The sequence below is a fragment of the Mesoplodon bidens genome, assembly GCF_964165515.1.
Source record: "Mesoplodon bidens genome assembly, chromosome: 9".
Taxonomy (NCBI): Eukaryota; Metazoa; Chordata; class Mammalia; order Artiodactyla; family Ziphiidae; genus Mesoplodon; species Mesoplodon bidens.
In genome coordinates this window covers 20533678-20674053 of record NC_138166.1, presented here as the reverse complement: position 1 = coordinate 20674053, position 140376 = coordinate 20533678, and the positions used below count along the sequence as shown (strand labels likewise).

The following is a 140376-nucleotide window of genomic DNA, read 5'->3' as shown; positions in this document are numbered from 1 at the left end:
GGATTTTGAGGGAAGAAACAGTGAAAAAAAGAATATAAGCCACATTGGTTCCATGGCAACAAAGCATTCAGATCAGCCACTTGTTAACACTGGTTCTCACGGACACAGGACATGGGTCCAAGCTTTCAAAGATCTGTCTTGGGGTTTGTGGGGAGTCAGAACTGACCCAGGACTGTCTTGCTTCTTTCGCCACTAGTGATTCTTCTCCATCCTGTCACAAAATGAGCAAATGTCTCTCCTGCTTTAAGCTCTCTCTTCGTCTGCTTAGAAAGTAGGCGACCAAAATGCCCCACCGAGGAGGCCCCACCTCACTGCTCCCCTGTCAGTCCTGGGTTCACTCAGTGGCTTTGTGAATGTAAATAAGGGGCAAAGGCCCCAGAGGACTGAAATGTTTTTCTATATATTAGAACTATTTTTTGATAAAATTATATATTTTCCTTCCTAGTTGAAGTGTTACTGCCTTTGTGTGACTAGCTAAAAACACCAATGCAGTCCCTTCTGCATTGTTTATCCATGCATTCTTGATAACTAACTACCATGGCAGCTCTCAGGATTTCAGTTCTCAGGGCCAGAAAGCAGACATGACAGCTGCTCTCAAGGCCTAATCAGAGGGCCAGGCAGAGACTTCTCTGGGACACCTGTGATTTCCATCACACAGGGCCCGAGTTCAGACTGAGGCAGTGACAGAGCTAGCACAAGGCAGGGCACTCTTACCCTTCCATTTCCCTTAACCTTTATTTAAGCTGTGGTAAATGTTTTCTTCATGGGAACCAGATTTGGTTCTTTATACAGATTTTTCCAGTGAAATAAAGCGTGTTGTAGTAGCTGTGTTTGAAATGAAATAAGAGGCTGTGGGCAGAGGGGAGGAACAAAGGGAAATGGAGGAAAGGCTCTTGGTCTGGGTGCCTCTGCGGCTGACCCGGAGTGGATTTCAGCATGTGGGCTTGTGGTGCTAGAGCCTGGCCTGACTGGAGACTCCGGGGTTGTGGGAATGGACAGGGTGGTGGCTCAGCCATTCACAGAGGTCAACCAAGTAGACCTGTCAGCAAGGAATACTGTGAGGAGATTACGTACCGGTTTCTTAGCTCCCTGGAATCATAAACTTAAACACATCTTAGTGTACTTCCCTCATGCCCTTCTGCTGTATAAAGCTTAATGCCCTTAGTTGCCCATTCTTGACGTTTTATTTCGTGGTTTTATTTATTTAAAATACATTATTTATCTGACGTACAAAACTAAATTCTGCCCTTGTTTTTCTCTTTACGTTCTATACTATTCCATGTGTGTACCTATTTGTACTTAAAGAAGTATATGCAATTTAGTTTTATAGGCTTTGTCATTTAATATTTTTGTAGATATTTTAAAAATTCAAATTCTGGATGGCCACGTTAACGGTCCAGTGAGGTGAAATGCCATAAATGACTCTTCCAAAATTCTTTGGATATTTAAAATAGTTCTTAATTGTCTTCATAGAATTAACACAGGGAAAATCAGGTAGCCTTGGAACTAGTCAGCGTGTGGACCTCTGGCCTGAGCCTCTTGGGCAGCATGGGATGTGTCAGGAAGGGAACACATTTCTGCTCTGTGGCTGTTACTAGGAGTCTAGCCAGCAAATCAGACACTGGAGCCTGGACTGTGGGAATACAGGAAACTACACAGAAGTGCTGGGGTGGCCTTCAACAGTCTGTCCAGCTGTGCATCTTAATTATGCTGATACATCAGTGTGTCCTCAGTTTCTCCTCCTGTGAATTTTTTCATAGGAAGGGGAGTGGAGTGAGGACAAAGGTGGAGTATAGCACACCTTTACACTGATGGGCACCTGGAATCTCGATTGCCAGAGGACAGGCTAATAGGTGGTGGCTATGGGGAAAAGAAGGATTTCCATACTGGTTTGTGGTATTCAGACACATTATGGCCTAGGAAAATGTTTTTGAAAGTTCGGCTACGTCCAAGGAATTCTGGTGATTTTTCTCCCCCCAATACTACCTTGATTCCATTCTGAAAGTCTTGCTTTCTTAGGTTATATAACACCCTTATCAAACAGTCTTCTACCTCCTTACCACAAAAAGGGGGTGGGGCGTAGGAGCCATTCTACTCATCCCATCATCCCTGGCCCAGTCCCCAGCTCTCACTAGGACTGGCAGTCCCCACCTCCATCTTTTGGTCCCAGCCCCACTTTACCTGTGGTGCATGAATTGCTCTCAGTTCTCACCCTAACAACAGCCAGAGCCTAACCTCTGGCTCTCGTGCTGGGCCCATGTCAGAGTAGATTCATAGGGTCATGTGAGAAACTCGTCCATATAGATTCCTGGGCAACACTCAGGTCCAGCTGATTAAGTAGGTTTATGTTTGGGGTGGTGTGGTAGGCAGAATAATAGCCTCCCAAAGATGTCCAATTAGATGTACTAATTCCTGAAACCTGTTACTATGTTACCAAACACGGCAAAGAGGAATTAAGGTTGCTATCATCTGCCTCTAAAATAGGGCGATTATCCTGGATTATTGGGGTGGGCCCAATATCATAACAAAGGTTCTTTAAAAATGGAAGAGGGAGGCAAAAGAAAGTTACAGCGATGCGAGGTGAGGATCCAACCCTCCATTAACAGCTTTGAAGACAGAGGAAGGGGGCCACAAGCCAAGGTGGGAGAGGTAAAAAAGGGATTATTCCTCTAGAGCCTCCAGAAGGGAATGCAGCTCTGCCAACATTGTAATTTCAGCCTAGTGAGGCCTCATCAGACTTCTGACCTACAGAACCATAAGATAATAAGTTTGTGTTAAGCCACTAAGTTTATGGTAATTTGTTACAGCAGCAATAGGAAACTAATACAGGTGGGGACTAAGAATCCTTTTTTTTTTTTTTTTTTTTTGGCTGTGCTGCACCACTTGTGGGATCTCAGTTCACCCAAACAGGAATTGAACCTGGGCCACCGGGTGAAAACCCGGAATCCTAACCACTAGGCCACCAGGGAACTCCCAGGAATTCTTATTTTAAACCAAGCTGTGCAGGCAACATGGGCTGCTAGGTTTGGGAACCCCAGAGCAACCTACCTTTTTGTTTCTCGTGCCACTCATTCTTCCAACCTTCACCCTTGCACGATCCAATTGCTATAGCCTGTCCTTTGGATTGCCTGTGGCCCTGAACCTTAGCCCAGCCTCGGTGACCTCTGTTATATGCTGGTACACCCAGCGTCGCTTTCTACTCTCAAAGCCATTGCCCCGTTACAGATTCCCACGGGTCCCACCACTGCTACAGGCAAACAGCCCTGGAACACATATGCTGGTGCACTTTTCCTGAGTACAGTAGGTGGCAGAGCGATTAGTGCTTACACATAAACCTGACAGAGATCCCCCAGAGGCATAATGGTAGGAAAGGGCGCAGGACTCACCAGTGTTTCCCAAACGTGGTAAGCTACCACCAGCAGCATGCCTGTTCTTAGGTAGTACACAGACGAGCACTCTAAACATTGATGTATTTGTCAATATAACTAATGCTGGCATTACTGCTAGGGCGAGGCTGCCCCTGCCGCTGGTAACCTTAACCTAGCACGCCATTTGGAGGTCGTGTCAGGGAACTGGCGAGGACCCGAAGGGGGGGCGGCTGTCCGGGTCCCCGCCCCTCGCCGCCCCTCGCCGCCCCTCCCCGAGACCCCGCGCCGCACGAGCCGCCGCAGCCGCCGCACCCCGGGTAACACCAGAAGCCATGGCTTCCGGGACGTGCTGACTCCTTTGAAGCTGATTGGGTGCTGCTCTGAACAGCCCACGCGTCGTCGCGCGCTCTTCCTGTCGCGCGTGCGCGCTGTCACTACAGAGCAGCAGCATGGAGGATCCCGAAACGCTGGGCTTCGAACACATGGGCCTGGACCACCGGCTCCTACAGGTACCGGGGGGCGCTGAGGAGCCGGGCCGACGTGGAGAGGGGCGGCGGCAGGGCAGCGCGCCGCCTGAGCCGTCCCTTGTCTCCTCTAGGCCGTTACCGACCTGGGCTGGTCGCGACCCACGCTGATCCAGGAAAAGGCCATCCCACTGGCCCTGGAGGGGAAGGACCTCCTGGCCCGGGCCCGCACGGGTTCAGGGAAGACCGCCGCTTATGCCATTCCGATGCTGCAGCTGCTGCTCCACAAGAAGGCGGTGAGTCGGGGGAGGGGCCGAGAAAGGGAGCAGCAGGCGTCTGAGTTGCGTTGTGCCCTCTTGGAAAGCTGTGCCCGCCCCCCGCACGCACCCAAGTCTTTCCCAAGAACCGGGTTTTCTTTTGACCCCTTATCCGTGAAGCGTGGTCTGAGAGAATCTGGTGGTTTTGTGGTAAAACGCTCTGGCCTGGGATTCAGGTTACTTGGGTTCTAAGTCCGGGCCCTGCGACCACCATTCTTTGTGTAATCTTGAGTAAATCGCTTTCTCTTGTTTATACTATAAAAAGTAGGCACATTTTCTCCTCTCATCTGTAGGATTATTGTGAAAACCCAGTGTCGTAACTGGTACATTTTAAGTAACTTTGTAACCATAAAGTAAGTTATCCTTTTTGGGGTCAGTGCTTGGGAAAATCGAGTCTTCTATCTACATTCTGAGGTGGGTAAAGTAAGTGAAGGGTTGACCAGACCACAGCTGGATTGTTGTGAGGAAGTCACAGCAGTGGGTCAGATTGTCTGGAAGAGGTAGAGAAAAGCATGCGGTGGCCGTGATGACATGAACCGACTGGCTGAAGTCTTGCTCCAGACGTGCAGGCTCAGCGGCCATGGCTCACGGGCCCAGCCTCTCCGCGGCGTGTGGGATCCTCCCGGACTGGGGCACGAACCCGCGTCCCCTGCATCGGCAGGCGGACTCTCAACCACTGCGCCACCAGGGAAGCCCTGGTTGAAATCTTTAATTCGTCTCTTGCAGACAGGCCCCGCGGTAGAGCAAGCTGTGAGAGCCCTTGTCCTTGTGCCGACCAAGGAACTGGCACGGCAGGCCCAGTCCATGATTCAGCAGCTGGCTGCCTATTGTGCTCGAGACATCCGGGTGGCCAATGTCTCAGCCGCTGAAGACTCAGCCTCTCAGAGGTGGGTGAAAGCAACAGGGCTGTAGGGGAATGAGTTTGCACTGGGATGTGGGTTTGGGTTTGTGTGCAGCAAGAAAGAGGGCTAATCCAGGGTGAGGTCCCAGCTGCTACCCTCTCCCCAATACTGAGGTGTTGCCCACCTGCAGAGCCGTGCTGATGGAGAAGCCCGATGTAGTGGTGGGGACCCCATCCCGCATATTAAACCACTTGCAACAAGACAACTTGAAACTGCAAGACTCCCTGGAGCTGCTGGTGGTCGATGAGGCTGATCTTCTTTTCTCCTTTGGCTTTGAGGAGGAACTCAAGAGTCTTCTCTGGTAAGGAAAAGGGGTTGTGAATAGACACTAGGACCTAGAGCGAGGGGGCCAGTTCATCTGCCACAGTTGTAGGCTTTGGAGCTGGCGTCTGATGGGGCTCTGTTTCATTTTAGTCACTTGCCCCGGATTTACCAGGCTTTTCTGATGTCAGCTACTTTTAATGAGGATGTACAAGCACTCAAGGAGCTGGTACTGCATAACCCGGTAAGGGCCCTGTGGAAGCATCTGGAGGCGTTGACATGATACTCAAAAGGACTTGCTTTTCCCTTCTCAAAGGAACCCTTTGTTACTTGGGGTGGGAAATTATGGGTTTAGCATTCCTGATTCTGATGTGCTAGAAGCCGGTAGTTGTAAACCATCCCTCTATCCCCCAACCTAAAATCACTATGTAGTTCCAGATGTCCGCTGGGGGCTTCAAACCATGCTTTGCCTAAAGCCTGAGAAGGGACCCCCAAGGCGGGGGGTTTGCTCAAAGGCTACTTTGAGCAGCAGGGCTAAAGTTCTTACCTTATGTGAACTTTACTCTTCAGAAAGATTGCTGCTATAGGGGTTTTCTCCTCACTACAGTCATTTATAGTGTTTCTCTTTGTTCTGTGCCCCAAACGTTTGTGTGTAGTTTTATGTTCTCTGTACACTACAACGGTTAGCGTGCTTTGAATTCTTACATTACACAGTTGGAGGGGACCCACGGTGCCCTGCACTAACCCGTTTGTGCTGTGGTTGGTGAGCCAGTGGCTTGCAGTAGCATTTCTGTCCTCTTTTCTTTCCTGACCACAGGCCTGTCCTCCCCTAGGTTACCCTCAAGTTACAGGAGTCCCAGCTGCCAGGGCCAGACCAGTTACAGCAGTTTCAGGTGGTCTGTGAGACTGAGGAAGACAAATTTCTGTTGCTGTACGCCCTGCTCAAGCTGTCACTGATTCGGGGAAAGTCTCTGCTCTTTGTCAACACGATGGAGCGGAGTTACCGGCTGCGCCTGTTCCTGGAGCAGTTCAGCATCCCCGCCTGTGTGCTCAATGGAGAGCTCCCACTGCGCTCCAGGTGTGCCATCTCCCATGTTTTGGTTGAAGATGGTGCCCAGGCTCTGGGCTTGCCTGATCCTCGCTGACTTAATCTGTCTCAACTCTGCGGTACCTACTCTAATTCCATCTTCATTTGAGGAGGTTGAGGCACAAAGATTAAGTCGGGGAAGAGTTGAAGAAGAGGGAAGAGTCGGAAAGGGTGACCGTTATGACCAGGCAGGGGGCGGGAGAGGGACCTCCAGCCTGCTCTTGGGGCTCACTTCCGTCTGCTCTCGGGCCACAGGTGCCACATCATCTCACAGTTCAACCAAGGCTTCTATGACTGCGTCATAGCAACAGATGCTGAAGTTCTGGGGCCTCCAGTCAAGGGCAAGCAGCGGGGCAAAGGACCCAAGCGGAACAGGTGAGTCCACACTTCTCTCCTCCCAGCCCTCCCCAGGGAGACCCGCTTTTCAGCCTTTCAGAAGACTGAGTATGGGGGCAGGGAGTGAAGGGCCAACACGCGTGCTCCGTGGGCAGCATGAAGGGCCAGACGGCCTGGTTTGTTGGCGTGCCATCATCCTGTGAGGGGAGGTGGCCCAGCGTCCAGTGGCTGTGACTTTTGGGAAGGATCTTTCTTAGGGGGAAAGAGGAGTCCCCAGTCTCTGTCTGCCTAACGGGTTGGCTGGCTGGGAATTGTTCTCCGATTGCCTGTGGGCAGTGTTGCCCCAGAGCTGAGGTCAGAGCCCGGTTTGGCTGCCCCCACTACCCTAGTTCCTGTTCCCGTTCTGATGCTTAAGAGTCTTACACGTGTCAGGGTCCTGTAGTTCCATACAAGGCTTTGTGTAGAGATTTTGCTGATCAAATAAGCTTGAGAACGTGGCCTTGGAGGAGAGGAGGGGTCTGTCTGAGGTCGGGGAGTTTTCCTGCAGGGCCGCTGATCCGGAGGCTGGTGTGGCCCGCGGCATAGACTTCCACCACGTGTGTGCTGTGCTCAACTTTGATCTCCCCCCAACCCCCGAGGCCTACATACATCGGGCCGGCAGGTAGGAGAACTGGGGCGTGGCGGGCTGGGCACCTGGACGGAGGGCACACTGCAGGACACATAGCCAGAGACACGGGCTGGGCCGTCTCTCCTTGCAGGACGGCACGTGCCAACAACCCAGGCATCGTCTTGACCTTCGTGCTGCCCACGGAGCAGTCCCATCTGGGCAAGATCGAGGAGCTTCTCAGCGGAGGTAAGAGCCCAGCTCTCATTGGCCTGTGCCAGGGCCAGGCTTCTGCCATGACACCGTAGACCCGGTGGTGGTGATGGCAGCAGGGACACCGGCACGAGCAGCAGCCACCTGCACACTTGGCCATGCTGTGCGTCACGTCCCTCCACCTGTCCTTGCCCTTCCCTGGGTGGCAGGCACTGTCCCCCTTCACTGTCAAGCCAGCTGAGGTCCAGAGCCGTCATGTAATTGGCCAAAGTCATGTTTATTCTCTGCCTCACGGGGCAGAAGGGCCAAGGGAAGAGGTTTGGGAGACAGGGTGGGACTGGTGGCATCTCAGACGAGACCTTGGGAGAGGGGGCTGCTGGGGGGTTTCTGCGCTGGCGCCTTCGGGAGGTCATGCTGTAGCGGGGCAGCCGGGCGGCGTTCCAGGCTGCAGGAAGAGCATGCTAGCCGGGGCTGGGCAGGGCTGCTCCACCCTCCAGCAGGTTATGGGTGGAGGGTCCAGCCTGGGCTTCTTGTGGGGCCTCACTGCTGCTCGCCACATGGGCCAAGAAAGGACATGCTCACCACCTGGCATTGAGCCCTGGGCTTGTGTAGAAGGTGGCCTGGGGCACCGCTTGACGAGGGATCGAGGGATGACTCTGGGCCTTGCTTCTGAGGGACGACTCTGGGCCTTGCTTCTTTGTGCCCTGGTTTCCTTACCTGAAATGGGTGAAGCCCCTGCTGCACCGCCAACCCCCACCCCCGCCCCGTTTTCTTTTGTCGTAAACATCGAGTGACCCAGGGCGCTACTATGACAGACGGGTGTCTGACGGAGAGGGCTGGTGCTCCTCAGTGCTCCATGGCTGCCATCACGGGTACCTGGTGGCTGGAGTAGCCTCGAAGGAGGAGAGTGGGCGGGGCAGGTCCTGAGGCTGAGAGATGTGACAGGAACCCAGGACGTGGGGACAACAAGTCGCCCTGGCCACAGCAGAGTGGATCGCCAGTTGCGAAGCGTCCGTGAGACCCAGGTGTTTTTGCGCACGTGTGCGCTTCAGGGAAGGAGTGGGCTGGCTCCCCGGCTGCCTCGCCCCAGGGTGAGGGGTGCCTCACCCCTACCTCTAAGCAGTAGGCCCCCACTAGACCCCAGCCTGAGCATTCAGCCCGGGGGAGCCTCACTGCCGTCTCCTCCACAGGGAGTGGAGCCCCCGTCCTGCTTCCCTACCAGTTCCGCATGGAGGAGATCGAGGGCTTCCGCTACCGCTGCAGGGTGAGCAGGGCCCCCTGGGGACGGGAGTGCTCAGAGCTTCTCTAGGACCCAGCGTCAGGCCCTTGCTGCTGAGCACCCCGGAACGGCACGAGGGCTGGCTCACAGCCCCTCCGTCTTGACCTTCGGTGTCTGCCCCCAGGACGCCATGCGCTCAGTGACTAAACAAGCCATCCGCGAGGCGAGGCTGAAGGAGATCAAGGAGGAGCTTCTGCACTCCGAGAAGCTCAAGGTGAGGGGCCGTGGGGAGGGAGGCTCCAGGGCATCACCCTTCCAGGAGGCTGGCCCAGCTATGAGTGTGAGGGGCAGTGAACTGGACAGCTAGCTGCGCCTTCAGCAGGTCAGTGGGGAGGAAACAGGTCAAGAGCGGGTGAAGGACGCCAGCTGTCCTGTTGGGAGGTGAATCAGCCTGGCCTCTGTGGTGGACAGTGGCCATGTCCATCAGAATCACAGCTCCTGGAGTTTATTCTCTTGAGGTGCACAGTCGCACGTGTGCCCGCGTTCGTCATGACTCCCCAGGTGGAAACACCCGGGAGTCCTCCACAGAGACGCGGGAAGCCAAGTCGGGTGCATCCACGCGGTGCGTGTTACACAGAAAAGGAAGAGGTGGCTGTTTGTGTGTCAGTGCAGGACGGCCCGTGGGGTGATGATCAGTGAGGAGGGTGCGGCAGCCTCCTGACCTCCCCACAGCAAGGGGAGTGGGAATGGGGAGACATGCCTTCCCACATGTGCAGAGCACGTGAGGGGCGGTGAGAAACCAGATCAGGAGCGGCTCTGGAGGGGGACCAGGTGACCACAGATGAAGGCGGTGTGAAACCTTAGCCCTTGAAATTCTGAAAGACCGATTACCTGTTCAGAAACTCCCCTGTGAAATTGCAAAAGGAGGACTGACCCTGCAGTGCCCGCTTCTCTCCCCCGCCAGACGTACTTTGAAGACAACCCCAGGGATCTCCAGCTGCTGCGGCACGACCTACCCTTGCACCCCGCTGTGGTGAAGCCTCACCTGGGCCATGTCCCTGACTACCTGGGTAAGCAGGGCTGGGGGACGGGGTGGGCGTTTGTCCCTCAGCTGCCGTGCACTGGGCTGACACAGGACCACGGGGACTGGGCCGCAAGCATGTACACAGACACAAACGCACCTCTGTTCACTCGCTTGAACTCATCCACACAGCCTCCTGGGTAGGCATTGCTCTCTCTGTTGGGGAGACAGGAAACCGGGCATTCAAGGCCAGGGGTTTTCGCTCCAGAGCCTGGCCCAGTGAAAGAGCGAGCCAGTACCTGGCCAAGCAGCCGCCTGGGCGTGGAAGGGAGTGACCAGGTGCAGGGGGGTGGGTCACAGGTAAGAGGCAGTGCTGCTTGAGCTGGAGAAGACTCGGGATTAGTGACTGGGCCAAGCCGGGGGGTGGGCGGTGGCTGGAGTCCCTAGAACAGTTGGCAGAGGGGACAGAGAACAGACCTTGTGGGGACAAGGGATGTCTGGGTTGCAGCTGTGAGGACAAGAATGGACCCTGAGATGGTTTCTATGATGTAGAGGAGGCCAAAGCCCAGCTGAGGTGTTCAGGAGCCTGGCTCCATTTACACCTGGGTAACGATGTCCCTTGTGTCTTAGGTAACGGGTATGTGTGACTTTTATGCTGAAGATGCTTAAAGTGGGTTAGGGAAGAGGAGTGGTGAGTGCAGGCCCCCTTCCCCAGCACCCCCCTGGATTGGCATAAACTGGCAGGTGTGGCAGGAGAGGCCCCAGCGAGTGGAAGGGAAGGATCCAGGAGATACGGGAAGATACCAGGTTCCCCCAGGCCAGTGAGCTGGAGGGGACACCAGCCGGGGTCCTGGTCTGCGGAGTGAGAAGGGAGGGGGCAGAGGCGGTGGGAGTGCTCTCGGGTGTGGCTGCTTGAGGTGGGACCTCAGTTCCCTGAGCGGGAGTCGCACTTGGACTGTGGTGGTGAGAGCGGCGTATGCTAGCCCCAGACCGCCAGAGATAGTAGTGCCTAGGAGCAGGGCCCTGGCGTTTGTCTGCTTTGAAGAAAGAATTCAGCAATTCTTTAAAACTCAGCAAAAAGTAGTGAGGTAAGTAAAGTTTTATTAGGAGGGAGGATAGGTGCAGAGAAGCGTGGGTGGGCTCAGAGGGAGAGAGACCGCAAGCCAGCCGCGAGCTTTCGGGGTGCTTTAAGTCACTTACATGGAGGCAGTTTTCCAGTTTTCATCTGGCCAGTCATCTTGCTTTATCTGGCTCCAGGTCCATATCTGGTCTGACTCAGGGCCCTGCCGGATGTGCGCGTGCATCTTTTAGCCAAGATGGATTCCAGCACGAGGGTGTTTGGGAGGTTAGCAGACCATATTATGGTCTATCACCCCCTCCCGTGAGGAACTGTTTTGCTCATGCATAGTCTGGGGGGTCTCCTTGACCCCAAGGATGAGAAATATGTGGTTTCCTTATCTTTTTTTTTTTTTTGCGGTACGCGGACCTCTCACTGCTGTGGCCTCTCCCGTTGCGGAGCACAGGCTCTGGACACGCAGGCCCAGCGGCCATGGCTCGCGAGCCCAGCCGCTCCGCGGCATGTGGGATCTTCCCGGACCGGGGCACGAACCTGTGTCCCCTGCATCGGCAGGCGGACTCTCAACCACTGCGCCACCAGGGAAGCCCTGATCTCCTTATCTTTTACCTAAGCAGCGCTTAACCCCTCTCTGTTCCTGCCATTCCGGAGACAAAGTCCAGCTGCTTATCCTGTTCCTATTATTATCTTTATTTTCAAAGTGTAAACTGGAGGCTAGTTGTAAATGTCTAACCTGGGGCCCATCTATCTCCTGCCTCAGGAGGGAACTCCATCCTCTTTGTCACAAAGGAGCAAAGTCATTGCCAAAAGCGTGTGACCTAAAGGGGTCAAGGTGACGTGGGAGGGTGTGGCGGTGTGATGCCCAGAGGCCTGTCAGGACCTGTGTGGCCTGGCCGGATGGGACCCTGTGCTGTGCCATGGGCAGTTGGGAGTGACAGCAGAGCCCAGGGATCACATAGCAGGTCACGAGCAGTGATGGTGGCGCCTGACAGGTGAGGAAGGATATGGGAGGAGGGGCCACATAAGGAAGAAATCACATGTAGGGTTTTTTTGTTTCAGCAGCATTTTCTTTCCTTTTTTTTTTTTTTTTTTCCCTGTGGTACGCGGGCCTCTCACTGCTGTGGCCTCTCCTGTTGCGGAGCACAGGCTCTGGACGCACAGGCTCAGCGGCCATGGCTCACGGGCCCAGCTGCTCTGCGGCATGTGGGATCTTCCCGGACCGGGGCACGAACCCGTGTCCCCTGCATCGGCAGGCGGACTCTCAACCACTGCGCCACCAGGGAAGCCCCCCCTTTTTTTTTGCTTTTTTAATACTTACTTATTTGGCTGCACCGGGTCTTAGTTGTGGCACGCAGGATCTTCGTTGTGACACGCGTGATCTTTAGTTGCAGCGTGTGGGATCTTTAGTTGTGGCATGTGGGCTTTTAGTTGCGGCATACGGGAACTAGGTCCCTGACCAGGGATCTAACCTGGGCCCCTCCTGCATTGGGAGAGCAGAGTCTTAACCACTGAACCACCAGGGAAGTCCCAGCATTTTCTTTTTTCTGTTACATACTTACTGTGACAAATCTAAATACTGTAAAGAAGTGTTTTAGACAGTGAAAGTCCCCAGAATCCCACACCTGGGGATAGCTGTTCTTCTGGCCCTGTGCCTGTGTGATAATAGATAGTCGTGTGTTCTTAGGCATTTTAAGTGTGGACTGGAGTGCCAGGCACTGGCTCAGAGTGGGAGAGAGCACCCTAGGAGCCAGCTGGAGGGTGGAGCTGGCGGGTTCTCTGACGCTGGCTGAGGAGAGGGGCTGGAGCTGGCGCACGGGGTGGGCAGTGGCCGCTGAACCAGCTATCTTTTCCAGTTCCTCCTGCTCTTCGTGGCCTCATCCGCCCTCACAAGAAGCGGAAGAAGCCCCCTTCCTCTAAGAAGGCCAAGGTATGTCCCCTGGGGCCTCGGTGATAGCTGCAGGGCTCCCCTCCCACCTGGTTCCATTGTCGCCAGGATGTGCCATCCCTTGCCCTCAGGAGGGAGGAGAGAAGTCCTGAGGACTGGCGCCAAACTCCAGGCCACTGATCAAAGTTGTGGGTGCTGGAGCTCTCCCTTGGCCACCCATGGGGCAGCTTCAGGAGCAAAGGGGGACCTGCTGTTCTGTCCCTACTGCCCTCCTCATCCTTCAAGCTACAGGAGGAAGAAGGTGGGCCCCTGCGGTGTCCACAGCAGCTCCTGTCCTTGGCTCACGGCCTGTACGGCTTGCCAAGTGGCAACGGCACCCCCTTCTCTGAGTCTGTCTCCTTTTGCACACACGGACGTCCGCTCGCCACAGCTAATCTACAGTTTTGCCCCCACAGAAGGTGAAAACGCAGAACCCACTGCGCAGCTTCAGGCACAGAGAAGAGAAGCACGGAGCCACAGCAGCGCCCTCCTAAGCTTGTCCAGGGCCCCTCCCGGGGCTGAGCACAGAGTGTGGAGCAGGCTTCCCAGCCTGGAGGGAACTTGATTCCCGCACTGGATGGACTGGATTTGGGGCAGGCAGCACTGTGGCCCTCTAGATTTATGGCCAGGGTGGTGCTTTGCCTTTAACAACAGAATAAAAATCTTAGCTGCCCTGGTTTGTGCCTCCTGCCTGTAGGAAGGGGCCATCCCTGGAAACCTTGGGAATCAGAAACCACTTCCAGTAAGCAGTGCCTGGCTCTCTGCCTGCTGTGTACAGTGACTCCTTGGCCAGAAGAGGTCAGCCATGCAGTGCTGCAACCTGGTGCCTTCGGGCCCAGGAGACACCTGCCCTCCTCTGGGTCTCTGGCCTAACTGCCCGCAGCTCCGGCCTTCCTGTCTAGGATCAGGCTGACAGCCTCCCTTCCCCGAAGCTTGGAAACGACTTCTCGCCTGCAGGGAACATGGTCCTTCCTGATGACACCTGTTTCTCCAGGTACGGACATGTTGTAAATGCAGCCTTCCAGTCTCTCAGGCAGCCAGGGACAGCTGTCTCTCCTCCCCAAACTGCTCTCTGCTCCGTTCAGCACACCTGGGGGTGGGTTTTTTTTTTTTTCTTCAGTTCAAACTCATTTTCCTTTTATTCAAGTCCAAGTTATCGATAAGTTACATGGTTCGGTACTCAAAAAGGAAAACTTGTTCAGGTAAGGTAGTATGTTATCATCAGTGTTTCCAGGTGATTGTTTACAGTCAAGTAGCATTATCAGTAAATCCTTGGGAAGTCCATCCATGGGGTTTACACTTTGTCAAGGCACAGTTCCTCTGGAGTGGAGATTCCCAGTTCATTTAAAGTTCGTCTAAGTTCCTGGATGACGTAAGGGTAGATTTCCTTATGAGGTCCTGCTTTGACCTTAACCTCTAAGATGCGAACTGCACTAGCAAGATCATTTAAGCGTCCGCATGCCTGCAGTGATTTTGCGTTCTGGAACCAGATCATAGCCAACTAGCATGTTCATCCCTTTATGCAATTCCGAAGCATCAGTATCTGGCTTACTGAAGTATGTCACCCAGCGAGCATCACACTCCTCATCTGTCTCATGTGACCCATGGGACTAGCAGCGAATTGACTGGCTAGCGCCAGCGGGGCCGGGGACTGGAGTGGGGCGTGAGAGGACTTGCGGGCTGGTGCAGGCGACTGCGGCTGCTGCTACCAAGCGCCGGTGGTCAGTGGCGCCTAGCATGATGGCGATGGCGGCGCCAAGGTTAAGGCCAAGGAGAAGCTAGGTGTGAGCTCAGGACCACTCAGGAGCTTGTGGGGGCCAGACTCCACCTGGGTTTTAAATGCACGAGTGGCAGTGGGACGCCCACACGCCCTGTTCCTTTGCTCTCAGCTCCGCTGCAAGGCTCTAACAGTAGAGGGTCCCAACCCACATCCGGGCCTCCCAGCTGCTGTCTGGAGGAGGCGGGACGCTGATGACTCAGTGCCCTTGATTGTGCTGGGGGAAGAAAGTCAAAAGCACTTGGGTATTTCTTTCAGAAAGAAAAGCAGGCGTCAGCGCCAGCTGGTCTGCGTGGCGGGAGGAGCCTGGGTCTCTGGCTGCTGTTACGGTGTGCTGGGACTTGGGGTTGCTGGGACCTCAGGTTCGGGGTCTCCACATTTCCTGCTCCTGTTCTGAGGATTTCCAGGGAGCCAGGGTGTGCGTGGTAGGGGTTGCTGCTCGGGTGGGATTATCAGTGAGTGCAACAGCGGCCAGTGCGATGCGGCCAGCATTCCTGCGGTCTGCCCTGGCTCGGGCGCCTTAACGGAGCTGAACAAAGATGGCTGCGTATGATTGTCTGCTGGGTCCCAGAACTGTACCAAGAGCGTTGTGGGTGTCACTGCGCGTGGGACGAGCCGGCCTTGGAGAGCTTTCTGGCCACCACCTGGCTGCTGCCTTCAGTCCCTGCCAAGACCTCCCCACCTGCTGCCCAAGGCAGGTGAGGAGCTGAGGCCTGGCCCTGGGGACACGAGAGCCCGGGACATCGAGGAGGCTGTCTGCTCTGCAATGGTGTGCCAACCTTGCACTGTCACCTTCCTTGTTCCTCCAACCCTGCCACCTCCAGGCATCCCAGCCAATGAGCTTACATCCAGAATCAGCCCAGATGCAGGAGAGTGGGCGGGCACCTCGGGTTTCCCCAGTGATGTTCCTTCTCAAAGGGGCCTCTGCTCTGGGCTGTGTTCCCACCTGGGGACAGAGCTGGGGCCTGGTGGCTGCGTGCTAGATGCAGGCTGTGTGCCGAGAGCCGTACTACGTTGGCATTCTACCAACATAAGTCTACTCCCGATTCCTAGGTAGGAGGCTGAGGCTCAGAACTTACCTGGTGTCAAGGTCACAAGGCAGGTGACGGCAGGATTTGGAGGTCAGCACAGGCCTGCTCTGGTGTCTCGGGCTGGCCCAGCTGTCCACGCCCGTGGAGGAGTAGGCAGCGCTGCTGGCCCTCTCACCAGCATGGGGCAGGTGCCAGCCTAGGCACTTTATTACATAACCCTGGGCTGTGTTTACATAACCCTTGCTCAGCTGGTATGGGCCCTGGCACGTGGTGGGATCTGAATTGGGCGGGTTGAAGAGAGTGGTGTGTCCCCGTGCCCTGGGTCTGCAGAGGGAGGGTGTACGGATGTCTCATTCAGTCACGCAGCCTTGGGTGGAGGCATTCCTGTCCATTTACATGTGGGGAAACAGGCTCTCAGAGGTTGAACTTGTGTATCTGATACCGAAACCTGTGCCCTTGATAAGCACGTCCAGAACAGAACTGGACAGGCCCTGGGACACAGGCGTGCACGTGATGGGTGATCTGGGCTTGGAAGGAAAGAGGTGGGATTAGCCTGCCTTAAGCTCAGCTTCATTGAGCAACAGATAAGCTCGGCCTGTTTCCAGCCGTTTCCAGGCTGGCTACGCACAGAGCTCACGGCAAAGGGGGCAGCAGATTGCAGGGACTTTCTCCACCCCTGGCTGGCCTAATCCCACCCACGCGTAGGCTTGAATGGGTGCCACTGTGTTCCTGGCTGTGGGCTCGGGTCTAGGGGAGATGGACAGAGCACAGCCCCTGCATGGGAGGAGCTTTAGAAGGGTCAAGAACCAAGCTTTCAGTGCATCCCAACCTCCCCCAAGCTACAGACTCCTGAAGCACCTTTCTGCTCTGCCAACACTTGTTGGAGCTGCCAGGTGCAGGTGCTCTGCTGGGGGCAGGAGGGAGCGGGCCGGGCCCTCCAGCCAGCTCACTGGTGGCTAGACTAGCACCCTTCTGGGACGTCCATGGTGCCAGGAGGGTTACCTGGGGCCTCACCCAATTGGAGGAGTCAGGTGAGACTGGAAGGGTGGGGGGAACAGCAGTTTTGAGAGGGAACAGTGTGTGTAAGTGCTCCGGGTGGGAGGGAACCCGGCACATCTGAGGATGAAAAGAAAACCAAAGTGGTCGTCACCAAAACAGGCAAAGACTGAAAAACTAACCTGATTTATTTTAAAAAGATAATAGTCACATGTGAAAAAGTCAAAAGATAACAAAAGGTGCCAGTGGATTTGAAGCAGGGGAGCACCCTGACCAGATTTAGCCACGGCGATAACGCATGGGAGAACAGAGAGTCCCTAGAAACCTCTGGACCCAGAGCACGAACCAGTTCAAGTGCATTTCCCATTCCAGCTAATTCTCTCCCCTTCTGCTGAGGATTGGTGACTCAGCCTTCGGGGAATTACTTGTTCTCGGGACTTTGGTCTTTAGCAGCAGTTTCTCTTGGAGGGAGGCAATGTCGATCGAGCTGAATTCGTGCAGGGAGGCACCCCTGCCAAATGCCATCCTCTTTTCCCCAGAAAAAAGCCTTAGGGTGTCCTGCTTCTCAGCGGGGCCAAGAGCCACTTCTCGTGTGTTCACCACAGCCATGTTTATGTGGAAAAAGAAGACGTGATCCTTCTGGGCAGGAAAAGTCACCTCTGCCCAGCCTCCCACGGTGTGCCAGGCACCTCGCTGGGCAGACTCAACCTTACTCAGCTCAGAGCCTCTTTAGAGCCCGAGTGTCTGTTTGCCCACGAATCCATCCTCAAGGCCGCTGAGAAGCAGTGAGATTGACGTGGCATGGCTGAGCTGGAGAGCATGGGCATATCTGAGGTCTTCAGACCAGCTCCAAGGACTGCCTTTGTGGCACCCGAGGTGTGCCAGCCTGGCCTCCAGGGAAGCACCTCGCTTTTCTTGGCCTCCTCTGGGGTCTCAGCTGTAAGTGGGTGTATAGTGCCCTCTCCGAGTGTCCCTGTGTGTGGGATGAGCCAATGAGGCTTGGGAGCCCCTGTGCCCCAGCGCCCCCTGCCCCATGCCTGGCTCTGTGCTAGCCCCTGGGTCCTGTGGGACGGCTCTGCACACAGCGCCCTCAAACTTGAATGCACACCTGGATCGCAGAGGCTTCTCGGAATGCAGGTTTAATCCCACAGGTCAGGGGCAGGGCCAGAGATTCTGCATTTCTAATAACCTCCTTCCTGTGGGAGCTCGATGCTGCTGGACCCCCCAACAGCCCTTGAGAGGCGAGCTTTACTGTCCACACACCCATCCCATTGTACAGGTTGGAAAACTGAAGCTCAGAGAGAGTAAGTAGCCAGCCTACTGCCAGCCAGCTAAGTGGCAGAGTAGGAGGATGCTCAAATCAGTGGGCCCCCCTCTAGAACCCAAAGTCCAGCCTTGTCCTGTCCTTTCTCTGAGTCTCATCTTCATCTGTGAGGGGCAGTGATAAAGGGTGTAACTTTCTAGCCTAAGTATCGATATGTCCCATCCAATATTTGTGACATACTAAAAAATTACTAGTTGTTTATCTGAAATTTAAAACTGGCTGGGCGTCTTCCTCTGTATTTACTAAATTTGGCAACCCTAGAGTGTGGAACCTTTCTTGCCTGGGCATGGCTTCCTCCAGGAAGACTTCCTGATCCCTGGCCTGGGCTGGGCACCTTTTTCTTGGTGTGTATCTAATACTGCCCTTGACCTCATTAGGCTTATCTCTGGGGCCTGGTCTTTACTCTGGCCTGGGAGCTCTTGGAAGCACACACCATGCCAAGTTGTTAGTGGGTTCCTGGGCCCAACCAGGCCTCACCCATGTTCATTAAAAGCTTTTCCCCTGAGAGTGTCCCTGGTACCTTGAGGGTAATTCATTGTCACAAGCCCCTCTCCTGCCTGAGGCTCTTGAGCACCATTTCCAGTTAAAAGTGGAAGGAAGGATGTGCTAAGCAGGCTGGACTCTGCCCCTGATGCAACGGGCTGGACGCTCCCTCCAAGTCACCTCTGTGACTCGGCAGAGTCCAGGCCAGGCCATAGTCCTGGGCCATCCTCTCCATGGACGTGCAGGCCCTTCCCCACCTCAGGCTCCTGAGATGCTGTGCAAGCAGGCTGGGTGAGCAGACTCCCGAGATGCTGGTGGCTGCCCCACCGGGGATGGGGCAAAGGACCAGACAGCCCTGAGCTTTCTGGCTTCCACACCAGTGCTTCCTGACTGCGACTGAGCTCCAGGGAAAGACAATCCCATATGTTCACTGAAATGCATAGATTGGACCCTTATATGTGCAATATCCCTGCCCCCAGGAACCAGGAACTCAGCTTCCAGGAGCAAAACACATAAGGCAACAGAGAGGCCAAATGCTGTTATGGCTAGAGCATGGAGATCCCACCTGGGCCTGGGGTGGTGGGCAAAGTCCCCACCACGCTGAAGAATTTGACGCGACTTGTGAAGGACAGGCAGGAATTGGGAGGACATGGAGGGGCCTTTGTGGTGTCACAGCTGAGCTGGGGGCAAGGGACGCACAGGACACGTGGAGAACAGCAGGTTAGCTGGCTTAGCAAAGGCTTCGTGGGGCAGTGGTTCCCAACTGGGGTGATTAGCCCCAACGCGGCCTCTGGCAAGGAGTGGAGACAGTTTAGATCATCACATCTGGGGGTGGATGCTACTGGCATCTAGTGGGTAGAAGGAGGAATGCTGTTAAATCCGACAATGCCCAGGGCGGTCCCCACAAAGAAGAGGTATCCGGCTGAAAATATCAACTGGGCCCTGCAAAGCACCAGTAGGGTATGCTGAGAACCAGGTGAGAGCAGGGAATTCCAGGCACATCACTTAGGAGTGCGTATAGCTGCGGTAAGAGAAACCCCATGACGGATGTAAAGGAAGAGGGGTCGGAATAACTGGAGCTGGATGGCCGCAGGGATCCGAGTTCTTCCATCTTCCTGCCCTGCCATCTTTTTTGTAAATTGTGGCAAAATATACATAACATAAAATTGACCATCTTAATCATTCTAAGTGTACAATCCACATTGCTGAAGTGTGAAGTATATAAAGTACATTCACACTTGTGAATTCACCACCATCCATCTCCAGAACATTTTCACCTTCCCAACCTGAAACTCAATACACGTTAAACAATAACTTCCGGCCCACACCACGAGCCCCTGACAACCACTATTCTACTTTCTGTCTCCATGGATTTTACCACTCTAGGGTCCTCATGTAAGTGGAATCACAGTATTTGTCCTTTTGTGTCTGACTTATTTCCCTTAGCATAATGTCTTTAAGTTCATCCGGGTAGTAGCATGTATCAGAATTTCGTATCTTTTTGTGGTTGAATAGTATTCCAAGCATGTATATGCCACATTTTTATCCCTTCATCTGTTGATGGACACTTGGGTTGTTTCCACGTTTGGGCTATTGTGAGTAGCACATCAGTGAACACTGGTGTACACCTATTCCTGCTTTCGGTTCTTTTGGGTATATACCTTGGAGTAGAGTAGAATTGATGGATCACATGGCAATTCCATGTTTAACTTTTTGAGGAACTGCCAAACTGTTTTTCATAGTGGCTGCACCAGTCTATATTCCCACCAACAATGTGTGAGCTTTCTAACTCTTCCACATCACTAACAACACTTGGTATTTTCCATTTTTTTAATAAAGGCCAACCTAATGGGTGTGAACTGGTATCTCATTGTGGTTTGATTTGCATTTCCTAAAGACTAATGACGTTGAGCATCTTTTCATGTGCTTATTTATTGGTCATTTGTCTATCTTCTTTGGCAAAAAGGTCTGTTCAAGTTTTTGCCTGTTTTTGAATTGGGTGCTTTGTTTGTTTGTTTTGGGCCTCACTGCATGGCATGCGGGATCTTAGTTACCCCACCAGGGATCGAACCCGTGACCCCTGCAGTGGAAGCACAGAGCCCTAACCACTGGACCACCAGGGAATTCCCTGGGTGGGTTATTTTTATTGAATTTGTGGAATTAAAAAAATAGATTCTGGGGGCTTCCCTGGTGGCGCAGTGGTTGAGAGTCCGCCTGCCGATGCAGGGGACACGGGTTCGTGCCCCGGTGCGGGAAGATCCCACATGCCGCGGAGCGGCTGGGCCCGTGAGCCATGGCCGCTGAGCCTGCGCGTCCAGAGCCTGTGCTCCGCAACGGGAGAGGCCACAGCAGTGAGAGGCCCGTGTACCCCAAAAAACAAACAAACATATACCTGATAAGGTATTAATATGCAGAATCTTTTTTTGTTTGTTTTGTTTTGTTTTGTTGTGGTACGCGGGCCTCTCACTGCTGTGGCCTCTCCCGTTGCGGAGCACAGGCTCTGGACGCGCAGGCTCAGCGGCCATGGCTCACGGGCCCAGCCGCTCCGCGGCATGTGGGATCTTCCCGCACCGGGGCACGAACCCGTGTCCCCTGCATCGGCAGGCGGACTCTCAACCACTGCGCCACCAGGGAAGCCCTCTCTCTCTCTTTTTTTTAAAGTAAATGTATTTATTTATTTTTGGCTGCATTGAATCTTTGTTGCTGCGCACGGGCTTTCTCTAGTTGCGGTGAACGGGGGTTACTCTTTGTTTTGGTGCGCGGGCTTCTCACTGCGGTGGCTTCTCTTGTTGTGGAGCACAGGCTCTAGGTGCGCGGGCTTAAGTAGTTGTGGCATGCGGGCTCAGTAATTGTGGGTCGCGGGCTCTAGAGCGCAGGCTCAGTAGTTGTGGCACACATGGGCTTAGTTGCTCCACGGCATGTGGGATCTTCCCAGACCAGGGCTTGAGACTGTGTCCCCTGCATTGGCAGGCGGATTCTTAACCACTGCGCCACCAAGGAAGTCCGAGGAAGTTCTCTTTTATTCCTAGTTTTCTGAGTGGTTTTTTGGTGATGAAAGGGTGTTGGATTTTGTCAAATACCTTTTATGCTTTAGTTGAGATAATCATGTGGCGTTCCCCCTTCATTCTATTAATATGATGTATTACATTGATTGACTTTCTTATGTTGAACTACCCCTGAATTCATTGGATAAATCCCACTTGGTCATGATGTACAGTATTCTTAATATGCTGTTGATTTGGTTTACTAGTATTGATATTTTGTTCAGGACTTTTGCATCTATATTTGTAAGGGATATTGGTCTTTTTTTTCTTAGTCTAGCTAAAGTTGAACTACTCTTGGTTTCATTGATTTTTCTCTATTGTTTTCTATTCTCTATTTTGTTTGTCTCTGCTCTCATTTCTATTATTTCCTTCCTTCTGCGAGGTTTGGGTTTAGTTTGTTCTGCCTTTTCTAGTTTCTTAAGGTGTCCAGGTAAGCCATTGATTTGAGATCTTTCTTCTTTTTTTAAAAAAATTAATTTTTATTGGAGTATAGTTGATTTACAATGCTGTGCCAGTTTCTACTGTATAGCAAAGTGAACCAGTTATACATATACATATACACTCTTTTTTAGAGTCTGTTCCCATATAGCTCATTACAGAGTACTAAGCAGAGTTCCCTGTACTATAAGTAGGTCCTTATTAGTTATCTATTTTATATGTAGTAGTGTGTATATGTCAGTCCCAGTCTCCCAATTTATCCCCCGCCCTTTCCCCCTTAGCAACCACAAGTCTGCCCTCTATATCCACGACTATATCTCCGTCCTGTAAATAGGTTCATTTGTACTATTTTTTAAGATTCTACATATAAGCGATATCATATGATACTTGTCTTTCTCTGTCTGACTTACTTCGCTCAGCATGACCATCCTCAGGTCCATCCATGTCGCTGCAAATGGTATTCTTCTTTTTTAATGTATACATTTATAGCAATAAATTTTCTGCTCAGCACTGGTTTCCCTACATCTCATAAATTTTGGTAAATTGTGTTTTTATTTTTGTTTGTGTCAAGGTATTTTATAATTTTCCTTGTGATTTCTTCTTTGACCCATTACTTCTTTAAGAGTGTGTTAATCTTCACAAATTTGTGAATTTTTCAGTTTTCCTGTGCTCTTGATTTCTAGTTTCATTCCGTTGTGATTGGAAAAGATACTTTGATGATTTCAGTAATTTTGAATGATTAAGACTTGTTTTGTGGCCTAATATGTGGTCTGTCCTGAGGAATATTCCGTGTGCACAAGAGAAAAACGTGTGTTTTACTATTGTTGGGTAGAGTTGTCTATGTATGTCTGTTAGTTCTAATTGGTTTATAGTGTTGAGTCCTCTATTTCCTTACTGATCTTCTGTTTGGGTGTTCTATCCATATTGAAAGTGAAGTATTGAAGTCTCTAACTATTATTATAGAACTGTCTATTTCTCCCTTCAGTTCTTTACAGTTTGGGATTCTGTTGTTTTCTGTATGCACGTTTATAATTATTATAGTTTCTGGATAAATTGACCCTTTAGTTAATATATGATGTCTTTCTTTGTCTCTTGTAACAGTTTTCAACTTAAAGTCTATTTTGTTTGATATTAAGATAGCCACTCCTGCTCTCTTTTTGTTACTATTTGCATGAAACGTCTTTTTACATGCTTTTCCTTTTTTTTTTCTCACTTTGTATCTAAAGTTATTCTCAAAGTAGTTGTGGCTCATGGGCTCTAGAGCACAGGCTCAGTAGTTGTGGTGCACGGGCTTAGTTGCTCCGTGGCATGTGAGATCTTCCTGGACCAGGGCTCAAACCCGTGTCCCCTGTATTGGCAGGTGGATTCTTAACCACTGCGCCACCAGGAAAGTCCTACTTTTCTATTTCTTCTCCTCAAACTTGATTATTTCAATTGCTCTATCTTCAAGTTCACTGATTATTTCCTCACATCTGCTGTTGAACCCCTCTAGTGGATTTTTCATTTCAGTTATTGTACTTTTCAGCTCCAGAATTTCTTTTTGATTTCTTTTTAGATTTTGTATCTCTTTGTTAATTTTGTTCATACTTTTTTTTTCTGATTTCCTTTGGTTCTTTGTACCTTTTCCCCTTTGCCTTCTTGAGTATATTTTAGACAGTTGTTGGTTTTGTTTTGGTTTATTTTTTTGGCTACACTGCACAGCTTGTGGGATATCAGTTCCCCGACCAGGGATTGAACCTGGGCCACAGCAGTAAAAGCACCAAATCCTAACCACTAGACCACCAGGGAACTCCCTAGACAGTTTTTTTTTTTTTTTTTTTTTTTTTTTTTTTGCGGTACGCGGGCCTCCCACTGTTGTGGCCTCTCCTGTTGCGGAGCACAGGCTCGGGACGCACAGGCTCAGTGGCCATGGCTCACGGGCCCAGCCGCTCCGCGGCATGTGGGATCTTCCCAGATCAGGGCACGAACCCATGTCCCTGCATCGGCAAGCGGACTCTCAACCACTGCGCCACCAGGGAAGCCCTAGACAGTTGTTTTAAGATCTTTTCTTATGGGTTTCCTCAGGGATGGTCTTTGTCAATTTTTTTTTTTTTCTTTTGGCCACACCGTGTGGCTTGTGGGATCTGAGTTCCTCGATCAGGGATTGAACCCATGCTCCCTGCAGTGGAAGCTCAGAATCCTAATCACTGGACTGCCAGGGAATTCCCTGTCAATTTTTTTTTTGTTTGTTTCTTTGAATGGGCATATTTTCTTGTTTCTTTGTATGTATTATCATTGTTTTGTTGAAAACTGGGTATTTGATTATTTAAAAGTGCTAACTTTGGAAATCAGATTCTCCCTATTCCCTAGCATTTGCTCTTTTGGTTTGTTTATGTTTTTACTCTTGAAGGTTGTAGTGGTCTGCTTATGTTTATACTTTTCCAAACTATTTTTGCAAAGACTATTCCTTGTGTGTGCTCACTGAAATCTCTGCTCCCTTAGCTCATGATCAGCTAATGTTTTGGTAGAGATTTTCTTGAATGCCAGGAGCTAAACAAACACAACAAAACACACACAGAGAGAAACAGAAAAACAAACAAACAAAACTCCACCTCTCCCTTTTTTTCAGATTGGCTGTGTGCTGGGATTATCCTTTAACATTTATTCAGGCTTGCTCTGAGCCTAGGCATAAGCCCAGGGTGAAAGCGTCAGGTCTCTGCAGGTCTTTTCTGGGTATGTGTCTTGTGCTGTGCATGCATGTGGCTTTCTAAATACCCCTTATACACAGCTGCTTTTGAATGTACTAACTTTCCAAGCTTCTCCTCTGGGCTGTATATGATCTGTTGTATGTCTCCACTCATAATCCCTTGCCTCAGATGTCTTTTAGGAGCAGTGGCTGTTGCTTTGTCCACATGACTTCCACTTGATGTGAAAGAGAAGCAAGTGCCTCACATTTCTTTGTGTCGCAGTTCTTTAGGTCTCCCCAAGACAGGTTAGAATGTATATACACAGTAATTTGCAAATAAGGGTGCCTCAGCTTCCACTGGTTTGAGGGAGGGGATTAGAAACTGTGTTACCATCACTTCAAGACGAAGACCTCCGCTGTGCCAGAGAAGGGGTGGGGCATGGTTGAGTAGAAACACCGGAAAACTTTCCTACTGTCTTTTTTTTTGTTTTTTTTTGGCTGCACCACGTGGCATGTGGGATCTTAGTTCCCCGACCAGGAATCAAACCTGCACCCCCTGCAATGGAAGCATGGTGTCTTAACCACTGGACCGTCAGGGAAGTCCCCTACTGTCTTTTTTTTTTTTTAACACCTTTATTGGAGTATAATTGCTTTACAATGGTGTGTTAGTTTCTGCTTTATAACAAAGTGAATCAGCTATACATATACATATATCCCCATATCTCCTCCCTCTTGCATCTCCCTCCCACCCTCCCTATCCCACCTCTCTAGCTGGTCACAAAGCACCGAGCTGATCTCCCTGTGCTATGCAGCTGCTTCCCACTAGCTATCTATTTTACATTTTGTAGTGTATATATGTCCATGCCCCTCTCTCACTTCGTCCCAGCTTACCCTTCCCCTCCCCATGTCCTTAAGTCCATTCTCTACGTCTGCGTCTTTATTCCTGTCCTACCTCTAGGTTCTTCAGAACCATTTTTTCTTTTAGAGTCCATATATATGTGTTAGCGTATGGTATTTGTTTTTCTCTTTCTGACTTACTTCACTCTGTATGACAGACTCTAGGTCCATCCACCTCACTACAAATAACTCAATTTCATTTCTTTTTATGGCTGAGTAATATTCCATTGTATATATGTGCCACATCTTCTTTATCCATTCATCTGTTGATAGACACTTAGGTTGCTTTCATGTCCTGTCTATTGTAAATAGAGCTGCAATGAACATTGTGGTACATGACTCTTTTTGAATTATGGTTTTCTCAGTGTATATGCCCAGTAATGGGACTGCTGGGTCATATGGTAGTTCTATTTTTACTTTTTTAAGGAACCTCCATACTGTTCTCCATAGTGGCTGTATCAATTTACATTCCCACCAACAGTGCAAGAGTGTTGTTCCCTTTTCTCCACACCCTCTCCAGCATTTATTGTTTGTAGATTTTTTGACAATGGCCATTCTGACTGGTGTGAGGTGATACCTCATTGTAATTTTCATTTGCATTTCTCTAATGATTAGTGATGTTGAGCATCCTTTCATGTGTTTGTTGGCAATCTGTATATGTTCTTTGGAGAAATGTCTATTTAGGTCTTCTGCCCATTTTTGGCTTGGGTTGTTTGTTTTTTGGTATTGAGCTGCATGAGCTGCTTGTATATTTTGGAGATTAATCCTTTGTCAGTTGCTTCATTTGCAAATATTTTCTCCCATTCTGAGGGTTGTCTTTTCATCTGTTTATGTTTTCCTTTGCTGTGCAAAAGCTATTAAGTTTCATTAGGTCCCATTTGTTTATTTTTGTTTTTATTTCCATTTCTCTAGGAGGTGGGTCAAGAAGGATCTTGCTGTGATTTATGTCATAGAGTGTTCTGCCTATGTTTTCCTCTAAGAGTTTTATAGTGTCTGGCCTTACATTTAGGTCTTTAATCCATTTTGAGTTTATTTCTGTGTATGGTGTTAGGGAGTGTTCTAATTTCATTCTTTTACATGTAGTTGTCCAGTTTTCCCAGCACCACTTATTGAAGAGGCTGTCTTTTCTCCATTGTATATTCTTGCCTCCTTTATCAAAAATAAGGTGATCATATGTGTGTGGGTTTATCTCTGGGCTTTCTAACCCGTTCCATTGACCTATATTTCTGTTTTTGTGCCAGTACCATACTCTCTTGATTACTGTAGCTTTGTAGTATAGTCTGAAGTCCGGGAGCCTGATTCCTCCAGCTCCATTTTTCTTTCTCAAGATTGCTTTGGCTATTCAGGGTCTTTTGTGTTTCCATACAAATTGTGAAATTTTTTGTTCTAGTTCTGTGAAAAATGTCATTGGTAGTTTGATAGAGATTGCACTGAATCTGTAGATTCCTTTGGGTGGTATAGTCATTTTCACAATGTTGATTTTTCCAATCCAAGAACATGGTCTATCTCTCCATCTGTTTGTATCATGTTTAATTTCTTTCATCAGTGTCTTATAGTTTTCTGCATACAGGTCTTTTGTCTCTTTAGGTAGGTTTATTCCCAGGTATTTTACTCTTTTTGTTGCAGTGGTAAATGGGAGTGTTTCCTTAATTTCTCTTTTAGATTATTCATCATTAGTGTATAGGAATGCAAGAGATTTCTGTACATTAATTTTGTATCCTGCTACTTTACCAAATTCATTGATTAGCTCTAGTAGTTTTCTGGTAGCATCTTTAGGATTCTCTATGTATAGTATCATGTCATCTGCAAAGAGTGACAGCTTTACTTCTTCTTTTCTGATGTGGATTCCTGTTATTTCTTTTTCTTCTCTGATTGCTGTGGCTAAAACTTCCAAAACTATGTTGAATAATAGTGGTGATAGTGGACAACCTTGTCTTGTTCCTGATCTTAGAGGAAATGGTTTCAGTTTTTCACCATTGAGAACAATGTTGGCTGTGGGTTTGTCATATTCCCCTACTGTCTTGAAGATGGCTTTTTCTTGGTTGAGCACTTGCTTGGTTGCTGTAGACCTTTGAATTTTTTCCAGAGCTTCTAAAAAGTTGGTTCTAACAGTTCTGCTTGTTTTTATAAATTTATTTATTTATTTATTTATTTATTTATGCCTGTGTTGGGATTTTGTTGCTGCACATGGGCTTTCTCTAGTTGCAGCGAGCAGGGTCTACTCTTCGTTGCAGTGTATGGGCCCCTCTTTGTGGTGGCATCTCTTGTTGCAGAGCACAGGCTGTAGGTGCATGAACTTCAGTAGTTGTGGCTCGCAGGCTCAGTAGTTGTGGTGCATGGGCTTAGTTGCTCCGTGGCATGTAGCATCTTCCTGGACCAGGGATTGAACCCATATCCCCTGCATTGGCAGGCAGATTCTTAACCACTGCGCCACAAGGGAAATCCTCTGCTTGTTTTTTCAGTGTTTTTGTGGGAAAACAAGAGCTTGGAGCTTCCTAGTTCACCATTTTGCTGATATCACTCCCTCTCTGATCTTTTTTTTTTTTTAACATCTTTATTGGAGTATAATTGCTTTACAATGTTGTGTTAGTTTCTGCTGTATAACAAAGTGAATCAGCTATACATATACATATATCCCCATATCCCCTCCCTCTTGCATCTTTCTCCCAGCAATATCTTTATGGATCTACCTCCTAGAGTAATGAAAATAAAAACAAAAATAAAATATGGCACCTAACTAAACTTAAAAGTTTTGCACAGCAAAGGAAACCATAAACAAAACGAAAAGGCAATCCACAGAATGGGAGAAAATATTTGCAAACGAAGTGGGTGACAAGGGATTAATCTCCAAAATATACAAACAGCCCATGTAACTCAACATCAAAAAAACAACCCAATCAAAAAATGGGCAGAAGATCCAAACAGACATTTCTCCATCAACATATAGGTGGCCAAAACAACATGAAAATATGCTCAACATCACTAATCATCAGAGAATGCAAATCAAAACCACAACCAGGCACCACCTAACACCGGTCAGAATGGCCATCATCAAAAAATCTACAAACAATACATGCTGGAGAGGTTATGGAGAAAAGGGAACCCTCCTACTACACTGTTGGTGGGAATGTATACCGGTACAACCACCATGGAGAACTGTATGGAGGCCCCCCAAAAAACTAAAAATAGAGTTGCCATATGATCCAGCAATCCCACTCCTAGGCATATATCCGGAGAATATTATACTCCAAAAAGATACATGCATGGCATTGCTCACTGCAGCCTATTTACAATAGGTAAATTGCTTCCAATTAGGTTGGAAACAACCAAAATGTCCATCAACAGAGGAATGGATAAAGAAGATGTGCCACACATACACAATGGAATAGTACTCAGCCACAAGAAAGAACGAAATAATGCCATCTGCAGCAACATGGACGGACCTAGAGATTATCACATTAAGTGGAGTATGTCAGACAGAGAAAGTCCATTATTATATGATATCACTTATATGAGGAATTGTATAGCACAGGGAATGGTACTCAATATTCTGTAATAACCTATACAGGAAAAGAATCTGAAAAAAAACTGTTGCAGATCAACAATGTTTACTCGACCACCTCGAACATGTAGCTCATCTCTCATTTCTTTACTAATTTGGGTTGGAGTAATATATTCCTTCCCATCAAGTGTGTGAACTACTTCTAGCTGTTTCTGAGCAATCAATTTATTCACAATCTCAATGCAATTCCGTTCTGACAACCTCTGCGTGGCCTCTGCGAACTGCGCCCGCTGGAAGTCAGCCGCCAACCGCCTAATCTCTTCCCAAGCGTCCGCCATCTCTGCCCTACTCGCCAAGCAGTCGACCAACAGTCCCTCTCTGATCTTGTGCATCTTGCCTTTCTCCTCATGTTTGATGCCTCAGGGCCACAAGGTCGTTGCTACACCTCCAGACATTCCATCTATGTCTAGGGCAGTGAAAAGGGAGAAATGCTAGAATACCATGCCCGCTGCATACATCCCATTTAATGAGGGAAACAGAAGCCTTTATGTTGGAGAAAGAAGATCATGAGAAGCTGATGGAGTAGGATGTGCCAGGAATCTGTCTCCCCACCTAGACAGCAATTGCACTGGCAGAACTTGTCTGATGCAACTATTTTGGAAATCTGGAGTCTGTTGAAGGCTTGCAACTTCTAGGGGAAGACCTGGAGGGTAAACTGGGGTTAATTTTGCTCAATTTCAGTCCTTTGTACAGTAGCACCTACCCATCCCCAACTTCCAGCCTGTAGGCAGGCAGCTGTGCGCAACAGCTAGTCGGAGCTAGGGTGGACCAAAAGGACCCTGTCCTCCAGATACTGGGGATCTGTGCTCTAATGGTTGATTGCTGGTTCAGGTCACAGAGGTGCAGACAAATAGTCACCTCCCACGTTGTTGCAAGCCCTTCCCCCTCCAGGTGAAGTGACCTCCAGAAGGTTTAAAGGACCAGTGGTGCCCTTTTATTCCCACCTTCATTTTTCACTTTTTGCTCTCTCAGGGGCCAGACATTAAAATCTAGGACATTCAAAAACAACTGCATATACAGAGAAAATTAGAAAGTGACCCTGCATGCCCAGGAAAAGTCTAAAAAAGGACTTGAGAAGGCCTTAAGTTTATACCTTAGGTTGATCCTGGGCACAGAGACAACCTATAACAATCAGAAAACAATACACAATAAACAACCTGAAACTAACACAACATCATAAATTATACTCCAGTAAAAATTTAAAAAAAGAAAACAATATACAATAAACAAAAACAATAACAAACCCCCACAAACCCTGGGGAAGGAGAGGAATCTGATTTCCAGAGTTCCCTATTATTAAATTCACATGTCCAGTGTTCAACAACAACAAAAATCACAAGGCATACAAAGAAACAGAAAAGTATGACCCATTCAAAGGGAAAAAAAATCGACAGAAACAGTCTTTGAAAAATATCTACTGGCAGAAATACTAGACAAAGGCTTTAAAACAACTGTCCTAAAGATGTTGAAAGAACTAAAGGGAAGGGACTTGCCTGGTGGTACAGTGGTTAAGAATCCGCCTGCCACTGCAGGGGATACGGGTTCGAGCCCTGGTTCGGGAAGATCCCACATGCTGCGGAGCAACTAAGCCCATGCACCACAACTAATGAACCTCTGCTCTAGAGCCTGCGAGCTACAACTACTGAGCCCACGTGCCACAACTACTGAAGCCCATGTGCCTAGAGCTTGTGCTCTGCCACAAGAGAAGCCACTGCAATGAGAAGCCCACACACCACAACAAAGAGTAGGTCCCGCCCACCACAACTAGAGAAAGCCCCTGCGCAGCAACGAAGACCCAACGCAGCCAAAAAGAAACTAAAAAAATAAATAAATTTATTTTTAAAAATGAGTGAATTGAAGATAGGATAATGTAAATTATCAAGTCTGAGAAAGAGAAAGAAAAAATTTGAAGAAAAGCAAATGGAGCCTAAAGGACTTGTAGGACACTATCCATCATACCAACATATGCATCCAGGAGTCTCAGGAGAATAAAGAGAGAAAGCGGCAGAGAGAATATTTGGAGAAATAATGGTGGAAAACTTTCTAAATTTGATGAAATAAATGAACATAAACATTCAGGAAACAATGAACTCCAAGTAATGTGAACTCAGATCCATACCAAGACATATTATAATCATATTTACAAAAGCCAAAGAGATAATCTTGAAAGCAGCAAGGGAGAAGCAAATTGTTACATACGCAGGATCCTCAAAAAGATTATCAGCAAGTTTCTCATCAGAAACCTTGGAGTCCATAAGATGTTGGGCTGATATATTCAAAATGCGAAAAGGAAAAAAGCTCTTAACAAGAATCCTATATCTGGCAAAACTGTCCTTCAAAAGTGAGGGAGAAATTAAGACATTCCCAGATAAACATAAACGGACAGAGTTTGTGACCATTAGATCTTCCCTGCAAGAAATGCTCAAAGGAGTCCTACTAGGACACTAAACAATAACTCAAAGCCATATGGAGATATAAAGATCTCAGTAAAGGTATGTGGGCAATTATAAAAGCTGTCTCACAGCTTTTATAATTGTAACAATGACTTATAACTGCAATTTTTGTTTCCTACATGATTTAAGAAACTAATTTAAAAAAACTGTGAAAACTAGTATTACTGTACCTTGGTGTGTAACCCCAAATCTTACTTTCTATGTAATTTAAGAGCCAAATGCATTTGAAATAATTATTAGTTTATGTTTTTGGATGCAGAATATATAAATATGTAATTCTGTGACCACAGCTGAAAGAGGTGGAGACAGAGCTGTAAAGGAGCAGAGTTTTATATGTTGTTGAAGTTAAGCTGGTATAAATTAGAATGTTCTAACTTTAGGATGTTAAATGTAATCCCCATGGCAGCCACCAAGAAAATAGCTATAGAGTATACACAAAAGGAAGTGAGAGAGGAATGTAAATATTTCACTATCAACTAAACACAAAAGAAGATAGTAATGCAGGAAATGAGATATAAAAAATCTATAAAGCATATAGAAAACAACTAGCATAATGACAGAAGAGCCCCGTTATCAGTAATTACTTTAAATGTAAATAGATTAAACTTCCCAATCAAGACACAGATTGGTAGAATGGATAAAAAACACTATCCAACTATACGCTGTCTACAAGAGACTCACTTGAGATCCAGAGACACCCACAGGTTGAAAGTGAAAAGATGGGAAAAGATATTCTACGTAAATATCAAAAGTGAAGAGAGATGGCTATACTAATGTCAGACAAAATAGGCTTTAAATCAAAAAGTTTACAAGAGACAAAGAAGGACATTGTGTATTAATAATATACAAGAAAATATACAATACAAGAAAAATCAGTGTGTATAAACATTTATGCAACTAATGGCAGACTATCAAAATCTATGAAGCGATATTTGACAGAATTGAAGTGAGAAATAGAAACTCTACAATAATAGTAGGAGAGCTCAATATCTCACTCTCAATAGTAAGGAAATAGAGGACTTGAACAACACGTTAAACTAATTAGACATAACAGACAAATACAGAACACTCTACCCAACAACAACAGAATACACATTCTTTTCAAATATAAATGGAATTAGGCCACAAATTAAGTCTCAACATTTGAAAAGATAGATATCATATGATGTATATTCTCTGATCACAACTGGATGAAGTTGGGAATCAATAACAGAAGGAAAACTGGAAATTTTGCAAACTGTGGAAACTCTACATTAATTCTTAAACTCTTGAACAACCAGTCATTCAAAAAACAAATCACAAGAGAAAGTGGAAAATAATTAGGGAATGAGTGAAATGAAAACACAATATACCAAAACCCATGTGATACAGTGAAAGCGGTGCTAAGGAGATACTTGTAGCTATAAACACTAACATTAAAAAACAAGAAAAATCTCAAATTAACAGCCTAATTTTATAACATAAGGAATTAGAAAAAGAGGAATAAACTAAATCCAAACATTAGAGCAGAGATAAATGAAATGAAGAATAGAAAAACAATATAGAAAATTAATGAAACCAGAAGTTGGTTCTTTAAAAACATCAACAAAATTGACAAACCTTTAGTTAGGTGGATTAAGAAAAAGAAGAGAGGGACTTCCCTGGTGGCGCAGTGGTTAAGAATCTGCCTGCCAATGCAGGGGACACAGGTTTGAGCCCTGGCCCAGGAAGATCCCACATGCCACACAGCAACTAAGCCCGTGAGCCACAACTACTGAGCCTGTGCTCTAGAGCCCGCGTGCCTAGAGCCTGTGCTCCACAACAAGAGAAGCCACCGCAATGAGAAGCCCCCGCACTGCAACGAAGAGTAGCCCTTGCTCGCTGCAACTAGAGAAAGCCCATGCACAGCAACGAAGACCCAACACAGCCAAAACAAAAACAAACAAATAAATTTATTTTAAAAAAAGATGAGAGAAGACTCCAGTTACTAAAATAAAAAAATGAAAGTGGGAACATTGCTACCAATTCTACAGAAATAAAGTATTATAAGAGAGTACTATGAACAGTGGTATGCCAACAAATTGGATAACCAAGATGAAATGGACAAATTCCCAGAAACACAAAATTTACAAAGACTAAATCATAAAGAAACAGGTAATCTGAATAGGCCTAAAACTAGTAAGGAGATTGAAGCAGAACCAAAAATCTCCCAACAAAGAAAAGTCCTGGACCTGACAGCTTCACTGGTAAATTCTACCAGACATTTTAAGAATTAAGACAAATACTCCTCAAACTTTTCCAAAAAACTGTAGAGGAGAGAACACTTCCTAACTCATTCTCTGAGACCAGCATTGCCCTGACACCAAAGCCAAACAAAGACACAAGATAAAACTACAGAACAATATCCCTCAGGTACATTGATGCAAAAATCTTCAACAAAATACTAGCAAACAGAATTCAGCAATACATTAAAAGTGTTATACAGTATGACCAAGTGAGGTTTATTTGTCAAATGCAAGGGTAGTGCAGCATACTAAAATCAATCCATTTAATATGCCACATCAACAAACTAAAGGAAAAAAACCCCACTCTATCATCTCAGTTGATTCAGAAAAAGCATTTCACAAAATCCAACAAGCTTTCATGATAAAAAAAAAATCACTCAGTAAATCAGGAATAGAAGGAATACTTCATTACAATAAAGGTCTTATGTGAAAAACCAACAGCCAACATTGTACTCAATGGTGAAAGACTGAAAGCTTTTCCTCTAAGATCAGACACATGGCAAGGATACCCACTTTCACCACTTCTATTCAACATAGTGCTGGAAGTTCTACTCAGAGAAATTAAGCAAGAAAAAGAAATAAAAGGCATCCAAACTGGGAAGGAAGAAGTAAAATGGGGGGCTTCCCTGGTGGCACAGTGGTTAAGAATCTGCCTGCCAATGCAGGGGACACGGGTTCGAGCTCTGGTCCGGAAACATCCTACATGCCGCGGAGCAGCTAAGCCCGTGCGCCACAACTACTGAGCCTGTGCTCTAGAGCCTGCGAGCCACAACTACTGAGCCCATGTGCCACAAGTACTGAAGCCTGCGTGCCTAGCGCCCATGCTCTGCAACAAGAGAAGCCACTGCAATGAGAAGCTCGTGCACTGCAACAAAGAGTAGCCCCCGCTCGCCACAACCAGAGAAAGCCTGCGCACAGCAACAAAGACCCAACGCAGCCAAAAATAAAAAAATAAATTAAAAAAAGTAAAATGATCACTGTTTGCAGATGAGATGATCTTATATGTAGAAAACCATAAAGATTCCACAAAATACTTGTTAGAACTTAATAAATGAATTCAGCAAAGTTGCAGGATACAAAGTCAACCCACAATCTCTATACCCGACACAATTCTATACATGCAATTTCCATACATGAACAATAAACAACCTGAAAGGGAGATTATGAAAACAATTCCATTTACAATAGCAACAAAAAGAATGAAATACTAAGGAATTAACTTCACCGAGGAGGTGAAAGACTTATACACTGAAAATCACAAAACATCACTGAAAGAAATTGAAGAAGATGTAAATAAATTGAAAAACATCCAGTGTTCATGGGTTAGAAGACTTAATATTGTTAAGATGTCAATACTATCCAGAGCGATCTACAGATTCAATGCAATTCTTATCAAAAGCCCAGTGACAGCTTTTGCAGAAACAGAAAAATACACCCTAAAATTTATATTGGAATCTCAGTAGCCAAAACAATTTTGACAAATAACAAAGAACACTCACATTTCCTGATTTCAAAAATTATCACAAAGCTATGTAATCAAAACAATGTAGTATTGGTATAAAGCCAGAGATGTCAACTAATGGAATACAATAGAAAACTCAGAAATAAACCCATTCATGTATGGTCAAATGATTTTTTAAAAAATATTTATTTTATTTCTTTTGGCTGCACTGGGTCTTAGTTGTGGCACGTGAGAACTTTGTTGCAGCATGTGGGATCTTTAGTTGTGGCACGTGGACTCTTAGTTGCAGCATGCATGTGGCATCTAGTTCTCTGACCAGGGATTGAACCTGGGCCCCCTGCATTGGGAGTACAGAGTCTTACCCAGTGGACCACCAGGGAAGTCTCTGGTCAAATGATTTTTTTTTTTTTTTTTTTGCGGTACACGGGCCTCTCACTGTTGTGGCCTCTCCCCTCGTGGAGCACAGGCTCCGGACGTGCAGGCTCAGCGGCCATGGCTCACGGGCCCAGCTGCTCTGCAGCATGTGGGATCTTCCCGGACTGGGGCATGAACCCACGTTCCCTGCATCGGCAGGCAGACTCTCAACCACTGCGCCACCAGGGAAGCCATCAAATGATTTTTGATAAGGGTACCAAGACCATTTAATGGGGAAAGGACAGTCTTTTCAACAGATGCTGGGAAAATTGAATATCCACTTACAAAAGAAAAAAGTTGGACCCTTATTAACACCATATACAAGAATTAACTCACAATGGATCAAAGACCTAAACTTTAGAGCTGAAAGTATAAAACTCTTAGAATAAAACATAGGACAAAGTTTTATGACATTGGATTTGGCAATGATTCCTTGGATATGACACCAAAAGCATATTTAGCAAAAGGAAAAATAGAGAAATTTGAGTAAATGAAAATTAACTTTTTGCATCAGAAGTCACTGTCAACATAGTAAAAAGACAACCCACAGAATGGGAGAAAATATTTACAAACCATATATCTGACAAAGGATTAATATCCAGATTATAGAGAGAACTCCTAAAACTCAACATCAAAAAACAAACAAGAAAAAAACCTAATTAAAAAATTGGCAAAGGACTTGAATAGACATCCCTCCAAAGAAGATATATGAATGACTAATAAGCACATGAAAAGATGGTCGACATCACTAATCATTAGGGAAATGAAAATCAAAACTACAATGGGATACCACCTCACACCCATTAGGATGACTACTATCAAAAAACTAGAAAAGCACAAGTGTTGGCAAGGAAATGGAGAAATTGGAACACTTGTGCACTGTTGGTTGTACCATAAAATGGTATAGCTGCTGTGGAAAATAGTATGGGGTTCCTCAAAAAATTAAAAATAGAACTGCCATACGGTCCCATAATTCCATACCTAGGTATATTCTCCAAAGAACTGAAACAGAGTCTGGAAGGGATATCGTACACCCGTGTTCATAACAGCATTATTCACAATAGCCCCAAAATGGAAGCAAGTGTCCATTGATGGATGGATAAGCAAAATATGGTGTATACATACGATGGAATATTATTCAGTCTTAAGAAAGAAGGAAATTTTGCAAGATGGATGAATCTTGAAGACATTATGTTACATGAAATAAGCCAGTAACAAAAAGACAAATACTGTATGATTCTACTTACATGTGGTACTTAGAGTAGTCAGATTCATAGAGACAGAAAGAAGAATGGTAGTTGCCAGAGCCTGGAGGAGGGGAAGATGGGGAGTCAACATTTAATGGTACCGAAGTTCAGTTTTACAGGATGAAATGAGTTAGGAGGATGGATGGTGGTGATGGTAGCGCAACAGTGTGAATATCTTTAAGACCACTGAACTGTACACTTAAAAATGGTTAAGAAGGTAAATTTGATGGTATGTGTATTTTATGAACACAGAAAAATTATGCACAAAGAGCAGCGGTTTGCAGTGGTTTGGGTTTAGGGAGAGCAAAGGATGAATAGGTGGAGCACAGGGGAGTTTTAGGCTGAGACACTATTCTGTATAATACTATAATTGTGGATACTTGTCATTATACACTTGTCAAATCCCGTAGAATGTTCACACCAAGAGTGAACTCTAAGGTGAACTATGGACTTCCGTGAATAATGACATGTCAATATTGGCTCATTGATTGCAACAAATGTGCCACACACTAATGCAAGAGAGTTGTAATAGATGAAACTGTTGAGGGGATGAAAGGGCATGAGGGAACTATGTACCTTCTGTTCAGTTAAGAAAAAAAAATTTTTTTAGAAGGACATTTATTTATTTACTTATTGATTGATTGATTGATTGATTGATTTTTGGCCCTGTTGGGTCTTCATTGCTGTGAACAGGCTTTCTCGAGTTGCATTGAGTGGGGGCTACTCTTTGTTGTGGTGCTCAGGCTTCTCATTGTGGTAGCTTCTCTTGTTGCGGAGCATGGGCTCTAGGCGCGTGGGCTTCAGTAGTTGTGGCGCGTGGGCTTCAGTATTTGTGGCACGTGTGCTCAGTAGTTGTGGCTCGCGGGCTCTTGAGTGCTGGCTCAGTAGTTGTGGTGCACGGGCTTAGTTGTTCCGCGGCATGTGGGATCTTCCCAGACCAGGGCTTGAGCCCATGTCCCTTGCATTGGCAGGTGGATTCTTAACCACTGTGCCACCAGGGAAGTCCCCCCAAATTTTTTAAAATCGAAATATAGTTGTTACAATGTTGTGTTTGCTCAATTTTTCTGTAAACATAAGACTGCTCAAAAATTAAATCTATTTTTTTTTAAAAAGAAGCCTTCACATTGGCCAGAACCGGATCACGGGACCACTGCTGGCTGCAAAGGAGGCTGGGAGAGCAGGGAGCAGCATCTCTCACCTGGACTGTGGACACAGTCCTTCACCAAATAGAATTGGGGTCTGATGGCAAAGAAGATGAAGGGTCCACTAAGTGACCAGGCTCCAAATCTCAACCTGTAGGCTGGTTACCCCTGTGAGCTGGAAATGACCATAAACTCTTCACATCACTGCTGGTCAGAGCGTTGCACACACAGTTAGCCAGGTGCCATGGCCTGGACCAGTGACTGGTGGAGCATCCCATCTTACCCTGACCTCTCAGCCCAGACTGCAAACCCTCAGCATGCTCCTGGGGTGCAGAGAGGCAAGCCAGTGAGGCGTGCTGCGTCGGCCAGGCATCCCTGACCACAGGAGGCTCCTGTGCCGGCAGCTGGTCCCTCCTCACTGCCTCCTGAGCTTAGCAACAGCGTTCAGCTCCAGTTCCCTCTCTGGGACTGCTGGGGCAGGTTCAATCCCACTAGTAATAAAGGAGAATTGAAAACGAGGCATCTTTTTACAGTTATTAAATTTGTAAAGTCTGACAGCAGATCGAACACACAGTGAAGGTGAGGCTAGTGACTTGGCACTTTTGGTTATTGCTGGTGTCAGTGAAAAGAGTCGCAACCCTTGGGGAATCCATGTGTGTCCACCATCTGAACCCTTCACCCGACACCAATAAGCAAGAGTCTGATAATTACTCAATACATCCTAGATTAGATTAGCCCAAGGGGAGAGCTGATGCACTGTGTGTACTTAGGGCTGTAAACGTGGTACTCGTCAACACTCCCATCTCATCTCTAGAATCCTGGATTAAGGACGATAAATACAAAATAGAGGAAATACAGGCAGGCACAAAGATATTAACTAAAAACTTATTTATTGGAAGCAGCCAACCTTTGGCACCAGGAGAGGGGACAGTCCATCACTCTGTGGACACAGCCCAGTGACACACACGCTAGTCAGAGTCTGAAGGCAGTGTTGAATCTGTGCTAAATGTCAGGAGATAAAGTGGGACACAGGAGTGTACAAAAACTGTGCTCACAACCGAAGTCTGTGCCCGGGGCATGGCCTCGGAGACCCCACACATGCACAGGGAGCTGGGTGGTGAGATCGTGGCTGAGAGTTTTCCTCTTTTACTCAGAGTTGGAGGCTGCTGCTCTCCCCCTGTGTGTGTTTCAGAGAAGACCCCAGAGACCACACATCTGGGCTCCGTCTCTGTGGGTCTCCCCTAGGGACAAACTAGGTCAAGGGGGTGTGCCGGGGGCTCCACAAGTGCCAGGGGGGCCCGGGGCTGAAGCTGCAGAGAATGTCCTCAACCAGCGACCAAAGAAGATGATGGACAAGCACACACCCTTGGGGCAGGCTCCCCATCATCTTCCGGAGGTTCCCTGTGAGACTGTGGGTACCCAAGCTGGAGCCCACAATTTTTTTTTTTTTTTGACCGCGCAATGCACAATGCGGGATCTTAGATCCCCGACCAGAGACGGAACCGGTGTCCCCTGCAGTGGAAGCATGGAGACCTAACCACTGGACCCCCAGGGAAGTCCAAGGGGCCCACTCTTCAATGCACTCTGGTTGCTTCCTTCCATCCCCTGGCTCATCCCCACTGTCTGCTGGTGCCCTCTGGGATCACCTTCCAAATCAACTCTTTGCATTGGAATCCCTGCCTCAGCGTCTGCTTCGGGGGAAAGACATCTAGGAGAGAGGACAGAGCCCCTAGGTGGGAGCTGGAGTCCCAGCATCTGCCTGCCAGGGTGTATGGGGGCAGGGCCTGGGAGGTGCCGGATGGAGGTCACTGCACACGGCAGCCCCTGGGCCATTGGCTCTCCTCTCCACCGTGGCTGACTGGGGGCTTCGGGGTCCGCCTGCACCTGCCCTGGCATCCCCCCTTGGCGTCTGGTTCCCCCACCTTGGCTTCTGTCTTCCCCTGTCTGTGTTGGGTGGCTCCCTCTGAGTCAGGCCAGGGTCTATGAAGCAAACACAAGGCCAGGGAGACAGAAGTTTCCTTCCTGCAGCCGCCTCTGGCAGGTGGCCACATGAGAGGTAGTCCCCACGGGCTGCCCTTATCTGCTCGGCCTTGGCATGGGGGCCAAGGTCTGACCCATTCTGGTGATAGGGAGAGCCCAAGGGAGGCCTCCGAGCTCCCTATCTGGAAGGAGCGGAAGGTGAATGAAGTGTAACCTGGGCCCAGGGTGGGTGGGGCTGCTTGCCGGGGGCTCCCAGCGACCCTCAGCCCCTCCATGGTTGGTGGGGACAGACCCAGGCACGGGACATAAGGGAGGGGCCCGGGGCGGAGGAGCGAGGCTGTGTGTACCCGTCACACCTGGGGTCTCTGTGCACTGTCAGACCCCAGCGAGCTGGTGTTGGCCCCTCCACCCTACCGTCCCTGTGTCACTCCACCCCTAACTGCCCGCTCTGCTATCGGGTTGTTAATATGAATTAACAACAGTTGCTAAGGATGACAGTGAAAGGGTGTGTCCCAGCCAGAGCTGGCCTGGACCCAAGAGGGCACTGGGGAGACTGAGGGGTCTGAGGCTGGGGCTTGGGGGCGCGAATAGAGGTTCGGAGGGCCGGTGCCCAGGCCCAGCCACGTCTCCCTCTTGTCCCTGGGCCTGGGACCTCCTGCAGCAGAGGCCGCTTGGGGAGCTCACGGGAGGTCTCTGGCTCGCTCAGCCCTCTGGCCTTGGTCACTTTGGGAAGTGGGTGAAGGGGACACCCCGGGAGGCTCATCTGAGAGGGTGGAGCGAAAGGTGAGAGGGACAAGTGAGGTGGATCATTAACCAGCTGGGAGCCCTGGGAGGTGCAGGGCTCAGCCCCATTGGTCCCCAACTCAATCGGGTGACACTGTCCCGGGTGGGGAAGCTGCCTCGTAGGCCGTCCCCAGTTTTAGTATACGTAAGGCCGCAGTGAGCTCTGTGTATTGCCAGGAGCCAGCCTTTGGCTGTCCCCAAGTCCTGGCCTCACTTACCCTCTGACCCCTTCCCAGTGCCAGGATGGTGGAGGTCGGCCTGAAGGGCTGGCTGCTCTGGGCCCTTCTGAAGTTGGTGAGTCCCAGGCCCTGTGTCCACCCCAGGCAGGGGGCCGCTTGGCAACAGTGAGAGAGGGCCTGGGGAGGGGGCAGTTTCTAAACAGATGAGGGATCCCAGGCTCCCCAGAGGAGGGGTGCAGGTCGAGGGTCCTGAGCTGCTCAAGCCTTCAGGTCGCGGTGTTAGATGGACACAAGCGTTGAGCAGGGGGTAGCTGGACTGGCTGTGACTGAGTGCCTCCCACTCCTGGTCCGCTGTGGGTGTCCTGGCCTAAGATGGTTGGTGGAAGGTTAGGGAAGGAGCCAGTCCCGGGGTGCTGATGGCATGGGTTCAAGGTGGGAATCACCTGATGAGGATTTAGCATCTAGGTTTGGGAGGAGGTCTTGCCTCTCAAGTTTCTTGCTCATTTGCACGTCTGGGAAGGTGGGTGAAGGCTTTCAGCGCCCAGCAGGTAAGGGCAGGGGAAGCTCTGCTCAGAATCTCCAAGAGGGGCCCTGGCTGCAGCTTGGGCACGGTGGCAGCTGCCAGCAACGGCAGTGGTGCCCCAGGTGCACAGGACCTGCATCCACACGGCCCCTTGGAGCAGCCCTCCACCTGTCCAGGGGTCATTGTTTCTCAGCAGGACCACACAGTGGCTTCCAGGGGTCTCCTGGGTGACCCCGTTCTCCCTACTCTCCCCTTACCCTCCGGAGTGACCTTGCTAAAGACAGATGTGCCTGGTCACCTCTCTCTTCAGTGACCCTGTCGCTCAGGGTGGAGGCCTGGCTGTTCCCATCTGCTCACCACCCTCAGACACCACTGGGAGCCCCATGTGCTGCTTTGGCACCCCACCTTCTCCGGCGCTCCCCTGGGATCCCCAGCACCCTGGACCTGCCTGGCGTCCACCCCTCACCCGCCCTGCTCTGCTTCCTTCTCCACGCCTGTCCTGGCTGCCCGCTGCCCCATCAGCTACCTAGAGGTGCTGGCCGGCGCTGGGGCTCGGTGTGACGCTGCCCTGTTCCACAGGTCCAGAGCGAGCTGTACACGCCCATACACAAGCCCGGATACTGCGCCTTCTACGACGAGTGCGGGAAGAACCCGGAACTGTCTGGAAGCCTGGCGTCACTGACCAACGTGTCCTGCCTGGACAACACGCCTGCCCGCCACGTCACGGGGGACCACCTGGCCCTCCTGCAGAGCATCTGTCCCCGCCTCTACACCGGCCGCAACACCACCTACGCCTGCTGCTCCCCTAAACAGCTGGTGGCCCTGGACCTGAGCCTGGGGGTCACCAAGGCCCTCCTCACCCGTTGCCCTGCCTGCTCTGACAACTTCGTGAGCCTGCATTGTCACAACACCTGCAGCTCCAACCAGAGCCTCTTCATCAACGTGACCCGAGTGGCCGGGCAGGGGGGCAGCCAGCCCTGGGCGGTGGTGGCCTATGAGGCCTACTACCAGCGCAGCTTCGCCGAGCGGACCTACAACTCCTGCAGCCGGGTGCGCATCCCTGCGGCTGCCACGCTGGCGGTGGGCACCATGTGCGGTGTCTACGGCTCTGCCCTCTGCAATGCCCAGCGCTGGCTCGATTTCCAGGGGGACACGGGGAACGGCCTGGCACCCCTGGACATCACCTTTCACCTGTGGGAGCCTAGCCAGGCCGAGGGGAGCGTGATGCAACTTCTGAATGGTGAGGTCGTGCCCTGCAACCAGTCCCAGGGCAACGGCACGTCGGCCTGCTCCTGTCAGGACTGCGCTGCTTCCTGCCCCGTCATCGCCCGGCCCCAGGCCCTGGACCCCACCTTCTACCTGGGCCGGATGGTAGGGAGCCAGGCCCTCATCCTCATCCTCTGCTCTCTCTTCGCCTTGCTCACCGCCTTCCTCCTGTGGTCCCGCCTGGCCAAGCGGTGCCAGCGCAAGACGCCCGACCCCAAGGCGAGCATCAGCCTTGCCCACCGGCTCAGCCTCTCCACCCACACCGCCCTCAGCCAGTGCTTCCAGTGCTGGGGCACGTGGGTGGCCTCGTGGCCAGTGACGGTCCTGGTGGTGTCCACTGCTGTGGTGGTGCTTATGGCAGGGGGCCTGGCTTTTATAGAACTGACCACAGACCCCGTGGAGCTGTGGTCAGCCCCCAGCAGCCGAGCCCGAAGTGAGAAGGCATTCCACGACAAGCATTTTGGCCTCTTCTTCCGAACCAACCAGGTGTTCTTGACGGCACCTAGCCGGCCCCGCTACAGGTATGACTCCCTGCTGCTGGGGCCCAAGAACTTCAGTGGGATCCTGTCCTCTGACCTGCTGCTGGAGGTGCTGGAGCTGCAGGAGAGGCTGCGGCGCCTGCAGGTGTGGTCGCCAGAGGAGCAGCGAAATGTCTCTCTGCGGGACACCTGCTACGCCCCCCTCAACCCGCACAACGCCAGTCTCTCCGACTGCTGCGTCAACAGCCTCCTGCAGTATTTCCAGAACAACCGCACACGCTTGCTGCTCACGGCCAACCAGACGCTGTCGGGGCAGACCTCCCAGGTGGACTGGAAGGACCACTTTCTCTACTGCGCCAAGTGAGTCCTCGCGGGCGTGGCTTCTGGGGTCGGCGTGGGCCCCCTGGCAACCAGGCCAGGTACACAGCCCAAACTGAGGGGCCCCGTGTGGCTCTGGGTCTCGGTCGCAGGGGTGGTGACATGCCATTTCTCTCCGTGCTCCCTCTCGGGCCCGCACGCCCTAAGTGGGGTGCGTGTTCACTGTAGCTGCTTTGCACCTGACCATCAGAACCTCCACGCGGTCTTTCTGCAGCGCTCCTGACATAGGGCTCATCCTTGCATGTTCTTGGTCTAAGGGTCGCAGAGGAATCTGAGGGCCCTGCTCATGGGTGTGCTTCGTTATTTTCCTTTTTGCTTTTGTGCTGGGCCTGGATGCAGGCCAGCAGGGCCATGGGTAGCCTGTGAGGTGCCCTGGGCCAGGGCAGGGGCCGGGGCTGGTTTTAGGTCCTGCTCGCCTGGGCCGGGTACCCTTGTGCAGGCTGCAGCTACACCCCCTCACGCTGTTTGGGGTTTTGTCCCTGGCTGTGTCCACTTTGCCATGGTGCAAACAGGAGGCCAGTGAAGGCGTTGGGCCTTGGGACCAAGAGCGAAGGTCTCAGAGCTACCAAGCCTGGAGGGGAGCAGGTAGGTGGGCAGGCAGCCGCTGAGGCTCTCTGGGGTTGGAATGGGCAGTGGCCCTCAAAAGCCTGGTCTCAGGGTCCCTTCACACTCTGACAAAAGACCGAGGACTCCAGAGAGCTTGCGTTTGGATAGAGGTTATATCTACTGACATTTACCACGTGAGAAAGTAAAACTGAGAAATGACAAAATATTTCTTAATTCTTTAAAAAATAACAATAATAGGCCCATTACATGCTGCCACAAATAACATATTTTTATGAAAAATAATGGTATTTTCTGTACCAAAAATGTCAGGAGTGATAAGAGTAGCATTGTTTTGCATCTTTGCAAATCTCTTTAGGGTCTTGCTTAGCAGAAGATGCTGGATCCCGGCATCTGGTTCTGCGTTTGGCCTGTTGGTTGAAGCTCAGCGAGAATGCTTGGCCACACACTCGTGTAGCCAGAGGAGGGAGGAGTGTTGTAATAGCCTTTCCACAGAATTGTGGATTTTCTCTGATACGTCACCAAAGCTCAGCAAGTGATCTTTATTTTCTTTTTTGCGTTGGGTCTTAGTTGCGGCATGCGGGCTTCTCTCTAGTTGAGGCACGTGGGCTTAGTTGTCCCTTGGCACGCGGGATCTTAGTTCTCTGACCAGGGATTGAACCCGCGTCCCCTGCATTGGAAGGAGGATTCTTAACCACTGGACCACCAGGGAAGTCCCCAAGTGATCTTTTCTTAAATGTTAGCTGCAGTATGGAAACTAGAGCCATGTCAGTGAACTGTCTGTACTCCACAGACTCGAGATCGAATAAGGGTAAAAATGGCAAACAGCATCTTAGTGTTATTATGGAAATAGTTTTGACCTTGCAGACCCCTGAAAGGGTCTCCAGGGCTCCCGAGGCCCTCAGGCCACCCCGAGAACCTCTGGATTGGACGGGGGAGCCAGGGCTCCCACCCTTCAGGTGAGCCAATTTGGGCTGCTTCCCAGAGTCTGTGCTTCAGCCCCAGGGCTGGCGCTCAGAACAGGCAGGTCAGGGAGGAAGCTCTGACCCCAGGTTTCCAGTCCTCGAGTTGGCTTTACTTTGATTTTGGATGCTCACAACAATTCTTGGGTGGCCCGATTATCCCCATTTCAGAGACATGGAAACTGAGGCTCAGAGGGGTGTGGTGAGCTGCTCAAGGTCACATAGCAACCAGCACTCCCAGCCAGCTGGTGACTGACGGACGCACTGGCTCACAATGAGCGCTTCGTCCACGCACGTGTGATGTGTTCACAGAAAGGGCTCAGTGGAGGGCATGGAGACCTGCCCAAGGTTGCAGGGCTGGCACGCTGTCCAAGGAAAGAAGGAGTTCCCACCTCTGGGCCTGGAGGGTTCTGGGCTGGCGGGAGGAGGAGGCTGAGGGCAGCGTGAGGCCTGCGTGGCTCTGTTGGTGGTTAGGACCCTGGGGGGCTTGTGTGCCAGACTCCGGCCCCCACCCCAGGGGAGCGTGTGTGATGCTCACCCACCCGCCGCATCTGGGAGGACATGATGGCGGAGCCGGGAGGGTGAGGCTGGGATGAGGGGAGAGAGTTGAGGCCCCGCTCAGGGAGCTCCAGTTCACTCTGGATTGGGCTCAGAAATGTTCTGACCACAGGGTCAGGCGATGGTGCTGGGGGTCCGGGGTGGGGCACCTGGGCCACAGAGATGGGAGTGGGATCAGGAAAGGTGCGTTCCTCTCCCTCCAGCGCCCCCCTCACCTACAAAGATGGCACGGCCCTGGCCCTGAGCTGCATGGCTGACTACGGGGCACCCATCTTCCCTTTTCTCGCCATGGGGGGCTACAAAGGTAAGCTGGGTGGCCCCCGGGAGGACAATGAGGGGACATACGGGGCAGGAGTCAAGGGCAGAAGGATGGGAGTGGCAAAGGGCTTCCTCTGCCACCCCCTTCATCTTCTCCCAGCCCTGCTCAGATTCTCTGGTTCTGTGCCTGGGCCCATAGGCTTTGCCTTTGGCTGAGAGAGGGAAGTGGGGTGTAGTCATTCGACAATGACTTGAATGAGGAGGGGAGGGGGAGGGGAAACGGGTGAGGCGGGGGTCAGGGAGGAAAGCAGAGGTGCGGTTGGAGGGTAGCTGAGCATTTCTCCTTCCAGGGAAGGACTATTCTGAGGCCGAGGCCCTGGTCATGACCTTCTCCCTCAACAATTACCCTCCTGGGGACCCCCGGCTGGCCCAGGCTAAGCTCTGGGAGGGGGCCTTCTTGGAGGAGATGCGAGCCTTCCAGCGTCGGACGGCTGGTGTGTTCCAGGTCACATTCATGGCAGAGGTAGGCGCTGCAGGATCCCCTGGCTTTGGGGAGGACAGTTCAAGTGGCTCTGGGTGGGGTCTTGTGTCCCCATCGTGTCCTCGCTCCTCCTGAGTGACCTTTAGCTAGCGTCTGCCTGCCCAGGAGGATGGGGTGGTGCGACAACTATTCTCGCAGCCTTGCCGGGGCTCACAGTGGCTCACGCACACGGTGCCCGCTGGCCGAGCCCTTGGGTCAGTGGGGCTGGTCGGGTGTGCGTCCACAGCGCTCCCTGGAGGATGAGATCAACAGCACAACAGCCGAGGACCTGCCCATCTTCGCTGTCAGCTACCTTGTCATCTTCCTGTACATCTCCCTGGCCCTGGGCAGCTACTCCAGCTGGCGCCGAGTCCTGGTGAGAAGTGAGGGGAGCAGCGAGGGTGGGGATGGCCCATCAGGGTGCTTAGAACCTTTCCAACCTGCTTTCCAGAGCACTTCAAAACAGCAGAGTGGACACATCCAGAGTGGCTCCCCCAAAGGGTGATGCTTCTTGAAGTGTTCTGTTTCTAAAGGCCATGCGAGTTTTCATTCTGCTCCCTGACAGTACCCCACCCCCAACCTGTGCAAATGCAAAGCTAATATTTACATTGTCTTACAATGCACGCTTGAGGTAGAAGTGGCAGGCTCACAGGGCCTGCCCTCGGGAGGACGGCTTTGCAGAGTGGCCAAAACACAGAAGCATGGAGCAAGCCTGCCCTCTGCCCTCCTCTAACTCAGGTTGGGGGCACATCTGGCAGCCCTGCAGCCAGGAGGCTAAGCCTGATCCCATTGCAGGTGGACTCCAAGGCCACGCTGGGCCTGGGCGGGGTGGCTGTGGTGCTGGGAGCAGTCCTGGCTTCCATGGGCTTCTTCTCCTACCTGGGCGTCCCCTCCTCACTGGTGATCCTGCAAGTGGTGCCCTTCCTGGTGCTTGCCGTGGGGGCCGACAACATCTTCATCTTCGTTCTCGAGTACCAGGTAAGGGGGCAGGAGTTCTGCATACCCCCAGCTGCCCCTACATGCCCAGGTGCAGCCCTGTATGGGTTTGCTGGGCTTCCTATGGCCTCTTCCTAAGCACTGATGTCCATGTGTACAATTCCTGTAGAAAACAGTGCTTTGCGTTTATTTATCTTTTACATAAATGTATTCATACCATTTGTGTCACCTGAACTTGCTCTCTGTCAGCCCCACATACTCTCTGGTAAGCGTGTCACATAGCACGTATGTTATTGAGCCCAAGCTCATACTGCTCGCTGAAAGACAAGCCAATAAATCGAGAGACGAGGTGTTGAGGCAAGGAATAGTGACTTTATTAGGAAAGCCAGCAGACTGAGAAGGTGGTGGACTAGTGTCCCAAAGAACCATCTTACCCGAGTTAGAATTCAGGCTTCTTTTATACTAAAATGGGAGGGGGTGTGGCTTGTTGTTACAAACTTTTTGGTGCTGAGAATCCTTTGTTCTTACAGCTGTCCATGTAGGTCTGGTCACAATGTTCCTATAAACCTCCAACAAGACAAATGTTAGACTCTGCTCTGCAACTTTTTTCTCTCTATGTGAATGGAAAAGAGTTATACCTTTAAAGGTCAAAGCCTTGAGAATGGGCCATCATATATATTTCAGGCCATAGGCAACATTCTTTAACAAAAGATCCAGAGCCAGCCTGACTAAGCACAGGCAACAGAGCACAAAGGTTAGAGATCCAATATGGGGTCAGGTTTGTTCTTCCTGTTCCACATACAGCCACCTCTGTCTTTGTGCTACTAGGTCGCATTCCATGGAAGGACAAGTCAGGGTCCATTTAGCCTCTCCTGTTAGTGAACATTTAGGGTTCCACGATGGGTCAGAGCAAGGATGACATGGGCATCCCCAGACATGTCAAGCATTTCTCTGGGCCAGACCCCGAGACGTGAAAGATGTGGCCGAGCACAGTGTTGGCAGGGTCTGCTCGCACTGGGGAGGGTGGAGCCATTTCCTCAGGCCTGGCTGGGTCTCCAGGCGACGGCCGTGCCTGGGGGAGCGGGTGGCACGTGCCAGCTCCCTGCTGGCCTGCGAGGGACAGAGCCCTTGGCCGGATCTTGACCGTGTCCCTGCGGTCCCCACACAGAGACTGCCACGGAGGCCTGAGGAGGGACGGGAGGCCCACATCGGCCGAGCCCTGGGCAGAGTGGCCCCCAGCATGCTGCTCTGCAGCCTCTCCGAGGCCATCTGCTTCTTCCTAGGTGAGCCGGGGCAGCCCCTCCCCACCAGGTACTGGGAGTTCTTGGAGGCTGGCAGCCTCCTTTCCCTTTGTACCGTCTGAGCGGGTGCCGGGCCCTGAGATTCACCCCTGGTCTGCTCCTCCACCAGGAGCTCTGACCCCCATGCCAGCTGTGCGGACCTTTGCCCTGACCTCCGGCTTTGCGGTGCTTCTTGACTTCCTGCTGCAGATGTCAGCCTTCGTGGCCCTGCTCTCCCTTGACAGCAGGAGGCAGGAGGTAGGGGAGGTGGAGAGAGCAAGGGACCCCCATCTTGGCTCGGGCTGGGGTGGCTTTACTTTGTAGAAGTAAAGGCTCAGAGTGTGGCGCTGAGCGCAGCAACAGAGTGCTGGAATGTTTGGGCCACGTAGTCCCCAGTGTCCCAAAGCAACCTCATTTTGGTAATTTGGGGGAATATGATCAAACCTCCTAAAGTACACGAGGTCATGACATAAAATATAAATGAGAGACTGACAGGGAGGGAGTTCCTGTTTCCCTGATGGTGCAAAATTCAAAGGTGTTTTGTCAAGGTAGAAATTAGAGATAAAGGCAACGCACAGTGGCATGTCCCCACTGGGCGGTGCTGGCACGGACCACCTGCGGAAGGTGGCTCTCCCACCCCATGGGAGGGAGGTGGTCCCCGGGGTCTGTTTTGGGGCCACCTTGAGCGCCTGCCTCCTTCCAGGCCTCCCGGCTGGACGTCTGCTGCTGCAAGAGAGCCCGGGACCTGCCCCCGCCTAGCCAGGACGAGGGGCCACTGCTCCGATGCTTCCGCAAGTTCTACGTCCCGTTCCTGCTGCACCGCTTCACCCGTGTGGTCGTGGTGAGTGGGGACGGAGGGGAAGCTGGGGGGCCTCGCACCACCCGGGGACAGGGGTCCTGGCAGTGCCCGGGGCGGCAGGCTCTGCTCAACCTGGACCCTCGCCTCGCCCGTCATCTTTGGAGGGGTGTCGAGCTTGCCCAGGTCCAGGAGCTGAAGCAAGAGGGAGGCTGAGATTCAAGTCTGCCCAACTCCAGGATGTTCCCCATGAGACCCCGCCCAGACCCAGCCTGGGGAACTGCTGGGCAGGAGGCCTTCACACGGTGCTTCCCTCCCCAGCTGCTGCTCTTCCTGGCCATGTTTGGAGCAAGTCTGTATTTCATGTGCTACATCAAAGTGGGGCTGGACCAGGAGCTGGCCCTGCCCAAGGTGAGCGGGCCCTGGGGCCACCGGTGGGCGCCCTCCCTCCCTTGCCCTCGGCCCCCAGGGACGTGGGGAGGCTCAGCAGCACACAGCTGGTGGGGCAGCATGCAGCAGGGCCGTGGTAGGAGTGCAGGACCGCTCATCACGTGGAGCTGGGAAGAGAAGCCACGTCATGTGTGGAAAGCGCAGGAGCTCAGCGCCAGCCCCAGGCCACGAGAGGGAGATGACCAGGCACCTGAGAGGCTGGACATGGGAGCCAATCGAGATGATTGTCGGGGCAGGATTGCTGAGCACCTGCTTTCTGCTGGGCACTCCACATCCTCAGGCCTGGGCTCCGCAGCAGCCCATGTCACCGTACCGTCCTCTGAAAGACAGTGAGGGTCGGGAGCTCTGTGGAAGGAAAGACCTCTGTGGCTTGAGGGTCCTGGGCAGAGGAGAGATCGAGGGGCATCTGAGCATGAGTGGGATTTGCAGAGGAAGGCAGCAAGGGTGACAGCACGGACCCGTGGGAGGCTGGGGCGCATCCAGGTGCGTTTCCTGGGTGTGGGAGTAATGGGGTGTGGGGAGGAGTGGCGGTAGAGCCCGAGAGCAGGAGGCCGGGGCTCGGGCGTGGGGAAGGGTGCTGACTGCCAGGCTGGGGCCAGCAAGCACACATCGGAGAGGCTCGTCTGGATGTGCAACCAGAGGTGGTGTGGGCTGGTGGCTGGGGGAAAGCAGGTCTGCGTGCCCGCGCTCTGGGGGAGAGAGAGCATCATGAGGGCTCGGACATCCAGGGCCACCCTGGGCAGGGTGATGGGAGTCCGGGTGCTGGCAGGAGCCCTGGGATGAGTAGTCTGGGTAGCCATCTGCAGGTGGTGCTGGCCTTGGAAACAAGATGAGGTAGGAGGAGAGCCAACAGCCAGGATGGCACCTTCGAGCCACCATAGGGAGGAAGAGGAGGCAGCAAAGCCAGCAAGGGTCCAGAATGACCCTGCCACCCATGGTGGCCCTGGGGGCTGCTCACAGGGCTGAAGAGAAGAGGGTCCCCAGTGCCCCCAGGATGGGCATCAGGGGCCTGGTGGGCCGAGCCAACGAGCGAGAAGGAAGGTGGTGATGGGCTGCAAGACCCAGCTGAGGTTTTGTTTATGCCCTTTGTTTATTTTTCTTTGGGGGAGATTTGTTTGTTTCTTATGATGTTATAAAACTTATTTCTTTCCATTTTTTTTCTGGTAAAATATATGTAACATGAAATTTGCCTTTTTTTTTTGCGGTACGCGTGTCTCACTGTTGTGGCCTCTCCCATTGTGGAGCACAGGCTCCGGACGTGCAGGCTCAGCGGCCATGGCTCACGGGCCCGGCCGCTCCGCGGCATGTGGGATCTTCCCGGACCGGGGCACGAACCCATGTCCCCTGCATCGGCAGGCGGACTCTCAACCACTGCACCACCAGGGAAGCCCCATTTTAACCATTTTTAAGTGGCATTAAGTACGTTCTCATCGTTGTGCCACACTCACCACCATCCGTCTCCATGGCTCTTTCATCCTGCAAAACTGAGCCTCTGTCCCTATTAAACACGGACTCCCCATCCCCTCCCCCCAGCCCCTGGCACCCACCATCCTACCCTCCATCTCTGAAGTTGACTAATCTAGGTACCTCATGTAAGTGGAATCATACGTTATTTGTCCTTTTGTGATGGGCTTAGTTCACTTAGCATAATGTCCTCAAGGTTCAGCTATGCTGTAACATGTGTTAGAATTTTCTTCCTTTTTCAGGCTGAAGAATATTCCTACGTATACGAATGCATATACATCACAGTTTCCTTAACCATTTTTCTGTTGATGGATATGGGTTGCTTCCGTGTTTTAGCTATTGTGAAATAATGCTGCTATGAACATGGGTTTACAAGTATCTCTTTGAGACCCTGCTGTCAATTATTTTGGGTATATACCCAGAAGTGGAATTGCTAAATCATATGGCAATTCTAGTTTTTAATTTTCTGAGGAAGCTCCATACTGTTTTCCACAGCAGCAGCTGTACCATTTTACATTCCTACCAACAACGCACAGGGTTCCAATTTCTCCACATCCTCACCGACACTTGTTTTCTGGGTTTTTTTGGTTTGTTTGTTTCTTTTTTGATAATAGCCATCCTAATGGGTGTGAGGTGGTATCTCATTGTGGTTTTGATTTGCATTTCCCTAACAATTAGTGATGTTAAGCATGTACTTACTGGCCATTTGTATAGCTCCTTTGGAGAAATGTCTATTTTTGAATTGGGTTGGATTTTGTTGTTGAGTTTTAAGAGTTCTCTAGATATCCTGGATAATTAATCCCTTATCAGATATGTGATTTGTGAATATTTCCTTCATTTCTGTTGGTTGCTTTTTTACTCTATTGGTAGTGTACTTTGATGCACCAAAGGTTTTAATTTTCATAAAGTCTAATTTGTCTATTTTTCTGTCCGTTAACTGTGCCTTTAGTGTCATATTCAAGAATAAATCTTTGCCAGGAGTTCCCTAATGGTCTAGTGGTTAGGACTCTGGGCTTTTGCTGCCAGGGCCCGGGTTCAGTCCCTGGTTGGGGAACTGAGATCCCACAAGCCTTGTGGTGTGGCCAAAAAGAACAACAACAACAACAAAAAACAATAAATCATTGCCAAATCCAATGTACTGAAGTTTTCCCCCTATGTTTTATTCTAAGAGTTTTGTAGTTTTAACTCATAAATTTAGATCCACTTTGGGTTGATTTTTATTTGTATTTATGTATATTTTTGAAGGTCCAACTTCATTCTTTTGCATGTAGATATCCAGTTTCCCCAGCACCATTTGTTGGTGGGAATGGTCTTGGCTCCCCTGTCAAAAATCATTTGACCACATATGTGAGGGTTTAATTCTAGGCTTTCTGTTCTATTCCATTGGTCTATGTGTTTATCTTTGTGCCAGTACCACACTGTTTTGATTATTGTATCTTTGTGGTAAATTTTGAAATCAGGAAATACGAGTCATTCAACTTTGTTCTTCTTTGCCAAGATTATTTAATTATTTGGGGTCCCTTGAGATTCCAGTATGAATTTTAGGATGGATTTTTGTATTTATGCAAAAAATCATTGGGATTTTGATAGGGATTTCATTGAATCTATAGATTGCTTTGGGTACTATTGACATCTTAACAATATTAAATCTTCCAGCTCATGAATATTGGATGTCTTTCAATTTCTGTCTTCTTTAATTTCTTTCGGCAATGTTTTGTAGTTTTCAGTGTATAAGTCTTTCACCTCCTCGGTGAAGTTAATTCCTAAGTATTTTATGGTGCTATAGTAAATGGAATTGTTTTCTTAATTTCCTTTTTGGATTACTCATTGCTCATGTATAGAAATACAGCTGATTTTTGTGTGTTAATTTTGTAACCTACAACTTTGCTGAATTTATTAGTTCTAGCGGTTTTTTTTGGTGGATCTTTAGAGTTTTATATATGTATATAAGATCATGTATTTTATGAACAGAGATAATTTTACTTGCTTTCCAGTTTAGATGCCTTTAATTTCTTTTCCTTGCCTAACTGCTCTGACTACAACTTCCAGTATTATGTTGAATAGAAGTGGTGAAAGCAGGCATCCTTATCTTGTTCTCAATCTTACAGGAAATTCTTTCAGTCTTTCACCACTGAGTATGATATTAGCTGTGGGATTTTCATATCTATGGCTTTTATCATGTTGAGGAACTTTGCTGTATTCCTGCTTTTCTGAGTTTTTTTTTTCATAAAAGGATGTGGAATTCTTTTTTTTTTTTTGGCCATGCTGCACGGCTTGCAGGATCTTAGTTCCCCAACCAGGGGTCGAACCTGGGCCACAGCAGTGAAAGCGCTGAGTCCTAACCGCTGGACTGCCAGGGAATTCCTAGGACGTGGGATTTTGTCAAAAGTTTTTCTGCATCAGTTGAGATGATCATGTGATTTTCTCTTCATTCTATTAATGTGGTGTATTACATTGACTGATTTTCATGTGTTGAACCACTCTTGGATTCTGAGATAAATCCCATTTGGTCACAGTGTATAACCCTTTTAAAATATTGTTGAACTCAATTTGCTAGTATTTTGTTGAGGATTTTTTTCATCAATATTCATAAGGGATATTTGTCTGTAGTCTTTCTTTTCATGTAGTGTCTTTGTCTGGCTTTGGTATTAGGGCAATTCTGGCCTTATAGAATGAGCTAAAAGTGTTTCCTCCTCTTCAATTATTTGGAAGAGTTTGAGGAGTATTGGTGTTAATTCTTCTTAAAATGTTTGATAGAATTCACCAGTGAAGTCATCAGGTACAGGGCTTTTCTATGTTGAGTTGATTTTTGAAAATGGATTCAATCTCCTTACTAGTTATGGGTCTATTCAGATTTTCTATTTCTTCTTTTAATAGTGTTGGTAGGCTCTGTGTTTCTCGGAATTTGTCCATTTCATCTAGGTTATCCAATTTGTTTGCATACAATTGGTCATAGTACTTACTTAAAATTCCTTTTATTTCTGTAGAATCAGTAGTTGTGTCCCCACTTTCAATTCAGATTTAGTAATTTGAGTCTTTTCTTTTTTTCTTAGTCAACATAAGTAAATCTTTGTTGATTTTGTTAAACTTTTTGAAGAACCAATTCTTGGTTTCATTGATTTTCTATATTGTTTTCCTATTCTTTATTTTATTTATCTCTGCTCCAATCTTTATTATTTCTTTTGTCTTGGCAGCTTTGTGTTTAGTTAGTTTTTTTTTTTCTGGTTCTGTAAGTTGTATAGTTAGGATGATGACTTGAGATCTTTCTTCTTTTTTATTGTGAACATTTATAGCTGTAAATTTCCTCCTTAGCACTGCTTTCACTGCATCCCATAAGTGTTGGCATGTTATATTTTCATTTTCATTCATCTGTAAATTTCTAATTTCCTTTCTGATTTGTTCTTTGACCCACTGGTTGTTTAAGAGTGATGTATAATTTCTACAAGTTTGTGAATTTTTCAGTTTTCCTTCTGTTATTGATTTCTAACTTCATGTAGTCGTGGTCTGAGAATATACATAATATGATAACTATCTTTTTAAATGTTGAGACCTAATATGTGGCCAAACACATGGTTTATCCTGGAGAATGTTCCATGTGTATTTGAGAGGAATATGTATTTTGTTGTTGGGCAGAGCTTCTGTATATGTCTGTTAGATTTAGTTGGTTTATTGTGTTGTTCGAGTCCTCTATTTCCTTAATTATCTTTTGTCTGTGTGTCCTACCATTATTGACACTGGAGTATTGAACTCTCCTACTATTATTGTAGAACTTTCTATTTCTCCCTTCATTTCTATCAAGTTTTGCTTCATAGATTTTGACGGTCATTCATTAGGTGTGTAACTGTTTATACACACTTACTCTTGCTTTGTTGAATCTTTTATTAATATATAATGTTCTTCTTTGTCTTTTGTAACCTTTTTATTTAAAGTCTATTTTACCTGGTAGTAGGATAGCCACCTCTCTTTTGCCTACTGTTTGCATGGAATATCTTTTTTCTATACTTTCACTTTCAACCTGTGGGCAACTTTGGATATCAAGTGAGTCTCTTATAGACATCATATTTTTCTTATCCATTCTATTAACCTCTGACTTCTTTTTGGAGAGAGTGGTCTATTTACATGTAAAGTAATTACTGATAAGGAAAGACTTACTTATGTCGTTGAGCTATTTGTTTTCTATATACCTTATAGCTCTTTTGTCTCTCATTTCCTGCACTACTATCTTCTTTTTGTTTAGTTGATAGTGAAATGCTTAAATTCTTTCCCATTTCCTTTTGTGTATATTCCATGGCTATTTTCTTTGTGGTTACCAGGGAGATTACATTAAATATCCTAAAATTTGTTGAATTTATCCTAGTTTAACATGAATTACATAGAAAAAATCTGTTCCTATAAGTTCCTTTCCATTTCCTTTCAGTCATTGCTATCACAAAATTACATCTTTATGTACTGTGTATCCAAAAGCTCAGACTAATAATTTTTTATGTATTAGTCTCTTAAGTTATGTAGAAATAAAAAAATGGAGTTACAAACCAAAGTTACAATCAAACTAGCTTTTATAATTTTCGATGTATTTACCTTTACCAGTGATCTTCATTTCTTTATATGGCTTTGAGTTATACCCTAGCATCCTTTCATTTCAACTTGAAGGACTCCTTTTAGCGCTTCTTGCAGCACAGGTCTTGTGGCAACAAACTCCTTCTGCACTTGTTTATCTGGTAATGCCTTAATTTTCCCCTCATTTCTGAAGCACAGTTTTGCCAGAAGTAGGATTCTTGGTTGACAGTTTTTTCTCCTTAAGTACTTTGAGTATACAAACCCACCACCTTCTGGCTTTCAAGTTTTCTAATAAGAACTGTGCATATAATCTTATTTGGGATCCTTTGTATATGATAAGCTTCTTCTCTTTTGTTGCTTTCAAAATTCACTTTTTGTCTTTATCTTTCAACAGTTGAATTGTAATGTGCCTTGGTGTGGGTCTCTTTGAGTTTATCCTACTTGGAGTTTGTTAAGCTTCTTGGATGTTTATATTCATATCTTTCATCAGATTTATGAAATTTTGGCTGTTATTTCTTCAAATAATCTTTCTTCCTCTTTCTTTCTCTCTCTTCTCTTTCTGGGATTCCCATGATGTGTATGTTGGTCTACTTGATGATGTCCCACAGGTTCATTTTTTTAATTCTTTTTTCTTTCTCTTCTTCACTTGATAATTTCAATTGTCCTATCTTCATGTTTGGTAATTCTTCTTCTGACTGCTCAAATATGCTTTTGAATCCCTATGGTGAATTGTTTATTTAATTATTGTACTTTTCAGCCCCAGAATTTCTTTTTGGTTCTCTTTTATGTTTTCTCTTTATTGAGCATTCCATTTTGGTCATACATTGTTTTCTTGACTTTGTCCATATGTTATTTTAGCTCTTTGAGCATCTCTAAGATAGTTGTTTTAAAGTCTCTGTCTAATAAATCCATTGTCTGGTCTTTCTTAGGGATGGTGTCTGTTGATTAATTTTTGTTCCCAGGTATGGGCCATATCTTTCTGAGTCTTTGTATGTTTTATGATTTTCATTGTTGTTGTTGTTGAAAAATGGTCATTTGAGAGTTCACAGTAACTCTAGATATCAGATTCTCTTCCTTCCCCAGGGTTTGCTTATTTATTTATTTATTTTTATAAATTTATTTATTTGTTTTTATTTTTGGCTGTGTTGGGTCTTTGTTGCTGTGCATGGGCTTTCTCTAGTTGCAGTGAGCGGGGGCTACTCTTCATTGCGGTGCGCAGGCTTCTCATTGTCATGGCTGCTCTTGTTGCAGAACACGGGCTCTAGGCGCATGGGCTTTAGTAGTTGTGGCACGTGGGCTCAGTAGTTGTGGCTCGCGGGCTCTAGAGTGCAGGCTCAGTAGTTGTGGCACAAGGGCTTAGTTGCTCCGCGGTATGTGGGATCCTCCTGGGCCAGGGGTCAAACCCATATCCCCTGCATTGGCAGGCGGATTCTCCACCACTGCGCCATCAGGGAAGCCCTATTTATTTATTTTTAAAAACTTAATTGTTACTGATGTCTCTGTCCTGGAGATCAGCCTGAGATGTAAATTTAAAGTCTTTACAGATCTTTTCTGAGCCTTCACCTTTCCCTGGGCATGTGCAGTGACTGTTTAAATTCCCCTGTATTTGTGGTTGATTTTGAGTGTCATGTTCCTTAAAGGTCTGGCTCTCAAAAGGAGAAAAAGGGAGATATGAAGGGGAAAAACAATAAATCAAGCACTTGCTCTTTAAATATCTTGGAAGTAACTTCAGCTTGAGGTGAAGGTTTTAATGGTGCCTGACTCTGTGTCTGCTCTATGCATATCAGAAGCAGCAATGAGTGATCAGAACACATATCCTTGATATTTAAGAGATGGGCCTTATAGCCTACCCTGGATCCTGCAAGCTGTGTGCAAACTGTTCGTGGAATGCATGCATGGCTGCCTGCTTCAGGCTGGGAGGATAAAGGATGAGTAGCCAGTACCATGCTAAGAACCATCCAAGCCTTTCTCTGGAAGCTTCAAGCCCTCAGTCGACCCCAGAATTCCAAAATAGTTACATCAGACAGATTCTGCCAGTGCAGTTGGAGTCTTGGTGGGGAGGTGGAATTCTGGTTCTTCCTATTCCAACATCATCCCTGATGTCACTTTGAGGTTTTACGTTATAGGAGAAGGGAACAGGCCATGCAGATGCCTGGCACATGGCCTTGAGGGTGTGCACAAGGGTGTTTACATGTGCGTGTCCATGCAGTCTGTGGTCACAGGCCAGCTTGTTAGACTGTGGCTGTACCAAACTGGGGATGATAAGAAGGGGTAAAATTATGTGTATATGTTTGTGTGTGTGTCAGAGAGTGTGTTCATACAGACTGGCATATGATGCTCTGTGCATGTACCTCCATGAGTGTGTTCTGTGCATGTACCTGTAATTATATACCTGGATGTGTGTACCTTGGAGTGTGTACCTCTATGGGCACACCTCTGACCATGTACATCTGTAATGGAACCGTACGTGTGACTCTGTGAGCACGTATCTCTGTACCCCTGTGAGCATGCACCTCTGTGTGTGTACCTCTTGAGCATTTGCTGGAGCGAGGCTCTTGGGGTGTGTCTGGCCCTGGCCTCACTGACTGTCCTCTGTTCCAGGACTCGTACCTGCTTGACTATTTCCTCTTTCTGAACCGCTACTTTGAGGTGGGGGTCCCAGTCTACTTTGTAACCACTGGGGGCTACAACTTCTCCAGTAAGGCAGGTTTGAACGCCATCTGCTCCAGCGCAGGCTGCAACAACTTCTCCTTAACCCAGAAGATCCAGTACGCCACCGAGTTCCCTGATGAGTGAGTGCCCCAGCCCACCCCTGTCTGTCCCCCTACCCTGCTCTGCTGCCCACCTGCTGCCATGTGCCTGGGGAGGCCCAGAGTGAAGGCTGGACCATAGGAAGGACCCGCCACAGCCTGCCTGTGTGGTCCTGTCCCCTGAGCTCCTCTCCCCGACCCTCAGGTCTTACCTGGCCATCCCTGCCTCCTCCTGGGTGGACGACTTCATTGACTGGCTGTCTTCATCTTCCTGCTGCCGCCTTTATGTCTCTGGCCCCAATAAAGATGAGTTCTGCCCCTCGACTGTCAGTGAGTATGGGGCCTCTGGGGGCTCAGGGCCCACTACATCTTGGGGAAACTGAGGCTAGAAAAAGGAGAGGACTGGTGGAGGATCTCTCAGCCCCTCCCACTCTTCGGCAGGGTCAGTCGGGGCGGGAGGGTCCCGTCTTGGAGCACAGGTGTGGGGGACTGCACCCGTCTGTGTGGACGCCCAGCTGGCCCACCAGGCAGTCACCCCCTCACGCCCCTGCTGAGTTGTGTCCACACCCGCCGGGCAGGCTGCTGCTCACATGCCGAGGGAGTTGAGTGAGAACAGCACGTGGCGCTACCCCGGAGCAGCTGTGCTTGTAGGTGGAGTGGGGAGGCCCCGTGGTGGCTGCTTCTCTGCCCCAAACTTCTCTGCCTCACTTGCTCATAGGTACCAGCCGTTTCCATAACTGAGAGGGGAACTCCTCCCATAGTTAGAGACAAATGCAAATCTCTCCAGAAGTACCCATGCCTGTTGCGGCAGTGGCAATGCATGGTGATCATGATGGGAAAGGACCACAAGGCGGGCAGAGGGGGTGCTGCCTGGCCTTGGGGGTGCCGCCACCTGGAGCCCCTGCTGTCTTTGCAGACTCCTTGGCCTGCTTGAAGACCTGCATGAGACCCACAGCAGGGTCTGTCCGGCCATCAGTGGAACAGTTCCACAAGTATCTTCCCTGGTTCCTGAACGATGAGCCCAACATCAAATGTCCCAAAGGGTAGGCGGGGTGGCGGGTCCACCAGGGAGGACAGCTGTGTGCGCGCCCAAGGCGGGGGCACAGAGGGGCAGGAGGCAGTGTGGGTTCTCTGGGAATGGCCATAGGCCAGGAACATGGAGGGGGCCCGATCCTTGGCTAACCTGCTCTGGTCTTCTCCCTGCAGCGGCCTGGCAGCGTACAGCACCTCTGTGAATTTGGGCCCAGATGGCAAGATCTTAGGTAAGCACGGCCTCAACTGGAGGGAAGACCAGAGCCAGCTGCTCCAGGGGCCCCACGAGTCCCAGGGAACCTTCTCTCCTTCCTCCTTTATGGGGGACTTCTAACTGCCCTGGCCCTATCTTCAGAGGTCACATTACCCAGCTCCACATCCTCAGACTTTACCCCATTTCTGCCCTGCTTCCTTCTCCCCACCCCCAAATCCAAGGTCAGTGTGACGTTCATGGACTTTTCAGTGGCTGATGCCACACTCGGGAGCCACCCACATCCTTTTCTCTCAGGCACAAGTCACACCCAGATGTGGGCAGTGGGCAGCTGGTTAAATGAATGACTATTGTACTTACCCAGTGGGTGCCCTGATGCACAGCTCTGTTAAGTCAGCTGTTTCCATTTTTCTGTCTCCCTTTATGGTCCTTTCCTATAGGAATATGTACACTGGAAAAGTAATTAAATGAATTTTAAGAATCCAATGCATGTTTTGAAACCATACAGAGCAGCGTTTGGGTTCATCTGGGAGATCTCTTCTTTTTTTTTTCTTAATTTAATTTTTGGCTGCGTTGGGTCTTCGTTGCTGCACACAGGCTTTCTCTAGTTGTGGTGAGAGGGGGCTACTCTTCCTTGCGGTGCTTGGGCTTCTCATTGCAGTGGCTTCTTTTGTTGTGGAGCACAGGCTCTAGGCACGCGGGCTTCAGTAGCTGTGGTGCATGGACTCAGTAGTTGTGGCTCACAGGCTCTAGAGTGCAGGCTCAGTAGTTGTGGCGCACGGGCTTAGCTGCTCTGTGGCATGTGGGATCTTCCTGGACCAGGGCTCTAACCTGTGTCCTCTGCATTGGCAGACGGATTCCTAACCACTGTGCCACCAGGAAGTCCTGGGAGATCTCTGTAAGCTCTATCCATCAGAGGCAGGGCTGGGACTTGAGTCTTGCACAGCAGTAGGACCAGCTGCAGAGTTTGCAGGACTGGGGCCAAACCAGCATGCAGGGCCCTTTGCTCAGAATGTATTAAGAATTCCCAAACGGTGGTGGCAGAGTCCTGAACCCAGCCGGGTGCTATCCCTTGGGGGTTCTGAGGGCTCCTGGCACAGGCTCTGACCTTTGCAGCCTCGCGGTTCATGGCCTACCACAAGCCACTGAAGAACTCTCAGGATTACACGGAGGCTCTGCGGGCAGCTCGGGCGCTGGCAGCCAACATCACCGCCGACCTGCGGAAGGTGCCGGGCACCGACCCAAACTTCGAGGTCTTCCCTTACACGTGAGTCCCTGGGCACTGGGATGCAGGGAGGTGGGCCCGAGTGAGGGTGCTGGGCTGGTGAGGGCGGCTGCTGGGTGGGGATGGGCTCCAGCAGGGAGGCTCGGGCTGCACCTGGGCCCGGGCCCCCCGAGACCCTCCCCTAGCTGCATGCTCATCCTGAAGTGGGCGTGGGATGCCATGGAGCGGTGACTGTGCTCTGCGACCCGCAGGATCACCAACGTGTTCTATGAGCAGTACCTGACCGTGATCCCTGAGGGGCTCTTCATGCTCACCATCTGCCTGCTGCCCACCTTCGCTGTCTGCTGCTTCCTGCTGGGCATGGACATCTGCTCCGGCCTCCTCAACCTGTTCTCCATCATCATGATCCTGGTGGACACTGTGGGCTTCATGACCCTGTGGGATATCAGCTACAATGCTGTGTCCCTCATCAACCTGGTCACGGTAGCCTGCTGGCTGAAGGGGCGGGGCTCCAGGGCAGGAGGGGTGCTGGCCTCATAGGATGACCCCAGCCCTTTCTAGAGTCTAGGTGCTGCCCGCTGGTCTGGGTGGGGACCCCTGCCCCCGCCCTTTTGTGGCTGAAGCCCCCTCTCTCCCCACAGGCGGTGGGCATCTCTGTGGAGTTCGTGTCCCACATCACCCGCTCCTTTGCCATCAGCACCGAGCCCACGCGGCTTGAGAGGGCCAAGGAGGCCACCATCTTCATGGGCAGTGCGGTGAGTGGATGGGCTGCCTCACGTAGTCCTCGGCCGGCTGCCCCGTGCCCAGCCTGACGCCCACCTGTGACCCCCAGGTGTTCGCAGGAGTGGCCATGACCAACCTGCCCGGCATCCTCGTCCTGGGCCTGGCCAAGGCGCAGCTCATCCAGACCTTCTTCTTCCGTCTCAACCTCCTCATCACTGCGCTGGGCCTGCTGCATGGCCTGGTCTTCCTGCCGGTCATCCTCAGCTACCTGGGTGAGTGCCCAGGCTCCTCTGACACTGCCAGGCCCCTCCCTCATGACTCCAGGCCACAGGCAAAATGCCACGAACACACACAGCCCTGCTTACCCGGGGCAGTCACTGCCCAAATTGCGAGCACACAATTCCTCCTGGTTTGGAAAAACTGCGGTTTTTCACTTAACATGTGAAAACATCTTTTTTGTGTGTCAGATGTGTGTTTCCAACACTTTCAGTGGCCGTAGGGTTCTGTGCTGAGTGCTGTTGAACTTTTGATCATGACCTTCAGCAAGAAATATATTTTCACACTGAGAGGTGATGTGTATAGGCACGGACACGGACAGGCAGAGTAGAACAAGCATTTGACAAAATAACACTGCCGGAGAAGCCTCGGATATTTTCTGTTCTAGTCTATCATTGATTTTTTAAAAAATGCTGGTGTTATCTGCGAAACTGATTTCATGACTCATTCATGGGTGACTACTTGCAGTCGAAAAACATATCCTCTCCTATGGATCAGCCACAATCCATTTAACCAGTTAACCTTTGACCTCATCCTCCAATATTTTCTGGAGAAAGTCCAATATGTGAATGTTGATTATTCATGCCAATGGTTAACGCCCCCCAGCAAGTTTTACCACTTAAACTCCTACCAGCAACACGTGCATTTCCGTTTCCTCATTGTTGAGCACAGTCATTTACACACCCCGTCCCCACAAAGAGATTTTTTTTTTTGGTTGCACTGGGCGGCTTGCGGGACCTTTGTTCCCGACCAGAGATTGAACCCGTGCTCTTGGCAGTGAAAACACGGAGTCCTGACCGCTGGACCACCAGGGAATTCCACCGCCCCACCCCCGCAGAGATTTAAACTGGGCCCGCAGGACGAAGCGTCCCCCCTCTTACGGTGGGCAAGCTGAGAGCAGTTCAATGCTGCACCATTCCCTGACACCCGGAATAATAATAATGGTAATTTTAGAGAAAACATTTACAGAAAGGTGTGTTTGTGCTCTAATATATGTGCACTAATCGTCTTATCACCTCTGGAGGTAGGTGATGTTTTCATCCCCATTTCACCGATGAGGAAACTGAGACTCCCACCCCAGTCACAGAGCTGGTCACACGCAGTGTATCTGGAGGCCACACAGCTCCAACACCCCTACCCAAGGCACCAGCATCTTGTAGAAACTTCCTGACCCCCTTTGGAAGAAGAGAGTGTATTGGGGATGGTGGGTGGCGAGGAGGACAGCCCCAGGGGCCACCCAGTTGGGGAGCTACAGGTCCCACAGGTCGGGGCACCCCTTGGAGATTCCGAATGGCCGGGAGTGAGGAAGGAGCTCGCAGGTCCTGCCCCCTCAGGGGATCTTGACAGAGAGGCGAGTGGCAGGCGCAGAGGCCCCTGGGCCCCTCCCTGACCTGAGTCTGACAACAGAGTGAGGACCGGCTTCTCTCGGCAAGGAGCGCTTGCACAGGGTGTCCAGGAAGAGAGGGGGGGGCAGTCACAGGCCATGGGCGTCTGGGGGCTTCCCCTGCAAGATCCCCAGATGGCAGGGGTCTGCACTGGAAGGCAGGTGGGCCAGGGGCTGGGCGCGGATGGCGGCTGAAACGGCTACTGGCATTTAGGCGTAGGGTGGGACGAGGGCTGCGGCGAGGGGCAGTGGTGGAGGTGGAGGGCTTCGGGCTTAGCTCTCGCTCTCGGGAACTTCCTTTTTAGGCCACGGCAAACGCCTGCGCCCCACATCCAGCATGCCGCTTCCCTGACCGTGGTCCTCTGTACCTATCTCTCTGCAGGGCCTGATGTCAACCGAGCTCTGGTGGAGCTGCAGAAGCAGGAGGGGGAGGTGACTGCGGTCAAGGCGGCCTCCTGCTCAAAGTGCCCTGCCCCGACGAGCACGGCCAACAGTGTCTATGTCAACTATGGCTTTGAACATCCTGCCAAGAGCGAGGGTGGCCTGGGTAGCTCTCGGTCTCACAATAAGCAGAAGCTCTGATGGAGCCAGAGCCCCTGTCCAAGCTCACCGGCCCTGACCTGAGGGGCCACGAGGGCTCCTCTGTGGGGGTCCCTTGACCCATCCTCCCCCTCAGGGCCTGGGAGAGGCTGTCCCCACAGGAGTGCCCACAACAGGTCACCCTTTGGCCATGAGGTCTCACCCACAGGGACACACGATCATAATGGAGGTGGCACGCGATGGTGTGGGTGTGATCCGGTCCTGATCCACCTCTTGAATTTGACATGTGTCCTCCTCATGCAAGTTTTAAAACTTTAGTTCTGTGTATGTAAACATATAATATTATTGCACATTTAAAAGTTTTTCTTAATTGATATTATACTTGACCTATCCTTTTGCAATGAGGTTTTTTTTTTGCACGCAACATACATTTTTTTGATTTATTCACGTTGATACGTGGAGATCTAGTCCAATCATTTGAACTGCGACACAGCATTCCATTGTGTGAACGAACACGGTGTTTTTATCCATTCTCCAGCTAGTGGGCAATCACATTGTCCCCAGTTATTTTTCTGCTATAAGTCCACAGTTGCTTTTGTGGAATTCAGAGCTCCCAAAGCTCTGAAAACCTACTGTGTTTGTCTCTTTTTCTCCTGTAAGTTTGGGACAAACTCATTTGGTGGCAAAAACCAATCAGACAAGATGTATCTATTTATACTCTATAAATAGGATACTTACACTGTTCAACCAACTTGTTGTGAATAGTCGTATATTTCAGCACATTAATGAGTTTGATTTCATGTTGCTGCCCCAGATCCTCCTGGGGTCTAGTATCTAATGTACTGTAAGCATCAAATTACCTTTCTAAAAAATGTTCTAAATTCTGAAATTCAGCTTACCTAAGGGATTTCAGGTATGGAACCATGGACCTGTGTGACGAGCACGTGCTTACACGTCTCCTGTCTATGTGTGGGGAGCTACCATCGCTGTAGCGCTGAACGGCATACAGGCAAACGCCTCCCGGAGAGGTTGCCTTATTCACACCAGCAGTGGATGAGGCTGCCTCTCTCCCTGCACCAATACCAACAAAACGCTCCACTTACTTTTGGGAGGCAGGGGGGTAGGATTATGGATGATTATCCCTTTTTTAAAAACACCTTTTTAAAAGAAGACTTTTAAATTTTAGAATAGTTTTACAGAAAAATTACAAAGATAGTACAGAGAGTTTCTGTATGCCCCCCACCCAGTTTACCCTGCTAACACATTAGTATGATACACTTGTCAGTGTACAATTAATGCACCAGTACTGATAATTACTACTAACTAAAGTCCATACTTTGTTTAGATTTCCATAGCTTTTACCTAGTGTCCATTTTCTGTGCCAGGATCCCATCCAGGACACCACATAATACTCAGATGTTATGTCTACTTAGGCTCCTCTGGGCTGTGACAGTTTGTCAGACTCTCCTTTTCTTCGGTTTTGATGACCTGGACAGTTGAAGACCAGTCAGGCTTTTTTTTTTTTTTTTTGCAGTACGCGGGCCTCTCACTGTTGTGGCCTCTCCCGTTGCGGAGCGCAGGCTCCAGACGCACAGGCTCAGTGGCCATGGCCCACGGGCCCAGCCGCTCCGCGGCATGTGGGATCTTCCCGACCAGGGCACGAACCCGTGTCCCCTGCATCAGCAGGTGGACTCTCAACCACTGCGCCACCAGGGAAGCCCCAAGACTGGGTTTCTTATATTTCAATCAAAACAACATATTGCAATGCAGTGAATGCAGCAGATGTGAGAATCTTGCTGTCTTCAATTAAGCTAGATAGTAAAGAGATTTGCAAAATTTAAAAGGATGCTATGTTTCTCACAAACTTTTACTGCTTTGAAGAACATTTCTTCATAAAAATATGTTAATATGTAATGTGTTTTTTATGGTTATTAGAATGCATAAAGAAATATTTAAAAATTTTCTGTTTTAATTTCCAATATGGTAACTACCAATAAGCATAATCTACATAAAATATTGAAGACTCTTTGGAGTCTTCAATAAATTTTAAGAGTGAAAATGGGTCCTTTTTTTTTTCTTTTTCTTTTGGCCGCGCCTCATGAAATGTGGGATCTTAGTTCCCTGACCAGGGATTGAACCTGGGCCCTTGGCAGTGAGAGCTCAGAGTCCTAACCACCGGACCGCCAGGGAGTTCCCAGTAAATGGGTCCTAAGTCCAGAAACTTTCAGAACCACTGCTCTAGGGCAATTTATCTGAGTTTGCCTTTATTTACAATTCATTAGCGCCCATGCACTATGAAGATATATGTTAACCTCTAGATTTTAGGCCAGTAGAGATGCAAATCATTTCTATCCACTGGAAAAGATAATCTACATCATTTTGTAGGACACCAGCCAGCTTCGTATCCCACCTAGCAATCTTTGTTTTCTCAAAGTGTTGATAAATACCCAGTTTCTCCAAAAGCTTCTCCAAACTAGCTTTGTCATATCACTGGTTCCTTAAAATGTATAAATGTTTCACATGTGTTCATTATATATTTGTATGAGTGTTATATTTTTAGTTTAAGATTATGCTTTGACAGACACTTAGGACACGTATACACGCTGTGTGTATACTACGCATACAATGTATATACTACACACACATACATACGTATATGTATATTTCACAGGATGGCACGCCAGATTCTCTACTCTGCACCTAGCTCTTTCCATTTAATATTTGTGCGTGCACTCACCTTACATTCTTGTCTTTTTGTATTTATGCACTTCACCTTGCATTTCACCCACGGCTCCGTTATTAACAGGACAGACACCACCCGCAAGCGCTCGCATTTCCTCTTCTAAGGCGCCAGCAAAAGGCTCCCGCTGTCCCGCCTGGGGCTCGGGACACCCAGTTGGGAACACAACCCAAAGACAACAGCGAGGCGCACGTAACACTTGTCCGCGCTACACGTCTTCCGCCCGTTGCCAACATGGCCACTAGGCGCCCTCAGTCCCGCAGCTCCGGGCCTTCTTGCGTTTATGGGCCCACGTCCGCTCCTCAGACCGCTCGGGAAGCCAGGGGGCGTGGGGGCGGGGCCCGCGTCAAGTCGGCTCAAACTCAGCCCAGCCGGGCCCTACCGCGGGGGCGAACGAGCGCGGACCGGAAGTTTCACGGGCTCGCGGGCTGCCGGAGCCGTTACCGCAGCGCACCGGAAGTGGCCCCAGGCCGGCGTCCGGGCCGCGCCCGCAGTGAGTGAGCTTCCCTCAGGCCAGCGACGCCATGGAGCCCGGGGCGGCGGAGCTGTACGATCAGGCCCTGTTGGGCATCCTGCAGCACGTGGGCAACGTTCAGGACTTTCTGCGTGTGCTCTTCGGCTTCCTCTACCGCAAGACGGACTTCTACCGCCTGCTGCGCCACCCGTCGGATCGCATGGGCTTCCCGCCGGGGGCCGCGCAGGCTCTGGTGCTGCAGGTAATGCGCGGCCGGCGGGAAGCTCGGGGTGGGGTGGGGTAGGGGGAGGCCGTGGGAGCCCCGACCCCGACCCCCACGAGCGCGCCCCCGTAGCCGCCGACTCTCCGGGAGCCCAGACCCCTGCGAGCCCGCCGCTCCGTTCGCTGCCGGCCTCGGTTCATCCTCTGGCGCTGCCCCGGACCAGCCTCCTGGGGCCGCGGCTTCAGCAGACAGGCTCTTGGGGTATCAGTTTACTCCTTCCGTGCGAGCGGGGCTGGCCCTCGAGCAGCCTGGTCCGACCGGGTGCACTTGGATATCGGAAGTAGTACATCGACGCTCAGCTCAGAGCCAGGGTCAGCTCCCGCAGCGTGTAACCCTTCGAGGTGCCAGGGCCTGCCGGTCAGAGAATGAAAATAGCGCAGGCTAGACGGGGGAACGGGCGGCAGCACGGACACCTGCACACCCCAGAACTGCGACGACTGGGCGTGGAAGGGAGACTGTGAGATTGATGGGTGTGGTCCCCCTGTTCGAAGTGTGCCTTTTCCAGGTCAAAGACAGTCATAGTAGTACTTAATAAGTTTACATTTGAACATATATCTGTACATCCCGGATTAAGTTTACTGTATGTTTGAGGTGCTAGTAATACTTATTCACTGACGTTGACGGGGTACTTGGAATGTAATAACCAAGAGTTTATGTACTGAATGTGTACTCTCAGCTGCCAGAAGCATTGGAGATACACTGGTAATGCAGATGGTTAAATAATGGTCTCTCTCCTTGGGATACTTATGCTCTAGTTAAGGAGGTAAAATACAGTAACAGAGAACTATGCAAGGCCAATTATGTGACAGAGCCCATTGGGAGGAAAGGAATAGAAATGATGGTTTGGGAATGGAGAAAAGTTTTATAGAGGAGGTGGGACTTTTTTTTTTAAACATCTTTATTGGAGTATAATTGCTTTACGATGTTGTGTTAGTTTCTGCTGTATAACAAAGTGAATCAGCTATATGTATACATATATCCCCATATCCCCTCCCTCCTGCGTCTCCCTCCCACCCTCCCTGTCCCACCCCTCTAGGTGGTCACAAAGCACCGAGCTGATCTCCCCGTGCGATGCAGCTGCTTCCCACTAGCTATCTATTTTACATTTGGTAGTGTATATACATCAGTGCTACTCGAAGAGGTGGGACTTTGATGGGATTGAAAGAAGGTACTCAGTCAAGCATTGAGCCTGTTTCTAGGAACCTGAGAAGGTAGAAACGCTGGTGATAACCTCCCACGGTTCTGTAGCGTTTTACAGTTTATGAAGTGATTTCAAATGTTCATCTTCTGAAGACTTGCTACAAGCTGCACGTTGGTCAGGTATTTTCCTCAGTGCCTGCATGAAGAAACAGAAGTTAAAAATGTTTAACTACCAAAGATAATATGGTCAGATGAGGAGTGAGGGTGGTATTCAGTTTCAAAACTTAAGGCTGTTCCTCATCCTTGTAGTTGTTAAGTGCCATCTGAGTGATCAGAGAGCTGTGTGTCAGAGATGGTTTTTAGGAGGCCCTTATGTCAAATTAATGCTTTCATGGAAGACTGTGACATAGATACGGTTGAATTTTATGTGGCAGATGAGAGTGCCAGTTCAGCAAGGTTAGGTGATTTGACAAAACTCATCATAGAGCTGGAACTCAAAACTTCATTTTTCGGATTCCAGATCTTTCTGTTCTGTTATTTAGCCAGTCCATTGTAGGGTGGGAACACTTTTGTCTAGGGTGATCTTTTGCAGAAAAGATATAAAGGAGAAAGGAACATTTACTGAGCACCTAGTATGTACCAGTTGTTATGTATTTTACATTCTAGGATGTTATTTATTTCTAACACAACCTGAAAGGTTGGTCTTTTCCCTTGTTTTACAGGTGACCTGACAGAGGTAATTCATGTAAGACACCTACTATGTTTCAGGCACCCTTAAGGTTAAGACTTGGTGAACAGTTTAATAAAGTGAAGGTGGGGAGCAGGGCAGAGAGAGGGTTGGGATGGGCCAGAGGTGAGCCAGGGTTTCAAACCTGGGCACTGTAATAATGATAATGCATTCACTGAACTGTCACCTGAGTTTAGGGGAAGAAGCTTAGTTGAATTCGAGATTTCAGGCAGAAGTCCCTTCCCACAGGCTGTTCAATTGTGGGGCTGGATTTTAGGAATCTGAGTGGTTTGAAGGAGAGGAACTGAAGGTGGAGGATAGCCCTTTGGGGAAGAATCCCAGAGAAGTGATGGGAGAAGGAAGAGGCTGTGTGAGTGGGAGGGGGATGGAGGGAAGTGGGCAGGGCAGTAATTTTCAGGGAAACCAAGGGGGACAGTTTCCAGCAGATGGTTAGGAGGGGTGTAGTGTTTTTTTAAAGTGGTTCTGAATCATCGGTATTGCCCAAGGAACTTTAAAAGAGCAGATATTCCCTGGGTATTTTGGTTGCGTAGATCAGGGTAAGTCCTGGGGAGCTGTTCTTTTATCCACAGAGGCATTTGGCAGTGGGGTGCTTGGGGGTCTCTTCAGAACTCAGGCAAAGAGGGTTTGGATGGGAGTATTGGGGTACTCTGTTCTGGAACCCAAAAGTTCTCCCTTGATATTTTGGGGTATGGGCTGTTGGTGAGGTTTAAGCCTTCTCACACTTTTCCTCCTAATTCTTAGGGCTTGCACAGTCTGAATGTACAGCTTGCCAGACCCTCAGCAGGAAAGATGCATGTAGAAATTGTATTCCACTCCATGATTTATTAGTATGTTTTAAGAAAACAATAATTTTGAATGACATTTCATTCGTATTAGTGGATCCTCTGTGTTTATTCTGGAGTCCAGTTTGGCAAGCTTAGAGGTCCCGCATGAGAGTCAGGAAAGCTGGCTCTCTCTGTTCTGAGCTTGCTGGGAAGTCTTGGGAGAATCACTCTCCTCTCTGTCAGCTGAGAAGGTTGATTGGAGGTCAGGGACATCTCTTCCAGCTCCGCAGTCCAGGATTCTGAAATGAGTGCTGAGGTCAGTGGCGACGTGAGAGGTGAAGCCAGGGGGCAGGCGGGGTGCTGAGTAAGCAGGGGCGGTGGGCGCCGCATTGTAGTGAGGAACGTGAGGCCCAGGGTCCGAGGGAGCCCCCCGGCGTTTGGAGAGAGCCCTTGCTGTTGCTTCTTTTCTGGAGTTAAGAAGAAGATGTGGGGTGTCAGGAGGGTGAATGGCTCTGAGGGTAACGGGTCTGGTGTCCGGTGTCATTGACATGAGTACGAGAGGAGTGAGTCAGGGGCTCAGGTTCTCTGAAGAAGTAGAGAGAGATACTGTTTCCAGTTTTCAGCCTTAGGGTTTTACTTATCTTGCTCTGCCTACATCTCCTTTCAGTGTTTGGTGTGTTTCCTGTATAATTTTTTACTTTCTTCTTTGACTGGCAGGACCTTGGGCAGGTTACCCTCTCCGAGCTTAGTTTTCCATTATCTTTGAAACGTCAGTGCTGTCTTCCTCACGGCATTTTCACGAGGGTTTTGAGAGAATGTCTGTAAAAACATTGGCATAGTTAGTGACTTCTTTGGTTCTGTCTTCCTGCCCAGTGCACGCAACAGTTATTTAGCACCTGTCTGCACACTTTAAAACATTTTTATTTTATTACGACTGTTTTTTAGAGTAGTTTTAGGTTCAGAGCGAAATGGAGGGGAAGGTACAGAGATTTCTCATGTCCCCCCTGGCCCCCTCCCCAGCGTCCCCTCTACCAACAGCTTCCACCAGAGTGGTGCATTTCTTACAGTTGATGGACTTACATAGACATATCATAGTCACCTAAACCCACAGTTTACTTCAGGGTTCACTCTTACTGTTCATTTTACGGGGTTTGGACAACTGTGTGATGGCATGTAATCCTCCTTATGGTGCCCCACGAAGTATCTTCGCTGCCCTAAAGAACTCCCGTGCGCTCCACCGGCTGCCTCCAGCCTCCCTCCCTGCAACCTCTGGCAACCACTGGTCTTTCTATTGTCTTTAAAAGTTTGCCTTTTCCACAATGTCATATAGTTGGAATCATACACTGTGTAGCCTTTTCAGATTGGTTTCTTTTACTAATATGCATTTAAGGTTCTTCCACGTTTTTTCATGGCTTAATAGCTCATTTCTTTCATCACAGAATAATATTCCATTGTCTGGATGTACCACAATTTGTTTATCCATTCACCTGCTGAAGGATATCGTGGTTGCTTCCAAGTTTTGGCAATTATGAATAAAGTTGCTATACACAATCCGTGTACAGGTTTTTGGGTGGACATATTTTCAACTCCTTTGGGTAAATGCCACGGAGCGAGGTTGCTGGGTTGAATGTAAGGGTCTTCTCCCACCCACTTTTCAAGGTGGATCTCCCAACTTTCCTGTCTCCGGGAGGAGATACCGTAAGATATATCTCTTGATGACCCTGCCTCTTGGAGCTGTGACATTTCCTCCTGTCATTCCTTCTGGAAGGTGTGCCTTTCATTCAAGGTCTGATGCAGAGCGCCTTCTTCCAAGAAACTACCTTAGCTCTCTTTCACCGGAAATGCTCATTTGCACCCTCATTCTGATGGCATCACACGTATTCGTCACAGCCTCTTCCTGCCAGAGTTGTCACGTCTGGGTCTGTCCTGGCTATAATTCAGGGTTATGTGTGCCCTTGAATGGTGCATACAAAATGCCATTTTCTTGTACACTTTTTGGATGGAGAGTCCCAGCACTTTTGTGGGTGTGACTGTGGCCCAGAAAAGATTAGTGACTGATCCACACACCAGAAAATGGAGTTCTTCGAGGTTGGGAGCTGTCATTTCGATTTTTGGTGCCCCTTGCACATTGTAGGCACGTCACGGATGTTTGTTGGATTCCCAGGCTAAGACCCGCACCTTCCCTCAGCCCGTGCAGTGTGGGAAGATAGCAGCAGTCCAGTGAGCCGGCTTGTATTTTGTGGATTGAAATTCAACTAATTCCCATCTTCTCTTCTTTCATCTGAGTTGTTGGTGCCTTTACAGCTCTCAGTACCAGGACAGCGTGTTCTTTGCATTTCGAACAAGGCTCTCTGGGGCTATAAAAGTAATGACAGGTGAGACCATTTAGTTATGCATCATTTAGACTTGAAAGTTGGCCTCATAGGCGTGTAAATATTTTGAGCCTTGGCTTGTAAAGGTTTCACTTTCATTGATTTTGGAACTCCCCTTTAAAGATTGTTTTCCTAGCGGCATTTGGTGAAGTTGAAGTGCATTTCCATTTTGCCTATGGGAACATTTTTTTTAGTCTACTGCTTCTTCATTCTTTATTTACCAGATTTTGCTGTATTTCTGCAGAACGTGTGGTACAGTACTGGGCGGATGAACTCATTGCAGGTTTGCTGTTTGATTTTAGGTGTTCAAAACCTTTGACCGCATGGCCCGTCAGGATGATGAAAAGAGGAGGAAGGAGCTGGAGGAGAAAATCAGGTGGAAGGAAGGGGAGGAGGCCACGGCCGAGCAGGAGCCGGTCCCAGCCCCGGTTCAGGAGGTGGAGGTTGACTCCACCACAGCCTCGGGCGGCCCTCAGGAGCCTCCCGGCCTGCAGGGCGCCGTGCAGGAGGTGGCCCACCGCTCCAGGGAGGCAGAGCCGCCGGGAACGGACGCTGGCGCTGCTGAAGCCCCGAGGAGGCCGCCAGCCCTTCCCAAGTAAGAAGTTCTACTTGGAGGCTTCTTTCTTTTCTTTTCTTTTTTTCATCACGGTTTATGACAAGATATTGAATATAGCTCCCTGTGCTATACAGTAGGGCCTTGTTGGTTATCGATTTTACACATAGCAGTGTGTATCTGGAAATCCCAGACTCCTAACTTATCCCCACCTCCCTTTCCGCTTTGGTAACCATAAGTTTGTTTTCTGTGTCTGTGGGTCTGTTTCTGTTTTGTATATAGGTTCATTTGTATCTTCTTTTTTTTTTTTAAGATTCCATGTGTAAGTGTTATCATATGATACTTGTTTTTCTCTGGCTTACTTCACTTAGTATGATAATCTCTAGGTCCATCCATGTTGCTGCAAATGGCATTATTTTGTTCTTTTTTATGGCCGAGTAGTATTCCATTGTTTGTGTGTGTGTGTGTGTGTGTGTGTGTGTGTGTGTGTGTGTGTGTGTGTGTGTGTATCATATCTTCATCCATTCATCTGTTGATGGACACTTAGGTTGCTTCCATGTCTTGCCTATTGTAAATAGTGCTGCAATGAACACTGGGGTGCATATATATTTTCAGATTAGAGTTTTCTCTGGGTATATGCCCAGGAGTGGTATTGCTGGGTCATATGGTAACTCTGTTTTTAGTTGTTTAAGGAACCTCCATACTGTTCTCCAGAGTGGCTGCACCAATTTACATTCCCACCAACAGTGCAAGAGGGTTCCCTTTTCTCCACACCTTCTCCAGCATTTGTTATTTGTAGAGTTTTTTAATGATGGCCATCCTGACCTGTGTGAAGTGATACCTCACTGTAGTTTTCATTTGCATTTCTCTAACCATTAGCGATTTGAGCATCTTTTCACATGCCTATTGGCCATCTGTATGTCTTCTTTGGAGAAATGTCTATTTAGGTCTTCTGCCCATTTTTCATTTGGGTTATTTGTTTTTTTTATTATTGAGTTGTGTGAGTTATTTTTATATTTTGGGAATTAAGCCCTTGTTGGTTGCATTGTTCGCAAATATTTTCTCCCATTCCTTAGGTTGTCTTTTCGTTTTGTTTATGGTTTCCTTTGCTCTGAAAAAGCTTATAAGTTTGATTACGTCCTATTTGTTTATTTTGCTTTTGTTTCTTTTGCCTTGGGAGACTGACCTAAGGAAACATCACTAGTTTTATGTCAGAGGTGGCTTCTTTCTTGCTTGACATCTGGTGGTTGGGTTTGTCCCTAAGTGGGTCTTACTTGGTAACACACTGACTCTATTTCAGCATTTAGTTAGCTCTTCATGTTTGCAAACTGCCTTACGGTGTGTAGGATGGGAGGTCAACTGGTTTCAGTATTCTTCCTTTTTCTCTCTATAGGGTAAGGTAATAATCTGCCCACAGTCAAACAGCCAGTTAAGAGCTAGACCAGAGTTAGAGCACTGGGCTCATGCAGTTCTGCTTTCCCGTGAGTCCTGCCTGTCTGTGTGTCTTGACTCTGTTTTTTCCCTGCAGGAGCAACTGCTGGGACATGGGCCCACAGTCCTCTGGGTCTAACGTACACCCAAAGAGGTTGGAATGGGGGACTGCAGACCCAGAGTCCCCTCAGAGTCTGCCACTTGGTAAATGTATTACCTTGGGCAAGCTGTGTCACCTTTCTGTGTCTCAGTTTTCTCCTTTGCACAGCGGAGGTGATAATAACAGCACCTCCCTCAGAGGCTGTTGTGAATATTGAATGAGCCAAGGGTCATGCAGCTCATGAGTGGTAGGGCTTAGATCAAGTCCTGTGCTGTACTTGTCCTCCCTTTTCAGGAGTTCTGCTTCCTGGTGCTTCCCTGCCCCTGTTTGGGTGAGAAGAGCTGACACCTCCTTGTGTATGAGCTGCGGCAGTGTCTGAAAGACAGCATGCTGCTCCTGGCCTGCTCTGTTTTTAGGCAAATCTGCTCTCTTCCCTCTTTCATAGGACTGTTCCCGGCCCTCTCTTGGGTTGCCTCTCCCCCCTGGCCCTTCTCTGACTAAACTTCCCTTCTGTTCTTCCCTCTCCTTGCACTCTCCCTCTAACCTGTTTTGGGGACTCTTTGAATGTAGTTCCTAGTTAATGAAGCAAAGTGAACAACTTGGAGTGGCATAAAATGTGGAGTAGGGGGAAAATAAATTTTGTGGAGATGGGTTGGTGCAAGACTGCAGAGTCTCAATAGGTTGGGGCAAGACTGCAGAGTCTCAATAGGTTGGGGCAAGACTGCAGAGTCGCAGAGTCCAAGTTCGACTGCATGGAGGGTCGGTGCCCCTAACCCCCTGTTGTTCAAGGGGGGTTAACTGTACATGCAGAGAAAAAGCCCAGAAGGAAATACATTATGAATAGTGGTGGGATTGTGAGTGTTTTTCATTGCCATCGTTGCCCCTCACTGTATTTTCTAATTTTTCTACAACGAATTATACACTTTGCTTTACTAATTTTTTTGCATTCTTTTTATAATTTCTAAAAACTCTATTAACAGAGGGGATTTGTTTTTAATTCCTGAGTAATAGATTAGAATAGCTGCCTCGTTGTCTTGTAGAGTCCCTATTTTTTATCCTTGGACCAGTGAGTTGTATTCCAGGTTAGTCCCAGCGTTGGTTTTGCTAGTCCTGCCGTGGTGTGAGCATAGGCTGGAGGCTTGGGTGTGTCCCAGGGGACCTTCGTGTGGTGCTGCAGCCACAACGCTTCCATGGGCTGAGCCTTCTCAGCCTTCAGGTGGTCACTGGTGTTCTGTGAACAGAACAAGAAATTGTGGTCCACACCTCTCTGGTTCCATCTGAAAGGCTGTGCTGTGGCAGGTCTGAAATGGAACATGAAAGCCATCCTTGTCCTTGTTGTAGCTTTTGTGGCCCCCCAAGTCCCTCCAGTCAGTGCCCAGAATTGCTTACCCTATAAACTGTAGATCTGGGGGTTCTGTTAATTAAATAACTTAAAATAGTTATTCTTTAGGTGACCACACAGAAGCACTGCCTTTGTGGGGCACCCTGTCCAAAAACCAGTTACATACCTAGAATCTGGGTCTGACGCTGCTGACTTCTGATTACTCCTGCTTGCTACCCATTTGCTGGTGCTTCTGCCCAGTATTAGGTAGTGGTGATGGCAACTTCTCTCAGTCTACAGGCAAATCACACTTTGGAGTCAACCCCCTGTCCCCAGCCTAGGCCCTGCCAACCATGGGTTAAAGTTTTTGAAGTGTACATTTTCATTTATACATAAAATAAAGTACAGATTTTTACACATAAAGCCACACGCCGCCACCCTAGTGCTCAAAGTGCCCAGTTTTATTCCTTAGAGATGAGATAATTTGGGTACACAAAAATTTCCTTGTCCATACAAGATAGCTTTGAGAGGTGCACATACTCTGCAAAGGAGCTTCACAGTTTATGAGTTGTCCGTAGTGAAGATATTGTAAAAAGTGCTGCTTAGAGCCCCAGTGTTTATATTGTACTTGACCCAGTGATATGTGCTCAAAGGACTTCTAGGGAGCTGGGAAACTTTCAGAAATGCTGATGACATTACTAGTGCTGTGGAAGGAGAGAGGGATGCAAAACCAACAGCATCAACGTCCTAATCACTAAGTCGGGCACCTCTCAGAGCTGTTGGTGGGGTTTGCCTCTTGGGTTCCATCTGTGTCTGGTCCCGCTTCGGTGGCCATAGGTCCTGCATTTTCCCTCTCGATCTGCAGGTGTCGCTGTAGGCAAAACAGTGATAACTGCATTTGCTTGTGCTGGGAGGCTGACAAAAATGTACAAAAGGCTGTGCCACCTCTGGCTTTTGCCCTTATAAATCACAAACAGCATTCTTTAAAAAGAAGAAAAAGGAAAGAAAGTAACACTGAGAGTAAATTACAGTTGGCCCTTGAACAACACAACCTTGAACTGCACAGATCCACCTATACATGGATTTTTTTCAGTAGTAAACGCTACAGTACCACAGAATCTGTGGTTGGTTGAATCGTGGATGTGGAACTGTGGATACAGAGGAGCCGCTCCTGCGTGTCAGTGTTGAATGGTGGTACATGCCCTGAGTCCTTCCCGAGCTACCCCTCTGTCCTGCACGGGGAAGCAGACAGCAGGGCCTCGTGAGAAGGGGGTGTCATGGAACTACTTGATGTGTTGCCCCATCTGGTGAAATCCTGGTAGAACAAGGGTGTGTTAGAAAGCTGCTCAGTGCTTTCTTTTATTTTGGGTGGCATGGCCTTTGTGTCCAGCTGTTACAGGGACCCATCTTGGGAAAGAGACGTTGTAGTTTGGAAGAGAAGTTTCAGATTTCTCATAGTATCCTCAGCAGACGCTTCGTCTTCGTCACGCCGGGCTCATTTGCCCCAAGCACAGCACTGTTCGCGCTCTTCAGTGCCCTTGTCCACGCAGCAAGGCCTTCCAGCGCCTCTGTCCCTCTGCTCCCCGCCACAGGTACCCGCGTCTCCTCTGAGCCTGGGTTTCATCTCACATCTGTTTATGGCTAGTTCTTACATCTTTCATTTTTGGGGCAGAGACTTACTCAGCCCCTCTCAGCCCCCAGCTGTGTGTCAGGTGAGCATCCGATGCGTGCTGAGTTCATTCCTTAGTGCCTCTCCTTTGGTTCTACTCACCCATGTCTCGTGACGTCTGTGGCTTAGATGTCCCTTAGGCGGGCTGTCACAAGAGCAGAAGGGTGCTGCTCTCTGCTGGGGCATCCTTTCTGTGTGCAGTCATGCTGCCTGAGAGCTGGCTTCCTGGATTTGTCTCTAAATGGGGTCCTTCCTTTGTTGGTCCCTGCTTTTTCAGGTGCCCATTGCAGGAGGCCCTTTGATAGAGTCACGTGGACATACCGGAATGCTACCCCAAATACCCACCCTGTCGGCTTATGGTGAAGATTGACTGAGGTCAGTGTGTAAGACCTGGTGAGCAGGATTCCTGGCGCATAGTGAGCCCTCAAGTAGGTACGAGCTGTTCTCAGTATTGCTTTTCTTAACTTAAACAAGAACAAACTGTTTTTCTTCCTCATTATGCTCAGTGTAGACTATTTGGAAAATAAAGATAAGTGTGTAAAGAAGAGAAAACATCCTACCACTCTCTATTAACTTTCTGGGATATTTCTACAGTTTCTTCTATGCATATAAACGTGTGCGTGGGTGTGTTTGAACACACACACACACACACACATACACACACAACAAAGTATGCTTATAAAATTGTCTTACACTGTGGCTTCTGTTTCGCTGAACATTGTATGCTGAGCATTTCCTGCATCCCTTTTGCTGATTTTGAATTCATGTTGTACACTGTTGAGTGTTGTGTGCCCAAGAGGTTCTTTTGCTCAGATGAGGTTGTTGGCTGTAATCATGCACTCAAGAGAATAGTAAACAGAAAGCCAGCAGTCTAGGGATGTCTGCCGGCTTTCCCCTACTGGGGCTCTGCTGGGCCTGCCTGCCTCAGGGTCTGTTTTCAGTCTCATCTGGTATAGAAGCTGTTCTTTCACCCAATTCACCCTGAAACTGCCCCTTCTCTAAGGAACCTCAGGTGTAAGTGGCCTCAGGGATTTGATTTAAATCACAGATGAGGAAGACCTGATATAGGTTGTTTGTTAGAAGTATGTTTTTTCCTCTATAAGCCTTGTGTTTTTGTTTTCATTTTGCAATTCATTTCTAGCTTATAGGCTTTATTTTTAGAAGAGGTTGGCCTGTATATCTTACAGCGATGACTTATGTTGAGTTGGTTGGATACTGAAGCCGGATGGTAAAAATGACCTGGCGTCCTAGCCTGTGGGAGTGAGCATGTTTGTGGGCCAGAGGAGGAGGCCAGTGAGACTCCCCCAGGGTACTCTTCCCCCTGGGAAATGTGTACTTCCAGATGCCAGAGCCCAATCTGCTTCCTTTTAACAGATGGAGAAATGGAGATGAACAGTGGTGAAGTGCTTTGCTTGAAATCATAGTTAGAAGGGAGGGCCAGAGTCATGGGGAATTGAAGCAGTTCCCAGTGTGCTTAGAGGCCCAGACATGGGTATGTTCGCTTTGCTATTGTTAAGAAAAAGGAACTATTACCAGAACTATCTAAGAGATACTTTTCAAAACTAACACAACAAGTTTCTAATTGAATATTTTTCTATGTCATTAAAGAAGAATAACTTTTTATGCTAGCTTTTTTTTTTTTTCCTATTGAAGACAAAGGTATATGCACCTTGTGGAAAATGTATTAGGTTGAATTTAAATACAAAGGTGAGTAGACAGAAGAATGCAGTGAATCCGCGTGTACTCACTGCCAACCCTGTGAAGTACACCCGGCCACTTCTCCCCTTCCTGTGTTATTCAGAAGCCAAATTCTACCTCATCATTTCATCTGTAAATGTTTTCAACCAGTGTTTAAACTTCCAGTTTTCTCATAATGTCATAATTTTTTTAAAAAAGTTTAAATCTATAATAAGGCTCCAACCACATATCACTTTGTAGCTGACTCTCTGTTTCTCTTGCTTTTATACTCTCAAAATTTATTTGTTAAGAAAAAAATCAGGTTGTTGGTATGTTGAGTTTCCCACTCTCTGATTGTTACGTGGTGTAGTAAATTGGCAGTTGGATTTAGGGTCAATACTTTTGAAAGTTATAAGCCTGTGTAATGAAAGTGAATTCTCCCTGAAGGCAGCCATTGTCTGTACTTCTGTAAAAGTTTTCTGTTTTATAAACTTTTTGTTTTTCATATTCGTTTATGTATATCTTCTCTGTTGTATACAATATGCTGTGCGTGGACTTCTAGTTACATCCCCCTGAGCAGCTGGCAAGCAGCTAACAAGGAGACAGTCTCCCTGTTGCCAGGTGCCATTTTTCCCGGTGTGCGTTGTCTCTGTCCTCACAGCTATGGGGCTTTAAGATGCTGATTCCTGGGCCTGCCCCTGGAGATCAGATTTAACTGGCCCAGGTGCGACCATGTGTCAGGATTTTCAGAAGCTTCCCGGGTGACTCTGCCTGTAACCAAGAGTCAGACTTGACTACAGTCTTTCTCTCGACTCCCTCAGAGTTCTACCCTGTGGATGTAGTGTCATAATTTAGTGAGTCTCCACAGGCAGTGTAATCAGGTTTCCACTCTACTGTGGTCACAAATGATGCTGCAGTGACTGTGCTGTATGTGTTTCTTGGAACATGTGTATGAATATCTGTTGGATGAATTCCCAGAACAGGAATTACTGGGTCAAAGGGTATGAAGCGTGTAATTTTTTTTTTTTTTTGGCTGTACACGGGCCTCTCACTGTTGTGGCCTCTCCCGTTGCGGAGCACAGGCTCCGGACGCGCAGGCTCAGCGGCCACGGCTCACGGGCCCAGCCGCTCCGCGGCATGTGGGATCTTCCCGGACCAGGGCACAAACCTGCGTCCCCTGCATGAGCAGGCGGAGTCTCAACCACTGCGCCACCAGGGAAGCCCTGAAGTGTGTAATTTTGATGGATGTTGCTAAAGTGGCCCCAGAGAGATTGTACCAGTTTGTTCTCTCACTGCCAGGCTGTCTGAGGGTGGGTACCCGACCCACCCCAGGTGCCAGCCGGCAGCCCTAACCCATTTCTTGGCTGCTCTTACCTTTGCTTCATTGGTTTTATTTGAAATGCCATTCACTGTGGCATATGTTGGGTTCTCATTGGCTCTGTGTATGTTTCTGTGTGTTTTTTTCCTTTTCTGTTCCATTTATTCATAGATACTAAACGATTTGTTCTGTTTGTTTGCCAGTACCAAGCTGTTTTATTTACCGTAGCTTCATTATGATACATTTTAGTACTTGGTAGGACTAGTGTTTAATCCCTTGCCCCCAGACTTTTCTGGAAAATTTTTCCATGTGAAAATTCTGTTGAAATTTTCATTGGGAATACATTAAATTTATGTTTTGAATTAGAGAGAAATGACAGCTTTACATTATTGAGTCTTTCTGTCTAAGAACAGGGTATATTTTATTTATTCAAGTCTTGTTTTATGTTCTTCTGTAGAATTTTAATGTTTTTATTCAATAAGCCCTGTATACTGATACTGAATTCTCTATTTTCTAATAGTTTCTCTGTTGATTTTCTTGGATTTTCTAGGAATATAGACTCTTCAGTTTTTATTATAGTATTTTAGTGACAACTATATTTAGTAATAAATACATTTTTAATATTTTGAATTTTAAATGTAACTTCATTTTTTTTCTCCCTCTCAAAATGTGTTGCCCCGAGCACCTGGAAGGATGGAGCTGACACTAGCTGCAGAGGGAAGGGGTGGGGGGCGGCTGGTTCTGAGGCTGACAGGTTAGGCTTTGGCCTCAGCGGGGTCTTCGGGGTGTGAGAAACTGTGAGCCATGTAGGTGGAGTCCGAGGGGAGCAGGACTGGAGATGGGAGTTTGAAAAGCATTGGCATATCAGTGGGTTTAAAGGCACAGACTGGGTGAGATCACCAAGGCAGTGAGTGTAGATGGAGAAGAGGTCCAAGGATTGAGAGCCAGGGGGTCATACATGAGGTGAGGGGACATCTGCCTAGGGGGCCAGGAGAGCGGGGTGTGTGACCAGGGGGAGCAGGCCCGAGCAGGCAACCAGGGGAGTGTCCTGTCACGAGGGAGGGAGGCCAGTGGTGACACGCGCTGCACCGTCACATGCGCTGCTACTTCACCCTTCGCTTGCTCCCTGCAGCCGTCCAGCCCTGAAGTCCTCAGCTCGCTCGTCACCCCTTTCCTTTGGGATACACTCCTGACCTGTCCCCTGGTTTCTGTTTCTGAGGTTGGCTCGCCTTGTGGCGGGTGCTTCTCTGGCCTCTGGCTCAGACTGCACCCTTGTCTCTGGCCCCGGGTGGCGGCTCCCACGTGTGTCCCCGTGTAAACTGCCTTTTTTGTGTCTTCAGCCCTCGGTGCTAGTTCTCTCACTGGGGAAACCAGGAGGAGGGCAGTCGGCAGAAAGTGATGGAGGGACAGTGCAGCTTTTCTGTTACTGTGTGCACCTTGGTCTATTTATCTTGTCCACTGTGTGTCCAGTGCCTGGAACGTCCCTGACGGCATAGTTGGCACTTAGTAACCAGCTGAGTGAGTGATTCAAATTAAAAGTCGTGTTAAAAAATGATAAACCTTTGAATTTTAACATACCTAATGAATTCCATTATCCAGTAACATTCAGTTTTTTTGAATTTTCATAGAGTTAGGGCTTTCACATCTTCTCTGTACTGTTCACCCCGTCTTCTTGTAGGGCAACTCAGTGTTCTGTAAACTCCCTACTTGAGTCCTGTGTGGTCATAGAGCCCTGAGGCCTCCATCGTTTCCCTGTTTCTGTACTGAGGGGCCAGGCACTCAGCTTCCCTGGTGGCGAAGAACCCTCTAGGGACAGAGCCCGGGACTGGGAGTCAGGAGCCCTGGTGTGAGTGGGCCTTGGGCCCTGTAGGCTGTACTGCAAGGGAGCGGGAGCAGGCCTGAGTTGTTTGTCTCTTTTTCTTAAGCCAGGGAGCCTGCCCTCCTGTGAGTAAGTGGAGTCCTGGGAAGGCCTCTGCGTACAACAGGTGAGGGCTCAGCAGTTGGCTGGCGTAGGGCTGCGAGGCACGGGTGGCTTCATCTCCAGGCTCACTTCGAGAACCCCTGGAGTAGGACGTCTGGGATGACTCAGCTCTGAATCCTGCGTGTCTGGTTGGTTGGGAGCCTGGGTTCTGAGTACCTCTCGAGGGTCAGGTCCGTGGCTTCGACGATGCGATGGAATGGGGCCAGTCCTTAGCTGAGCAAGGGCCACCACGTGTTCTCGCATGTAGCTCTCAAGGTCTATTTATTTTGTGGTCTCTAAAGGAAACTTTCGTTTTTAGATAATTAAGATTGCCCCCAAAAGTTGCAAAAATCATGCAAAGGACCCTGTACATCCTTCTCCCAGCATGCCAGACGTCTGTGCCTCTTGTAACCAGGGGCTGCTGTGAGCGCATCTGAAGACCTTGTTCCAGTTTCATCCATTGTTCCAGTAGTGTCCTTTCTCCCAGGCCAGCGTTGCATCCGTTGTCGTCACTGCATTATGGGCACGTCTCCTCAGTCTCCTTTATCTGGCACAGTTTCTTAGTCTTGTCTCTAATGACCTTGACCCTTTTAAGGAGTACTGACTTCTTTTTTTCCTTGGTAGATTGTCTCTCAATGTGGTTTTTTCTGATGTTTCCTTGTGACCGGCTAAGGCTGCCGCAGTGGCTGCTTTTCTTCTGTGCTAAAGAGTTACTATTTTCCCTTTTGTGGTTAATAAGTGTCTTGTGCAGAAATACTTTGAGACTCTGAATATCTTGTTTTTTCTCATACTTTGCCCACTAATCTTAGCAACCATTGATTATTCTTGCCTGAAACAGTTATTGCTGTGGTGTCTGCCAAATTGCGATTTCCTGTATATCCTTCTTTCTACATTTATTAATTGGGATTATATTGCTAGGAATGGCTTTTCTTTCTCCTCCACTCACTCACTCATTCATGCACTTGTTTGTGTGTGTCATTGTGTCCTTACAGATGTTGACTCCATGGTTATGGCCCCACTGTCTTGAGTTGTTGCTCAGGATGCCCTTCAAATGGGCTTGTCCTTTTGACACGTTCGCATCATTTTCTGAGCACTTCTCTGCGTGCTTGCACCACAAGATGTTCCATGTCATCCTGCTGTGAAGTCGGCTTTTTCTCCAAGTGGCCTTCGCTTTTTTCTTTTTTTTTAAATTTAAATTTATTTATTTATTTTTGGCTGCGTTGGGTCTTTGTTGCTGCGCGCGGGCTTTCTCTAGTTGCAGTGAGCGGGGGCTAGTCTTCGTTGTGATGCGCGGGTTTCTCATTGTGGTGGCTTCTCTTGTTGTGGAGCACGGGCTCTATGTGTGCAGGCTTCAGTAGTTGTGGCACACAGACTCAGTAGTTGTGGCTTGCGGGCTCTAGAGCACAGGCTCAGTAGTTGTGGCGCACGGGCTTAGTTGCTCCAAGGCATGTGGGATCTTCCCGGACCAGGGCTCGAACCTGTGTCCCCTGCATTGGCAGGCGGATTCTTTTTTTGTGTGTGTGTGGTACTTGGGCCCCTCACCGCTGTGGCCCCTCCTGTTGCGGAGCACAGGCTCTGGACGCGCAGGCTCAGCGGCCATGGCCCACGGGCCCAGCCGCTCTGTGGCATGTGGGATCCTCCCTGACTGGGGCACAAACCCGCATCCCCTGCATCGGCGGGCGGACTCCCAACCACTGCGCCACCAGGGAAGCCCCTGGCAGGCGGATTCTTAACCACTGCTCCACCAGGGAAGTCCCCGGCCTTGGCTTTTGATTGGAGAATGGTCTGAAATCAAGGATCTGGGCACCAGGTGTCCTGTCGCTTCTGGTATCCTGGCTTCTAGGACTGTTTTATGCCCATTTCCTGGTTACTTTACCCTCTGAAACCATCCTGCCCAACTTTTCACTTACAGTTTTCTTTCCTCCCTTTAAAAAAATTCATGGTATGGATTAAGAGTGTGAATCTCGGAGTCAAAAGCCCTGCATTCAAATGCCAGCTCAGACCTTGCTGAACCATCTGGCCTTCAGGCCTTAGTTTTCCATATGTCAAATAGGGGTGATGATTCTCAGCTTAAAGGGTTGTTGTGAGGGTTAAATGAGAGAGTAAAATGAGAGTGGTCAGTACAAGCTGAGTGCTCAGTTGGGTGCTTTCATTCAGCAGGTATTTATGGAATGAATGCTTGTGTAGGTTTGTTTCAGGGCCTGGGGCATGTGGGGTTTGGGAGTGCCAGCCCGGTGGGGCCTCCGGCCAGGTGGTGCAGGGGCAGTGCCTCCGACGCCTCCTTGTTCCCGAGCTGCTCTACAGCTGGAGGGATACGGGGAGAGAGGAGTGGGTGCTTCGCTGTCCCCAGTTAAAGGAGCAGTCCTGGTTCTAGCCCATCTCTGGGTGGCACTGTCTTGGCTCATCGCCCACCTCTGGGTGGCACTGTCCTGTGTGAGGTTGGAAGGAACTTCTCCTCCTCCTCTGGCGTAACCTTTCTGCTTTTCTTGGCCGGTTCTTCCGTGGAGTGGGGTGTGGCTCGCGGTACGTGCAGCCCCGGGGGGCTGGTGAGGGGGGCAGTCGGAAGGAAACCAGCCAGCACCCCTTAGTTTTCTGCAGTGGTGGCCACGAGCCCCCAGATACTTAGACAGAATCTTCTCTGCTGGGGAACGGCAGGAGGGGTGGGAGGCAGGTCTGGGCTGGCCCCCCCACGAAGCCCTGTGCCTTGGGCACTCGATCCGCCCCCGCCAGTGTCTCCGGGCAGGAAGACAGGCTCCCCGAGAGCTTTCTGTTCTGCTGCTGCTGGAGCGTTGCAGTAAGTGGGTAGGTAGGACTAGCTGTGACCTAAAAACACTTGAGCATTTTCTGGGCGTCCCTGGGGAAAGCTGAATAAAGTAGGAGGAATGTTATTTCAGATGCTCCTGTTCTCCCAAGAGAACAAACTTCCAGGCCTCTTCTTGCCTCTTGTTTCTGAAGGCGGTGCTGCTGACTCTGTGATCCTGGTGCCTACGGGCTGACCCTGTGACCTTGGTACCTACGGGGTGACCCCATGACCCCAGTGCCTGCATGCTGACCCCATGACCCTTGTGCTGCACAACGCGGTGCAGTGATTACCGGTTTCCTAACTTGCTTCGTGGGACCGCCCACCCCTGTCCACTCTGTTGGGTCCGGAATAAGAGAACAGAAAGAAGTCTCTTCTCCTTCCCAAGAAAAACAAGTCCCAAACTCTCCAAACAACAAAAACAGCAAAACTCATGGAGGTACCTCGCAGAGCTCAGAGTCAGGAAGGAGGGGGACGGTTGCCACACAGCGGGTGTGGGGTGTGGTCCCTGTCCTCCAGCAGGTTGGCAGTGCCCTCTTAGTGACACAGAGTAGATCTCACTGTTAACAGCAGTTTTCAGGTTTAGGCTGAAATCTGATGAGGAGGATGGTAGGGAGAGCCCTGCGAGCGAGGGTGGCCCTGGGCTCTGCAGTCTCGGTTGGGTGCCGGGTAGAGGCTGTGCCCCTGGGTCCCGTGGTCATTTCTTTACAGACTCTGCCTCCTTGTGCCAGTCTCTTCCCCACTTTGTGGCTTTGTGGCCGAGCGCCTTTGATTTTGCTGCTGCAGCCTTTACTTAGATCTGTCTCCCTTGTACCCCTCCAGCCCTAGAACTTCCTTTTTCCTTAAAACCATTTTTCACTGGTGTTTTGAAAAATGCCGCACGCAGATATTTAAAGAGATCGCAATAGCAGAAAGGGGGGCCGTGGAACATCAGTCCTCCTTTCACCACGGCCCCACCTCCCTGTTCTGTCTGCAGAGAGGCCCCCCCCGCGTGAACCTGTCACCACGGGGACACCACAGGGGAAGTCTGTGAGGATCTGAGGGTGCTTATGTGCTCCTCTCCCCTACTTTTTAGAAAAACAGGCTGGGTATTTTAGAGGAGTTTTAGGTTCCCAGCAAAATTGAGCAGAGCACAGAGTCCACACGCAGCCCCGCTCCCACACGCACAGCCTCCCTGTGTCACCATCCTGCCTTTGGGTTGATTTCCTAGCAGGATAGCGCTCTGCGTACACTGCTCGTCCCTGGCTTTTTTCACACGGTGAACCTTATAAATGTGTCCTCTTCGGTGCTCTGTGTTCTTTGGAGCGGCCACCTGGCGTGTTCCTCTGTGTAAACTGTGCTCAGTGACTGCCTGCTCTGTCGGCCTCGTTTCTCATGGAACTAGAGGAGAACAGTGACTAAACAGACTATGAGAGTCTAACAGTCCTAAAAATACCTTCCGAAGTAATGTGTATTCACTGAGGAAAATGAATGAGGGGGCACAGACTGTCCAGAAGCCCAGGAGTGGGTGTTGCCTTTTTTCCAAAAGGCTTTTGGTTCATAGAATAAAAAAGAATGAGAGCTGACACACAGATTTGGGCATCTCCAGTCGTGAATGTTTCTGTGGCAGGTGTTCTTGGAGCATCAGTGACTCACGGGTCTGCGCTGTGGCACCGTCACCTGGTGGTCCTGGAAGAGAGAAACGTGCGGTTTAACCCAGCATGTACCAAATCAGTTAGACCACGGGGCCTTTTCCTTCCTTGCTGTCACCTTGAGGGACTTTTTTTTGGAGGAGCCTGAAAGGTTGTAGAAGTACTAAGTTCTCATTTCATCCAGAAAATATATTTCTTTGAAGTTTTTCATTAATTTTAATTTACACAACAGTTAAAGAGTACACTCAGAAGCATAGGTAAATCTCAGGCCCCCTTTGACCACCCCGATCGCAGTTTGCTCCCAGTGGCAACTGCTTTTCTGGAGCTCACCTTTTGTGTTTGTTTTTTAATTTCAGTGATCACGGGTTTTAGTTTCTCAGATGGCTGGTTGATTTTTTGGAGTGCAGTGTCCCTCCCGTCACTTGGAAGGGTGATCGTGTCTCTTGTGGAGTCCTGGTGCCCGGTTCCCTCCATGGCTCTCAGCAGCACTTCTTCCCCTGTAGAATTTGGTGGCCTCCGCCCCGGGAAGCTGGCTTTTCTTAGGGTTCGGTGATTCCTGATTTTGTGTTCATTTTTGTGCTTGAGACTCCTGTTACCCTGTCTGTGAATGCTGTCACTGTTCCACACCTGGTCTCTAGAAATTTTTAGGTGGTGGCCTAGGGTGTACTGCGCTGGTTGCTGTTCTGCAGGAATGGAGTTCCACTTCCCAGGTGTCACCAGACATGTCCCCACACTCTCTGGGCTGGGTGCCACTTGGTTCAGATTTTGTATGTGTTGGGAAGGGGGCAGGAGGTGGACTCGTGGCCCTTCTGTTGTCCTGCCGTCAGCGCGCTGGCCCTCCTTATTTGGGAGAGACCAGAGCTGGGTCCATCTCTGCATCTTTGACCCCTCCACGCAGACCGGGGCTTGAAGCCTCCTGCTCGGACCGTGGCCTTTCTCCATTCCACTTAGTCTCATACACACTCATGCAGGTATGTAAAATACTTCCCTGAAGCCTGGTGGCCTCCTCCCTCCCTCCCTAAGGCTTCGAGTCACTCAGCCCCGTCTCACGACCCAAGCTCGTTGGGTGCTTTCTCTCCGATCCCTGTCCTCCTGCAAGCCTCATGCTCTGCACTTCAGACTTCTGTCCAGGGGGGCGTCTCCTGCTGTTCCCCCTCCATCCTCGGCTCATCCCCTGATGTCTCTGTGGACCTTCCTTCCCCCTCACAGGAGGATGCTCCCCGCTGCGCGCCGGCTCCTTTTCTGTTGGCCTCCCTCTACGGCCTGTGCACGCTCGCTCCAGTGCTGTCCAGGCCGGGCCTCCCTGAAGTCTCTCGGGTGCGTTTTCCCAGCATGTATCACTTTCTGCATCTCAGACTTCATTCGTGTGCATAAGTACGACATAGGCTTGAGGGGTGCGCCCTGCAGCTAATTATGCGAAGCAGGTTGTAAGTTAGAAACCCAAAAGGTTATCCTGCCTGAACTGCCCCCTCCACGTGCAGCCTGGCCTGCTCTCCTGGTTCTGGGGAGGGGAGTGCTCTGGGCACCGGCGGTGCCTCCGTCCGCCTGCTCAGCAAGGGACCATCTCAGCACAGGGCTCACCCCCGTCTCTGCTGAGGGGTCGGGGCCACCCCTGCACGCTGCTGAGGGCCTCCCGACCCCGTCATCTTCCCACTGTCCCTAGTCACCAGCTCACCTGGGCCCAGACCTGGAAGGCCCCTGGAATACTTGGTAGATTTAGCCACATACTGCTTAGTAGTGGTTCTTGCAGGCCTGATGGTGGTCTGTTCAACCGCCAGCCGGCGAAGTAATACTAGTTAGCTGTAAGTCATGAGGTTGAGCTGGAGCCCACCAGACACCCTGGGCCTGTCTTACAGTTGAGGCTGCTGCCCCCTCGAAGCTTTCACTTCCATCCCCGGGCAGCTTCTGGCCGACTCTCATTCAGAACCGCCTGGGGAAGGGGGTTCGGAGAGACGGGCCCCCTTAGCCAGGGTGGCACAGCACACACATCTGTTATGGGTGCAGTTTTCAAGTGCAGTCTGATGTATTTTTACAAATGAGCATTGCCGTGAATCACCACCCAGAACAAGATATTCCCAAACGAGAAGTAACTGGAAGTTTCCCCACGCGCTCCTTCTGTGTGCCACCCACTCCCTTACAGTCGCTGCATATGTGTGTGTCCGTGGTTTTGTTAGATAAGCCAATGACATTGAGGCTGTGCCGTCTGCATTCCTACTGCGAGCCTGTCCCCACAGCTGGGCAGTGGACTGTGTGTGCCGAGCTTTTAAATTTTTACTCTTTGAAAGATGAGATACACTCATGTTTTAATGTTTATTTCTTTTATCGTGTGTGAAGTTGTACGTAGTGTCATGCATTTAAGGGCTGATTGTATATCTTTTTTTCTGAGAATACTCTATGTCTTTTGCTCATTTTTCTGTTAGGGTTTTGTTACTTTTTTCAACTTTTAAGAGCTCGCTCTCTATATTGGGGAAATGAGACCTCTATCTGTAATATATTATAAATATTTTCCTCTTGGCTTATGATAGGTTTTGCTGCAAGCAAAAGTGTTTTTCTGTCTTGTTTTTTTTTTTTGCAGTACGCGGGCCTCTCACTGTTGTGGCCTCTCCCGTTGCGGAGCACAGGCTCCGGACACGCAGGCTCAGCGGCTATAGCTCACGGGCCCAGCCGCTCTGCGGCATGTGGGATCCTCCCGGACCGGGGCATGAACCCGCGTCCCCTGCGTCGGCAGGTGGACTCTCAACCACTGTGCCACCAGGGAAACCCAAAAAGTGTTTTTTAATATTTAAAATGTTTGTGTCATAAACTTTATCAGATTTTTTTTTTGATTTTGAGTTAGAAAGCTTTCTGTGTTGAGTTGAGTTCAGGAAGGATTTCACCCATTTTCCTGTGGTACTTGTGTGCTTTTTTTCTATAGTTCTGTGAAAATAACCCTTGTGTGGTGTCATTTTTTATATCTATGCCTCTGATCCATTTGCTCTCTTTGTACATGTGAGGTGTGGATTCAGTGTTACCATTTCCGAAATGGTTGTTCAGGTGTCCTTATGACATCTGTTATAAACTGCAGGGACCGCGTTTTGCAAGAGGACTTGACAGGTCTGAGCCCAGGGGATGTGAGCCTTTGGCTCAGCCTTGGCCCTCCCTGAGGCACTGGTGACACTGCCCGGGTCCGCACATTGTCTGGAAGGCGTGTCCCACGGGCCACTAGACACCTGTTGAGCGGTGCTCCTGCCGGGGAAAAGCTCCCTCACTTCCCTCTTTTAGGGTGTCTCTGAGGCACCGCTTCAGCACCTACTCCCTGAACGTGTCTGAGCGGACTTGACTGCTGAGCCTGAGTCAGGGACAAGGCGGTGGCAGAGCTGTGTGCCTGTGGACAAGTCACAGTTCTGTCCTGGATAAATGAGGGGATTGTGCCGGATGATCTCTGCGGTCCTTCCAGCCCTCTGTCCTGTAATGCTGGGGGCACAGTATTTGCACAGAGCACTTGTCCTGCATGGAGCCACAGCATCCCCTGAGCGTGGCCCGAGCCCTGTGTGTGCTGCTCGTCGGGGGCACAGGGCCGGCGGGTGGCTTTGTCTGTGGTGAAAAGCTGTGTGGCTCGGAGCCTCACAGCCAGCTCCTTATGTTGTGTTTGCTTTTCAGACCCGTAAGTTTATATCAAGAGGTGATTCTCTGAAGAGTTGCTAAGTGTTCATTTATTTAAAAAGGAAAACTAGGTTTCCTCCTAAACTTCTTAACCCTGCCAGACCATGCTCCATGTTTTTAAGAAATATTTTGTGCCACTGCATTTGACTATTCTAGGTGAAGTCTACCAGTGTCGCTTCAGTAGTGCTGTGCTGGTCATGAGTTTTCAAAAAGGTGACCAACTTTCAGTAGAGCCCAGAATCAAACAGATTCACACATGGTTGTGTGCCTGGAAAATTCACAGTGTGATGAGACCAGGCAAAAGATTGTTAGGGTTTGTATCTAAAATTGAGCTCTTTTCCAGGCTCAGATTAATTATAAACATGCTGCCACCTGCCTGCTGTCTAGAGGGACGTGTAGAGGGGTGTGGGTCAGAGGACAGTGCATAGGGCCCAGCGTCACCTGCTCCCTCCAGGCCGCCAGCACTCCACGGTGTCCCTTCCTTTGAGAGCTGCCCATCAAGCAGGACTTTCCTGCTTTCATGTGCATTCAAACAAGTGGAGTAATCTGCTTTAGGGTTTCTTTATTCCACTAGAAGTTAAGCTTATATATTGATCAGTTTTTCTTATCTAGGACTTTTCCTGGACACATGACCATTAGAGGATTTTAGCAGGTGAATTGCATGTGTGTTAATTTATTATAGGTTACATTTGTTCAGTAACTGTGACTGGAACCCTGGAAATTGGTTTTTGTTGAAATTTTAGGGCCATTTGTGAAATGTTGTTTGTAAGCAAAATATATCCAGCTCTTTGACTGAGTAACTTGAAATATGCTCAAGGATCTGGAGGTAACACACATTTCTCTTTGTCTTTCCCTCTCTCCCAGGGAGTGTGTGTGTGGCTTTATTTTTACAATGCTACAGAAAGTCTCCTAGGGAGGCCACCTGTTCACAGACATCTGCCTGCACAGCTGACTGTTCTGAGCACTGATGTTGTTTGCTGTAGAAGTTGTCCTGTCATCACCTGTTCATCGCAAGTGTGGACAGCTTCCACGGGGTCACGGGTTTGGGGCCGGCTGCCGAGGAGGGTGGCAGGAGCCGCCCTGTCCCACCTGTCTGGGCTTGGCTCCCAGGCTTCCCTTTTCCTCAGTTTCCTCTGTTCCGGCCGCTGGGGCTAAAGGCATGGCCACACTCCATTCAGAGCATGGTCCAGTATGCACTCACAGCTGTGGATGCCGGGTCCTGAGCCTCAGCGCTGGGGGTGGGTCGTCCTCTGCCTTCCCACACACCCCCAAGGGTGGGAATCAATCAGGCCAGTGACAGGAAACCCCGGTTATTTGCAACGCCTCTTCCTTTCACAGGCCGCTCTGATGTTAGAGGAGGTGTCTCTGTTCACGGGCCTACCCTTCTCCCCTCGCATCCGACATGCGTGTTGTGTCTCTTGCGTGCTGTGCCAGGCCCTGCTGTAGGTGCTGGGGGCACAGGGGGTGCTTGCAGGCTCACGGTGTGGGGATGGGGACAGACAGCTGTAGTCCAGTGTGATGAGTGTAAGGAAGAGGTCAGACAGCTCCCTTAGACATCAGAAATGCTTCCTGGCGAGGGTGTGCTGGGCGGGGCCCCGGGAGCCAGGGGCGGGGGCTTCCCGGTCCTCCAGCCGGTGTGGCGGCAGGCAGGCGGGCAGGCACTCAAGGGCCCTTCCCCAGGAGGGTGCAGCCTTGAAGGAGCTTGTGAGACGGGTAGGGTTGCGGCCAGGCTAGTCATTGGGTCTGCTGTGTGGGGCCACCTAGGATGTGTGGGCATGGAAAAGAATCATGATGCAGTTCAAATAGACTTTAACAAAGACTGAAAGTTTTTCCAAGAAAACTAAAATCCCTTATTGCAAATTTTGTGAAAAGTATAACAGTCACAGGTTGGGTAGTGGAATTACTTCTTGTGGAGTGTCTTGTGGTGTTTGTGAATTCAGTGTAAATTGCAGTTGTTTCATCCTCCATCCAGTACTTAAACTTTTGATCTCCCATTTCTTTTTTCCCCCAAAGTTAAAGCATCAGGTCCTTTTCACCTTTATTTTCATGCCACAGTCATATTTTCCTCTATTTCTTGGAGGTAGTTGGTTCGTTAGTGTCCTTTGGGGAGAGTGTGTATGGGTAGATTTGAAGCCTCAGGTGTCATCAGTGGTGAAAGTTGTTTTCCTGTGGTTAGTCTAGCTTTGGTGGTGGTGAATGTTACACATACTGATGGTTTTTTAAAAAGGGCTTGAGGTAGAGTCTGGTATGCTGTCTGTAGAGAGTCTTGTGGTGACGGGATGGAACACATTCCTATTTCTCTGTGTTTTGCCTCTTCTGGGACAGGCCTACTTGGTCGTCATGGATAACAAGCAAGTTTTAAATTTCAGTTAAACATGTGTGACAATACCTTACACCTTAATTTGCATTAATTTAATTATTAGAAAGATTACATTTTCTGTGCAGTGATTTATTAAAATTGGTGTTTCCTTCTGTTAACTACTCCAGTACCTGGAATCTGGATATTTCCCTTCTGTAGAGTTTCACAAATAAAACTTAACGTGTCTTCTTATTTGCTGCTTTTCTTTTTCCAGTTGATTCATTGAACTTTGTGCAGGGAGTTTGCCACATTTATCTTGTCTTCAGTGATTTCCTTTATGTTGTTAGATTTTAGAAATTGCTCTCTCCTTTCAAGTCGTAGGTTGGATGTACCATTCCCTTGGTGTACAAGGGGCTTGAGATTGTTCTTTAATATTGTTTGATTTCTTTAAAATGAATTTTACTGTGACTTGATCAAGCTCTGTGTTATACCCCTTTGGGTCTTTAATTGATGTTATGGTAAAACTGCATATTACCTTGCAGTATATGTTATCATTATACTCCCATTAAATACCCTGTTAAAAGCAGGTATATCATTGCATTGTTCATGGCTTCCTTTCCTTCTCATTAAATTCAGTTACAGAAAGTTGCCCTGGAGGATTATAGACAGATTTCATGTATCCTGAGTTCAATTAATATCCAAGTTTTTAATGTTTGTGTTGCATTTAGGAATGGCATTTTCTTTGCCTCTGTTTGTTACAGCTTGTGCCAGTTAGGAAAGCAGTTAATTAATTATAAAAGTAATAAAGGCAGGCTTTAGAAAATTTGGAAAATAGAGAAAATTATTCAAGTTCCATCAGTATGACTATACTGTTGAATTTCCTTCCAATTAAAAAAATTACATTTGCTATTTCTCTTTTTAGATCATTTTAACATTAGAAAATACTTGGCCACTATAATAGGTGAATTACAAGTATATTTAAAAGTAAACTCTTCCTCCTAATTCTGTAGCTAATGTTAATATACCACGAAGTATATTCTTGCATACCTTCCTCCATGCTCACAACACACACACACAGTTTTTAAAAATTGAGATACTATTCACAGATCATAAAATACCTATTATCATATGCTATTTAGTGTTTTTAGTAAATTTGCAAGGTTGTGCAATCATCACTACTATCTAATTCTGTTCCAGAATATATTTATTATCCCCAGAAGAACTTTATACCCATTAGCAGTCACTCCTCATTTCCTCCCAAACCTCCCAGGCCTAGGCAACCAACATCCTACTTTCTGTCTATATTTGCTAGTTCTCACATTTCATTTAAATGGAATCATATGATATTTGGCTTTTTGTGTCTAGCTTCTTTCACTTAGCATAATGCTTTCGGGATTCATCAGTGGTATAGTATGGGTTAGGACTTCATTCCTTTTATTGGCTGAATAAACTTCCTTGAATGGACGGACCATATTTTGTTAAGTCATCCGTTGATGAATATTTGGGTTGTCTATTATGAATAATGCTCCTGTGAACATTCACATACAAGTTTCTGTCTGGATACATGTTTTCGTTTCTCTTGTGCATATTCCTAGGAGTGGAATTGCTGCGTCACATGGTAACTCAGTGTTTAACCTTTTGAAGAACTGCCAGACTGTTTTCCACAGCGGCTGCACCATTGTACACCAACACTTTATGGGTCTCCAATCTCTCCACATCATTGCCAACACTTGTTATTATCTATCTTTTTGATTGTAGCCATCCTAATGATTTTGATTTGAATTTCCTAGTGACTACAAATGTTGAGTGTGTTTTTGCATGTGATTATTGGCCATTTGTGTATCTTCTTTGGAGAAATATCTATTCAGATCCTTTAATTCAGTTTTTAATTTGGTTGTCTTTTTATCATTAGATAGAAGAGTTCTTTACATGTTCTGGATACTAGGCCCTTATCAAATACATGATTTGCAAGTGTTTTATCCCATTTTGTGGGTTATCTTTTCTCTTTCTTGAAAATGTCCTTTGAAGCTCAAAAGGTTAAAATTTTGATGAAGTCTGTCTAGTTTTTCTTTGGTTGCATATGCTTGTGGTGTCATATTTAAGAAATTATTGCCTAACCCAAGATCACAAAGATTTACTCTTATATTTTCTTAGAGTTTTATAATTTTAGCTCTTGCATTTAGGTCTCTGATCCATTTTGAGTTCATTTTTATATATGATATGAGGTATTGGTTTAATTTTATTCTTTTGCATATCCAGTTATTCCAGCACCATTTGTTGAAAAGACTGTTCTTTTCCGCATTGAATAGACTTGATACTCTTGTTGAAAATCAGTTGACCACGAATTTGAGAGTTTCTGGACTCTCGGTTCTGTTCTGTTGACCTCCATGTCTGTCCTTACGCCAGTACTGCATTGTCTTGATTACTACACCTTTGTTAGTAAGTAAGCTTTGAAATTGGAACCTTTGTTCTCCTTTTTTAAGATTGTTTTGGTTATTCTGGATCACTTGCATTTCTGTATGGATTTTCGAATCAGCTTGCCAGTTTCTGCAAAGAAGCCAGTGGGGGTGTTGATAGGTATTGCATTGACTCTGTAAATCAGTTTGGGGAGTACTGTCATCTTAACAGTATTTAAGTCTTCCAGTCCTTGTACTTGAGATGCCTTTCAGTTTTATTTAGCTCTTCTTTAATTCTTTTCAACAATGTTTTCTTCTTGGAGTGTAAGTTTTATCATTTTTTTGTTACATTTATTCCTAAGCATTTTATTCTTTTTGATGCTGTTGTAAGTGGAATTGTCTTAATTTCTTTTTCAGATTGTTCACTGCTACTGTTATGAAACCCAATTGATTTTTTCATATTGATTTTGTAACCTGCAACTTTGCTTAACTCTTTTATTAACTAATAATTTTTAGTGAATTCTTAAGCATCTATCTGTCAGCCTATCTATCTGTCTTTCTATCTATCTATCTAGATCATGTCATCTGCAAATAGAGGTAGTTTCACTTCTTCCAGTCTGGGTGTCTTGTATTTATTTATTTATTTTCTTGCCTAAGTGCCCTGGCTAGCACCTCCAGTACAAAATTGACTAGAAATTGTGAGAGCGGACATCCTTGTCTCATTCCCAGACTTGGGGAAAAGCATTCAGGCTTTCACCCTTAAGTGTGATGTGAACTGTGGGCCTTAGTCTTTCTTTAGTCTCATGTTTTGGTTGAGAACACCTCCTAGTAACTCCCTGAGAAAGTGACCATTGAGAGAAAGTTTTTGAGACCTCACCAACCTTCCTAATTTTCCTGGGATTGAAGGGTTCTTGGGATAAGGGACTTTTAGTTTTATGGGCAAACCATTGCCCATGACTGAGCAGGTTCCCAGGATGTGAGAATCCAGTGCTGAAGCAAAGAAAGCCTCAAGGAAACCACGGCAAGCCGGCCACTCTACCAAATGTCTGAATGTGTCTGTGTTGCCTTTATACTTGATTGATAGTTTGGCTCTATATAGTGTTAGGTTGGCAGTGTGCCCTACATTCCCTTGTTTTCTTCTGGCTCACAGTGTCACGCTTAGGGAGTTGGAGGGCATTCTGATTCTTGCTCTTGGTGGGAAGCTTACTCTTCCCAGTGTTTCTGCTCTTCCAAAAGTGTATCTTGCTTCTCTGAGTTTGGCTCTAGTTCAGTTTGATGTGCTTTGTGCCTGGTGGGCGCCCGTCAGACTGTAGATTCATGTCCTTCATCTCTACGAAATTTCTTAAATTCTTTCTGGTTCTCTCCCCCCCTTTATTTTCTTTATTCTTCACCTAGTTCTTCTGTTATTCAGAAATTGGATTGCTGTTTCCGTTGTTCCACTTTTTTCTTCCACGGGCACACCCTGCAGATACTGCAGGTTTGGTTCCAGATCGTTGTAATAAAGCAAATGTCAAAATAAAGGGAGTCACTCCTAGTGCATAAAAAAGTTAGGTTTACACTATAAGTCTGTTAAGTGTGCAATAGTATTATATATAAAAAACAATATACATGCCTTAATTAAAAATACCTTATTGCTAAAAAATGCTAACCATCATCTGACAATGAACATAAGGTTGCCATAAACCTTCAATTTGTAAAAAAAAAAAAATGCAGTATCTGCAAAGTGCAGTAAAACGTGGTCAGCCTGTGTATTCTGTCTCTGACTTTTTTCTCTTTTTTTCTGGAAAACTCATGCACAATATCCTCACCTGTATCCTCCAATCCTTGTATTGAGTTGGTTTTTATTCTGCTATCAGTATTCATTTCCACAGTTTCTTTCTTTGTTTTCTGAAAGGGGTTGTTTTTTTACATAATATTCTGTTATTGTTTCAAGGCTGCGGTATCATCTCACTGTTGTGAGAGGATGGGCACACACACGAGGATGGAGATGTGTGTGTGTGTGTGTGTGTTTATCTGTCTCCAGTTCCCTGTAGAATAAACCTCTAGGTTTTTGGAGGGTGGGGCGGGTAGTTGCCTCTTCGTGGAATAGAAGAAGGGGCTGACTTCTTCCTAGAGAGAGTCCTTAACCTGTCCTCAGTATTTAGCCCCACTTCCCTACTTCCTAAGGTAACTTGTGTCCCCAGCTCAAGAGCCTTTGGGGGTTCTGTGGTATCAGAAGTGTGTGTTTGGTTTCAGGTATGAGGTGACTGTGGGACATGTGAGTGGAAGCAATTAGCTGACAGGGACATGTCAGTCTGAAGTTTAGGGAGAGAAGCAAAAGTTGGAGCCAGGCATGAGAATCATCATCTTGGCAGTGGTGGTTGTAACACTGGAAATGAAGTTTTGTCTCTGAAGGGAGTGAGAAGGGCAGCGGCCAGTGAGAGGCTGGGGGAAAGCGTTCTGAAGCTCTGGGGACGGTAGAATCCGGTGGAAGAAAAGGAATCCCTGAAGAGGGATAAGACGGGTGGAGGAGGAATCTGAGAGCAAGACGGTTTGGGAAAGACTCGCTGACCTGAGCTGGGACAGCGGGCAGAGCCGTCTGGGGGTGGGCAGGGTGGGACTCGGTGGACTGAGAGCGAGTGCGAGGAGTTGAACTCACCCATTCAACCATGTGGCCACATTTGGGATGGCAAGACTTGGCAGATCAGCAGGTCGTTCTGCTCATGTGCTCTTTGCATACAGTTTTGACACGGAAGAAGATTGATTGACTGATTTATATTACAATGTATTTGACTTACAATATTGCATTAGTTGCAGGTGTACAACATATAGTGATTCAGCATTTTTGTAGATTATACTCCATTTAAAATTATTGTGAAATATTGGCTATATTCCCTGTGCTGTACAATATATTGTTGTACTTTATTTATTTTGTACATGGAGTTTGTACCTCTTAATCCCCTACCCCTACCTTGACCCTCTCTCTGGTAACGATTAGTTTGTTCTCTATGTCCATGAATCTGTTTTTTGTATTGTTATATTCATTCGTTTTATTTTTTAGATTCCACATATAAGTGATAACATACAGTGTGTGTCTTTCTCTGTCTGACCTATTTCACTAAGCATAATCCCCTCAAGGTCCATCCATTGTTGCAAATGGCAAAATTCCATTCTTTTTTATGGCTGAGTAATAGTCTATTGTGCGTGCGTGTGTGTGTGTGTGTGTGTGTGTGTGTGTGTATCACATCTTCTTTATCCATTTACCTGTTGACGGACACTTAGGTTGCTTCCATATCTTGGCTATTGTAAGTAATGCTGCTGTGAACACTGGGGTGCAGATATCTTCTCGAATTAGTGTTTTGTTTTCTTTGGATATATACCCAGGAGTGGAACTGCTGGATCATATGGTAACTCTATTTTTAGTTTTCTGAGGAACCTCCCTACTGTTTTCTGTAATGGCTGCACCAGTTTACATTCCTACCAACCATGTACTAGGGTTCTCTTTTCTCCGTATCCTTGGCAACATTTCCTTTTTTTTTTTTTAATATATTTATTTTTGGCTGTGTTGGGTCTTCATTGCCGCACCGGACTTTCTCTAGTTGCGGCGAATGGGGGCTACCCTTCATTGTGGTGCGTGGGCTTCTCATTGTGGTGGCTTCTCTTGTTGCGGAGCACGGGCTCTAGGCGCGTGGGTTTAAGTAGTTGTGGCGCACGGGCTTAGTTGCTCCATGGCGTGTGGGATCTTCCCGGACCAGGGCTCGAACCTGTGTCCCCTGCATTGGCAGGTGGATTCTTAACCACTGCACCACCAGGGAAGTCCCCGTGAAGGCAGAACTAGTTGCTTTTCATCAGCAGCCTGAGTAGATGTGCTGCATTTGAAAGGCTGTCTGTCAGAGATGCCTTTCTGACACTAGTTTTGTTTGTGACTCTTGTTATAGTAAGACCTTTCTCTATAAGCCTCTACATAGAACTCTCCAGTCTACATTGCCAGAAACCGGGCTGCATTCCTCAGGCATTGTTAGTCCAATGAAGTAATTGTGTTTGATAGAGCATCTAGTTCTGCTTCTTTAAAGGGTAAAATTACGGAGATTGCAAATATATACCGTAGTCTAAGAGGCTCCTCTGAAGCACTTTTTAGGAGGCAGTAAAGTTAACAGTTCATGGCTGTGTGGGGGCAGGCAGCAGAAGCCAACAGCAAAGTAGCTCAGCGAGGCCGGGTGGCATCGCGCTGCAGCTCACTGCCCGGCGCTGCGGGAGGACCTGGCCAGCCTGTGGCCTGGGTCTTGTCCAGCCATCCGCTCAGCCCCCCTCAGAACAGCACTTGCTGGAGGGTCTCAGCTCATATATATGCGGGGAGGGGGCTGTTAGGGAGGATCTAGTCTGACACAGAACTTCGTAAATGGTAGGAGTGTTTCTCCAGCCTGTCTTCACTCTCTTCACAGCTAAAATTCCCTGGCAGCATATAACTATGAGAACGGAAAGTACTATTTGCAGAGACTGAAATCCAGCAGGCGTTAGTGCTCCCGTGGCACATTGTTGCTTTGGCTGTACTCTTGGGCCGTCATCTCTTCCAAGCTGAGCTGTTGTCAGGAGGCGGAAACAGCCACACAAGACCCTGGACGTGTATGGAGAAGTGCGTTTTGTCAGTGTGAAAGTCTGACCACACACTCTCAGGGCTCAGGGTCGTGTGGGTGGGCAGGTGGATGGCACCCAGAGGTCACAGCTGGACCTAGAGCGTGTGTCTGGACCTGAATTGTGCAGCCTCATGTGTGTAAACTGGGGATAAGGATTGGATCAACACAACCTGTAGATGGGTTCTGGGGGTGTCAGCCATTGCCGGTCTGTTAGCTCGCAAGCCCATGCCGTTTCCGCAGTGAGGGGTTACATCCCTCATTGCACTGACGAGCACACCAAGGCTTGGAGAGCCAGGCCAGCTTGTCCAGGCTTCCGCTGCTGGTCTGTGGCCCAGCAGGGAACAAGGGAAAAACCACACCTAACATGGGGTCTAACACACACATAAGATTATGATGTATGTATTTCGTTAAGTTCTGTGGTTTACATTCAGATTGTTCAAAATTTGTCCCAACTGTATACCAGTGTGTTAGACCCCATGTTAGGTGTGGTTTTTCTTCTGGAAGATTGTGATCTCATATGGGACCCCATGACAGCTATGCATGTGGCTGCCTGATTGTAAGTGCAGGATGAGCAGATAACACCGTGCCTGCTCTGTGTGTGTCTGTGGTGTCGTCTGTGTCCTGGTGTTGAGTGTGAAGAGGGAGATTCACCCCTCTTGTCATCAGGGAGGAAGCCTGGTCCTGGCCTGGTAGAGGTTGGAGGTGAGGGGAAAGGATGGGATGAGCAGGCTGAGAAAAGCGGGTGGGTGAGGCGAGGCAGGCCTCCAGGGGGGGTCACCCGGCCCTCCACCCTCAGCCCCCACATTCTGAGTGTCGGGCTCTGCCGGCCCTCCAGGTGCTCGCCCTCCTGCCACCCTTCAGGCTCCTGTGCTGCCTGCAGGCTGGGCCCCCAGCACCCTCTCCTCCACAGCTCTTCCCATCCCTGCTGACACCCCACCAGCCCGACTCCCACCGGCACTGACCAGCCTGCTTTCCCATGCAGTGGGCGTCCTGCCATCCGATCGCCTCTGCATGGCAACCTTACAGCGACCTTTTAAAACAATCAAATGATGTCACTCCCTGTTCCAATGCTGTGGTGACTACCCATGACTTTTTTATTAAATTCTGAACCCTGCCTGGTTTTAAAAGCCCAGGTCTTGCCTGGCACGACCGCTTCTTCCTTTGACAAAACAGTGGCAGTGTTTACAGGACTGATGATCCAGGTGAGTAAAGATGCTGATGATTGGGACATGTGCTCTGGGCCAGGCTCTGCTCTGAGTGCTTTATATATATCTCGACCCATTTAATCCTCACATCTCTGAGGTGGGTACTAATGCGTTCCCATTTTACAGGTGAGAAGCTTGAGGTATCCGCTCAGGGTCATACGGCAAGTCAGTGGCAGAGCTGGCTTGGAGTTGTGCGCCTCCCTTGCTCACCGGGGTCATAGGCACCCTCCTCCTACCTGTCAAGCCTCCGAGTGGCTCCCTTGACCGGAGTTGCGGGTCTGTGACCTTTCTGAGCAACTCTTAGTTGCGGCATGCATGTGGGATCTAGTTCCTCGACCAGGGATCGAACCCGGGCCCCCTGTGTTGGGAGCGCAGAGTCTTACCCACTGGACCACCAGGGAAGTCCCTATTCTCTGCATTATAATCCAGTGCTGTTTTATATATTTAGCCGCTCATATCAGTTCCAGCTCTGCCCATTGGGAGCTCTCCAGTTGGCTTCTTTGTCCTTTTGACATTCTGCATCCTGTGGTTTTTTGAGCACTTCCTTACTTCCTGGCACTGCCAGGTGCTCCAGGCTCACCTCGTATTTTCTCTTCCACCCATTCTCCAAGGAGCCTGATTGCTTTGTTTGAGGACAGTGTTTAGAAACCATACGTGGCAGTGGATGAGCTCATTGCTGCTGGGCGCCCCTGCCTCTGGACCCTGTCAGTGTCCATGCTTGTCTCCTTATTTTTATATCTCTCTTTCTGGAAATATATTAAAATCTTTGTACCTTTCTCTGAGAACCAGAGCATGGCGCCTGTCACCTGCACCTGTGATGCAATTAGCAAATCCTTCTAATAGGTGAATTCTGTGTCCCAGCTTGGATGTGTGCTGGAGGAGGTGTTCCTACTTCTGTGATTGATTGGTTGACTGTGAGCCCCCAGATTCTTCTCTCTCTTGTGATGATGGGTGTGTCCTTCCCCCAGCGCTAGCACCACTCAGTCGTTACCCTTCATCTTTAAGCTCTGTTTCCAGTTATTCAACCGGGCCGCCGATTGAACCTGCTGTCATTTGTTTGTTCACCCCCACTGGTTACTAGATAATCTCTGATGTGGTGTCCTCCTCACTCTGTGACCCCCCTTTCTACCCCAGGAGCCTCCTCCCTCCTGGCCCCATGACCCTCTCTCGACTCCCTGACCTCTCCTGACCATGATGCAGTTCCTCTCCTGTGTGTGTGATAGGTTCTCTCAGGCAGCGACTTGCACACTGTCTTGGCTGTGCCCTCAGATGCCCGGTACCAACATGGGGGCAGCGCCATGATGCTGTGCTGGCTCTTTCTCTGCAGTACAGCTTCCCATTGTCTGTTCCATTTTGTGTTCTGTTCCACATGTAGATTTTATGCCCCGTGCTCTGAGAAGTGCTATTCTAGGGTGTGCACCCTCCAGTGGTGTATGGAAAGTTACGTTCCTCCTGCCCTGCTCTCTGATTACCTCAGTGGTTTCCTTTCCTTTTTGTCAGTCAATGGGTGAGTCCATCATTTTGGTCATGATTGCAGTTACTTGGGAGACCATGCAGCCCTATGCTCAGTGGCAGTTTGGGTTCCTCCTCTCTGAATGTCCTCTTTATAGCCCTTGCCGACTTTCCTATTTCTGTTACTGATTTGTAGAAATTGTTTATATGTTCCAGTTCTTTGTTGGTTATGTGTCACAGATCTTCCTCCTCTCTGTGGCCTACCTTTTTTTTTCAATTCATTTATTTATTTATTTTTGGCTGCATTGGGTCCTCGTTGCTGCATGTGGGCTTTCTCTAGCTGCGGCAAGTGGGGGCCACTCTTCGTTGCGGGGCGTGGGCTTCTCATTGCGGTGGCTTCTCTTTGTTGTGGAACACGGGCTCTAGGCGCACAGGCTTCAGTAGTTGTGGCACGCGAGCTCAGTAGTTGTGGCTCACGGGCTCTAGAGCGCAGGCTCAGTAGTTGTGGCACACGGGCTTAGTTGCTCCGCGACATGTGGGATCTTCCCTGACCAGGGCTCGAACCCGTGTCCCCTGCATTGGCAGACGGATTCTTAACCGCTGCACCACCAGGGAAGTCCCTGTGGCTTATATTTTAACTTTGTGTTCTCATGGGGCCTTCTCATACGGAAGTTTTACATTTAATTTATATTTTTTAATTAATTAATTTAATTTAATTAATTAATTTATTTATTTATTTATTTTGCGGTACGCGGGGCTCTCACTGTTGTGGCCTCTCTCGTTGCGGAGCACAGGCTCTGGACGCGCAGGCTCAGTGGCCATGGCTCACGGGCCCAGCCGCTCCGCGGCATGTGGGATCTTCCCGGACCGGGGCACGAACCCGTGTCCCCTGCATCGGCAGGCAGACTCTCAACCACTGCGCCACCAGGGAAGCCCAATTTATTTTATTTTTGACTGCGTTGGGTCTTCCTTGTTGCGCGCGGGCTTTCTCTAGTTGCAGCAAGCGGGGGCTACTCTTCATTGCGGTGCGTGGGCTTCTCATTGCGATGACTTCTCTTGTTGTGGAGCACGGGCTCTAGGCGCACGGGCTTCAGTAGTTGTGGCTTGCGGGCTCAGTATTGTCGTGCACGGGCCCTAGAGTGCAGCCTCAGTAGTTGTGGCATACGGGCTTAGTTGCTCCGCGGCATGTGGGATCTTCCCGGACCAGGGCTCGAACCCGTGTCCCCTGCATTGGCAGGCGAGTTCTTAACCAATGCGCCACCAGGGAAGCCCACATTTAGTTTAGATTTAAATGATCGGTCTTTTCTATGCTATAAGGTGTCTTGTTAATACTTCTCTACTTGGATTTAATAAAAATATTTCCCTATAAAATTTTTAAAGACAAGTGTGTTTTTCACAGTTAGGTTTAGTTTTTTGCCCTTTGTCAGGCAGCCATTCTTTCCTACCCGTGTGCCACCTCGGTCTCCGTGGGAGGGGCTGGTTCAGGGCTGGGTGTTCTCCCTGCTGGCCATTTGCTCCGAGTGCCAGGATCACACTTGACATCAGCAGGGGCTGTTCTCCCCCCTTGTTTTTCTCCTTCTTCAGTACTATCTTGGTGATTTTTGGCATCCTTTTTGGTCTCTATTTTAATTCCCCTACCTCTCTTTTTTCTGGGCCTCATCCTCCTCTCTCTATGGTCTGGACTGGAGAGATGCAGGCATGCCCACCTCGCTCTGTGGGTGAGGTCGTCCAGTCGGTGGGACGGTCAGGAAGATGTTGAGAGAAGAGGACAGCAGACAGCTTCCAGGATGAAAGGGCATTTGGTTTCTTCCTTGAGGAGTTGCGGGTGGTGGTTTATGGGAGGGAAACACTAGATAAAAATCACACAGAGCATGTCTGTTACCAGGTGCACTGTGTGTGCATGCACTTCCACATGATTCTCACCTAAGAATCCTGGGAGGTGAAAAGGAGATGCAGAACCTGCAGCCCAGAGAGGGTGTGAGCGGTCGTAGCTAATCATCCTGAATCCCTTGTGCGTCTGCTGTTCCACGCTGCCCCTTCCCAGGATGGAGCCCCTGGGAGTGGAGGAGGCCCCATCCCAAGTGACCTGACCACATGTCCTAGTGATAGGAGTCGCTTCCATTTCAGATGTTTTGTTATTGATTAAAATTGATGCCTTTTAAAAGTTTTTTTTTTAACTTAACGTGGCTTTTCAAAAATACCAAAACAAAAAGCCAAAACTAACTAAACAAACACACCAAAACCAGCCCCCAAATTCCAAAACTACGTAAGCTAATTTGAAGGGCCATCTGGTAAATATTTCAGGCTTTGCAGGCCATGCATTCTAGAGCCAGAAGCAGCTGGAGACGCTTTGTAAATGGATTACTACAGCATGCATTCCAATAAAACTTTATTTACCAAACAGGTGCTGGGCTGTCATTTGCCATCCTGTGACCTGTAGTATTTCAGACAACGTCTCAGTAAAACACCTTGAGGGTAGAACAAAACAGAACTTACATTAGCTGGCTCACCTTTGAAAAAAACCAGCCTTCTCAGTACTCGGTATCAAGGTCATTTCTTCATGGCTCAAGACTTGTGGGTAGAATTGCCTTTTGCCACCTCAGGCCCTGACCTGCCAAGGTCCTTGGGACTCCCCTGATTCCCGTGTCCCCTTGCCACGCCTCCCCTTGCTCCCCGTCTCGGGGTGTCCACGTTCTCCCTGCTCTCCCCCCGCCCCCCGAAGTCCCTCAGTGCTCGCAGGTACTGGGCAGCCTGGCACTGGCAGGTAACACTTTGCACCTTTCATCTTGGGCTGGGCAGAGACTTTCCCGGATTGGGCTGTAAATTCTTTGACAGTGATAGTGGTGGTGTCATTAACCAGTTCATTTTGTCACCAAGACAGAGGTGGCCAGCTGATTGTATGGCCTGAGGCTTGCCCCTCAACCCTGACACTTTCACCGCCTCTTCACCTGGGCCCAGGGAAGCCCTCCTCAGCCCTCGCAAGTTTCCTTCTTTCCTATTTTTTGGTTTTTACTTTCAATAAAAGTAACACCGGTCTCTCTCCTCCAGTGTGGTACTTTTCATTCATCACCTGAAGCAGGACTTGATGAACTTCACTTATTATGGGATGTCAGCCTCAGAAAGAGCAGACCCTATGGGTTCAGAGCCACCCTGCTGTGTCCTGACATGCACATCGCACGTGCATGTTGCATGCCTGCGTACGGCAACCCCAGAGACCACCGTGTCATCTGTTGGTGAGACAGCTGAGGAGTGCTCACCTCGGGAGGGACAGCACCACCTCCAAAGCTCTGACAGCCTCTCGGAGGGGGGTGTAAGGCCAGAACTTGTTGAGAATCAGAAGTTTGATATAAGGTGGGTCTTTCAAAGTGAGAACGTGGGGTGAGAGTCTTGATTAGGACTGGGTGAGGACAGTCAGGATTGGTGGAAACGGCAAGGCTATGATTTTGAGGGTGGATTCAGAGGCTGGGTGTAAACTGGAGGTTGAGTTTACATTCATGGAAGAGTTGAGGGCTCTTTGGGGAAGTTGCTGTCATGAATAGTGAGTGCTAGTGCAGGCAGGGGCTGAGTGCTGAGGCCTGTTGATGTTGCAGCCAGGTGTGGCTTCTAGTCCGCATCTGTGGTGAGCGTGTGGCAGTGCTCGGTTCTCATGCATGCATGTATTTTGGATATTCCGTTTCATCCCCTCACTGGACCTCTTGCCCCTTGTTACGCTGTCTCCACGGGCAGCTTCTGATGCAGGCGTTTCTGACAGGTGGCTGTGTTGCTGGGTTCACCCCTTCTGAGGTTTGGGTGTTGTTTCCCTCTGGTCTAATTGCAGGCTGTACCTCACTTTATTGTGCTTTGCTTTACTGTGCTTCGCAGATACCGTGTTTCCTACAAGTTGGAGGTCTGCAGCAGCCCTCTGTCAAGCAGGCCTTGGAGCACCATTTTCCCAGCAGCGTCTGCTCACTTCAGGTCTCAGTGTCACATTTTGGTACTTCTCCCAATATTTCAAACCTTTTCATTATTATTATATGTGTTATAAATGTAAGACTTTTAATGGATGAGGAGTTGCTTCTTATGGCTGAGCAAAGTGGTTTCTTGAGGTGGAATCTACTGGTGAAGATGCTCTGAAGACTGCTGAAATGACAGCAGAGGATTTAAGTATTCCATAAACGTAGCTGCAGGGTTTGAGAGGATTGGCTCCAGTTTGGGAAGAAGTTCTCCTGTGGGTAAAATGCTGTCCAACAGCATTGCCTGCTACAGAAATCATTCGTGAAAGGAAGAGTCAGTCGATGTGGCGCACTTCATCGTTGTCTTGTTTTAAGAAATGGCCACGGCCACCCCAGCCTTCAGCACCCACCACCCTGATCAGTCAGCAGCCACCAACACCAAGGCAAGACCCTCCACCAGCACAAAGATTATGACTCACCGGAGGCTCAGATGATGGTCAGCATTTTTTAACAATAAAATATTTTTAATTAAGGTATGTACATTGTCTTTTCAGACATAATGCTGTTGCACACTTAACAGACTACAGAATAGTTATATGGTCTAGTGTAGAGTACATATAACTTCTACATGCATTAGGAAACCAGAAAATTCATGTGACTCGCTTTATTGTGGTGGTGTGGTGGTCTGGGACAAAACCCACCATATCTCTGAGGTATGCTTGTATTCCTCAATTGGGAAGTCGGTTGGGACTTGAAATAGTAAAGCTGGTCATAACTGTCCTGATTTTGGATGACTAGGAATAGAAAATTGAGTTAAAGACTAAGAATTCAGCATATTTATGGAGTAGATTATCTAGTTTTTGTTTTAAAATGTATATTTCATACTTATATACTTGTAAAAAATTGGAATGCCTCCTTCCCTTGTTGAAGTAATTAACACGATTTAAGAAAAAGTCTCACTATAACCAACCTATATCTTTAGTTAATTAGAAGAGTTCATAGTAAATATTGATTATGTTTTTGTTGGCTGACCATCTGATACAGATTGTCAAAGACGTTCCCTAAATTTGCATTAACACCTGTCAGATGATTCATGGGCGTATCATGAGACTCCAAGCACCTTGCCTCGTTTATTTTAGGTAAATATAGAATCGTCTCATATTTTTAACTGTGCTACAGAATTAATTTTACAATGTTAAAAGCACATTTTCAAAGTATACTTTTTGTAAGAATTTTTTTTTATTAAACTGAGCCTTCCTGACAGTGTCTTGGCCATGAGTGGGTGCTAAAGAATGGAAGGCATCCCGGAGGAGCTGGACTGGTGCACGCAGTGACCATGGGCCAGCCCTGTCCCGAGCTGGGCCCTTTGTGTTCCTCAGCTGGACTTTCCCTTTATATTTAGACGAGCTCCTGGTACAACTGGTCAACAGAAGAAAAGACTACACAAGGAAACCATGTTGAATGCAAAGGGAGCAATAACTGCAAAAAGTAAAGATTAAAAAATTAGAGTATTCCTGTTAGAAAATAGGCGTGACGACACCCTTCAGACCTTGGGGAGGTGAGGAGCTGTGAAGATCTTTTGATGGTAGTGATGGAGCTTGAGTTAATCAAACATCTGGAAGGAAGTAGGAAGACAAGTTAATAAACCGGGAGAAGGTGTTTGTGAACTATGAAACCAACGAAGAATTCTTATCAAAAGTTTATAGAGAACTTCTTCAAACCAGGGAAAGCACAAACAAAAGCCACGGCAGGAATTTCGCAGAAATGAGTCGCATATATGGCCAGTTAACATTAATACGCAGGGAAATGTGAATCAAGACCATACGGAAATACTATTTTCTATATATTTTTACTTGATAAAACTTTAGAAAGTGTGCCAGGGTTGAACATGACCCCGTGGGTTGGCGGGACCCCATGCACACCACTGGTGCATGTGAATTGGGGCAGAAATGAGTTCTCACTGCCTCTTAAGGGTGGGATGCTTACTTTTGCACCCTTGACCCAGCAGGCCCACTCCTGGGTGCATAGCCAAGACAAATCCTTCAGGTTTTGTGACACAAAAAGGAAAGCGTAGCATAACGAATGTCCACGAGGTTCCCCCCTTCCTTGTTAGCAGCATGTCATGATTCGTGTTTCATTTCTCTCCCTAATCCCAGACTTTTTTTTTTGATATGGCAAATCCCATAAATCACAGACTTCACCCATATATATACTTCAGTAAAAAAAATAAGGGCTTAATGTAATTATAACTTACAAATTTATGGTTCCTTATAATCATCTAATGTCCAGTCTGTGTTCACTCTTTCCTGATTGTCTCAAAATGTCTTTTTTCAGTCGGTTTTTTCAAAATAGTATTCCAGCAGGTCCAAACATTACATTTGGCTGCTACATCTTCTAAGTCTCTTAATTCAGAATCATTTCCCTTGTCTTTTTTCATTTTATGCCATTTATTTGTAAAGAAACTTAGAGTTTTGTCTATTGTAATTTTCCAAATTCTGGACTTGGCTGGTTTTATATTTTTTTGGTGGTGGTGTTTTTCTGGCTGCGTTGGGTCTTCGTTGCTGCACGCGGCCTTTCTCTAGTTGCAGCGAGCGGCGGCTACTCTTCCTTGTGGTGCGCGGGCTTCTCATTGCAGTGGCTTCTTTTGTTGAGGAGCACGGGCTCTAGGCGCACGGGCTTCAGTAGTTGCAGCATGCAGGCTCAGTAGCTGTGATACGTGGGCTCTAGGGCACATGGGCTTCAGTAGTTGTGGCACGTGGGCTCAGGAGTTGTGGCACACGGCCTCAGTTGCTCCGCGGCATGTGGGATCTTCCCGGACCAGGGATCAAACCCGTGTCCCCTGCATTGGCAGGCGGATTCTTAACCACTGCACCACCAAGGAAGCCCCTATGTACATGGTTTTGATGAACGTGTTCTCTGTTCCTTGTGCTCCCTATAGTCTGGTGATTAGACCTGTGAGGTGGGGTGGATTTAAGGCCCAGCGTTGGTGCAGGACTACAGCAAAGGTGAGGCTCTCTCAGGAGGTGCCTGGTATCTGGCTGTTGCGGACATAGGTGATTTTCTGATCCTTCCGTGGGCAGACTCCCATCCGCCGCTCACCTAGCGCTCAGCGTCTGTCAAGGGATGCTGCCCAGCCTCACGTTTCCATTGTACTTTACACAGTGGTGATTTTCTCATTCTGTTATACCTTCATTTGTTATCTTATAGAGCTTGGCTTTTCTGGAATCCTTATAGAGGGACTTGGCTTTTCTGAAATTCCAGTTCCTGTAGAACCTTTTTTTTTTTTTTTAAATTAATTTTCAGACTGAGCTATACTCTGCTCACCAGAGGTGACCACTGGGGTTTTATGAGCTCATGGATCTTTAACTATTTCACGTTATTCTTTCTGATGCTCAAATTGTCCCATCTTTGGCCAGCAGGAGCCCTCTGGAGGGTCTCATGTGTGCCTCTCATGGGACCCTCCTCACCTTGAGTGGCATCTTTGCTCTCAGGGAACTACTTAGCTTAGGCCGACTGGAGACTAGCCACCTCTCCACAGGGGCTCTGGTCCTGTTGGTGAGGCAAGCCCCCTACTATCTGGGGAGACCGATTGGTGGCAGATGCTAAACTGGTGAGATCAGTGTAGATCAACTTATTGATGCTAGATTTTAAAAAAGAAACTCAAGGGTAAAACTGTAAGCTTATTAGGCAAAATGCATAACTTCCCTCCCTGAATGCCCCAGAAGGTCAAGAAATCTCTATTCATAAAGGTCACTTGTTGAGTCTTGCGTCTGTAGGCAGACTTTCTAACTGGGTGGGAAGGCACTGAAGAGGGCAGTGATCCAGCACGCGGAGGACGGTGACCCTGAACATTTTCCCGTTTTGGCTGTTTTACACGTTTGTCTCGCTTACTCTTCTTGGCCACTCTTTGGGACAGAGCTGTCAGTGTTCTGGTTTTATGGTTGGGGACCAGGGACCAGAGTGCCATGACCTGCTTGAGGTTTCATGGCTGGCACCCAGTGACATGGGGTCGGCCTCGGGCCTTGAGTGCTGTGGACATGGGGTTTTCAGTGACTGCTGGGCCTGGTGTAGAGGCTCTGAGCCCCGCGCCTGGGGCCCGGCGGTGTTGGCTCCGGTTGCCTGAGGAGCTGAGAAGAGGCAGGTACTAAAAAGGATCCTGCAGGTGGGGGGCCCCAGAGGAGACTGGGCAGGAGGCTGGGGAGGACGGTGGGCCGCCTGGTGCAGAGCGCCCTCTGGGCGGGTCATGTGGACCGACGCTGCCATCTGACCCTTTCCTTTCTAAGCTGCGGAGGTGGAGTGTGACGTGGTGTAGCGTGGCCATCCCAGACAGTCACAATGGCTAAGGATCCAGGCCCCGCCAGTCACATTGCAGTGCTGAGAATGCTGCCCGTGGACCTGTTTCCAGGAGGGCACAGTTGGTGCTGGGCTTCCGAAGCAGGGAGTTGGGGCTCCGAGGTGGGCAAGTGTTCTAACAATGCTCACTTTGAATCGGTTGGAAAATGCAGAAATCCAGAGGAAAAATCACTGTGTTTCCAGTGGCTGTGGCTCCCATCCACATGTGGGATATGGTGGGATCAGTGACAAGAGAAGGAAGTCGATGAGAGATGGAACTGGTGAGAGGATGAGCTGCTGTCTGGTGACTACCTAATATACCCCGTACACGCACACACACCACAAACATGCTTATAACATACGCACACCACACACGTACACACCACGCACATGCTTACAGCACACGTGGTCGCATGATGTGTTCATGCACACGTACCCATGCACGCCACGTGTGCTCGTGCACGCATAAGCCCTGGCCTCTCCCACTGGGTTCAGGGGCAGTGGCATCTACAGGTGGGTAGGGAGGTGTGGCCAGAACTGTCACACCTGGGCACCACTGAGGACAGTGGAGAGGTGGCCTTTGCCTTAGGTCATGAGGGGCGAGTGTGAGTGTGTGGAGGCAGGATGTTCCAGGGTGAAAGCAGCTCTTTCTGGCTCTGGGAACCTGGTGAGCACTGCCCAGCACCTGTCTTCACGTAGGGGGAGCCACCCCCAACCCCGGGAGCCTGGGAAGGGGCCTGAGAGCAGCCCCGGCTGCTCCCCGAATTATAACCCATTCCCTTTATGGGCTCCAGCCTGCTGCACAAAAGCCTTTATCTGCGGGCTGTGACCCCTTTTACCCGCGACAACTCCTACCTGCCACTGGCTGTTCTAATTCCCACGCCGCCTCAGCGCAGGGGCGTGGAGGGGGAGAGTGGGGGCGGCCTGAGCTCCACATCCCCCACCTGTGCAGGTGATGCTGCTGGCTGTAGGCGTCTGCCCAGCAGAGCCGGTCCCTTGGAGACACAGGGCCTGGCGTTTCCTTTAACAGGGTCGCAACCCTGTAATCCGGTGCTGTGGCTCCTCAGGCGTGGGGGCTGCAGTGAGGCCTGTGGACAGCGCCACCTGCCGTGGTGCCCTGGCTGCTGACTCACGCTCCTCCTCCCGCCCTTCCCACTCCCTGCCTCCTGCCCCCTTCCCCACCCCCAGCACTGGCCAGCAGCTGCAGGGGTGTGGCCGCAGGCTGGTCGGGGGACAGGGTGAGGGCGGGGGCCCAGAGCACCTGCACATGACAGGAGACTTACTGTTGCACACTGTTGGCTGGAAGTAATCAACTGTATTTAAAGAGAAGGTGGATTTCGAGAGTTAAAAACGCCCAGCAGCTTGCTGATCTGTGCTGGGAGTGACTCTCCTGGCTCCGCTGGGAAGAGGCTACAGGTCTTGGGGGAGGGGGGCAAGCGCCTGCTGAGCCGCCCCCCTGCGATGCTGCCTGAGCAGCGCCCCTCCTGCTCTGGGAGAGGGGGTTCCCTGAGCACAGCCACCCGTGGGGTGGAGGGTGGCCCCTTGAGGAGGTGTGACCTTGTGGCATCTCCCGTCCTCTGCTCGTCTGCTGCCCGTCCTGGTCGGAGGGCCCACGTGGATGGCAGCCGATAAGGGCTTAGCCGTATGTCATGGGAAGTAGCTGTCCCCCCACTTTGAGGGGTCCTTAGGTTTATTTCCTAACCTCTGCCAGTGCCAGGCCACATGGGCTTTTATTTTGTGTGTGGGTATTTTATTTCCGTGTTTTCATAACCTTGATTATTTCACACAGGTAACGTACACACACGATTCAAAAGGCCATGCAGAGAAGATGTACGGGGAGGGTCAGGCCTCCTCCCACCCCTCCTGTTACTTGGTGCTCATTGGCGGTATTCTGTGCACGTTCAAGTGTTTGTCAGATGTGAGCTTTACAGCTGCGGTAGGTGCTAGAGCTGGGAGGAAGCCTGTGGGTCAGGGACACGTGGGTCTTGGGCCACCCTGTCCCCCGGACCTGTTTCAGGGGCTCAGCAGGCAAGCAGGCTGGCATGGCCACTGGAGAGCTCCCAGGAGTGGGGGCCACAGGGCAGATCACCGTCTCCTGTCAGTGTGTTCTTAAAGAGAGCTCTCTTTCTCCTGGTGGTAAAGCGTCTGCATGTTGTAGGGAATTAGGACAATACCTAAAGATGCAGAAAAGAAAATCAAACTGCTTGTGATCCTGCTACCCAGAGACAACCACAGAGGCTTAATGGACTTCCTTTTATACATACACACACGTCTTTGTGTGTGTGTTTTCTTAGAAGGCTGAACCTGTACCATGCACAAAAGCTGCATGTCCTTTGTCAGTTCTATAGTATATTGAAAGCTTTCCTCTCATCACTGAACCCCCTTTGCAGACGCTTGCATTTGGTGGCATCCACATCAAGCTTACTCTGACCACCCGGTGACCAGGCTTTGACCGTTCCTGTCTCCTTTGCCCCACCCTGCTTTCTCTGTGGCTCTAGGTCCCCACAGGGGCCCTCCATCCCTCCCTGGCCGCGTGAGCGGGTAGTTTGGGGCTGGCATCTGTTCTGATTGGTCAGTGCCCAGCCCTGCCCCTGACTTAAACTGCTGCAAAAAGTACCACAAACTGGTGGCTTAGATCAGCAGAAATAAATCTTCCCGTAGTTGTGCAGTTCTAAGTCCAGGATCAGGGTGTTGCAGGGCTGCATTCCCTTTAGGACTCTGGGTAGAACCTTTCCTTGCCTCTTCCAGCTTCTGGGGTGGCTGACAGTCCTCAGCGTCCCTTGACTTGCAGCTGCATTGCCGTCACCATGTGGCTGTCTTTTCCCTGAGTCTCTACACGTTGTCCCTCTGTGCGTGTGTCTTCGTGTCCGGATCTCTCTCCCTTTAAGGACACAGTCCCATTGGATCAGGGCCCACCCTGATGACCTCATTCTAACTGGATTACCTCTGTGTAGACCCTGTCTCCAAATGAGGTGCTGAGAGTTAGGACTTCAGCGTATTAATTTTGGGGGACATGGTTCAGCCTGTAGCAGCCACCAGTTTACCAGCCCAGAGAGCCTGGACGCCCAGCCTCAGATACAAGGTGTGTACAGCATACCCACAGGAGGTAAACATGTTCTTGGCTTAAAACTTTTGCCCAAAAAAGCACGTCCTCATTAACCACCGCTCCCAACCCCTCCTGACCAGAGGTGTGGGGCTGATGGGGTACATGCGTTCTTGACCCTTTTTTGGGTGTTTCCATCTGCACACGTGCAGACGCTCACAGTGAGTGGAGTCTCGTCCTTCGGCCTCTCCCTCCAGGTGCGTCTGCCGGGCTCTCCGAGGGCAGGAGGTGGCCGGATGAATCTGTATTTTGGGATGTCCTTCCTTATAGGTGTTGCCTCCTCCCCGACTAAGCTTCTGTCTCTAATTTAGATCTAAAACTCACTATAATGGACTCTACACTTATTTTTGTATGGTGTTCATACTGTTATTAACACTGTTAAATTCTGTGGCAAGTATTTTATTGTATTTTATTTTTACCATCAGCTTCTTGGCCATGCCTGTTTGCATCTGCGCTGGGTTGGTAATGCGTGTACAGGAGGATTTGGCTGACTGGGTTTTTTCTAGGCTGTCTCATAAGCACATTGCTCGCATCTTAGGAAAGCCTGCAGTTTAGTACATTGCCTTGGCTTTCATTTATTTACCGGGAGAAAATGGAGGCTGGTGTTGGATTAGGATTGAAGTTGAGCAGCTGTAGGCTGAACTTGTTTTGCCTTTTTTTTTTTTTTTTTTAAGAGCTACGTCCTGCCAAGTAGTTTATGAGAAACCAGGCACCCACAAGCCCCAGGATTTTTTTTGTTTTTGGCTGTGTTGGGTCTTCGTTGCTGCACGCGGGCTTTCTCTAGTTGCGGCGAGCGGGGGCTACTCTTTGTTGCGGTACGCGGGCTTCTCACTGCGGTGGCTTCTCTTGTTGCGGAGTATGGGCTCCAGGCACGCGGTCTTCAGTAGTTGCAGCACACGGGCTCAGTAGTTGCGGCACTCAGGCTCCAGGGCGTGCAGGCTTCAGTAGTTGTGGTGTGTGGGCTCAGTAGTTGTGGCACATGGGCTTAGTTGCTCCGTGGCATGTGGGATCTTCCCGGACCAGGGCTCGAACACGTGTCCCCTGCATTGGCAGGCAGATTCTTAACCACTGCGCCACCAGGGAAGTCCCCCCCAGGATTTTATTAATGAGGCTCTTTGGTTTGTGGTCTGGCCTGGTTTCTTTTTTTTTTTTTTTTGCGGTACGCGGGCCTCTCACTGTTGTGGCCTCTCCAGTTGCGGAGCACAGGCTCCGGACGCGCAAGCTCAGCGGCCATGGCTCACGGGCCCAGCCACTCCGCGGCATGTGGGATCTTCCCGGACCGGGGCACGAACCCGTGTCCCCTGCATTGGCAGGCGGACTCTCAACCACTGCGCCACCAGGGAAGCCCCTGGCCTGGTTTCTAAGCTTCATGAAGACCAGGAACACCAGGCTGTGCCGTGGTCTGTGGTGGCAGATACTTTTCCTAACCTTAAGGGTGCTGCACTCAGGGTCTTCTCCTTGGCTTTTCCCTTTGTTCCTGTGACCTCCCAGGAAGCCCGAGCTGGGGGATCAGAAAGGAAATCGCCCAGAGAGAGGGAGAGTTTTAGATGCAAAATCAAGTGAGATTAGGTGAAAATTCTCACAACCTAGAGACAGTATGTACCTGGGTTCCCCTGTGGCCTTCCTGCCCTGTGTGTGGGCCTGGGCTGTCATCTTACTTCTTGTTCTTTCTCAGGAGGCAGGAGCAGTTCCAGAGAAACCCCGACAGCTACAATGGTGCTGTGCGTGAGAACTACGCTTGGTCCCAGGACTACACTGACCTGGAGCTCAAGGTGCCGGTGCCCAAGCACGTGGTGAAGGGCAAGCAGGTAACCTCGGGGGTTCTTCCCAGCTTCTCTGCTCAGCTTCTTTCCTTGGGGCATAGGCTTCAGGCTGTGGGCTGCACTGGAGCTGGTCTCCCCGCTTAGCCACCGACACAAAACCGCTTCTTTTCTGCAGTCACAAGCCTGCCACCACCACATCCTCTTTAACCACGTCAAGTATGAGACCCAGCTCAGCCCCCTATGTGAATAGAATGTGAGCTTTGTTGTTGTTTTTTAATGACAGTATTTTCATATCGTTTATTGCCTTTAGTCTCTGCAAAAGCACTACAGAGTAGGCAAGGCAATTGTTGTTATACCCATTTCACAGATGGAGAAAGTGGAGTCCCAAGAGGCAAAGCAAAGAACTACAGGTTCTGTAGTGACAGGTGGACTTCCAGTCCTGTGCTCTTTGGAGTTGTAACATTTACAACTTGAGTTGATTTCTCCATCTTAATGACGTTGAGTGAGTAGAAATTTAATCTTTTAGCGGGAGAGAGATGTTTACTTGGGGACGTTGAGAATAACATGATTGTAGCTCGTTGGAAATAGGTAGGCATCACTTTAAAGGAAAAACTCTCACATGAAATGGGACATTGTTACTATAATCCATAATATAAAAAATTCCGATATATGCCAGAAACTGTTTCCTTATTTCAGTCATAATGAGAAACTACAACCTGCAAAGTAAGTAGTAGCTTTTATGTTTTATAGATGAGAAATTGAGGCCGAGAGAAGTTACTTGGTTATCCAGGTTGACATGGAAAAGTCACCATGTGTCTCCCTCACTCTTGCTATGCCGGGGACAGTGAGCACTGTCCGAATGTTTTTGAAGGAGTGAATGGCTGAGTGGGTGCAGTGGTAAAGCCATGGTTTGATTCAGGTGTGTTTGCTTCTAAAGCTCATGCTGTTTTCCGTGTCCCACTCCTCACTTTATAAAGCGAAATAACTGCTGGCTTCTTTAAAAGAGAAGATCCCAGAGCATGTAAAACAGAAGTTGAGTTTCATATACATTTTTGAGAAACGATGCCCTGTAAAGTGGCTGCTGCTGGTCTGGATACGTGTGTGGATCCAGGCTCTGGGCAGTGAGTGAGCCCCTCCAGGCCTCACCTCCACCCCACCCCTGTCCTGAAGCCCCTGCTGCTCTCCTCCCTGGTTCCCTAGGCTCTACCTAAAACAGGCCTTCCCTGTGCAGGAGTCTGGGTGGGGCCCGGGGAAGCCTCTAGAATACTGCTACTTTCCTCCAGTGTCAGACGAATGCAGTTCATTCTGCAGCACAGAAGACAGGAGCAGGACAGTAGCCCCTGAGCCTTCACGGCTCCACGTGGGTGTGCGTCAGGGTGTCATGGAGATTGTGGCTGCAGCAGCACTGTCTGCTCGTTCCTCCCTTTCTCCCTTTCCCACCCCATCCCAGGAGATCTCACCAGGGCTCAGTGACCCGTGAATGGACTTTAGGATCCAGGTCAGACCAGGTAACTAGGGGTCATCCCTACAGAGTCCTACTTTTTTTTTTTTTTTTTTTTTGTGGTACGCGGGCCTCTCACTGTTGTGGCCTCTCCCGTTGCGGAGCACAGGCTCCGGATGCGCAGGCTCAGCGGCCATGGCTCACGGGCCCAGCCACTCCGCGGCATGTGGGATCCTCCCGGACCGGGGCACGAACCCATGTTCCCTGCATCGGCAGGCGGACTCTCAACCACTGCGCCACCAGGGAAGCCCAAGAGTCCTACTTTTGATGACCATGTTCCCTCTGATTGTGGTGGGTCATAGTGGGTGCAGGCTGACCTTCCTTGTTAGAATAGTTTGTTCAGCATCCTTTAGAGTTTTAGTGGGTCAGGTGTTGATTTTCATTTTGTTTTTTTGGTAGGATTGCTTTGTGTGTAGGCGAATAAATTATGAAAAGCATTGGTTACTATACTTCACTACTTGGCTAAAAATGTTACAGCTTCCTGGTCTAGTGTCTGTCTTCTAACTTCTCCATGAACTTCTGGAGCTTTCTCTGGAAGGACTTGTGTTAGGCCCAGCCTAAAACTAGTTGTTTTGGGGACTTCCCTGGTGGTTCAGTGGTTAGGACCCTGTGCTTTCACTGCCGATGATGAGGGTTCAATCCCTGGTCTGGAAACTAAGATCCCGTAAGCTGTGCTGTGCGGCCAGAGAAAAAAAAAACAAACAACTAGTTATTTTCTCTTTCTTTGACTTAAGAGACACAGGTTACCTGACATCTCTTGCTGAACTTCCCACAGCCATCCGGGAAACCTTCCCATTGAAAACAGCATCTCAGATGTGCACACTGGTCATTGGGGTGTCAGTCTCACAACGCTGCTCTGCCATAGCAGTGTGTTGTGAGGGGCCTGTCCTTTGTCTCATTGCGCTAAGGGACAGACCGTCATGCCCCAGTCATATCTGTGCCTCCTAAATCCACTTGTTGTGGCCTCTGGGAGGAGACGGCTTCGCTTTCACTAAGGATAACCCTGGGTTTTGCTCATTTCTGCATTAGACATTTACTGACCACATGATGGTCCCCAAGACTCGAACAAGATTGCTGCTCTGGAGCTGACCTGCGTGGGGCTCAGCTGATGACAGCAGGTGCGCCAGTACAGTTCCAGGGTGTGGCAGGTGCCATGCGGAGCATAAACAGGCTGTTGGCTCAACCAGCTCTGTGCAGCCGGGCACCCCTCAGGCCCTTCTTCCCAGCAGCCCTTCGAGGCGTTGCGGTGCACACAGGGGGAAACGCAGAGACGGTGAGGGTCTCTCCAGGCTGGCTTGCTCTGGAGCCAGTGCTCCCACCACTCGGGGGGTGTGGATGAGCCTGAGTGTTTGTGACGCCGGGATTGGAAGAGTCGTGTTCCCCGTAAGGCATTTATTTATCCAGTGTTGGCACTTTGTGACACCTGCTGACTTAATTTACACTAGTCTCCTACGTGGTTGAATTTTTTTTCTCCTTCAATAGTATTTTTCCCCATGTCATTAAAAAATTGATGTATAATTGGCATACAATGTCACATTAGTTTCAGGTGTACAATATAATGGTTTGTTATCTGTGTGTGCTGCGAAATGACCACCACAGTAAGTCTGGTTACCATGCTCACCATATTACAGAACTGCGTATGTGCGATGAGAACTCCTAAGATTTACTCTGTTAGCAACTTTCAGATTCCAGGTCGCTTTTACACTGCAACCTTTGAAAAATGCATGGTCTCTCTAGTTCTTGGTGATCTAAAGAGTTTTAGGCATGCCTCACTTTAAACCTAGGGATAAGTTTATTTTGTATCTCTCGGCTTTTGCTGGCCTAAGGGTTTTTTTCTGAGTTGCCACTTTCTTTCTGGGCTGGCTCCTTTCCAGCTCTTCCCTGCGGTACCTGTCACAGCTACCTGTCAGCAGTGTTTATTTTTGGTTTTTGTCTGTGGCACCTAGCAGATAGCATCATGATGGTAGCTGTGATTGTAGCGGCTCAGCTGATGAAGTCGCAGTTGTTCTGGGTTTGTAGTTAGCTCTGTGTGTGAGGGGCCAGGCAGGGGTGTTGGGGGTACTGGGTAGATGTGGGAGCACTGAGGGTCAGTGCAGGGGGTCCTGGGCCCCCTCTTCTTCAGCTGAAGCTTGGTGCTTGAGGCCTCAGAACATTGCCCCTCCTTTACTCCTTGTGGATTTTTTCCCTGTGGAAAACGTATTTGCCTCTCAAGGGTAGTGGGGGACAGATAAATGCATGTGCGGAACGCTTTAAGTTCAAGCGTTCTTATTTTACATGCAACTGGTTTTTTATAAGTCTTTGTTGTTTTTATCATTTTGCTGGTGCATCTAACGGAAAACTTCTCAAAATGAAGCTTTGGTTTCATTCATTAGTGAAATGTAGTTAGGTCTTTGCTTCATCACGTTCTTTGTTCCGTCCGCTCTGCACGGGAAAAGCAGCCGAGTTCCCCATTCTTTCCTCAGTGTAGCCATGGGGTAGGGAGAAGGAACTTTGCCATCAGGACGATGTATGTGTGATCGCTAATGTCAACTGGGGCTGGTTATAAACCTGGCATTTCATTGAATCATAGGATTTTAATGCAGGAAAATTGAACTCCGGAGAGTTTTAGTCTGACTCTCATTTTGAAGATGAGAGAGCTCTCCTGGAGACATAAACCGCTAAGGCGCCACACTGTCCGGTGAGACGGTGGTGGAGCGGAGCGCCGGACCCGGCTCCCACCTCCACCCTGTCTGATCAGTTAGTTGTCTTTTGCGTGGAAAATGTCATGATATTGTTGCACACAGTCATGACTGCATGACATCGAGTGACAAGTGAATTACTTTCCTTCTCGGTATTCTCTTTCCTCTCGGAGATTGTGCATAGTCTTTACTGGCGGATGAGGTCCTTGCTGCTGGCTGGTGGGCTCACGGCCATGCTGCATGCCATCTCTCGCCTCACCACGGGAACCTTCCAGGACAGCACCAAGGCCCCTGGGCATGTCTTGTACAGTGACGCTGTGCCCCAGAGCTTGATTCAGCTGTAGGAATTTGTGCTTAAAAGCTCTATTACACGGCGTTCCCTTCTTAGAAGGCGTTTAGAAAAAATGTAGGAAGACTCTTTTTTATAGGAAACTTCCATAGCAGAAAAGGCTAATAGGCTGCATTTATCTGTTAAAAAATTGCTTTTGTTTGAATGCATAGGACATGTACCTGTTCAAAAGAATAAAATGTACAAGGAGAGGTTTCTTTCCTGCCTCTGCCCTTTTATCCTATACCAGCCCCCACCCCAGCCTCAGAAATCACAGTACTAGTTCCTGGGGTCTTTGGGCAGATGTTTTCTATGCATATGTTGTCAAGTTGTCAACTATGAATAAAAAGCCTCGCGGCCCCACCTTCAGCACAGATGATGTGCCACCCCCCGCCCCGTTCCCTCTGTCGGCCCCACTAGGGCGGCTCTGGTCTCTGGTGTTTGCCGCCGTGCCTCCAGCCAAGGTGGCTGCCCAGGAAAGTCTCAGGGGACCTAGGATTTCCCGTGTCATCTGGCTCAGGCTGTCGGGACGCTGAGAGTGCAAGTGCCCTGAGCCCACCACCCCTTACACTCAGGGCTCTGGTCCCTGCTGCTCCTCCCGTCAAGCTGTTTTGCAGGTCCTTACTCCATTTTCATTACATCCCTTTGGATCAGTAGTTTCTTATATAGTTTTTTGTTTTTCTGGAGTTTCTGGCTGTCTTTCTTTTTTTCTTGTCAAAAAATAGTACACTTTCATCATAATCTCAGAATTACTCAGACTCTCACTGGTACTGTGTATTGTCTAGAAATCACTTCCTGCAGACCCTCTCACCTCTGACTCCCATCCGGACTGATTATTTTCTAGTTCGGTTGTATAGCTTGCATCCTGGAACTTCTTTTCACTGCACTTCTAGGTTAAATTCACTGTGTTTTAGATCCTTGTTGGATCTTCCTCTTTTTTTCCCCTAGTTTTATTGAGATATATTTGACATATAATGTTGTATTAATTTCAGGTGTACAGTTATTTGGGATGTGTATGTTTAGCAAAATGATCACCACAGTAAGTTTAATTAACCTTCATCACCTCACATAGTTATAAATTTTTTCTTGTGATGAAAACTTTTAAGTTCTACTCTCTTAGCAACTTTCAAATGTACCGTTTAGTATTGTTCATTACAGTCACCATGCTGTACATTAGATCCCCAGAACTTACTCATTTTATAAGTGGATTTTGATCCCCCTCCTCATCCAGGATCTTCCTCTGTTTTCATCCTCATTTTGTTGTGGTATAGGCTCAAGTAACTTTCTCGAAATGATGTGTGGTAATAAAATGCAGTGTTCTCGAATGTCTTAAAATGCCGTTATTTTAAACTTCCGCTTATTTTGTGGTTTGAGTTTGTATAGAATTCTAACTTTAAAAAATACTCTCCTGGGAGTTCCCTGCTGGCCTAGTGGTTAGGAGCCTGGGCTTTCACTGCTGTGGCCTGGGTTCGATCCCTGGTCAGGGAACTGAGATCCTGCAAGACGTGTAGTGGGGCCAAAAAAAAAAAAAAATCTCCCCTAACAAGATTGAAGGCATTATTCTCCTGTTTTCTTACATCCGCTGTTACTTATTCTAGAAATGTCTTCCATTCCGGTTCTTTGTGAGTAAACTTTTTTCCTCCTATTTGGAACTTTTAAGACCTTATTTTAAATACTCAGTGGTATGAAATGTCATGAGTTTGTGTAAGTCATCTTTCATTCGTTCTGTTCAGCCCTCGGTGGGTCCTTTTAAACTGAAGCCATATTTTTCTTAAGCTCTGGAAAATTGTCTTGTTGCTGTCACAGTTTCTGTAGTGCCAAACTGATTGCCTGGATTGGTTTCTGGCTCTACCTTGATTTCTTTGACTTTATCTTCCAGCCTTTCTGTTGAAAATCTTATTTTCACTCTGTTTTTTTCTAAGTGTTTGTTTTGTCTAGTTCTGTTTTCATGTTTTATTCTGGTTCTATAGATACCTTATCTTCTCAGATCTCTTCGAGGGTATAAATTGGAAATATTTTAGAATTCCCTTTTTTCCTAAGTAGCTCTGTAATCTTTACTTTTTTTTTTTAAACCTAAGTCTGTCTTTTTGTGCTGCTGCTTTTTCTCATAGAATGCAATCCTTAGTTCCCTGCTAGTTTTTTTATTTTAAAAATATATTGGGAATTCCCTGGTGGCCCAGTGGTTAGGATTCCACACTTCCACTGCAGGGGGCACGGGTTCCATCCCTGGTCGGATCCCTCATGCTGCGTGATGTGGCAAAACAGAAAAAAAAAAAATCTTCCCCATTCTGTGGAGTGTGGGATGATGTTGATGGTTTTCTCCTTTACGTGTCTGAGGTCTGCCGCTCCCATCGCTGCTCACAGCTGAGGAATTGACTGGCTGGCTTTGCCTTGCAGTGTGTTGGGCTGGGTGTCCACCCAGTTCCCTTAGACTGCCGGCCCGTTTTTCTGGAGCAGGGTTCCCTGTAGCTCCATGGCACACAGTGGGTTCTTCTCCCTTCTGACGGGGCTTCCGCTGGCACAGCTGGCCGTGGACTGACTCAGCCGCTCTGCCTCCATGCTCCATACCTGCTAACTGCCAGCCGGAAGCGCCACTTGGCTGAGCTTGTCCCTGCTCTGTGCTGTCTGTCGCCACACGCCTCTCCTTCCTCTCCATAGAGTTGTTGAAAGTTTCTCTGTCCTGGCCTCTCCCTTCTTTCCTGTGTTGTCTGGGGTTTTTCTCTGCGTGCTTTGTTCCTGTCATCTGTGTGGGTCATGGAGCTCAGGAGATGGCCGCCTGTTCCCAGAGTGACGTCTTGAACTGGAGCTCCTGGAAGCATCTCTGGTCTGGTTTCCCCTCGGTGCTTGGGTACATCCCCTTTGTATAAGAGACGAGCTCACCCAGGTTTGGAAATTATCCTGTTACATAAAGTTGGCTGGAGGATTTTATTTGTTAAAGTGAGCTTGCTCCTGGGAGGCCAGGACTGGTGGAGCCTTGGTCCGCTCTGTCAGGTGTTCACCGCACATCCGAGTTCGTGGTCAGGGACACCCGATTTGGCCAGCGATTGTCTGCCTCTGTCTCGGAGTGCACTGGGCCGCTGTTGGGCAGATGGGAGTGAACTGAGTTGTGCCCGTGCCTTAGCAGAACCGAGTTAAGGGGTACATTCTCTCAGAAATTGGGTGCAATTGGAGCTGGGGCTCACAGGACCCCCCTGGGGCCTGCATGTGGACACGGTGTGTGCAGGCATCTCTCTCCTTTCCATCGCTTATTTATTTATTTATTTATTTGCGGTACGCGGGCCTCTCACCGTTGTGGCCTCTCCCGTTGTGGAGCACAGGCTCCGGACACGCAGGCTCAGTGGCCATGGCTCACGGGCCCGGCCGCTCCGCGGCATGTGGGATCCTCCCGGACCGGGGCACGAACCCGTGTCCCCTGCATCCACAGGCGGACTCTCAACCACTGAGCCACCAGGGAAGCCCCTCCATCGCTTATTTATGGTTATTTAAAATACAGGTAGGTTATAGTATCAGATTCCACTGACAGGTGTAGACTCCAGTTTGAAAATTCTGTGACACCGAGGGTTTCTTTTCAAGTGCATTTAATAAGCACTTTGCAAGTGACATGGGAGGGCCATCTCCAGACTGTTTTGACGCCTTGACTGACACCACCCACCCGTGAGAAAGGCCTAATGCGGACATTATGCAAATACTAGTATAAAAGATTTTTACGTTATAAAACACAACATTTAGAATTTAGAAGAAGTGGGGGAAAAACAAACCCGGAGTTCTGTTTTCTTTCCTCTCCATTTACTGATCTGCTGAACGTCCTGGGGTCCACGTGCTTGGGGTCCTGCTGGCCGGGGTACACGCATGAAATAAATCTCCCAGTCCAGCAGCTCTAGCACTGTTGTGGAGACAGACGGAGAGAGCAGGGAGAGGGCGTTTCCAGCGAATGAGGAGATGGGAGAACAAAGACAAAATATAAAACCAGAGCACCTGGCCTCACCCTCCTGGGTGAAAGCTGAGCTGTGGCCACAGATGGCACAGCAGCTCCTGGCAGGCAGCAGAGCCGGGCTCGTGGCTGCTCTGCCCCGCCGGGCGTGTCCTCCAGGGCAGGGCTGCTGTCCACACCAGACAGCAGGGTGGGCGTTGGCGGAGCACACCCCCTGCTGCCGGCCCCGCTTGCCCTCTGACCAGGGAGTTGGCCTCCCCTAACCGGAGTAGAGTTTGCAGCGGGAAACCCGCGGTTCCCACAAAGCCCCCCACGTTACCGTTACGCATATTGAGACCTCTTCTAGTGTGTTTCCTTGAAGGAGATGATGATGCAGAGGCTGCTTCACGTGTGCAGTGGTTGGTATGGTTTTCGTCATTCAGAGAGCCTGATGACCTTCGGGCTGGTTTTGCATTTTGTTCTCCTGCAGTGTGTGGTCAGGCGCCTTGGAAACCTCCGTCCCCTCCCACCTTGGAGCACGTCGGTCACCACCTTCCCAGCGCGAGATGATTCTCCTCTGCTCTGTTCCAGGTCTCTGTGGCCCTCAGCAGCAGCTCCATCCGGGTGGCCGTGCTGGAGGAAAACGGGGAGCGCGTCCTCATGGAAGGAAAGTTCACCCACAAGATCAACACCGAGAGCTCCCTCTGGAGCCTTGAACCCGGGAAGTGCGTTTTGGTAAGTGTGGGCAGTAATGCTGTGAGGGTGTTGATTTCTGCCAGCTGGGGAGTTTCCTCGGTGTTTTCCAAGCAGCTCGAAGGGCACCTTTGTGGGCCTCAGCTGACTGTCACTGCTGCATCTACAGCCTTGGCTTCTCGGTGTCCCACTGCTTGCTTCCTTGAGGTGGGGCCCGTGTCAACAAGAAACTGAGGGGCACTGGAATGCAGTGTTTCTCACTGCTTCGTGTCCTCCTGCCCATGCACAGACCGCATGCAGTGACCATGGAGGAGGTCCTGGCGGGGCATCATCCCCAGAGCGCGGCTGTGCTCACACCGGACATGTCCCCTCAGTTCCAGAGGCTTCTGCTCTCCAGGGATTCAGTTACATCTAAGGCAAAACCAAAGAAGTTAAAAATTAAAAGGCAGATCGCTTTCATGAATGCCAGTCTGGAGGATGCAGAGTTAATAAATTCAAACAGACAGCCTTATTTGACAAAGTGGGTCTCAACTGGCTAAGCTAGCCAAGGGTGCAGGATCCAAACGAAGGGGTACGTGTTCCAGTTACTAGATTCTTTGGTGGCTCCATCCTCTCTCGTCAGAGCCTTGCACCTGGTCAGTGGGCAGCACCCAGGGAGGCTTCATGCAGTGAAGGGAGACTATATATTTGGGTTCGTTCCTTTCCTCTTCCTTCCTGCTGGGATGCTTAACCAGGGCGTGGTGAAAGGGGTAAAGATGAAAAGAAAAATACTAAGTCTTTGGGCACAAAATACCTCAGAATTTTATATAGGCATGTTCTTTATATGTGCAAAGTGTGCCATTTCGTCATGATCCACTTCTCTGTGGGAATAGGTGCCCATGGGCCTGCCTGCTTGGTCCTGACTGACAAGGCCCGCGGCGCTCTGTTCTGGCTGCTCGCAGCTCGCAGACACACAAACCCGTTGGAGTGGAGAGGATTCCATCACTGCTGGGGGGCTGGAGGTCTCGGCATGCCCGGGACCCCCGAGCACACACAGGCCCCTCCGTGTGACAGGAACACCCGGTGGCAGAGCGCCGGCCAAGTCTGCCCGAGTCTTGCTTAAACCGTGCTCTGTTGCACCTCCCCTGCCCTTCCGAGGTTTCTGCTTCTCGCCACTAGTGTGCAACAGATGATTTCCCCCTTATCACTCTGGGGTTCAGTCGCTCGTCTGTTCACCCCCGTGCCTCTCTACCCCCAGTGCCGCTCCCCAGACTACGGTCCATGCTCTTAACCACCAGTTCCATTTGCAGAATACCTTCATGGGCGTGGTCTCATTGGCACCTCCCACGATTGTGGGAAGTAGGAAGCCAGGGTCTCATTATCCCCCTGCCTCCCGAGGTCACGCAGGCAGCCAGCGGGAGCCCGCGGCAGGCAGCCCACCCTCTCCCGGCGCCGCTGTGATGGCTCAAGTGGTCACGGGGAGCGTGGACCCGTGATCCTGGGTGCCCCATTGTCCACGGATGCTGGGCCTCACTCCTCCTGTGTGGGGTTGATGGACCGCCCAGAGCTGTGCACGTAGAGCTCGTCCCGGCAGACAGCTGGTTGTGCTTTGCTCCCTCTGAGGGGTTCTTCTGTTGTCTTCAGCCCTGTTGTCTTCGAGTCCCCACCTAGGATGGAAAGACTGACCCCGTTGCTGGACCCTAAAGGTCCACAGCCACTGTTTACCCACTGGTCTGTCGGGGTTGTAATCAGGGTACTGAGGATTCCCTGTACTTGACGTGGCTTCTGCGGAAATGTGGCTGTTAACCAGGTACCTCACTCTTGGGATTTTCGTTGCCAGAGGTGATGTTGACTTCTTCATGCCTCTTCCAGAGCCGCGTCACCTTTTTTGCGTGTTTTGTACAACTTGCGTCTGAATGCGGACATGGCTCGTGGCCAGGGCATTAATTAACTCCTTGTAATTATGGCCTCCATCTATTGGGTATACTTTGGCCCTGGCTCTGGGAGGTGCCTGGTGGTGCTGTTTCACCTCTGCAAGCCTGTTTTACAAATCAGGATGCTGGCGCTCAGAGAGGGTGAAGAGCTTGCTCAGGGTGGAGCTGGACCCCAGACCCAGAAGGCTCCCGTTTCCCTCCTTCTCTCACTTGCAGCTGAAAGGCACCCGGGAGCGAGTAGGCGCGGGGAGGAGAGCTGGCAGCAGCGCAGCGTAGCTTGTGACCAGCAGCCCCGGGCCAGCAGGGAGACGACCGTGACGTCCGGTCATGCGCCCAGGCCCTGTGGTCGTCCCAGGCCCTCCTCTGGTCCAAGGGGAGGCTTGTGCCCTGGCTGCCTTTTAGTTTTCCAGTTTGCTTTTGCCAAGCACCTGCTGCTCGAGGAGTTATAAAGAAGCAGAATGGGCTGCGGTGCACCTGTCACTGCCCGTGAGCGTGGCTTCTGGCTGTCCTGCTCCTGTGTAACCCTGCGAGGTCCATGTAGACACCTCTCTCAGAATTGCAGCTGCTGGGCTGGTTCTTCCCCGAGGTTCCTTCAAGTGGCTTTCATCATCCGTGGATGGCATCGCATTTCTAATGCTGCTCCACCACTTGTAGAAAAAGAAGAGGACTTAATTGAGAGCATCACATCCTCTTCCGGAGCTTCCCTGCCAGCCCAGCCCCCTGCACACCTGGCGTGCACCTTCTCACGAGATGCGGGGCTCCTGCCTGTCTCCACCTTCCTCCTGACCACGGTCCTCGGGTACAGCCGATGCCAGTGTCTTAATGGAGACATTGCTGCTTATGGAGCTGAAAGTTTGGTGTGTTCTCAGTGTAATTATTTATTTACTGGTAACATTGAGGAGCACGTATCTGAGATGATACTGTAGCTCAGTAAGCACATGGCTTTGATGCGTGAAGACCCTGGGGCCTTTACTGACCAGAACAAGTGCCATTCCCTCGAGCCTCTGGAGGGGGAGAGCGTGGCTGCCCAGGTGGCCAGGCCTGCTTTGTGCCTCAGCCCCACTCACTGGCCGCCTTTAGCCTCACTGGACCTCCGTTCCTCAGTCTTCAGGTGAGGCTCAGAGCCTTGGTTGGTCGATCCCCAGACATTTGTTGGTTGCTTATCACTAAGTGCCAGACCCTGTGCTGGGCACTGGGGCGATTAAGGAAAATAGTCAAGGGCCCACCTCCTAAAGGCTGAGTGGGCCGAAAAGGGCCCCCAGATGTCCTCGCCAGATCCCAGAACCTGCAAATAGGTCCTTATTTGGAGACAGGGTCTTTGCAGATGTGAGAAGGTGAAGGATCTTGCGATGATGAGATCATCCTGGATTATCCAGGTGGGCCCTAAATCCAGGGACAGGTGTCCTTACGAGAGGAAAAGAAACAGACAGAGTGAAGTGAAGACGAGGCAAGGTCCCCTGGAAGCTCTGGAGGGAGTGCAGCCCTGCGACACCTTGATGTTGGCCTTCCAGCCTCCAGATGGAGAGAATAAGTGTCTTGTTTGAAGCCCGCAGTGTGTGGCGCTTTGTTGCGGCTGCCCCAGGACACTAGCACAGGCCTTATGTGGCATGGTCTCTGTGGGGGCCACTTGGGGCAGGAGGGGTCACCCCGGGGGTGCCTGTCACCTTACCAGAGTCTGTGGTCCGAGTCCTGACCTCCCAAGCAGGCCAGTGCAGACATGCCCCTTGATTCCCAGCCACCACTCCCTCCTTGCCTGAGCCGGATCCACATCAGACACGCCCGGGCAGGCTTTCAGAGCAGGCAGGGGTGGCAGCTAAACCCGGATGACAGCTCTTGCCTCCCTCCCTCCCACACTCGAGAATGTTAAATGAGGCTTCTTGATTCTGAGGCAAAGCTCCTTTCTTGGTTCCCGAGACGTGAAATCAGGGCCTCCCCCTGTGCCTCGTTCTGTCCCAGAACCCGCCTCGGCTCACTGTCCTGGTTTCTCCCTGCAGGTGGGGCTGATGGCCCTGCCGTGGGCACCTGCAGGCCATGGCCTCGAGCCGTCAAGACTCCGCGGTCTCTGCATTTGTAGCCATTAGTGAGGCGACGCCAGTCCACACGCTGACATGATCCACACTCGAGTCATTTAAAGCTGGTGCAGTAGCTGCCGCGTGTTCACAGATCTTTGTCTGCTTGCCTTAAAGCTCGCGCTACTGAGTGTGTCTGGTGCTTGAACCTATGAGTGTTTTTATATAAGCTGCGTCCCCCGTATTTAGATTATATATTTAGATTACAGTTCTCAAAAGTAGAGTTACAGGCTGAGTGTAGTCCTCGGCCATTGCCGTGGGCTCCCCGAAGAAGGATGTCGGATTTCTGTGACATCAGCAGATCCCTGTGTGCCCTGGCACTGGGCTGTTCTCGAGTGGGGATGTGTGTTTCTCTGTGAAGTGGTTCACCACTTTTGTTTTGTCACTGGTGGCCACTGGCCCCCTGCCTGGCTCTGAGGGGCCATCGTTCAGCTTAAAATACAGGTTAAATTACGTTAGTATTTTGGCAAGAGCCCAAAGCCTGGAAATTAGTCCAGGGACTGAAATGCGAGTTCTTGGCCTTCAATGCTCGTCTCCCGGGACCCGTCGTGTTTCTCAAGGTGGTCACATTTTTGGCATCATCACCAACCCCTGGATCTCCACCGGGTGCTGAGAAGCAGGTAGCCTGAGTCTGCACATTCTGGAGAAGTTGCCCGTGAATAGAAGGGACATGTCAGGCAGAACCGGAAGACCACGCTCCTGGTGGACAGAGCACGCGTCCCCTCGTCCCGTGAGGGAGGAGAGTGGAGACGCAGCTTGGCCCTGCGTGGTCACCTGCCTCGCAGCCACAGCCCACCACGGCCGGGTTCTGTCTGGCCCTACAGTGCTTTAATGTTTAAGCTTAAAACACTTGTTGACGACATTAAAACCAGGAGGTTGCCCACCGCAGTGCCGCCTCTGGCAGAGCCCTGAGAGGCTAGCGGTCTGGCCGGGGCCGCGTCCTCCCCACAGAAGCGCCTGGAGCTGAGCAGGCCCCCGCTGCCTCTCCCTGTCCTCTGTCCTTGTTTCAGGGCGCCCTTCTGAAGCCCCATCCCACAGCTTTCACCTGCATCTCCTTGGCCCAAGCTTGATCCCACGTACGGGCAGCTGCAAGGAGCTGTCCTCCTCGCGGGGCGCACTGCCTCCCTCTCTGAATAGAAGCAGCGTTCTGTGACAAAGGAGGGGAGGGAGATGAGTGTGGGTGAGTCATCATCATCACACAGATTGGGGTGCTGAGGTGAGCTGAGCCACGTGGAGTTGGAAGTTTCTCTGAGGACATTTTGGGAAAACTGTTCAACCAGCACTCTGGGGGTTCCCCTGAGAAACTGATTCTAGGTCTGGGACCGATTGCTAAAAGGAACCTGGAGGAAAACCAAGGAACGAGGGTGTGTTATCAGGTCACAGCAACCACCCGTGACCAGCCGAGATGGGGCACTCTGAGCGCTGTGTGATCAGGGATGGGAACGAGTGAGCCATTGAGATGCTACGTGTCCAGGAGCCGGTGCTGGCGACAGAAGGGTAAGTGGCTCCATCATTGGAGGAGAAGGCCCCTGCTGGCCCCTGCACAGCACCTGTTGGGGCTGGAAGTGTCGTGTCCCTGCCATATCGCGGGGCAGATGGAGTCAGGGAGGAACCCCAGGAATGCGGCACGTGACATCTGTGCCTGCAGGGGGGACATCCCAGGAGGGCTGCAGCATCACCTTTGCAGGTTCTGCGGGGGCACGTCCCTGAGCTTAATCAGGAGGAAGCACCAAACAAACCCCAAAGGAAGGATGGTCCTTAACAACAAAAGACAAAGGCGGTGGAATGTTCCAGATGAAAGGGGACAGGCCCACTAAGATGTAGTCAGGACCCTGGACTGGATCCTGTGCAGGAGGGAAGGTGAGCTGAAGTTACTATAGTAAAGAACTTCCATACCTTCAGGAAGGAGACACTCACCAAAGTATTAGGGGTAAAGGGCCAAGATGATTCCGAAAAAATACCGTGTAATTTACCCCATATTATAAACTTACACACATAGAGTGAGAGCATATATGCAGACACACATACACGTGATAAAGAAAAGGCGTAGCATGTTAACAGTGGGTGACTTGAGGAAACGGTATTCTTGTATTTGAATAATTCTAATAACTTATAAGTTTGAAATTATTCTAAATAAAATGTTTTAAGAAATGAGATGGGAAATAAGCCCATGAAAAGATGCTCAATGTCGTTAGTCATTAAGGCAATACCAATTAAAACCACGGCGACATGTCACTTCACGCTTATTTGATTGGCTCCTGGAAAGAATCGACAGGAGCAGGGACTGGCGACAGTGTGGAGCCCCTGGGGCTCCCCTGCACTGCGGATGGGAAGGCCAAACTGTGCAGGTGGTTTGGAAAACAGTTTGACAGTTTTTATAAAGTTACATGTGCACTTACCATAGGACCTAGCAATCCCACTGCTGGATACCTACAAAGGGGAAAAGGAGACCACAAAGCCCTGCAGGCACTCTGGTAGGTGACCGCTGAACCCTGGAAACACCCACCTGTCCACCCACAGATGTGTCGGCCTATGTCAGGGGGTGACCCCCATGCGCGCATAGCATGGCTGAACACCAGGCCACTGCACTAAGAGAAGAGCAGACCAACAGACACAGACCAACAAAATGGCAAAGCAAGTGTCGGGCTGAGGGGATCGCCGTCGAAAGGGGACCGTGAGCTTTGGGGTGTGGCTTGATAGTGGTGGCTACGTGGCTGCATTTGTCAAAACTCATAGGATGCACCCTCAAGACAGTGAATTTTACTGTGTGCCAGCTTACGCCTCCACAAACCTGATTTTTTTAAAAAAGTAACAATGTTAAAATAAAAAATCAAAACCAAATGTTAAGCCATCAGACTGCTTTATCAAAGATGTTACTTTTAGAACTGAATCCTTGAGCTCCATTCTAAGAACGTTTCACCCATGTCCTCTTGATGCTGCACTCTGTATTATTCCACCTGAAACAGGAATGAAGTTCTGACCCACTAGCATATGAATGGACCGTGAGGACATTGTGCTCAGTGAAAGAAGCCAGGCACAGGACACATAGCCTGTGGGTCCGTTTTGGGGAAATGTCCAGAACAGGCAAATAAATGATTTGTTGCCAGGGCTGGGGGAGGGACAGAGTGGGGAGTGACTGCTCATGGGCATGGGTTCTCCTTTTGCGGGGATGAGAGTGTTCTGGAACTAGATAAGAGGTGGTAATAGCTCAGACTCTTGTGAATGCGCTAAACGCATTGAACTGTTCACCTTAAAATGGCTAACTTTATGTTAATGTGAATTTCACCTTAAATTGTTTTTACTGCGGTGCTGGGCTCATGTTGATGTTTATTGGGTCTGCAGAGTGCCCGGGCGGACTTGTTCTGTGGACACAGAGGCCCACCAGGCTCCTTGGTTTCAGGGTCAGTCCCCTTGTGCCCCCGAGCTGTGTCGGGCCTAGATGTGTGTGTGGACCTGGCTAGGACACCCTGTGTGTGGTTCGTATGCACAGGAGCAGCAGCAGAGCCCCGGGGTGGGGATTGGGCTGACCCCACAGTGCTGTCACGGGCTGTTGGCCCGAGCATGGCTCTGTCCTGCCTGTAGCGCTGGGTGATCCAGGTGAGGCGCTGACTTCTAGGTAGAGGTAATAGTGGGTATTTTACAGAGGTTGTGAGTGCTAACGATACATGTTAGATTTTGGCCATGATGACGACTAACGAAGATACAAGTAAAATGAATCTAAAGGGTCTGTTGTCTCTGGAGATTTACAGTCGTCTCTCAGTATCCTCAGGGGATTGGTTCCAGAACCCAGCCCTCCCCCCACCTCTCCCCCCCCCAAGGATACCAACGTCCAAGGATGCTCTAGTCCCTTATATAAATGGTGTAGTGTTTGCATGTAACCTGCGCACATCCTCCTGTTTACTTCACATCATATACCTAATCAATGTAAATACTATGTAAACAGTTGCTGAAGTGTGACAAGTTCAAGTCTTGCATTTTGGAACTTTCTGGAAATTTTTTTTCCAAATATTTTTGATCTGGAGTTGGTTGACTTCAGTGGAATGCAGAACCTGTGGATACAGAGGGCCGACTTCCTCAGAAGTCTCTCCTGGAATGGTAAGAAGAGCATGTATTTCCCCCTTGGAAGGTTTCTGTTGCCCTGGCGCAGTGATCTGCAGCTCTGTAAAGACGGGGCTCAGTGCTCGGCACTGGGGGCTCTGAGGGCCAGGTCAGGTCCACGCGTGCAAACAGGAGAGTACAGTTGGCCAGAAGCTGGCTAGACAGAGCATCTGGAAACAGAAGCTTCACCCTGAATGTAAACAGTGGCAGAGGTCATTCATCTGATCAGGTGGGCAGGGGGTGCTCAGAACCCCTGCCATCTCACCCCTGCCATCTTCACGCCCGCGTCCACGCAGGATGGTCAGAAGTGGGGCGACTTGCTTTTGTAATGTGCTGAGGTGCTGACATTCATGCTGTGCTTGTGGTTTCCTGGAGGTTGTCTCCACTGTGTGACCCGCCCCCATCACTGCCCACACCTCAGCCGCTCTCAGGGCCGGGACTTAGCTCTGCTGTGACCCTGTTGGACCCGGGCTCCGCAGGGGCTCTCAGTGGACTCGGGCAGCAGGGCTGGAGCTGGCAGCACCACTCCCCGCAGCCCGCGAGCCATGGGGCCGACTTCTTAGGACCTGTGGGCGTGCAGTGTCTTCACAGATGTCGCCTGTGGGCCAGCTCGCAGTCCACTTTGTCAGGATTGCCCACTGGCCAGTAAGCCTCTCCTCATGGTGCTCCTGTGAGGAAGCGCTGCTCTCACTGCTGGCTCCGTCATCTCTGTGTCACCTCCCTGCCCCTCTGGGCACGAGTGGGGGTTACGTCCCGTCTGAGAATGGACAGAGTGAGGGAGCGTGGGCAGCCCTCCTGTCAGTTCTTGGCCAGTCAGTAAAGAATTTCCCGATGAGCCGGCCAGGGACCACGGGGAGGAGGTGGCCTGGGCCCTCCCTGTGTGGTCCCCGGGATGCGTGTACTTGGCATCAGCTTCAGGCAAAGCCCTGCTATTCTGCAGTCCCCACCTCTGAGTTCTTGGGTCCCCCCGACTCCCCCCGTCCCTCACTGGGCTGCACCATGAGGCTGAGTGGCAGGTGAGTCACATGTAGCGGTCGCAGGGCTGGGGAGCCGCTCTTGCAGCTGCCTGGCCAGGGAGGAGAGTGGGGCAAGGCGCCTGGGCGTCTGGCTGGTGGGTAGTCATTGTCAGGCTGAGTGCTTGGTCCCCCAGGTTCCAGGTCCCCCCAGCAGGCAGGAGCCTGGGTGCTGCACTTGGAGGTGGGGAAGGTCAGCAGGAGGGAGGGGGATGAGCTAGCGGGGCCCGGGCAGGTGGATGTTGACAGAAGCTCCTGTTTGGGCTCAGGCTTCCCTCGGCAGCTCGGGAGACCGTGATGGGGTCCAGGCACCGGCGGATGGGGCAGCTCGGAGTGCTCGGAAACGACCCCCTCTGGTCAGAGCGGGCTGGGGTTCTGGTGGCTGGGCGGTGCGGGTGCTGATGCCTACGGGGGTCAGTGTCTTCTGAGAGGACCTGGGGGACAGGGACCACAGGTACCGCCCAGTCATGGTGGTGGAGAGTGGAATACTCAGTGCCCGGGGTCCGGACAGCCCCGCTGGGTCCCCGGTGCCACCTGCCCGACACTGACTGTGCCTCTGCCCTCGTGTGCCAGGTGAGCCTGAACAAGGTGGGCGAGTACTGGTGGAGCGCCATCCTGGAGGGGGAGGAGCAAATCGACATCGACCAGATCAACAAGGAGCGCTCCATGGCCACGGTGGACGAGGAGGAGCACGCGGTCCTGGACAGGCTCGCCTTCGACTACCAGCAGAAGCTGCAGGGCAAGCCGCAGAGCCACGAGCTGGTATGGGCCCTGCGGGGCAGAGCGGGGGGCGGCGTGCGCTGCTGCGGGCTCCTGACGTGGGCGCCCAGCCGGCAGAGCCAAAAGCTGTCTGTCCGCGGGGTCCCGGAGGTATCGCGTGTTGCTAGCTGACACGCTGGGGCCGTGCAGACGGCTCCCTCCCCTCAGCCCCTCCAAGACCCTCAGCACAGGAGGGACAGTCGGGCCCAGCCCTGCCTCGGGGCCGGTGCGGGTTTGACCACAAAGGGCCAATGGGAGGAAAGTCCTTCCAAGTCACTTTCGAATGTCAGAGGCGTGAGAAGTGGGCGTGGCCGGCGGCTGTGGAGGGATGGGAGGAAGTTAGTGACCGAAGAGGAGGCTCGTGCCTGAGCCTGTGGTGGCAGCGAGGAGGATTAGTTAGACGTGTACTGTCTTCCTTCTGCTTTAATACTCCCAAGAGTGGCTCTGTGCAGAAGAGAGGGTTGCTTTTCTCAGGTTATTTTTAGTTCCCAGTGTCCCACGTGAGCAGCACCGGGAGTTTGAGCCATGGCACCACGGTCCATCTCCAAGGCTGCTCATGTGTCAGACACGAGGCCTGCCCTCCACCCCACCCCCAGTGCCATTCAGATTCTCAGGCGTCCTGTCTTATCTCCCAGGGGCCTCACTTTGTGGCTCCTGTGAGTGGTCTAGGCCTAGGGCCGTTGAGCGCCCCCACCCACTGCCCGCGTGCCTGTGGTCCTTCCTTTCCGTCTCATTTGGACCCTGCATGCAAATGGCCCGCCTTGCTCCTTCGAGGGCCAAGGAGCCATGGAGGGGAGTGCTTAGTGAGTGCTTACTGCACGCAGGTTGGGTCGGGTTGGCTGGGTCATGGTCCCCCATTGCAGCACCCCTGAGAGGGGGGTCGAGGTTTAGAGGTCACAGCACGTGTTCGAGGTCCCACAGCTGGTCTGGCAGCAGGGCTGAGGTTTGAACCCTGAGCTGGTTCCAGGCTTGTCTGTCACCCCTCCCTGAGTCTCTGAATCACCTCTTGGTCTAGCTCCCTGACCCACCTGGGCTTTTGGGGCTAGAGGCCGGGGCTACGGTTGACCGTTGGATCACAGACATCTGCTGGTCTTGTCTACGGAAACTGGCCCCTGGCTGTAATGGCTGAGCTCACAGGGCACAGGATGTGGAGTGCAACCCACCTCTGTGCACGTTTAGACGGCAGTTTTATCCAGTTACGCTGCATGTGCCTGTGGCCACCAGGTGAAAGAGCACTCTGAACGCTGGCCCGACGGGAGGGGACCCTGTGCAGCCAGCCATCGAAAGTGTGGGTGTCGCTGCCCCGAAGTGGGCAGGCACCTGGTTGTGAGACCCAAGTAGGAAGCCGAGTCCCTGTTGAGCTCAGGGATGGGGCCGGCCGATCAAGAAGGATCTGAAGAAGAGCCTGGGAGACCCTGCAGTCTAATGGAAAGAACTTTATGGTTTGAGTCAAAAGGGATTCTGGAAGGGCTTGCCGTGTGCCAGGCAGTGTGCTGACCGTGAAGGGGCGTGAGTGCCCGGCTGAGTGCAGTGCCCTGCGGAGACCTTCAGCAGACACACAGGAGCCCATGGCTGGTGGTGCAGGCGTCAGGACTCGGGGGTGACCCCTCGCCCAGCTGACCTGCTCCTGGACAGGCAGGGGCCTCCAGCTTGCCGTCCCTCGCTGGAGATAGTAGAGGACTGACACCTCGGGGCCATGGGAGTAGAGGTGGGAACACCAGCACTGCCGTGTGGGACTCATCTGGGCTTAGCAGACATTCGGGAACCTCCCAGGCTTCCACGTGGACTGTCCTCAGTACACGGGCCTTGAGGGGAGCGCAGTGTGGGGAGCAGGGTCTGGATGGAGAGCAGAGCTTTGGAGGCGCAAGGGGCCAGCAGAGCTGGCGTGGCCTGGCGGGGAGGGAGCTGGACTTCACGGTGCTGAAGCCACGGACAGTCTCTGGAGTCCTCGGAGGAAAGCGTCCCCAGGAGAAGAAGGAAATCGGGGCTGGAGAGTCAGCAGGACTGGCTGGTGGCTTCAGATGGGGGCTACGGGGAGGAGGGGCGGCTTAAGAAAGCAGGTGGTGGCCATGAGGGGCCTGGGGCAGGACCAGCGCGGGCAGCGGGCCGAGGACCCGTGGAGCTGGAGCGTGAGGGCCCGTCAGACTGCCTGTGACGAGGCCGGTGCACGGGCACATCAGTGGGTCAGGGCTCACTCGGCAGACGAGGTGCTCAGATGAGGGGCACAGAGTGAGTTGAGAGACCGGGAGAGGGGGCCTTCAGAGGGGTAGGTGGGCGAGAGCTAGAGGAAGAGGGATGGCACGGAGGAAGAGGCCTGGCCCAGCAGGACTGCCAGGAAGCCCCGGAGTCAGGCTGGTGGGCGGGGCCGGCCTCTCTGGTCCCTTCTCCCCGGGGGGTGGCCTGCGGGCAGCACTGCCCGCTCCTCCAGTGCTCTTCCCAGGGTCCCTGGCGTGTGTCATCTGTACCGACTTGGGAGTAATATGGATTAATCCCTGAGATGTGCTACCCATCTTTGATGTGTTTGCTGCTGCACCACGTAGGTTTAATAACAGGGAAAAGAAGGCCCCTGTCAGGAGGAGAGTCCTACAGCCTTGCCAGATACCGGGAGCTTTCCCCTCAGCGCAGTCTGTCAGCCTAGAGGCCAGAGGTGGGCAGGGCTTTCTGGCCCCGTGGCAGTGAGTTTCTTTGTTTCTCCTGGTCAGAAGGAAGGGGAGATGGTTCCCAGCCTGATGCATTCGCAGGGAAGCACCGAGGGCAGACCCGGGGACCCGCGGGGAAGGAGGGCCTACAGCACGGCGAGGGACCTCCCTCATGGGTGCAGCCTCCCGCCGTGCCCTGGACCAGGCCACAGTGCTTGGCTTGCTGCTGCCCATGTGCTGGGATACGTGATCCAGCAGCTTTGACCTCTGCCCCCCAGGGGCTGCAGGGGTCGGTGATGGGTGGGTCCACAGCCAGACTTCCTGAGGTCTCTCTGAGTCACAGCCTGGGTCACTCCCAGACTATCTGAGGGTACAGGCCTCGAGGCCACCAGCCTTCTCCCTGGGAAAGGGGAGCAGAGAACCCCTCTTTGCACCTCAGGCCATTTGGAGTTCGGACAGGTACTTCTGGTGAGAAGGGACAGCATCTGAGCCAGGAGGACGGCCAGTGCTTCGCTGGGGCCAGGATGGGGGTGGAATCTGCACGTGGGGACGCAGCCTTGCGGAGGGTCTGCTGCCACCCCGGGCAGGTCCTCTCCCGGAGGACGCAGAGCGGAGTCCTGCTCTAGGACGTGTGGGCCTGGTGACTACAGTAACCTCTCTATTTTCTGTTTGTAGAAAGTCCATGAGATGCTGAAGAAGGGGTGGGATGCTGAAGGCTCTCCCTTCCGAGGCCAGCGTTTCGACCCGGCCATGTTCAACATCTCCCCGGGGGCTGTGCAGTTTTAATGACCGAAGGAAACGAAGCCCTCGCCGGCGGGGAGGTGGGGCCTCAGCCGTGGCCCACGGCTCCCTCCTGCCGGGGACTCGCTTGCCTGGTTCACCCTTGCCATCCTTCTTTTCAAGGGGGAACCCGGCCTCCATGCTGGCCCTGCATCTCCAGACTGTTCTAGAGCGGGGCGGGGGCTGTGTGGCCTGTGCGGGCGGGTGTTAGAGAGCAGGGGGTGTCCCGGCAGGCGCAGCTCCGGCCCCTCCTGGCCCGTTAGCCACTCCCTCCCTCCGCTTGCTGCTCTTGTGCTCTCTGCTTGCTGTTCTCACGCTTGGGGCGGGCGTGGGTGCCGCTCGCTCGGCTGTTGAAGCGTGGGCAGGGTTGTGCAACCTGAGGGCCGAGCTCCTGGCCAGTTTGGGGAGAGCGCAGCCTCGCCCTCTTGCTGGGTGTGTTCACGTGTGGTCTTGCCCGCCTGCTTGTACGCGTTCACCGCCTGCCTCAGCCTCGTTGAGGAGCTGCGGAAACTGGGGTCCTGCCGCCGGATCTGGACGCTGGAAGGAAGTGTCTCGTGGCTCAGGTGCAGGCACGGCAGGATCTGTCCCTCTCCTGACCGGGCTGCTCTGCTGCCACCCGGCCTAGCACTTTTCTCTCGGGGGATCCGGTTCTTGTCAGAGTGAGCTGGGCCAGGCACCCTCAGGAGGCCCCGTGGTGTGTCAGCTGCTCGGTGCAGCCCTTGGTCCTTTCCTGGCTGAGGCCACACTGCACCGCACAGAGCTGTGGCTCTGCTCTCACCGCTGTCCCAGGACCCAGAGCCTGTGCCCTTCGCCAGGACTGTGGGGCTGCCCTTCTGCGCGGTGACCTTGCAGGTCTCTGCACCCTGGAACCTGCTCTCGTGAGCTCTGTTCTCTGGGCTGGGGGAGGAAGGAGCCCTGTCCGGGGGGCGTTCTTTCTGGAGACTTCCCCCTTCAACTGCAGAGGTGGGAGCTGCTTCATCACAGTCTGTGGGGGCAGGTTTCTGGCTCACAGCGCCCTGTAGACACATCCCTGGGTCCCTGGGAAGCGTTTGCTTGCTCTGATGCCATCACAGGAGGCGTGGACACTAGGTGGCTGGGGGAAGCGCCACCACGGGGGCACAGGGCCCTGCTGTTTGCACTTGTCACCGAGGCTGGTCATGGAGCTGCTGGAGGCCCCTCTTTAGCGCCCTCAGGATTTGTACACCTGTCCCACATAGTGAAAGGTCTCACTGGCTCGTGTTTGTGAGAGAACCATTCTCAACACGCCCCTGTCTCCTCCCCCCCTCCACCACCCCCGTGGGGTCTTCTGCTGTGACCAGGTGGGGTGTGGTGCCTGCACCTCAGCTATTTGGGAGACTTTGGGAGCTGTGGACTCGGTGGTCAGTTGTCTTCCCTTTGCCCTATTTGATTTCCAGTGTTGCGTTTCTCCCCACCCCACCCGCTGTAACAGCAGCTTGCAGGCATCTGGGAGTGCCAGGCTTCAGGGGAGGGAGTGCTTGGTCACCCGCGCCGTCTTGTGGGAGACCTCTGCCCCTCGCCGCCGGCCTAGGCCCTGGAGCCTGTGCACTCTGCCTGTTTTCTCTCTTCAGACCCGGCAGCAGCAGTTTGGCCACTGAGCTCCGTCAGCTGAGGTCCAAGGAAGTGGGGTGCACACCTGCGAAATCACCCTGTCTCCGGTGTTGGTTTGCAATAAATCTGTATTTAAGCACTTGTGGGTCTGTGTGTGACGTTCGTTGCCAAGACAGTTCTCATTGTGTGGTCATTACCCAAATTCTAGCCCTGAGGCCCGCGTACACAGCAAACGCCAAAATGGCAAATTCCTAAATATCTCCCAGAGGTGTTTCTCATCCAGCCTGCATCCTGGCGAGACTTCACACAGGTTTCAGAAATCTAAAAAGCTTTTGGTCAGGAGAAAAGATTGTATCTCTAGAGCTTGCGTGCATTTCCAAACAGGAGTCAGAAGGCTTCAGCCCGAGGGTCCTCAGTGCCCCATTTACCTGCACGGGTCCCGGAACGCTGGGCTCATGAGTCTGCCTGCACCCGCTCCGGACATAACAGGTGTGTGACACATCCCCTTCCTCAGTCACATGGCAGCCTCTCCAGGGCCCCCCGCCCGTTCCCCCATTCCAGGGGCCATGCTCAGTGGGCAGGACCTGATGAGCATTTCTTGATAAGCATTTCTTGAATGAGTGAAGAATGTGCAAAGGGCTCAACAGTGGAATTACCAAGCAAA

General features: G+C 49.8%; 4 protein-coding genes across 5 annotated transcripts in view; all 4 read left to right on the top strand.

Annotated features, from left to right (window-relative positions):
• TMED4 (transmembrane p24 trafficking protein 4) overlaps positions 1-824 on the top strand; it is a 2616-nt gene extending 1792 nt beyond the window's left edge. Inside the window, exon 5 of the mRNA XM_081243897.1 lies at positions 1-824. This exon is cut by the window's left edge and continues 223 nt beyond it. The gene's annotated coding sequence lies outside the window, so the exon portion shown is untranslated.
• A 2978-nt stretch (positions 825-3802) lies between these two features.
• On the top strand, positions 3803-13468 carry DDX56 (DEAD-box helicase 56). The gene is made up of 14 exons (XM_081243694.1): positions 3803-3877; positions 3967-4128; positions 4876-5036; positions 5182-5352; positions 5466-5556; positions 6146-6390; positions 6655-6774; positions 7283-7396; positions 7494-7588; positions 8743-8816; positions 8956-9045; positions 9736-9841; positions 12721-12794; positions 13208-13468. The coding sequence occupies exons 1-14, from the start codon at positions 3818-3820 to the stop codon at positions 13283-13285; spliced, it is 1641 nt and encodes a 546-aa protein (XP_081099820.1). The 5' UTR covers positions 3803-3817; the 3' UTR covers positions 13286-13468.
• A 27319-nt stretch (positions 13469-40787) lies between these two features.
• NPC1L1 (NPC1 like intracellular cholesterol transporter 1) lies at positions 40788-65588 on the top strand. The gene is made up of 19 exons (XM_081243693.1): positions 40788-41047; positions 42035-43560; positions 45866-45966; positions 46271-46443; positions 46688-46816; positions 47236-47418; positions 48545-48659; positions 48787-48914; positions 49360-49497; positions 49774-49863; positions 58525-58715; positions 58879-59003; positions 59590-59716; positions 59880-59935; positions 61033-61183; positions 61393-61624; positions 61783-61896; positions 61974-62136; positions 63907-65588. Exons 1-19 carry the CDS (start codon positions 40997-40999, stop codon positions 64104-64106), a joined length of 3993 nt encoding a protein of 1330 aa, XP_081099819.1. The 5' UTR covers positions 40788-40996; the 3' UTR covers positions 64107-65588.
• A 1666-nt stretch (positions 65589-67254) lies between these two features.
• On the top strand, positions 67255-139851 carry NUDCD3 (NudC domain containing 3). 2 transcript variants are annotated; one of them, XM_081243367.1, is made up of 7 exons: positions 67255-67520; positions 72868-73160; positions 115675-115807; positions 124771-124914; positions 134539-134727; positions 138039-138184; positions 139733-139851. In XM_081243367.1, the coding sequence occupies exons 1-6, from the start codon at positions 67329-67331 to the stop codon at positions 138147-138149; spliced, it is 1062 nt and encodes a 353-aa protein (XP_081099493.1). In that variant the 5' UTR covers positions 67255-67328; the 3' UTR covers positions 138150-138184; positions 139733-139851. The 2 variants fall into 2 exon arrangements, with proteins under 2 accessions (XP_081099493.1, XP_081099492.1); XM_081243366.1 differs by having other exon boundaries at positions 138039-139851.
• The last annotated feature ends 525 nt before the right edge of the window (positions 139852-140376 follow it).

Bases quoted from the DNA above. Each gene is read 5' to 3' on its own strand.
- NUDCD3 (XM_081243367.1), top strand. From the start codon at position 67,329: ATGGAGCCCGGGGCGGCGGAGCTGTACGATCAGGCCCTGTTGGGCATC. The intron at 67,521-72,867 runs GTAATGCGCGGC...GTTTGATTTTAG, and splicing joins CGCAGGCTCTGGTGCTGCAG to GTGTTCAAAACCTTTGACCG. The intron at 115,808-124,770 runs GTAACCTCGGGG...GCTCTGTTCCAG, and splicing joins ACGTGGTGAAGGGCAAGCAG to GTCTCTGTGGCCCTCAGCAG.
- NPC1L1 (XM_081243693.1), top strand. From the start codon at position 40,997: ATGGTGGAGGTCGGCCTGAAGGGCTGGCTGCTCTGGGCCCTTCTGAAG. The intron at 41,048-42,034 runs GTGAGTCCCAGG...CCTGTTCCACAG, and splicing joins TCTGGGCCCTTCTGAAGTTG to GTCCAGAGCGAGCTGTACAC. The intron at 61,184-61,392 runs GTGAGTCCCTGG...TGCGACCCGCAG, and splicing joins TTCGAGGTCTTCCCTTACAC to GATCACCAACGTGTTCTATG.
- DDX56 (XM_081243694.1), top strand. From the start codon at position 3,818: ATGGAGGATCCCGAAACGCTGGGCTTCGAACACATGGGCCTGGACCAC. The intron at 5,557-6,145 runs GTAAGGGCCCTG...GTCCTCCCCTAG, and splicing joins AGCTGGTACTGCATAACCCG to GTTACCCTCAAGTTACAGGA. The intron at 6,775-7,282 runs GTGAGTCCACAC...GTTTTCCTGCAG, and splicing joins AAAGGACCCAAGCGGAACAG to GGCCGCTGATCCGGAGGCTG.